Here is a 140243-nt window from a genome sequence, read left to right as displayed (position 1 = left end):
CCCGTCTTTCCACCATGGGGAGCAGGGCCTTCAGCTGCTCTGCTCCTCGACTCTGGAATTCCCTACCTCCTGATTTGAGAAATATCTCTTCCTTCTTTCTCTTTAAGTCCCAACTCAAAACTCACTTGTTCAAAATAGCTTATCCCACATAACCTCTTAAATCTGCTATTTTAAATTTGTTTTATGTCTTATGCTTTTATGATTCTGTAAACTGCTGGCTTTTATGTTGCTTTTATTATTCTACTGTGTACAGTGTACTTGAGTGTTCTGAAAGGTGCTTTCAAATAAAATGTATTATTATTATTATTATTATTATTATTATTATTGTTTTTTAATTTGTCGTTTTCAAGAAAATATAATTTTCTGGGGATTATTTTATGGTTCAGGCTTCAAAAGGTTAAAATGAGAAACAAAAATAAAAAGGTTTTATCGATTAAAGGAAATACTGGAGAACAGAACCCGAACTTTTCTACAGTCGTTCATGTTTATTGGATGAAAGTTAGTTTCAGCTGCCACTCAGGCCTCGGCTCAGTTTGAAGAAAATATTCAGTCAATCAAGATTTTTGTTTTGTTTTGCACATCAGGTGAGTTTTGTTGAGGTTCAAGCACCTTCAGCATCACTGCTACAGTAACAGTCATGTGATTAAAGGTTATAAACGGACAAAAACAAGCAACACTGACTCTTTGTGTGAAACTGGAAATAAACAACAACTTCAAGTCCAGTCCAGTATTTTGTCTGCCCAACTACCCACCCCAAACTCCTCATAACCACCCATTTCTTTCATTTTCTGTTCCCTTCACACCCTCTGCAGGTAAAGAAACATCATTAAAGAAAAAAGAGGTGGATACGGGCTTTAAAGCAGCGTCTAAGCCTCATAAAGGCACCAAGCAGGATGGACAGTTCAGATATAATTATTGAAAGTACAAAAATATGTTTATGCACTTAACCATAAGAAAAAGCAAGTCCAACATAATAAGAGCAGTGATCAGTCCATGAATTATTATCATGGTGAGCTGAGAGAGCCAGAATCAGCGTGAAGGCGACAGATGGGGCCATGACAAGGTCATCCATTCGGCTCAGTGGCACCAAAAACTGAACTTGGCAAGATTTTTGTGTAAACAGTTGTTTTGGGCCAAAAATGACAAAACAGAGCAGAGGTAGGTGATGTGGATTCTTTCCTTGGTCCAAATTCAAATCTGCTTAGTTTTGAGTCTGAAAATCAGCTGATCAGAGCGTGGCTGAGAGCAACCACCCAGCAGGAGACCATTAAATATGAATTTATCAAACAGGGAACTTTAAAAACTCATGGGTGGCTCTGGTGGTTAAACCTTTTGAACAAAAAGAGCTTCCCATGACTGGCAGATGTGACAAACCAAGCAGCTACAACCTAAATTTACCAGCTCCCTGGCTCGTGTCGGCCGTTAAATTCCCTTTTACTCGTAGCCATAAATACAGATCATTGTCCTGGTGGGATTGTGTTGGCAGCACGCCGTTCGCCGTGGCCGTAAATAGCCCCAGAACCAGCATCTTATGTAATTTCCTACTAAACCTCTCTTTGAAATACGCCGCCTTACGTAACTGTCCTACAACACCGGGCCTCATTTACATAATTGTATAGCGATAAACTCATTGCGCTAATCTATGGCCCAGAGTGTGTCCCCTCATTTACATATATGCAAATGAGCCTCACGTGTCTACAATTCCTCAAAATATGGCAGGACTTTGATTTCTTCTGCCTGTTTTTTTAATGTGTGTATGTGAGCATGTATTCATATGTTTGTGGGGACCAAAATCCTTCAGCTGTCAGATTCAGCTCTGTGTTATAAATCTGTGATTTTGGACGATGATGATCATGGATGGTTAATCATCCAACATGTCGTTCACGTTATGGTCCAGAGATGCTACGTTACAAATGAAAAGTGAATGCAGTGTTGGGCAAGTCTCACGCCACCCCCCTTCTCTTTATATTACAGACAATATGTTTATTGAAATGTATGAAAACATAAACTAAAACAAAGCAAAAGAAAAAAGAAAGAAAAGGAAAACAGTGATGCGGTTATCAGTCAGATGCTTTCCAGATAAATCTGATGGTGTCGTCTGCGTTCGTAATTCCAGCAGTTTCGAAGGATCTCCAACATCACCGATTAAAAAGCCAAACATGGCAGAGCCTCCAGCGTGTTCACAGATGGCTGCAGACTCCGACTGCTGACCTCCTCCTGACCGTGGGTCCATCTCTCCATCAGACCGGTTCCTCTGGTCTTCAGTCCAGTTTCATACCTCTCCCTTCGTTAAGCACGGCTTCCTGACAGCCGTCCTTCACTGAGACCATTTCTGCTGAGACTCCAGAGAACAGCAGACGATCAGCCGAAGGTCCCGATCGTCTCTCTGCTCTCGTCTCAGCTCTTTGCTGGATTGTTTTCCTGTTTCTTTCAGACGCTGTTCATTTGTTGCAGACAGTTTTTTAGACGTTACACTTCTTTTGCCCAGCTTCCTCAGAATTTCTAACAGCTCTTTTGTTTGCGCAGAAATATTCTTTCATGCTGTCAAACTGTGTTTTCTTTGAGATTTTTTATAGATTCAACTAAAGAAATTGTTCAAAAATGTGTTGTGTGACAGGCTGCTGGTAACAAGGTGTCTAAAGATACTTTTTAGACCTGGTTCTTTGCTCAGTCCTCTGCGATGTTTAGACAACGTTGTTCGTTGGGAGCCCTTCATGCTTGAACGATTCATACGTCTGCGTTATCGTTCCTGTGAAAAAGCAGCTGGTGTCCAAAGGAAAACTCTGACAGGTCTCCAGAAGGAAAACTGTTGCTCAGGAGCACTTTAAGACAGCGGTCCCCAACCCCCGGGTCTCAGACCAGTACCGGTCCGTGAGTTTCCACGTGTGTTGTGAATAAATCTTCTTTTTTTCGATACCAGTACTAGTTTTATTTTGTTGTATTTATCTTAAAGGCCGGTCCGTGAAAATATTGTCGGGCATAAACCGGTCCGTGGCGCAAAAAAGGTTGGAGACCGCTGCTTTAAGACATTACCAGACATTTGGCTCCTTGGAAGGTTTGACTCAAGACTTTTGCACGGCTAACTGTATCTCCCTTTGTAATCTCACTGATAACAAAATCAGACAGGAAATAGTTTGTTAGCTTGCCAAACCAGCAGTTAACACGATCCATGATGCTAACTCATCTCTCCAGCCTGATATCAAAGCCTCACATGACATGGTCACCTAACGGTAATCTGTCTTCTTAGACATGAACATCACATCTCATCTCCATCACCCACACCTTCAACCTTCAAATGTGGACTTTTCAGCTCTTTACAAGTAGAAAATGTTCATCTTGTATACACTGACACGAATTATGAACACGTGAGACCAGAGAGATGAAAATTTGCTTTCAGAAACACGAATCAGATGTTTGAAGGTCGTGACTGTTTCACAGAGCGCTGTGACATCAGCCTGCAGAGACTCGAAGAGCACAGTCTGAGGTACGTCACATGCAGGCTCTGTTAGCTGTCAGATGTGTTTCATTTACAATGTAAGGGCCTCCACGGTCACTCATAATGGTTTTCTGGACTTACACCAGGCTCGTTTCAGGCTGGCTCAGATGCACGATGGATATCTGGGTCAGTTTTAGGAAAGAAAACAGCAAAAAAAAGAAGAAAATATACAAGAAGAAAGTTTTAAAATAAGCACGTTTTTGTTCATCTCAACATCTCACATTTCCTTCTATCTGAACACTGGCACCAAAACATTATCTTGCAAATATAAAGACATTTTTTTTGTCAGGTTTTGAAATGTCTGCCTTTTTTTGTCCTCACTGCTGAGGAAACGGCCGTATGTGCAGGCAGCTCATTACGACTGTAGTTACTGTGCAAACTCAGAGAGTGACATGAAGACGTATATCACACGGACAAAAGAAAGGAAAGAAAACATCAGTTCATAAAGGACTGCGAGTTTTTTCCATGGTGATGTTGTCACTGCGCGAGTGCTGAACAAACACCTTCCCCTCTGCACATAAAACGCACAAAGGTGTTGTGTGGGCTGCCTGACGAAGCCTCCGCCTGGGCATGTTTTCACACAGGGGTCAGGACGGCGCCGGGAAACGAGGCGAGGCCGGCAACACGGGCTTCACTTTTCCTTTTGTGGCCTTTGAATGTTTTTAATTTCAACAGTTATGTACAAAAAGACCAAAAGCTATAATTAAACTACACAAAACACTGAAAAATGAATAATTATCTGAAAACAGCCTCAAATCTGGTGAAACTGCTGGTTCAGGTGGACGCTCACGTCTCCATCCCGGAACGTTTCAATCCTGATCATGAAGCAGCTTCATGAGACACAAACACCACAAAACATAAAACCAACACTTCAGAAAGCAGCACGTGTTTGTGCTCGAGTTTTCCTCACAGTCACAAATATTCATGGATTTTAATAACAGCTGATTTGTCTTCAGTAGGGATCTGTTACCACGGCAACCCAGAAAACAGGGCTTTAAAAAACTCTTTGAACCGAAAACACAAATGTTTTCTGAGCTTTCTGCTGGTTAAAACTTACAAAGTTTTTAGGGCTTGACTTTAACTTTATATAATTAATAGCAAGATTAAAATAGTCTGTAGCAGTCAGCTGTGTGAGGAAGTCGAACTGAGCTCTCCAGGGTTCAAAGGTCGACTTTTTCATCCACTAACAGTGCAAAAACTAAACATTGTGTACATGGATGTGTTTTAAAACACACGTGAAGTGTTGTGGCTGAGCTGGAGAGGAGCAGGTGCCCGTAAGCACAAGTGTTGTGTTGTTTTCATCATAAACGTGTTGCTGTGTGTGAATGTGTTTCAGGTTTTGCTTAAAGACTAAATGCGGTTCAGTGTCAGTGCTTTGGCAGCTCAGGTGAGCACAACAATACCTGAATAAGGTTTATAATTAACGCTGCGATTATAAATGCTGCATCATCACATGTGAGGCCTTGGAAAGTGTGTCTGCTCATTAAAAATTAAGCTGCGTGTTTACAGTTGTGAGCTAGATGGTTTCTGAGTTTTATTGCTTTATGGTTTGATTACAAATTGAAAGCAGGCCAGGCTGACGTTGCCACGTCCCATTCCGAACTCGGAGCACGTCTATGCGTCCTTGACAGACACCTGTGGACCGAGGCAATCCTCAGACAGACTAAACACGAGTGAAATAAAGAACGAAGAGCACAAAAGCTTCACGAGGACGTGAAAGGTCGTGGTTTTCTGAGTAAGGAGGCGAACGAGGACAGATCAGAGGAAGGTTTGGCACAGAAATAGGACGTAGGAAACCAAAATAGGAAGAGCTATTGCAGCGTGATGCAGGTGACCTGCAGCAGGTGTTTTTGTGTGCGTGCGTGCAGACAGGTCTGTGGAGGGGGCGTGGCTTATAAACTACCTGCAGCAGGTAAGGTTCGGGTTACCTGCAGCGCTCCAGTCTCTGCTCCGCTTTGGAAGAACATAATTCAGTGTTTGCTGATGAGTTTGTTCACTTATCGCTCAGCCGGTCAGAAGCCCAGAGTCGCAGAGCGGAGATCATCCACCCGCAGGTGAGTCGGTCATTACTCGCACCTGCGGCCTCTGCACAGCGTCTCCTCACAGCCTGAGCTGCTGCTTTTTTTTATTCTGCTGTTTGTTGGCTGGTTGGTTTCTGGCTGTGTGTCGCGTGAGAGCAGACTTCAGTAATCACTTCCAGCGAAACTCCATCAACGCTCGTGTTGTTTTCAGGAAACATGCGGTTTTAATGCGAGACTGTGACGTGTAATTCATACCTGCGTAAGAACTGGTTTTGTGCACGCGCGTGTTGTTGGATGCAGGGCTGCTGGGGGTGTATCCGGTGTCCGGTGTGCTCTCCCGACACGAGTTTGCGGAGGTGCGTGCGTGAGTGTTTGGTGTGCAAATGGTCCTGTTGCCTTGGTTACAGTGACATCACGCATGCTGCTGGGGTCACTTCAGCTTCACACGCACTTAATTTAAATGTGCATACATATATTTAAATCTAGTAAATGCTTTGTTATTGGCGGCGTCTGCGGAGTCCGCTTCATGATCCAGCAGCGCCGTCATGTTTGCGTCACTTAACCTAAGATTGACTTAAACTAACACCAACCTGTGCAAACCACCTGAGGACAAAACCAACACTGATACGGGATTTTGAAAACAAACTCTACAAATCCTTAAAACTTGTAAAAACATTACATATGAACTATACGTATGTTATATTTAGTGGATGGTAAGAATTTTGTGAGCGTCGGGCCGCAGCAGCATGTCGAACAGCCGCTCACAGTCTGTTTCTGCGCCGTTTTAACCAAAACTGGATCCAAACTGGAGGTTTTGGTGCCGTTAGCTCGGCTCTGTTTCACGCTTCCTGGACTTTAGATCAAAGGAAAGTTTGGCTATTGGAAGTTTTTTGTGCTGCACGCTTTTATGAGTTTGAGCAAACATAAAGGAGGAAGAACATAAAATGGAAACGCTGTGATAGATGGTTACTCTTGTTCTGCCAACCATTCATTAACCAAGTACATTGTCATTTAAATGTTGCACTGAAAGTACAAAGAGCATGAGTTTGCTTACTTTATTGCAATAATATGATCGAATTCAGTTGCTGCTGCCTTTGGAAGCCACTTTGAACCCCCCGCCCCAGCTCTTTCATGCTATCTCTAAAAAGGGCCATAAACGAGCGTCTGCAGCACTGTGACATACTGCAAAACAATCTTAAAGAACTTACCACTGTTACTCCTGACACGTGATGACTGAAAATATTCAGATTAATGAGTTTAATGTTATCATCTTCTTAATCTAAAAAAGTCAAACTGATTTAAAAACCTCCCAAATCAGAAGATTTACTACATTTTATAGTTTTATATCACTTTGAACTTGTTATCTTTAGCTGACCAAAGCACCCTGGACTCCAGCTTTAAATCCAAACATTAAGCTTTCTATAAATTTCGATAAGTTGTCTTCTCTCTCCCATGTTTTGCACAGTAAAGTATTATCAACAGGTCTTGATCCACTCCAAACATAAGTGTACGTTCAGGCGCACCCTCGGCTCCTCCGGTCTGTGTTGACTGGTTCGCTGCAGGAATGTGTGGCTGTGGTTGAACAGCTTCTCCACCCAGCGACAGCAGAAAAATACTCATACCTACTGTGGGCGTCCGACAGCAGGCTGATCCTCCGCCACGCCTGAGCTAAGAAACAATTAGATGCACGTTTGTCGGTCTCTGAATTTTTCCACCAACCGAACAAACAAAAGCCCGTCTGACACCACAGGGCAGCAAACACTAGAGTTTATCTACCCAAAATGAATAATCAGTTAAAGGAGGTTTGCTTTGTGATTAAAGATTTAATCTTGCAGTCCGGATTTAAGACCTGACATTATGCCTCAACACTGAGCGTGCCAGCTGGTCTTAGACATGAGTTTAGGGTCAGCTTGATGACTTCAACCCATCTCAGATCTAAAAGTTGGCTTTTCTAGGTTTTCCTCCTTTGCCTGGTTCATTTTTTTTCTTCCAGGTTTTGTCAGATTACAGCATCTTTATTTTCTAAGTTTTCGAACATTTCATTGTTTAAATGTTTAATCAACAAGTCGTGTAAAAGACTGGTGACCCGTCCAGAGCGTACCCTGCCTCTCGCCTTACGGCAGCTGGGATGTTGACGGCCCAAATCGTAGACATGGACAGCAGGCAGGATTCAATAATAGGTGAGCTGCTTATTTACAAGGGACAAAACAAAGTCCAAACTAATGAACCACAAGTTGTACGTGCAGACACTCTGACAAAGGCCAACGACTGCACAGAAAAGCAACCAGACACACTGCTGGATGATACTACAGCAGGGTGGGCAACTCCAGGCCTCGAGGGCCGGTGTCCTGCAGGTTTAGATGTGTCCTTGATCCATCACAGCTGATTTAAATGACTAAATGACCTCCTCAACATGTCTTGAAGTTCTCCAGAGGCCTGGTAATGAACTAATCATGCGATTCAGGTGTGTTGACCCAGGGTGAGATCTAAAACCTGCAGGACACCGGCCCTCGAGGCCTGGAGTTCCTCACCCTGCTCTAGAGATAAATAACCACCAGAATAAAACAGGAAGTAAGAAATGATAACTAAACGGCGAAACACAAAGACATTTACTTGAGATCAGGGACTCGAGAGGATGGAACAAGAAACTCTAAAGTATAAACTAAACGCTAATACAACCAGGAACAGAGAACTCTAAACTCGGTACACTAAAGAAATGCACGAAGCACCAACTCCGGGTCAAAGGCCGAGCACCGTGACTGCTACAGCATGACTAATTTCTCCCTTTCTGATTGTTGGTGGATGCTCACAAAACAAGGATTCGCTGTTCTCCAGGTGTGCGCTACGGTTTTCTTTCACCTTGCAGAGTTAAAAATGTTTGACCTGAGGTTTTCCTGTTCGGTAAAGTCTGGCGAGCGTCAGCTGAGCTGCGAGCTCAGACTCCGTCACCACGAGCTAAACCCTTCACGGCTCCGATGATGCCCGGGTGTCTGTTTGGCAATTACTTTGAGTCAATTTGATCGGTTTAAAGTCCGACATTAAACAAATACCTGGAAGAAGTGAGGCGCCACCTGCTCTGCTAATGTGCTGCCAGAGCGGGCATCGGGTCGATACTGCGTCCTTATGCAACCTCGAGCCTGAGCGTGTGCAGCTGTGTCAGGTTTAAGATTCTCAGGTTGTATGTTTTGGTCACATGTTAGTGCCGCTGATTCTTACTGAAGAGCTCTGGCTGGTCTGGGTGTTTGTCAGAGGAACATTCAGACTGTCGGCTTTTCTCGTCTTTCTGTAGTTTAAACCTGATGGCTGCAGACTTGCGTTATACGGCTGTCCCATGTACGATGTCATTGATGTCACTGTGGATAACTAACCAATCCCTCACCTTATTAGATGAGGAGCTAGATCTGACCGTGCAGGCTTAAATTAGCTGTTAAATGTACTCTGTTGGCTCCTGTATGAACTCTGAGGGGAAGGTGACTGTGTCGCAGAGCACAGGTGAGGTCACCTGCAGCTTTTAATTGTGTGACAGATCACACGACTGTCTACAGTTTCACTTCAGCCTGAGGTGTTCAACGGTGATTGGACCTGATGGAGTTACTGGAGAGATCCGCCTGACCCTGAAGCTCCAGTGTTTGTCGCTTTGAAATTTAAAAGTGAAGTTATTTGATCTTTAAAGGAAACTTCTTGTATTTAAGATAATTTTGAAAGCTTGCAAATGTGACTGTCAGCAGAATTTGAAGAGACATTTTTGACTTTATCTCCAAAAACGTCCCAGCAAGCACATTTGAAACGAAGCTGCTGTCTCTCACCTCCAACATCATTCTGAATAAAAACCTGTGAGAGGAGTCAGACGGCAGCTGGTCAGTGCTGAGATGTTTGCTGGGTCTGGGCTGTGTTGACCGCAGTTCTACTGAAGTACTTTTTTGTACTAAACATGGGCCAAAGACCTGGCAGGTCATTTTAGAAGACCTTTTTTATTTACACCGCTGTTCTATTAAAGGCCACACCTGACTTCCTGCATGAGTCAGGTGTGGCAGAGAAATGTGCAAGGCTGGTGCGGGACAGGTACGAGGACAGTGGTGATGTGTGCAGGAGGAGTGACAGATGGATTCGTGGTGGGACTACATCAGGGATCTGCTCTGATCCCCTTCTTGTTTGCAGTGGTGACAGACTGACAGATGGGGTCAGGCAGGAGTGTCTGTGGAGCTGGCGAGCCGTAGTGAGAGTGGGGAGCAGGTGGGAAAGAGCCTGGAGAGGTGAAGGAATGCTTTGGAGAGAAGAATGGAAGTGAGAAGACCCAAGATGGAACACGTGTGAGTGAGATGGAGACGTGCAGTGTGATAGTGAAGGAAGACGAGTTTAAATACCTGGATTAACAATGCACGTGAGAGGTGAAGAGATTCCAGGCAGGGTGGAGTGGGTGAAGACGAAACAAAGACGATATGGTGGGTAGTGTCTGAGGTGCTGGAGGCTGAGCTGGAGGGGGCAGAGATGAAGCTCAGGTTGAGTGGTTTGGAGACAAAGTTAAAGAGGTACGGCTGAAACGTGGACTTGCAGAGGAGAGTGGCTTTGTTGGACGAAGTACTATAGACGTGTAACGGTCTGTACGAGCTAGCAGCTAGCTGTGAAGCTGACGTGAATTCTCCAGAACACAGCATCTTCTTCCTGTATTTACTTTTGTTGCTCCGCCCCAGACACATCTGGCCAATAAGCAGACTGAACATTGTCACGTGGTTTCAGTGACATTTTGGTTCGCTTGGAGTTTTCTTGAATTTTTCTCAAATCACGAGAAAAGTTTGCAAAGTAAATGACCTACAGGCGTGAAAACGCCCTGAGTGACTTCTTACTGCTGCAGAGCTGCTCTGTCATTTTAATCCAGAGGTCTGGATTTAAGAGGAGGGAGTCACTTTGATATTTAAGACAAAAAGCAGCATTTTTCCTCTTTGTGAAGCTGCAGCAAACAGCAGATTTGTCTTTATGAAATCATTCACCAAACAATCATCTCATGGTTTCAGCTCCAAACAAACACTTCTGAGTCTTCGAGTCGAGTGTTTTGTTTGGAAGAAATGTGTGTGGATGATGATGCTGATTACCGATGTTTGCTGTCTGGAACAGTTGGTGCATTTCTTTGAGCCCTGAGATCAACCTGCTTAGGAAAAGCCAAAATACTGAACCTGAAGGAGAGGAAAACCACAGGAAGGGTAAGCGGAGCAGGCTCCGAGTTGATGAGCGTTTTCTAATGTGTTTCATTAGAGCAGCCGAGGCTGCTGGGATTCATTATGACTCAGATGATCTTCAGTGTCCCAAGGCCGCTCTGACTCTCAGCTAGCTAACATCTGCAGGCTAATGTCCCCTCTGATGGCCATAACAACACATAATGTTTTTACACCATTAAACAGCCTGTTTCCTTCAGCTTTATGGCTGCTGTTACCTGCAGCCCTCTCACACAAACACACTCGGGCAGCCTGCAGACCCACACGAGCTTCCTTTGCAGTGTTTACTGTCAGGATGTGGCTGAAAATTGCACTGATAGTTCAGTGAGGCAAATGCCTGAATAACAGCAGTGCATCTGCAGCTAAGTGCCGCCTGGAGGGATGTGTGTGCGAGCCTCGGTGCTCCACGTTACCGGATGAGGTTGCATCAAAAGTCGAGCCAGGTCCAGACTTTTATTTATTGTAACTGCTGTTTCCCTGCTGTGCAAACACAGAAGCCTCTTTGAATAAATAGTTTAATCAGGATGTTTGCAAAGCTGATTTAATAGTTGGTATATTGGAAACCAGAAAGCTGAGCACAATCTAATAGTTGAAGTAAAACGTTTGTATTTAAGAACTGCTTAAAAACTTTATTGCCTTCTTTAACTATCAGTTTAAATGTGTGCTGCTTGGAAAAAGCTTTTAGGGTTGAAGTACAGCCAAATAAAAGTGTTACACACACCTTGGAAAGCTGGATTTAAGGTGCCGACACCTGTGCTTATGCACTCGGCCTCCAGAGTTCAATGAGCTGCTTAAAGAGACTGTAATGCAAGTTTACAGCCAGATGTTTGACATTAGAGTAGCTTTGCATGATTCAGAGTTCACATTGATCCTCATTCATCTTACCTGGGCCTTCGTGCAGCCACTTAGTCCATCCTCTGCCTGAAACAAGATGTTTTAGCTCATCTCTCTTTACGCCTTTACTGGGAAATACTGACATGCAGTCTTACACCTCATAGAAAAGCCATTTAGAGACACCTGATCTCTTCATTATGAAGGTGAAGTTTGAAGAAAGGTCACGGGGTCGTAAAAGTCTGATCCAGAAGTCTCCTGATGTGTATAAAAAGTATTATAATGAGACATGTAGAGACCTGCTGCCTGCAGATAACATGGCAGTAACAACGGTCGTTTTTAGGTTCACGTGTGGAAAGACGCTACTCCGCTCTGTGATCCTCTCGTCTCAAACGCTCGCTCCTTCCTCTGCCTTTAATTCATCGCAATCCGCCGCCTCGTGACACCACTTCCAGATGAGTTGGTTTAACATTCAAATCTCCAGAGCGGCATTGGTGTATTTGGGTCACGAGATAAAGATCTATGCAGTAAAAAGAGTCCTCCGACACCTTTAGAAAGTCCTTTTTTCTGTCCTGAAACCAAACGGGACATAATCACTGAGCCTGAGTTATGAACTCACATCTGTCCGATGTGCTCTGAGAAAACTGAGACTGCTGTTTTTGCATTTTAGGAAAAATAATCTGGGGTTCGAGTCGTTCTGTTTTAATGCCACGGTGTGAGAAATGACGCCTTGGTGTCTTTGCAGTACAGCAGCTGGCGTCAGAGTGCCAAATAAAAGCAGGACGCTAACGACTCGCTGGCCTCGACTGAGACGCTCTCCGGGGCAAATGTAATTATCTTTATTTATAAACGTGTGTTTATCGCGGCTCCGCTGGCCTCTGTGCTCCATTAAAGGTGTTAGATGCTGGTTTGTAAAATCAACATGTCAGAGCCTCGTTAATTTTTAAGAACCGGCCAAAATGATCACTAAGAAATGTGCCTTTCAGCCTCCTGTGGCCTCCACAGAGCGAAATCTGCAGGAAGAAGAGTTTGTGTGTGGATGTGGAGGGGAGGGGCTTCCTTTTAATTAAGCCTTGCAGAAGACTATAATGGAGATGTCATTGGTCTGATGATTGGACTGAACAGACCACAAGTTTTACTTCATGGTTCTTTCTAGTCTTCTATCCACATGAGTCACTCGGGTTGGATCAAATGCGTCTAAACGAGACATTCCCGAGACACAGTCTCGCAGTCGTGGGCTCTTCTCCTGGTAGGACACGCCACAACACCGTCACCTAAGAGGCCTCCAGGACCAGAGCCGCCAGTGGAGGCCTGGGTGGTCCAATTCCTGTTTGAACGGGCCATGGGTGGCTGCTGATGCCCACGCTGCCTGCTGTTCTTCTGGCTTTGTGCAGTTTCTAAGAGGAATCGAACTCGTCAGTATTCGGCAAATTTCATTTAAAAGGATCATTGTTTCCGTCCTTCACAGCAGGCGAGTGCATCCTTTTTGTATTTGTGGGGCTGAATTTTCTTTCTCTTAAAGACTTTAAATCCATACGAGTCGCTCCACATTTAATATAAAACATTTTGGTTGTTTTAAACTCCATTATCTGCTTTTGTCTGAACAGTTTGAAAATTACACAAAAAAGCTCTGAAGAAGGTTTTAAGTCGTACATTTGCTCTGTCTGGCAGTCAAAACTAGAATTAAAGTGATTGAGACTTAAAGCTCTTATAAACTGGATTTTTATTTTTCTTCAAACCCACGTGTCTCTGCATCACTGCACGTTCACCACAGTCGTGCTCACAGAAACATCTGTTTGCTTTGAGTTTCCTCCTGAGGAGCTCTGTTCATTTCTTAAAACATTCAAGATTCAGCGGAGTCACAAAGTAAAGCTTGAAATGGTCTCTGGAAGCTGTCGGTGCTCAGTGTGAGCCCAAAATGTGTTTCTTGAAAGTTTATCTGAAGACTTTGATCTGTTGTTAACAGCTTCGGCCACAATCTGGGTTGAGAACATGAGAGGGAAAAAACGGGGAGAAATTTAAAACTTTAAATTAAGCAAATCTCCAGAGAAGAGCTCTTGCTCTTAGCTTTGTGATGTGCACTTTTGTTTTTTCTCCTTCTTAAATTTGGCAAACGGAGGACGAAACCATCTCGCGTTTCACTGAAGCGGCGTTTTCCTGCTTCAGCAGGAGCAGAGGCTCGTATTACCTTCCATCTGAATTACTTTACCATCCATTTAAACAGTGTTGCTGCCACAGCAGGACGAACCCGGGTGCATGTGAAGGTGTCGAGCAGAAACCGTGACATTGAAGCCGTTTCCATTCTGCAGGCCTCGCTCTGTAATCCTCTGGCTCCTGTTGAACTGCAGCTGAGCTCCTAAGACGGCGCCCGAGCCTCGGGACAAGTTTCTGTACAATAATAACAAAACACGATGAGTCAGACTCAGTAAAGCCAAATGTAGCTCCCAGGTCTGAGGACTGCACCTTTGATTCTTCTTGATGAACAGCAGGTGTATTATTTGTCAGGTAGTTTTATTAAAGCTGCTCCAGCATCACAAACAGTCCAGAGGACCAGTTCAGGCTTTTATCTGGCGTTGGCGTTTTATCCTCAGTAGTGTCCAACTCGATGAGTCATAAAATAAATGATCCCCTGCACAGCTGTGTTCGTATCAGGCTGTAAACGTGTTTATTTCTGCTGTAAAGTTGGACATTTTAACGCGGGACTGTTTGACTCGCTGCTGGAGCCTCGTGTGGACATTAGAGGAACAACAGCTTCCTTCTTGGGCTCTGCCCATCACTTCCTCTGGTGCGAAAGCTTTTCAGAGGAGCTTGATTTGAATATTTGGATAACACGTCAGCGCTGCATAACCACAAACCCACACACTGAAGTTTGTTTTGACTCAGACGGCTTTAAATGAGATTAATCTGCTGCCAAAGAGCCAATAACAAATGCACTTTGTTTGCTGAGAGTCACAAAGATGAGCCCGTTGTTAGCTGTCCAGAAACCCACAACACATCAGTGTTTTGTCCCACGTGGCTCTGACTGTATTTTCTCGGTCAGTTATTTTGGAGATGATCGGTAAACTCTACACCTTCCACCTATTCTCACAGTCTCACTTTCCATCATCTCGCATCCTCGTCTACTTCTACGTAATCTGTCTCTTCTCTGCGAGGGCGACACAAAGGCTGCTTGTTCCCAGCCTGCCTGCCTTTGTCCAGAACAGACAATGCAGTGACTCCAGGGGACGAAGAGGGGGAGGAGGAGGAGGCAAAAGTGAGTTAGGCGGAGAAAAAGGTGACAATAGGAAAAGAGACTAATTTTTACCCATGCCTGTGAAAAACATGAGTGTCTATATCAAGTTAGTGTTTTTTTTTCTAGTGTATGAAATTTAGGAACATCACAAAAAACACAAAATCAGCAGCAAGTTCCTTCCTGTTTATAGTTTATTTCATAATAATTCATTGTACACTTCATTGTTTTTCCAACCTGTCTCCGACCTGCCTTTCCACGTGATGTGTATGCATGTATGGTTGGGGGTTCACTGCAGGTGTAAACTTTGCATGTGACAAATAAAAGGCTTCATCTTTGTCTTACTGGGCCTCGAGGAAACCCCTCAGTCCAGAAAATATCTGAATGGAGCCCTTTTTAGCTCCTCCCCCTTTAAATTCTTCTTTCCTCTGATTGGCAGCCTTGTAAAAACTAAGCAGAGGCCTTCTGCTTACAGTGATTCCTGGGTCATTATTCTCTTTTTTTTTTTTTTTTTTTTTTTTTTATCAGTATGTAATTGAGACTTGGTGTCTCCTAATTTTTATGTTTGATGAGCAGATCGACCAAAGTGCTCCTGAGGTCAGAGTGGACGCTCGTCTCGTGTAAGGTGACTGAAAAGCCCAAACCAGAAAATGTCGTCTGAGTAATAACTCAATTTATAAACAATCTTCTTTCAGCAAACTGCAGCACGACACCGCAAACACTTTTCAACGCGGTCTAACAAAGCCGAGCTCGTAGTTTGTCGCCTGCTATACTGAGCTTATTGGAAATTTATTTCCTTTTTAAATTCAACTTAAGTCTTTAATTAATAAAAATCCAGTTTCACCACTTTTTCCAACTTTAACAGGAATTTTAAAAGAAATTATTGAATTTTTCTTCAACCCTCAGTGGCCCTAATACAGGTGTAGGGGAACTCCAGGCCTCGAGGGCCGGTGTCCTGCAGGTCTTAGATGTGTCCAACACAGCTCATTTAAATGACCTCCTCAACATGTCTTGAAGTTCTGCAGAGGCCTGGTAATGATCTGATTCAGGTGTGCTGACCCAGGGTGAGATCTAACACCTGCAGGACACCGGCCCTCGAGGCCTGGAGTTCTCCACCCCTGCCCTAATAGATCTTTGTTAATAATGGTGTGAACACAGACTTTAAAGGATTGAAATATTCATGAATGCCTGTGTTTAGTCATTTCAGTGTTTTGCCAAAGTGGATAATGTTGAAAGGCCTTACGGGGAAAGGGCTAAACCAGCTTGTGTCAGACGATCAACTGAGGCTCTTCTTTATAAGATAAAGAAGGATTATTTTGAGCTGTGACTCATGCAAAGCTGCTTTCGGGTCTAGCCCGGCTGTTCTCAGACATGTTTCTGAATCGGCGATTTCCTGCTGAGATGATGTAAAACTGTCGATACAACAAACGATGCTCAATGTGGTCGCCGAGAGGCCACAGAAGCTCAGGTTTGAGGTGCTTGTGTTCTCTGCTGAGGAGCAGGGGGGATGTTTAACTTTGTCTCAGGACACAGACGTTATTTTAATCAGTCTTGGTTCTAATAGTCCTGATTTCCTCTCAGCTGAATATCGCTTTCCCTCTAAAGCGGCCGAGCTCTAATAGGAGCCATTCGTCTCTTCTCCCCGCCGCCGAAGCTTCAGCGAGTGATGCATTTCAGGGCTGCATTTCCAGCATTTTCCAAACTGCACTCGTTGACTTGCGCTGCTTCGCTCTGCACGCATAATATGCTCGATGCCAGTTTTAAGGTCACAGCCAAATTAAAGTGTCACCTTGACTGCCAGCTATGCACGTGGAAACAAATGGAGAGCCCGATTCCTGCTTTTTATTTATTTTTAATGGAAACATTTCTTAAACATGGATCTTTTTCCTGCATTGTTCATTGGAAATTATGCTGCATCCACAGAAAGGAGGGTGATGGGGAAAAGCTCCGGTTCAGCGTATCTTACTGTGAAACTGGTCTAATAGATAAATCTAGGTAATGCAGTTAACTTTAAAAAGCTGAGCTGCACTTTATTCTTTAATGATATAATTGCACAGGATACAAGTGGGTTAGATTTGAAAACCCCGCATGAATTTGTTTCTGTATTTGGAGCTTTTGACGTGAATAAAATCCAATTTTCCAACGAAGCCGCTGCGTTCAGGGGCAAACGCGTAAAAACAAACGTCTGGAGCGGTGGTCGTTATGAATTATCCATCACTGCGTGAGCTCAACATTGTTTAAAAAGACTGAGACACAGTGATCAGATGATTTTTGGAGTGTTCAGCTATACCCACAGATACGTGCTAATCACAGCTGACCAACATCTGCACGAAATCCCAGAATTTCATCAAATCTGTAGCTCCGCCTTCTTGGATGGTATCTTAGTACAGTAACCTCACAGCAGCCATATTACTGGTCAGATAATGCCATTAAAAAGGCTCCAACATCACAAACGCAGTCCAGAGGTCCAGTTCAGTGAAGCCCATCAGACAGCTAGCAGCTATGGCCCTCTTGGAGGAAGGCCCCCGCAGACCCCTCTGTTTGTGGCCTGTCTGCTAATTCTGCCAATTCTTATTATATATTCTAGAAACGTGTTTAACTTTTTTTAGGGAATGCCACACAGTTAAAGTGTAAATCCGGCTGCATGCAAGCCCCTTCTACCTCAGACACATCCTGCGTATTGCTGGTGCTCTGCTCTGTAGTCTCAGGACAGTGTGGGGCACTGTGGGAGTGTCATCCTGCTCTGAAGCTGTAAACTCGCCTCCTGTCACCTTCACAGCTGCACATTCTGCACATCTAATTGGATAAAACCACCTCAGAGTGCCGTGCTAATAAAGCTATGTAGAAGTTAAGCCCCGCCCCTTTATCTTGCTATAATAAAGTGTGGTTCAGGGCACAGAGGAAGCAGAATCGCCTCTTCCCCTCTCCTCCTCCTCTTCATCTTAATCTCTCCCTCAGTTCGATATCAATATCAGCCTCAACCAGAGCCATTTCCTTAATCTTAATAACTCGAATTCATTTCCTATCTCTGCTGCAGCGCGGTTTACAGCAGAGGTGATAGCCTCCTCATCCCAGCAGGGACGGGTCTTAATAGTAGTGATGAGCTGCCTCCCCTCGTTCCCTCACGCTGCTCCGTCTGCCTGCTTGTGGTTTCATGCAGACAGAACAGAATGGCACGGTGAATAAAATCTTACGTAATCTAAGAGAAATCTGCTGGTATCCAACAGAAGATCTGCCAACAGGGTTAGAAAAGTTAGCGGATAAGATCCACTACTGCGTGCTGTCTGACCTTAAAGAGCAGGGACAGAGAGAAGCTTGCTGGAAACGGCAGAAAGGGAGATAAAGGTTCCTGAAACTGGATTTTCTTAATTCGCTCAATTAAAATTGTAGCTCAGAGGAAGATCTGATAACGCCATCCTCTCCCTCGACTCTGGTCGGGTTGTCAGAGTAGTTAACCTTAAAAAAAACACAACTTTAATAAGATGATGTAAATGAAGCATTATTCAGAAGCAGTGCGACCACAATCATCCTGTGTTTCAGGAACATGGAAATAAAGTGGGTTCTGCTTCTCCTTACGTCTCGTGGTACATCTCCTGCTCCATCCGTGGGCGTTCACGTTCAACGTTAAAGTTAAAAACTTCCAGTAATGGTCAGTGGCTGCTCTCAGACCATCGGTGTTTCCTACTCTTGCAGATGCAGGGGCAGCAAATCGGAAGGGGTTTAAAGGGGGAGGAGCTAAAACAGTCCGTTTCAGGTAAACTGAGGTTATAAGATGAAGATTATTTGACTCGCAGTGCAAACTAAAGAGTACTCTGAAAAACTGCAGTTCCTCTGATGTCCACTCGAGGCTCCAGCAGCGAGTCATTCACGTCAGGCTCGATGTTAAAACTGTACAGCAGAAACACCAGAAGGTCAAAGGTAAAACTACAACTGGTGTTTTATTTTTTATTTTTTGTGTGTCAGTATGTGGTGTCAGCCTGTGATGTCATTGTGACATCATATGGCGTAGTTTTGAAAAAATGAAGTGTGCTGCACAGCTCTCTGCCTGCCTTTTCACTCGATATTCAAGAAACTGTATTTACTGAGATTTTTATTTTAAGTTTAACTTTGGCTGCAAACAACGAAGGTTAAACCTGAAGATGATCCATTTACTGGTTTTCACATTTGGTGTCACCTAATGACCTTGACCTGGTTTCCACCAAAAATGCAGTCAGCTGATTACATCCTGGCGCCCTTCAAGGGGAGAATAAACATGTTTACAGGCGGCTACTGATGAGCTTTCTATGACTAGTTTAATACTTCGTAATAACTGTGTAACTCTGGTTAAATTCTATTAAGGTATCAAGTTTGCATCATTGGGGCGTGGCCTGTTTGACGGCTGGAGACAGAGGCGGCTGTAGCTGCTAGCTGTCAGCTAGGTGTCGCCTCAGCTACCTGGAGTCCCTGAACTGGACCTTTGTACCACGTTTGTGCTGTTGGACCTTTTTAATGCAAATATCTGGCCAATAATATGGCTGCTGTTTCTGCCAGGTCTGGTTTGTGAAAGATTTTAATTCAGTTTCACTTCCTCAGAAAGAAAATGATGTGAACAAAGACATTTTTAACCACTGCATTAACCTAATCAGGGTGTGTGAAAGTGAGAACGGTGCCAGAAAACGACACACAGCAAGACGCTTGTGGGTTCACACTGTCAACTTCTTTTATTCTCCTTTGAATGAAGGGAGGACGGGTCCATCAGTCAAAGTCACATGACATTAAACAAGCCCTATTAAAGCTCACTCGTCATGGAAGGGATGAGGAAAAGGAAAGATTTTAGCTGAAAGGGCAAACATCGTGTAGTAACCCCCACAGAGCTCCTAAATGTCCCAAGAGTCAGATTTCATGGTTAATAAAAGTTTAAATGAATCCAGATCTCCCCAAACTGATTGGTTACAGATTTCTCGGCTCCGGGAGCGAACATTGCTCTCTTTCTGCAACAGATTGCCCTGATGTTGTTTCCTATCTGATGAAATTAGATTCTGCTAGAGGCTGGTAACGTCTGAAAATGCAAGTTCAGGTGTTAAAATGATGAAAAGTGGGCCAATAAAATGAAATAAAGGCAGAAGAGGTGGATTTCTGGATCCAGCTGAAAAAGAGAGGAGAATAAGGACAGCTGGTTTTACGCCCTGCTGAGCCTCAGCCCGGCTGTTTGTCCCTGCAGACAGGTGTTACCGGCGTCAAAGTCATGGAAGACGTGCACGTGCGCACAGACACGCACAGCTGTCGGGGAATCATATTGGATGACGAAGCATCAATCATTACAGCCAATCAGACTTCACTGCTTGTATTCTCGTCCAATACGATCACAAGATTTTTATTGATTTATTTTTTGCCTCCCTGTTCCTGCTGGTGATTGACATCATAAGTGATGTCATCAGTATGTCAGGTAGTAGACTTATTGTGTGTGTGTGTGTTGTGACTCTAATGTTTGAGCAGTTCTTCCTGTAATTCAGCTGGGTGGGTGTATCTCATATTCAAATTTTTCCCTCTCATGGAAAATTTCCAGACACCTGCCTGCTGTTGTCCTGGGCTCTGCGCTCTGTCCACATTTGAAGGACTGGTTCAGCAGTTCGGGGGAAGTGCACTCATCGTTCTCGGCAATAAGCAAATATGTTTAGATGTCCATGAAACGAATGCCACAAATGGTTAGCCGAGCTTAGCACACAGACAGGAAACTGGGGTTAAAGTGGACCTGTTCTGTTCTTATTTCCTGTCATGTCTCGTGTTCATATTGATGTTTCAAATAATAAGTAATCCTTTTGTCTCGAGCTCTTCTCTCAAGCATAAATATAATGTATAAATATAATGAATATGTAATGAGCTTGTCCTCGGTTGGTTGCAGGAAATGGTTTCAGCCTCGTGCTGTGAGTCTGTTACACACCAGGCTGCTGCATAACGAGGGAAACTGAAGATGGCACGTTTGTTCAGTCTGACAGGAAATTCAACACTTTTTTTCCCCCCACCCTGTCAAATTTCCAGAGTCTCTTAGTAACATTGTGTTGTTATTCAAACTCTTAATTTCTGCTGCATGACGTAACTTACATTTGTTTTTACTGAGAGAATTGCAGCAGGGATCAGCAGAGTAACGGAAAAGAGTTTTGTTTCCCCTTAATCTTCATTTTAAGCATTCTGCATATCTGGAAATGTTTTATTGTTCTTATTGCACTTTCCTTTAGATGCAACAAAGGTTAATGAGTCTATTTTATCTGTGGAGTTGGATGTTGTTCACTGGTTCAATTCCAAACGCTGTTATGAATGAAGACGTGCAAGAGTCAAAGTTAGATCTGCTCAGTCTGTTTTCTTCATCTTGTTCTTGGCTGTTCCCTTTAAGGGGCATCACAGCAGATCATCTGCCTCCTGTCCCAGCTTCCTCCTCTGTCACGCCGACGTCTTACACCTGCTGGGTCTAAAATAGACTAATGTTGACTTCCTCCAGGGTCTGAAACTGCACTGACAGCACTAAGAGGACAGCTCGGGACTGAGGGTTCACTCGTGTCTCTGATAAGACTCAATGAGTGGGGGGTGAGGTTGATGCAGTCATTAAATCGTGTGTGTGTGTGTGTGTGTGTGTGTGTACTGCAGGCAGCTGGCGACTCATCAGCAGTTAAAGATGCTCGCTTGCTCTCTGTCTGGTAAATCTACATACTGAAGCTTCATTCACTCTTTGAGCTCAGTGGGAAAACAGCCGTGTGTGTGTTCAGATGTTAAGCAGATGTTCGCGTCTGTTCTGTGGAGACTGAGGTGATAAATGTCACTAAATGAACTGAGATGAACCTGCCTGTCTGCCGCTTTCATACTTCAAATGGTAAATGTCCAGCATTTGTGTAGCGCTTTATTAGTCCCTGTGGAACCAAAAGCGCTTTACACAACCTGTCATCCACCCATTGGTGATGGAAGCTACATTGTAGCCACAGCCGCCCTGGGGCGCACTGACAGAGGCGAGGCTGCCGGACACTGGCGCCACCGGGCCCTCTGACCACCACCAGTAGGCAACGGGTGAAGTGTCTTTCCCAAGGACACAACGACCGAGACTGTCCAAGCCGGGGCTCGAACCGGCAACCTTCCGATTACAAGGCGAACTCCCAACTGGTTCGGTTCAGGGAGTTCCTCTTTAATCAGTCCTGTGCAGTGAATTACCTGCAGGCAACTAAAACCTGCTGCTCAAACATGATTGGTCAGTAGATGTGACATTACAAAGCTGCTCTCAGTTTACAATCTGACAATCAAACCTGATTAAAGCTTTTAAAGGCCTGAAGCCATAAAACTGGTGTGAAGGTAAAGTCCAGGTCAGACACGCACACATGCTTTCGCTGTGTAAGAAATAAATGGTGTGTAATGGTTAAAATATAACTGGACGCAGACTGGAGAGGTGCACACGCTCTGCTGTAGCAGGCAGACAGGTGAGCAGGATCTATGCAGCCTCAGTGGTCCAGGTCTGACGCCTTGGCCTCATAACTCTGTTACACACTCAGTCCCCAGGTGGGAGTCTGGAGGAGGCGGCCTCGGCCTGATAGGACAGGCAGCGCCTGATCTATGAGTCTGGGATACTAAAGTGCTCAGGTGGAAACACAAAGGTGTGTGCGAGCACCTGAGGTGGCTGTCTGACTGGAGAGGGAAGGACGAGGAGCAAACGGACGACACGGTGAAATCTGTTAGTTATAGACTGTATATAAAAGATGGCCATCATAGCATCACTGAGCAGCAGCCTGAGGGGCTGAAAAGAAAAAAACCCTCTAAAAACAAGCCAGTGCTGAGAGTTTGCAATCCAACATCTGAGACCATAAACTCATCAGGAAACTGTTTACTGGAACTTGTCCCAGCTATCATAGGGCGAGAGGCGGGGTACACCGTGGACAGGTCGCCAAAGCATTTGAATATAAGGGGGCTGCTACGTAGAGTCTCTCCAGATGTGGCTTGTATAAAACAGCTGTGCATTACTACACTTACTACACTACACCGCCTCCGTGCATCTTGGGAATTCAGGAAAACATCTTTCGGGATGGCTCGCTGATTTATGGCTCACTGGCAGGAGGACAGACGGTCTCTGTCAGCTTGATGATGATGATGTTGTTCTTCCCCCTGGTGGACAAAAACCGATCAGCTAGTAAAGATGTTGACCGATACGTGACCATAAATGATATTTTCTCCTATTTATTTCCTTATCATAAGAGTTAATTAACCTCTTAAGCCCCAAGCCTACCTGATCTCCTGCTTTTTGCCCCCTGAAAGCAGGAGATCAGGTAGGCTTGGGGCTTAAGAGGTTAACTAAAGGTGCACAGAAAACTACGAGTGTTGGAAAGGGAAACCAAGCAGACTGTCTTCAAACACAGAGGACGAGCAGTTTTCTCTTCATTAAACTTGAGCTTGAACTTCAGCTTCACTGAACTGTGAAATCCCTGCAGCACACTTTCTGATGAGACTCTACAGTTTGCATTTGTCTGAATTTACTGAGCTGAGACTGGCAGATCTGCCATCACTGTTTCCTCTGTGTTCATTTTATCTCAGAGTACACTCCTGCTCCTCCACTAAACGCACAATAGATGGGTATGATTTATGACAGGAAGTGTTTTGAGTTTGTGTGTGTGTGTGTGTGTGTGTGTACACAAGTGGTTTTTAGAGTCAGGGTTACAGTTATGGTGAGCATTATGTTAATTAACGTCCTCACTAAGATATGAAAGTGTTTTTTCTTTGAGAAGAGCAGCATATTTAAACGTGTTTAAATTGGGCTGTAACAGCTTTTACAGACGTCTCTCACCATCATCTGGGGAAGAACAGCTGGCAGGTTAGTCAGCAGCACAAGTAACTGGGCTAAATTATAAAATCTCCTATTTACGCACCTTTTATTACATGATCGTCTACTTTAACTTCCACATTGCCAAATCCCCTGAATGCTGTCTGAAAATGTTTGTGATCATCTTAATTTTGAGACGTTTGGAGGGGAAAATGGCGTTTTATTGTGCACAGAGCGCCTGGATGTCGGTCACAGGTCCTGAGTGTGTAATCACCTGCTGCGTCTGTAAATCGGGAGATAATTACACACAGACTATGAGCACCAACTGAATGAAAGGTGCAGTGTAAATTTGTCCTGCTTTTCATAAATCAGACCCGCTCTGTCTCCACTCATGGAGAACAGTTCTGGCTCAATCTCAATAAAGAACCCGAGTGACTCATTGTGTGTGTGTGTGTGTGTGTCCTAGTCCTAGTGGAAGCGATAATGGTGACTCATGGCTGTGTGGTCGTCCTCCTGGCTCGGAGGATTTAAACCATTGACTGGCAGCCTGATTTCTTGTTGTTTGCTCTTCTCCAGGAGCGCCGTCTCAAACGTGTTCGTGTCACCTTGTTAAAGCAGTCGCATCAACTTCAGGAACAACTAAAGATTGTGGGAATAAAAAGATTCTCCTTATTGCCCACAAACACTTGGCAAAACTGGGACTTTCGTTTAGTCGTTGAATGCAGTAACTCCATATTTGGCTATAGAGTGAGGAAATTATTTGATCCCCTGCTGAATTTAAGTTTTCTCAGAATAAAATGAATTCACTTTGTTTGAATATTAATGGACATGGACAGAATATCAACCAAAAATTCAGAAAAACAGAAACTGACCCAGAGTTGGATCAGCAGAGCACGGAGGGGTGGTTGGCAGTGGTTAGTGTAACCAATATTGTTGGCGTGTTGCGTTAGGCATAGGTCTCTGAATTAATGTGAATTCTAATCAGTGGCGTCTTCTCCATCAGGTAAAGGTCACATGATGTTGAAATGCCTGGCATAGACCTGCCCACCTCGGAACGCCACAGCAGCATCACCCCAAACCCTGCAGGAAGTGATGTTGTACCTGGAGATGAAGTGAGTGACACGGAGCACCTCCTGGATCTGTACCAGTGCCGGCTTCCTGTCCAGTCGTCTCCAGTGGAGCTAAAGGAGGAAATGCAGCGAGTCGACAGCAGCTGGAGCCAAGATGGAGACCTGCAGGACTGTGGACAGTGAGTGTCCTTCAGCTGATAATCAGACCTGAGTAATCAGTAAAACAGATGATAGATCTTTAAGAGTTGCTGTGCAGCTACTCTGCAGCATTTTTTCAGCTGAGGTCAATTTTGAACGATGAATTTGCACTGCAGACTAATAACAGCACAGTTACACTTTTCTCAGGTTTCTTGTTCAGCTTGAAAACTTCTCACTTTGTGCATATTTCTGCCAGGTTGGAGAGGAGATGGCTGCTCTGGCACGAGTTTATGAAGGAGTACAACCACTTGGATGCTTGGCTGAGATTGGCCGAGGAGGCCGTCTCTTCCCCAAACTCCGTCCACGTTACCTACCAGACCGCCAAGGAGGAAATGAAGAAGTTTGAGGTGGGGAAAAAGAAATAACTTAAACAGAAACTGAAATCTAAACTTGGCTTCAGGTGTTTTAACCTCACAGGGATTCCAGCAACCATCTTTCACCTTGGACTCATCTGTATTTCTGTTGTGCACTGAATCTCTTTTGTTGTCTCTCTGTGACAGAATTGATGTTTGAGCTCTGTGTTTGTGTTCAGGCACTCGCACAAATTAAAACCTGGGTCAGAGCAAAGCTGGGCCAAAGTTCAGCACATGGTTAAAGTTGTCACCCAGCCAGGGTGTAAATATCACTCAGCAGCCAGTCGTAAAGCTGAAGCAGGCAGCATCAACACATAAATCTACTCGTGCTGCCGGCTTAAATAACAAGACCACCTCTGACCGAAAAGCTGTAGATTCTTCTTGTTTGCACAAATTCATTCAGGTTCACACTGATTGTGTCTGCAGCTCCAACAAAATGAGGAAGAGGAGAAACACAATTAGACTGAATTAGAATTTGATGGAAAAGGAGGAGAAGGAAGAGAATCGGGAGACTGAGCGTCTTTATGCATCTCTATGATGTCACTGAGGTTTCCTGTCATTAATACGATCCTCTCACAAAGAAAGACGCCCCCAATGTAGTTCACCTACTTCCTGCATTAACCTCCTAAGACCCGAACTCTCATGGCATTTTTAATTTCTCTTTGCTATTTGGACTGACTGGGACCTGATGAATGTAAAAACAAAGAATTGCATGATTTTATTATTATTTTTTTTAATCTGATTTTTGTTTCTGAGAAAATTGAGGTCCACATATGATGATATGACCTTGGCAGTATATCGTCCTCGTAAGTGGACATCAGGCCCATGTAGAGCAAAATTTTGTATTTTGGTCTAGACCATAGGTGTCAAACTCTGGCCCGCAGCCTAATTACATTTGGCCCGCGAAGCCATACCAAATGACTATCAGAGCTGGCCTACTGGTATTATACAGCTAATATATATATTGTTTAGTATTAAGCTTTGCTTGTTCCATATTCAGTTTTTCAGCAAAACATGTTTGAGTCCATAAGAAAAGATTCATTCTTATATCTGGAGGAATAAATATATTTCAATAAATATTAACGTTAGCCCGCGACTTTGTTCTAGTTTTGAATTTTGGCCCACTGTGTGTTTGAGTTTGACACCCCTGGTCTAGACAATCCAAAATGTGATGTCCACATATATGGACGCCAGGTCCTCGGAGGTTAAATACTGGTTTGCAAAATGTTCTGATCAGGTTTGCATCTGCAGGTAAATGAACATCAAATCTCTAAAACGGATTAAAATCTGTTTATACTTTTAGTCCTAAGACCATATGTTGTATATTTATCATCCTTGTGATAAACCCATGTCAGCCTTTGGTTTATGGACTTTGCATTTTGAAGCTTTAGCATTTGCTTTATTGCTATGTTGGTTTTTGTGAGCCACATATTAGGACGAGGGATCAGGATCTGGAGTCGTGCACACTGTAGTTTTAAGTGTGTGTGTCTATAAGATTTCTACAACAGATCTAAGTTGTGCCTGAGAACAGGAAAGTCGTCTGCATAGAGGAGAACTTTCATAGCAGGCATGTACAAAGTGAGGCTTTGTGCTCACATTGTAGATGTGTAGCCACATTTGTAGCTACAAACACTCGTTTTAATTCTTTCAGCCTGTTTTGATGCACAATTTAGTTGAAATCGGGCAGAAACGGGGCTTTTAGAGTGTGTTCTTCTGAACTGATTGCATATCGCATAGATTTGATTCGGGTTTCATTCTTTCTGGAAGACAACAGTCGCAGGCTCGTCCAAGTTTTCCAAATATAAGAATATCTCCACCTGATCAAGCCTGGATTTGGGAAACCAAAAAACATCTGCTTCAGATGCACTTTGTGTTTGTGTGTTCAGAGGCTGCGGCGAGAGGCGGGGCCTCGCCTCATCCAGCTGGACAGCCTGACACGGAGGAATCGAACACTAACTCGGCTCTTCCAGGGTACCATGCAGGCTCGGCTGCTGTCATCGGCGAGGGAGTGCGGCCGCCGCTGGGATGACGTGAGCGCCAAACTGCAGTCCATCACAGGCCAACTGCAGGTACGCGAGTCAGACCTTCTGAGGAGGATTTCACTTCTCTCTCTTCTTTATAGTTGACTCTTCCCTCTCTCTCAGCTCTTTGTCTCAGAGTGGGAGGCGTTTGATGCACAAAGGGAGGAGCTTGCAGTTTGGTTGGCTGACATGGATGTCCGCCTGATCGAGGTTGAGCAGCTGACAGGAAACGCCTGTGAAAAACTGAGACAGCTGCAGGTGTGGGCTTGTTTTGAAGTGACACATCAGTCTTGTTTTTACTTTGCTATTCATTTTATTTCGTCTTTTTTTTTTTTTTTATGCGTAGTCGTTTCAGGAGTGCGTGTGTGAGAATTCGGGGCGTGTGAACGCCCTGCTGCAGCGCGGCGAAGCGTTGATCCAGCACAGTGTGCCTTCTGACGCTCAGCACGTCGAGAGCCAGCTGCTGGAGCTGCTGCAGCATTGCAGCCACGTCTACAACAACATTGGACGAACACACACGCGGCTGCTCAGCATGAGACTGGTACACACACACACACACACACACACACACACACACACACAGTAATCAAAGCGTGTCTCAGGTAATTGGTATAGTGTTTGATTTTTGTGCTTTTAGACATTTAAAAACATGTCAGGATCTGAAGTAATCACACTTATCATTCATTTGGTGTTTGTGCATCGTGTCAGCATGAGTCTGGTAACCTGAGGGCACAAAACAGACTAACAGTGTGTCCCACAAATACCTGTTTGAAATGTTGATTTTAAACTCTTGAAAGTAAAATTGAACTTCTCTGCAGCTCCCAATAAAATAGAACAGAATAGAATAGCTCTTTATTGTCATTCTACATGTACAACGATAGCACCACACAAACTGTGCTGGAATAAAATATAAATAGTAGACATCAGGAATAAATAATATGCAGGAGAATTGTGTACAATCAACAGGAATATGTTTGAAAATGATAAAGCCACACATCAGAGAACCAGATGCAAAGTGCTCTGAGGTAGTGCAAAGAAAAGACGACCTCACAGGTGAGATCAGCACCTGTGAGGCACCTGGAGCCGTCTGTGCCTCATGAAGTCCAGGATGAGTTTGTTTGAAGGGACGTTCAGGTTAGTGGGAATATCAAGTCAAGTCAAGTCAACTTTATTTGTCAATTCTGCCACATGTACAGGACATACACAGAATAGAAATTGCGTTACTCTCAAACCCTAGTGATTAGAAAAATGCAAATAAAATAATTAAAAAGTAAAAATTTAAATAAATACAATACAATTTTACGTATAACAAAAAAAGCTATACAATATACAATATTCAAGTAAGAAGGCATAGTGGTGCAAAATAGGCAAATAGTGCAAATGGGGATTTAGTAGTGTACGGTAAGAGATAGTGTAACCACAGAGTCTTATGAGGTCCAATGCTTAAGCAGTCCAATGCTCCACAAAGTGACTGGAGCAGGCCAGTGAGTGCGTCAGAGAGAGAGTGTGTGTGTGTGTGTGTGTGTGTGTGTGTGAGACACAGTTCAGTGAGACCGTGGTGGAGAAGAGGGGAGAGGGGGCAGAATCGGGAGGGAGTTTAGCTTCCTGACAGCCTGATGGATGAAGCTGTCCTTCAGCCTGCTGGTCCTGGCCTGGAGACTCCGCAGTCTCCTCCCCGACGGCAGCAGCTTGAAGAAGCTTTGCATTGGGTGCGTGGGATCAGCCGCTATGCAAAGGGCTTTTTTAGTGAGACGGGTGCTGTAAATGTCCTGGAGGGAGGGGAGAGAGACACCAATGATCCTCTCTGCAGCTCTCACTATGCGTTGGAGGGATCTATGACAGGACGCATTGCAGGCTCCAAACCACACAGTGATGCAGCTCGACAGGATGCTCTCGATGGTGCCTCTGTAGAAAGTGTACATGATGGGGGCTGGAGCTCCTGCTCTTCTTAGTTTGCGGAGAAAGAAGAGACGCTGCTGTGATTTCTTGGCCAGTGCTGTGGTGTTGTACGTCCAGGAGAGATCCTCTGTGATGTGCACACCCAAGAACTTGGTGCTGCTCACTCTCTCCACAGACGCTCCGTCAATGGTCAGAGGAGCATGTTGGGTGTGCATTCTCCTGAAGTCCACAACAATCTCCTTCGTCTTCTCCACATTCAGAGAGAGATTGTTGTCAGCACACCACGTGGCCAGGCGTCTCACCTCACTTCTGTAGTCGGTCTCATCCCTGTTGCTAATGAGACCCACCACCGTTGTGTCGTCCGCAAACTTGATGAAGAGGTTGGAGCTGTGTGATGGAGAATTCAGAACTTGAGGGATGAGGTTTTTTGTACTCCTTCCTTCCTTGGGATGATGCCAAGGCATTCCCAGTCTACCCCTTCTCCGTGTCCTAGGTCTGTCCCAGGGTCTTCTCCCATTGGATGATGCCCAGAACATTTTACACAGGATTCATCCTGGTCAGATACCCGAACTACTTCAACTGGTTCCTTTCGATGATGAGGATTAGTGGGCCGCCTCTTTGCCCCTCCCAGAGTTCCTCATCCCATCCCCGAGGCTGAGCCCAGACACCCTTGGGCAGAATCTCATTTCTCTTGCTTTTATCCACCACCTCATTCTTTCTATCACCACTGAAGGTTTGTGGCCATTTCCCAGTAGACTGGCTTTGCTCTTCAATCTCTTGCTTCACTCGCAGAGAAGAACTCAGAATACGTCTCTCTGTGGGAGCAACTCATTCCTGACACTCCCCTCTTTCCACCTGAGAACTATGCCCTCAGACTTTGAGGCGCTAATTTTCATTCAATCTGCTCCAACCTTGGCCGCCACCTGACGAAGCCAATAAAACCATCATCCCCAAGAAGCAGAGACGAGATCCTGAGACCACTGAACCGGACGCCCACTTAACCCTCGGATTGGTTCCAAGAAGCTTCCTGGTTACTATTTTCATCATGCTGACAATTCAGGGTTAGTTTGCATGCAGGTAACAGGTCTCTGAGGAATAGACTGAATATACTGGCATCAGTTGTCGTTTTTTATTTTAGCTTCCTATTGTTTGTGAGCAAGGTTTCTTTGTCATCATCTAAGCCTCCGTGTTTTGGACTTTCTTATATCAGGCCCCTCTTTGTTTCTTTGGCTCAGATTTACTGGCTGCATCTGAAACATTGGCCATCTTTCCCAGAAGCCGTGTCTGCAGGCAGTAGCTCCCAGATTCAGGAATCCTGAATGGACTATCCAGATATTCCAGTCATAGAGATGCGTAACAGTAACTCGGGCGTATTAAGGACTTAATGTTGTGGGCTGACATGAGTGCTCCAGTAACGGAGTACTGTGATTAAAGTCTGAAGTCAAGCTTCAAAAACATGCACATCAACCAAACCCCAGCACTCATAAATATCCTCTTCCTCCTCCCCATCCTCTTCCTCCAGGTGTTTGAGGACGACTGCATCCTGTCCCAGGCTACAGACTCTGGTTGTCCTTCGGAGAGTCTTTTAGAAGATGAGGGAACAGCTGAAAAGCAAAATGTGGACCTCCCCGCATCGTCAAACCATCCTAAAGGTAAACCAACATCTCTGACCTGAAGGAGTCGATTTGATCAGTTACTCACAAAAGGATTAAGATCAAAACGAACCATAAACCTCTCATCTGCCTCCTCCTCAGACCCTCCCTCACCCATTCACCATCCTCCTCCTCCATCCTCTCCTACCCATGAGCACCTGGGGCTGGAGTGGGACCCGTCAGTTGACATTGGACGCTCTGTCTCCCGTGACGACGCCGACTCATCGTATTTCAGTGCCAGCACAGGTAAGAAGATGCCTCACCTTACACGGGAATACCGCCTTAAGAAATCTAAGGTGGCACCGTGAGAATGCAGATTTGTTCTCTCAACAGGATTTTTTTTCTTCTGCAGGTTTGAAGAGGTGGAGCTACCTGAGTTCCTTTGACTCTCGGTCTGACATCAGCGCCGACATCAGGAACCAGGAGGGAGACTTGGTGAGTTAAAGTCTAACATTGAGCCATTTCCACAGGTTAGTAGAAAGAAATCTTGATTGTGATCTGCAGTGAACCCCGCAGACTTCCTGCTGCACAAACTCTTGGAAATATTCCACTTCTGCCGCCCATTTGTCATTTATGTCCTTTAATTTACTTTGTTACTCCGTGCTTCTCTTTCAAAGGATGGGAATCGCCCGACTGCGGTGACTTCACTGTAATTTGTTATTGATCAAACTGTTACAGAGTCAATAGTTCATCTATATTTTGGTGATGGAGGATACTGTGATACATTTATTCTATTCCCTCAAACCGTAAACTCCAGTTTTCTGATTTGACACGCACAAAGTGGCACAAAAGTGGAAGCAGCTCGTCCGTTACCGGCCTCTAAGGACGGACAGGACTGGATTCTGAAGTAAAAATCTGGTTCCAGTTTCCGAGCCCTGGACTGCAGTGATGAGTAGTTTTCTTGTTTGAAATCATCATTTGTCGTTTTTGTCACCAGTTAACGAGTTTTAAATCGCAGAGATTGTTTCACTCTAAAAAAACGTTTGCTGTTACGATACCACCAAGATTCTCACAATGAGTGGTCCTGGAATTGAACCCTGGGGAACACCTTTAGTTCCATTATGGTAGAAGTGATTCCTTCTGCCTGCGCACACTCACATCTGTATGACAGGTGATTGTCAAACCATCCAGCAGTGTTTGATTTGTTCTCCGGTTTAACGCCTTAGCTCGATCGATATGAACCACATTGTTTTTTGTGTTTGTTTTTTGAATGGATAAAGTCATTTATTTCTCTTGAGGTTCTGAAAAAATACATAATTTGGTTATTTTAGTCAATGAAATAGCTACAAAACCTCCCATCTCTACCTCCATCACAGCATCCACCAAACTGTAGTCTGGAGCACACCGTGATGATATAAACCAGCAAAACACTGATGTTGGAAAACTTTTTCTTGCAAAAACCTCTGGATGAAATTAAAGCCAGTCTTTGTGGCGTTTGGCCTCCTAATTGTGTTGTTTGCTCTCTCCTCTTGGTTGTTCTGCTCTGACCCAGATGCTGCATGGCCCAGAGGCCTGTCTGCCTGCCTCTGTCTCTCTCACACAGTCATTGATGTTCAGATACAGCGGCTCTCTAAAAACGTTCCCCATCAGCGGCTGTCGGCTGTATGAGCTGGTTACAGCAGTTCACCTCCTCTTCTGCTGATTTATTGATGATGCCTGCAGAACGTGGCACCTCTGCATGTTGTCGGGTTTCCTTTTTTAGCTTTATTGTGGCGAGACGCTGCAGTGTGCTGAAAAAGCTGCTGTATGAGACAGGCAGAGGAGGGGAAAAGGGGAAAATAAGATGGGAAACAAAGGCGAGGACAGACGTTGTCAGAGTCTGAGGTAATTTGAATGTCCTCCTCTGGCAGCCTGTAGCTTCCTCGTTTTTGTGTATTTCTGTCTCTTTCAGACAAACGCACTGTGTCGCACTGTCGGTGAAACCCAAAGCCCAACAGGAAAGAAACAAACGAGAGGCGCATGTAAAACTGAATTAGCATCTGATTACAGCTGCAGGATCACAACAAAGACATCAAAGTTTGTGTCATCTCACTCTGCTTTCTTATAAGCCCAGCCTCATTATTTACTGGGCTGGCGAAGACGTGATGTCAGCGTGCCATCCCCACGGGCTCGGCTCGGCACCGCCTGCCCCGAGGACTCGTGTGGTCGTACTCCATTAAATCTGCGACTGTGTGACCTCGTCTCTGGGTGCTCGCACGCCGCATGAATTCTGAGTGCTACTCAAAAGACGTGCCTGCAGAGTTTTGTGATCATGTCCACTACAGTCACCACCGCTGGCTCCCTGTAAAAAGATTTGTTTTTTCCATTTCTTGTGATTTCATGACTGAAAATGTTCCTGGTCATCTTTTTATACAGTTAACTCATTAAAGGTACATTTTGTGAGAGCCCTCTGCAAAGTGTAATGACGACCTGCACCACAAGGTGGCGTCGTCTTAATGAACATCATGTTTACAGCACAGATAATCTTTGCATCATTTCCCACAATGTTTTAAAAAAAAATTAAGAAAAGAAATAAATGCACACAAGCTGCTATAAGATTAAAATAAAAAATATCGATATAAACTAAACCTTACAGTTCATGAGGTGACTACTCAAAAATAACTGATAACTTAATTACTTGTTACTAAACTACTTTTGGCAAAATTAAGTTACTTAATTACTTGTCAGAATAAAATAATTACACGACTCGTTACAGTACTTAAAGATCTAAAAACACATTTTCACATAATTACCAGTTAATATAAACCTGTAGGCTCTCACACACCAGCATAGACCCTGTCTGCATGAGGACACACAGGATCTTTCATTTAGCTTTTATGTACAAGCACAAAGCAGAGTTAGTGGTGAGCGGCCTGGATGCACTTTTCCCTTTTTGTGGAACAAAATTAACCTTCTGCTTTTCTTTATTTCATGCTGTCTTCCTGTTTGTTTGCTTCTTCTACTCAAACTCTTGCTAAGCTGCTCCAGCAGATAATAAAACACGGAGGTGGGAATGAGCAGAATAACTGGAAGTTTTGCAAACCTGGATGGATAATGGAGTTCTGAGTTTGACTTGGAAAATAAAAAAGTTAAATCATCTCAGTGAGGTTTTAAACTTTTCTATAATGAACTCTGTCTGCAGGAATGGCTTGATCACACTCAGCTGGGCTTCTCGCCTGTCGCAGACCAAAAGGCAGAAGCTCTGGGCTGCAGGGACCAGTGGAAGACCTCGACTCCCGACCGACAGGACGGCGAACCGGTTGACTTTGATGGAGGCCGCGTGCAGGCGTGGCTGAGAGTCCAGAGCGCCGCTTTGCCAGAGAGGAGCACGTGCTGTTCGAAAGAAGTGCAGACTGATGGGAGGCTGAAGGTACTGTCTTAAAAAATGTTCAAGATCCATGGTTATACTTCCTCTGTGGTCCAAATATAACCATGAAAAACAACCGAACAGCACGCTCGATCACTGAAGTTATCTTTATAGTTTATTCTTTACAAATAACATTCTCCGAGATGCTTAAACAGTTGGTGCTGCTGCGCTTCTCACAAATCTTAAGTCATTAGAAGTTCATGAGCGGAGCTGTGCATTCAGAACGGTTTGATTTTCCATTTAAACACTTCCAAAACGAAGCCGGTGCCCTCGAGGTCGGCCCTTCATTTGAGAGCATCTGTTTGTGGGAGAGTGAAGCAGAATGTCAGCAGACTCAGGTCAGGAGGTTTTACACGCAGATGATATTCATGTGCTGAATGTTAATGCTCAACTCCAGGAAAACGGGTTCAGTTAAAAAAAAAAAAAAAAAGTTGAGGACAGTCGGTTTCTCAAACATCACCACAAGGTGGCAGCAGTTTACCACAAAGTTTGGCCTAATTTAATGTTTGTACTGTTTTCTATTTAAAAACGACGACTTCACAGATTGAGCTCCTGAAGCTACCAAAATAAATCAGCAAAGTGTGGCGTTAACATGAATTCTGTACAAATTTGGAGCTAGCAGTGGCCTGAAAAGAGGTCTTGTGCTGGAGGGTAAATCGAACGCCGCCTTGTGGTTAAAAGCGGAATTACACACTAGTACAGCTCAGGTCTAGTTCAACTTTAGTTGATATCTACGCAGATATCACACGGACATCTGTAATATCTTTTTTGATGGATTTAGAAAGTTTTTAAGTTCTTTTTAAGCAAGTTTGTAGAAATCGAAGCTGTGAGCGACATGTCAGACGCGCAGCTTTAAACCGTTTGCGCTCTCCTCGCTGACTGCCAAAAGTGAGCGTGAGCAGATTTGATAATTGTAAGCAAGAGAAGCTCTGTTGATCTCTCAGATTTAGTTACACAATTTATTTTGCACGGCTCCAAACAGCTGCTGCATTAATGAGTTTGTCCTCAATCACACACACAAATCCAATTCGGCTCTTACAAATCTGTCCTGCGTGCTCACAGATGTCGAGTTGCGGCCCGACTTTGGAGAGCACAGATTTGTTTAGCGCTCACTCACGTCCTTATTGTTTACCTTGGTTTGTCCTGAGATGGTAGTCGGGTCCCCGAAGTGTGGGTGAAGAGGCAGAAGTGTCCCCAGAAGCTCATTAATACAGGTTTAGGCTTTACACTGACGCAGCCTCACAGTCTATATGTTCCAGTTTAAAGTTGCAGCTCACACAACAGATCCCATCAGCCTTTATTTTCCTCCCAGATTCATCCTCCTGAATAACTGTCCTCTCCCTCCTCTCCAGGCCTCATGTTTCTCTCTCCATTTAGACTTCATTGGCCTCAGCCTTCATTTTCTCTCCCTCACTCTCATTACTGGGGAATAGCATCTATTTATCCTCCTCTTCCTCCGTCCCGTCTGCTATTCCTCGGGCCGCCGAATGAATCCATAAAGTCTTGATTTATGCATCGTCTGACTGCACTTTAACTGTCACCATAAAAACAGAGAAGCACGCCGACTTCCTCCTTTTCTTCTTCCTTCTTTAGTTTCTCCTTGCCCTCGTCTTCCTCCGTCTGACTTAGAGCCAGTCCACATAACTGTCCGTGTGCAGGAAATCTATAAAGATGAGGAAGAGAGGGAAGAAAGTTTGTGGATTCGTTTTTAGGGGTCAATTCATATGACAAAGTGTTATTGTATCAGATTTCTTTATGTACTTGAATTTGAATTATGCAAATTTGATTGAGCGCGTGTTTGTGCGAAATAGCACTGGGACTTTCTAATGGAGGTTCATTACAGGAAAAAACTATCGAGTGAGTGCAAAACAAATTGGAGGAGAAATTAGCTGCAAGTCCAGATCGAGAGCAGCGAAGGAGAAAGTTACAAAGTTTGTCGATGTTTTGCAGCAGCTGCAAACTTGTGATGAAAACAGAAGTGTGTGGCGTTTGTTCATGCGACAGGATATAAACTGTATATAAAAGATGGACACCGTCGTGATGAAAAATGAGTCATAAAACAAAATCTATCCCCGTACAGCTGTTATGAAGGAGGACATTGGCCATAGAGACCAAACAGGTGTTTGTAACCACGTTAACTTGGGCGTCTGTGGGCTGATTCACTGCTGGTGCTTCTAGTGGACATTTGAGGAGCTGCATGTTTTTGGGACTTCCACATTTGCTTAATGCTTCAATCCCGATGTTGCTGCTCTCCGATCTGACGGATAACAATGCAAATATAATCTCAAAGCTCAGAAACACAGCGTCCGTGTCTGAGTTGTCGTCCATCTTTAAACATTCACCGTGATTTGAGGAAGGATGAAGTAAACTCTAACATTTACGTTTGTTTACCAAAATCCCCACGTTCAGATGTCGCAGGGTTGCATGGATGAAAACCACGCTGATGCATCCAGCAGCAGCCATGGCTGCCACGATGACACACGGCGGCTTTCACCATCAGATCACCTGAATTTAAAGGCCAGCTCTGATAGGATGAGGAACCACTATCAGTCACAAGCACCGGTGAGCTGATGGGTTTTCAATAACAACTCTTTGTTTTTGTTACTTCAAGGAGAAAATAAGCATCTGGACGTGTTGGTAGATAGTTTTAAATCTATAAAGTTATAAGCTGTTGACACTGGTGTGGATTATTGGAGGCTCTCTGTTCTTTTAGGAGGAAGAGGAGCTGTACTGCTGTGAGGAACCCGAGCGTCTCATCTCTGAACAAAGGTGAGGAAACGCAGAAATCCCTCAGAGGAACTCATGTCCTGTTCTAACATTCTAACAGTTTGTTCAGGTCAGCAAATGCAAAAGTAATTATGAGTTCAGATTGCTGTAAATACTATATCAGTGTTTTTTCTACTGTCGGATCTGTATGATGTCACGTGGAGCAGATATGCCTGATATGATGCTTAAGTCTCAGCCCAAGCTTAACTGATTCATTTTTCAAGTATTAAAATATTCAATATGTGGGACACTGTGTCCCAAAGCCTGTGTTTTTAAAGAAACACCTGAAAACATGCAAAAGTAGGATGATGACTGTATTGTTTTTAAAGGCTTGGAGCCATAAAAGGGTTAAATATCACTCAATACTTAACTGGGAATAGAAACAAAGTTGGTAAGCTGGTCACATAAATATCTGACCTCTAGATTTAGGATATGATTAGACAGTTGAATACAGTGTTGGTCAAGTTACTTGAAAAAAGTAATCAGTAACTAATTACAGATTACTTCCCCAAAAAATTAATGATTACTTTACTGATTACTTATTTTCAAAAGTAATTAATTACTTAGTTACTTAGTTACTTTTTAAAAACATGATTTACAACCTGAAGAGGTGATAAAGCGATAGATCTTTCAGCCCAATTCTACTTTTTCTGCATAATCCATCATACAAAATGTAATCAACTGGAAAAGTCTCTTTTTAAAACTTGTTTTATTAGTTTTAATCTTTTAACTTTATGCATCAAGCAAAAATGTAATTATCTGCAACATTCTCTGACTGAAAGAAAGTTGTTTAATATTTAAACTTCTTTTCTGCACATTCCAGCTCATAAAATAAAATATTTTTTGTGTTTACACTCAGTCTTTCAAATAGATGCAAGTAAAACACAGCAGAAAATAAATAAAATCAAAGACTCAGAGCGGTCCTGTCGCTCTATTTTCACCTGTTGAGCAGGAGTGAGGCAGGCGGAGGTTTACCCTGGTGCAGGTGTGCTGCAGTGAGAGTTTCTCTGTGAATTTCCCATTACGTAGCAGCGCACTCGGTGCTTGTTTAGGGTTTTTTTTTTTTTTTTTTTTTTTTTTTTTTTTTTTCCCCCCCCCCCCCCCTGTAAAAAAGTTTTCTTCCCACGCACAATGGATGCTAATGTTTTTGTCACTTTTTATGGAATCTGTGTGCGTCGTGTGTCCCATCAGCACGGCCTTTGTCTGTGAACTTAAGTCCCTGAAATGCTGAGACCAGATGAGGTTTGTGGTGTCGCCTCAGTGTGAGGAGGTTTCTCCGGCTGCTCGCGTTTCTTCTCGAACCACAAAGATGCGCATCTCAGGCTGGTGACTGAGAGGAGATGAAGCGCTCGAACTGCCTTGATTGATGTGACTGTGTGGATGTAAAGCTCTGAGAGGTCAGGAAGAGAAGAAAACTGTTACATAAACAGTCAGTTTCCATTTGCACAGCTTTGAGAGTACTCGCCTTTCTACTCAAACTTCAGATGCCCAAAGCAAATTTCTTAAAATGCTTTAATTATTCAACTTTTCATGTTTTAATTATTGATTTAGTGCCTCAATTATATTTTCTGCAGGTTTTATTTAAATGGAGTATTCCCAGGGCAGTTTCTGATGACTTTAACTTTTTACATCTGGTGACTGTGGAGACTGTGAGCACAGTGAAGTCCCATCAGACGATGGGATACTGTTCTCACTGAGGGATGGAGGTGATCGGCAACAACGCTCAGGCAGGCTACGGAGTTTAGACAAGAGGCCCAAAGTGTGCCAAGAAAACCTCCCCCACACCACCAGCAGCCTGAACTGGTGCATGCATCCATCCTGTCAGCATCACCATCTAAATGTCGCAGCAGAAATTGAGACACATCGGGAAACTTTTTTCCATCTGTTATTGTCCAGTTTTGGTGGGTCTGTGAGCTGTAGCCTCAGCTTTCTGTTCTTAGCTGACAGCAGTGGTACCCGGTGGTCTTCTGCTGCTGTGGCTCGTCTGCTTTAAGGTTTGAGATGCAGAGATGCTCTTCTACATAGTTTGGTTGTAATGAGTGAGTATTTGAGTTGGTGTTGCTTCAGCTTAAAGCAGTCTGACACTTTCTCCCGGAGAATTTTTTCTGACCATTATCTGTAAACCTGAGTGTGTAAAATCATCTTTCTTCCTCATTCTGATGCAGAGTTTGAACTTCAGCAGGCTGTCTTAACCGCAGGGCTAAATGTGCAGAATTGCTGCCATGTTATTGGTACCTAATAAAGTGGCCAATGAATCTACATCTTGCTTCCTAATGTTATTGTTGGCAAAATCAGATTACATCAAACATGGCAAACCGCAGCCCTGACTCAATTTATCTGACATCAGCAGGTCTCCTTAAAACCTAATGGTTTGCACTGAGCTCCTTTAAACTCCCCGGGCAGGTAAACCAAACACTAACGCCTCCACCTTCCCCTGCAGTGTTCCCTGTGTGACCTCCAGCAGCAGCAGCAGGGCTGCTTCCTCGCTCTCCCCCACCCTCCTCTGCCTCCTCCTGGCTGCAGCACTGGTTCTGCTGGCCTGTCTGGCCTGGGTCTTCGTGGAGCAGCCATGTCACCGCAGCAACACGATGGCCCGTACCTGCCACCTGACACTGAGATACGTCAACGGACCCCCGCCTACCTGAGTGCCAGTGGAAACGCTTTCTTGTGGCTCTTCAGGACAGAGGTTTGCAGCTCGCTGTGAGCAGTTCAAACTGCAATAACTTGAAACAAGACCACAAAAACAATCAGGTCTTCTGCTAGAAGATGGAAGAAAGTCTGTATACAATGATACACAGGATGCACCTAATGTTGGAGATCTTCTCACTCTGAAGTCTGACTTGCAGGGACCTCACATTTTGTAAAAACTGTAAAAATGATATGGGAGAGGTTTATATATCCACGGTGATGTCCTCAAACTGTGCTAATGTTAAAATGCAGCTTACAAACTGACCTCCCCCCTCACTACATGACTATATAATTTTGTCATTTATATCAAATATTTGTAGTATTTTGTACTTCATAGTCCACGTCTGCCTGTGACGGTACTTTCCTAATTCACTTTGTACAGTGTTGCATGTTTTACAGGAAAATGCTTCACTTTGAGTGAACATCAGCGTTTGTGTCCAAGCTCATGACCGAGAGTGACGTTGACATTTTTCTAAACCACTTCAGTCTTTAAAGACTTTAAACGGGGCCGGGTTCTATTTTTTGTGTGTAATAAGACTTTAAACCAGAAGGTGGCGCACTGAGGTAAAGACGTCCCAAAAATAGTCGAGCTAATCCGACTTATTCTGGATTCGTTAGAGTTCATCCTTCAGAATAGTTAAAAGAAAATGCGATTGAAAAGATGACAGTTTGACGGCAACAATGAAACCTTCTGCTCAACGTGCTGCCACCTTGTGGTGGAATATTTTCATTACAATTTAGAAAAAGTACGTTTTATTATTTCTAAGGTTTCAGACTTCTGTGAGAATCAAACTGTAGAGCCCATCTTTGGCCCTGTTGGTACCTGACATCCAGCATCTCTGTTGATTTCCAAGTTCAGAGCTGTTCTCACGCACTAAAACCTGGTTACTCAGACCATTTTTTTTAAGGTGGTCTGGGCGACACTGAAGGACCACCTACACAGCTCACAGCTCTGCTAGTCTACCGAGCTATGGGGGGCCGGGTTGCCAACCAGGACCCGTGCAGGACTCTGGCATCTGGTCTTTGCAAACATAAAGAAAATGTAGGGAGAGATCCTGGAAGAACTGGTCCCCTCATGTTCTTGGAGCTGTGGATGCACATTAATGAGAGGTGTAAACAGGGCCTGTGGAAGTCAACATGGCGTCTTTTTAAACAGAGAGACGAGCTTTGACTGACCGGCAGTCATGTTCTGCAGAGGTATGTGAAGCACTCACACATGTTTTCAGTATGAAGAGCTGTTTGATGCCATGTGTGAGTCTGAGTTCAGCACAGCTTCCTAAATGTTTGAGGGAAAAGTCATTTTCTGTTGCTGTCATGAGCTACATAATTATGAGATCATGTGTTTTTAAAGTGTGTTGGCAAAATAACTGTAAAACTGACGTTTGTATTGGTCGCCTGCCACCTCATACATTTCACTTTTTTTTTTTTTATACAAGAATAATTCTTGATGTGTTGTTGAATATTTGAAAAAAGCCTTTTTGTCCAATGAAATGTCATTTTTTTTATATATATAAATGTGTTAACATTAATAAAATAATTAAATGAAAAAGTGGTATTTTCTGATCTTTGATCAATGACCTCAGTAATTCCTGATCAGTTTCTGGTCAAAGTCCACGTTACTGTCTGCAGTTTAGCTTTGACTGAATCTAAAGAGCCAAACGGGCTTTCCTGAATTTCCTTCCCCCTTTGAGAAGCTTCAGTGGAATTACAATTAATCTTAAATATTCACTGAGGTGGTGTTTGAAATGGTATTTGCTAATTCTCAGAATGGGGGGAGGACTGTAATGTGGGAGTTTAGGATTTTAAAGTGATGAAGAAAATGTCTCTTTTGGTCACTTTAGTTGGCAGTTAAACGTCTATTTGTCCGTCTAAGCTGTGAGAAAATCACTAGAAGCAGAGATGCCCACACTTCCCTCTTAACAGCCACCTTCTTGAGTTCTTCTGAAGGCGATACTGAGGTGTTTCCACGACAGACCTCGGTCTTTCCTCTGGCTTTCCTGCAGTCTCCATCCAAAGAACATCCCAATCATCATGAGCGGTGGATCCCCTCTGAGCTCCTGAATGAATAAGCTCTTCATCTTATTGAACTCAGACACCCTTTGACGGACTCTGATTGTATCTTTGAGCTTATTCTTTCAGTGCCTGTCTTCAGCTCATTGCCACAGGTGAGACTAGAAAGGAATCAACCAGCAAACTGGCTTTGGAGAAAAGAAAAGTTTATTTTATACTCTGTTTTCTTGGACTAAGACAACGTCCATGCTGCAGACCTGAAACGCCCTGAAACGTGCTGGTTTTAAAGGGTTGACTGTAAAGAAAAACCTCACACCCACAGTGCACAGTCCATCATTTTCCAGCCAATAATCAGGGACTTGGAGGAGCCAGTTTTCCTCCTTGCGGTGTCAGCTACAAACCAGCTCAGCAGGACCTGGATGTCCAGAAGGACCAGAAGACTCCAGGAAGCTTTAACAATCCCAGCTGAACAGCCAGTTTGGTGCAAACCACACTGGAAGGTCAAGTTTGACTGCAGCGTGTCTGCAGGTTGAATTTCTGTGAGATGTTCGAGGCATCATCTAATCTAGAGCTGTGTGTGCGTGAGAGATTTTGCGTTGCCCAGATTTGCATGCTGGCTCTCATGCCGCACTCACGTGTCTGCAGAATGCCAAGTCACAGCGATCAGTGACACTGCTAATACACTTAAAAGGGATCAATGCTGCAGGGCGAGGTGTGTGCATGGAGCTCTGTACATGACATTCGGCACCACTGGATGTCGCACGAGAACACAGGTGTGACAGCCACTCCTCCTCCCCTCCTTTTCCTTCATGTTCTCAGGTGTAGTAAAGCACAGACGAGATAAAGGAAGTTACCTGTGTGTGCTGAGAGACCAGGTAAGCAAGCAAGAGGATGTTGCGGTCGCCTCTCCTGTCAGATACAGAGCTCTACTAATATAAACTAAAGTGGCTGTATGGTGAAGTGCTCAGCTTGACTAGGATCAGTTTCTAAACCAAACAATCATTCCTCAGCCTAAAGCTCAAACACAACCCAGTCAGGGGCACTGCGCAGTGGGCCATAACTTTGTTAATTTCCTGTAGACTCCTTCAAAGTAAAAGCTGTCTTTAACATCATTAATCTGGCAGATTCTGGCACATTAAACTATCTATACGTGATAAAAAGCTATGTATTGCAAGTGTATATGGTCCAAATGTTGATGATCCCTCATTCTTTCACGGTTTTTTCAGTGCACTCTCTGAACACTTAGATGGCACACTTGTTCTTGGAGGTGACCTCAACCTTGGACTAAATGAAGACATGGATAGGCTCAATACAGCGGGAACTCAGCGTAATTGGCAGTCCACAAATATAATCAAACAGTATATGAGCGACTTTGGTCTTTGCGATGCATGGCGCTCCCTTCACCCCACCAGTAAGGAATATACTTTTTTCTCACATGTCCATCACTCTTACTCTCGTCTGGATTATTTTTTGGTCAGCAGCTCACTGCTGTGTGACATTTCAGACACTGAGATTCATCCTATAGCTGTCAGCGATCATGCTCCTGTATCTTTAACACTAATGCACAAGAATAATACTACGCCAAGAAAAAACTGGAGATTTAATATATCACTACTTAAAGATGAAGACTTTATTAAATATTTTAAAAAAGAGTGGACTTCATATTTGAACTATAATGACACTCCCGAAACATCAGCTTCTGTTCTATGGGAAGCAGGGAAAGCTGTGATGAGAGGTAAAATAATTTCTTTCTCATCACATAAAAAGAAAAAAGAAAACAAAAATATTCAGGAATTAGAAAAAAACATCAAATCACTAGAAGAAGCCTACGCGTCCCACCAAGATCAGGAAACATTGAACAAAATACGCAAAACAAAACTAGAATTAAATGAGATAATTGATAAAAAAACAAAATTCTTAGTACAAAGACTACGCCTACAAAATTATGAACATGGTAATAAATCCGGTCAATTTCTAGCAAACCAGCTAAAAATAAATAAAGAAAAAACAACTATATGTGCTGTTCAAGATTCATCTGGGAACACAATATATGATCCGATACAAATAAACAACATTTTCAGGGATTTCTATAAAACGTTGTATTCACCACAAATAAACCCATCTAAAAAAGAAATTGATCAGTTTTTGGACAACATAACTCTTCCAAAATTATTGGACACTCAAGCAATGGCACTGGATTCACCACTGACACCAGGCGAACTCCAGGAAGCCCTGATAAGTATGCACAATAATAAGGCTCCAGGTCCAGATGGCTTTCCTGCAGAATTCTACAAAGAATTCTGGTCGATTCTAGCACCAGTTTTCTACAGAACGTTGTTGGAAATTAAAGAAAAGGGCAGACTTCCATCAAATATGAATTCTGCAAACATTAATCTCCTGCTAAAACCAGGCAAAGACCCTGTATATCCCTCAAGCTATCGTCCAATATCCCTTATAAATGTAGACCTTAAAATAATCTGCAAAGCTCTCTCAAAGAGACTGGAGAAAATAACCCCCCTCTTAATTCATCCTGACCAAACTGGTTTCATAAAAGGTAGGCACTCATCAACAAATACACGTAGATTACTTAATTTGATAGACTACTCATACAGTAAAAACCTAGAAACTACAATATTCTCTTTAGACGCAGAAAAAGCATTTGACAGAGTTAACTGGAAATTTCTATTTGCAACTTTACACAAATTTGGTTTTGGATCCTCTTTCATTAACTGGTTAAAAATATTATATAATTCCCCAACAGCTTGTGTCAGAACAAATGACCAGACATCCTCCAGCTTCTGTCTCTTGAGGGGCACCAGGCAGGGATGCCCACTCTCCCCTTCACTGTTTGCAATTTTTATTGAACCACTAGCAGCAGCAATTAGACAGAATTCAGTAATTAAGGGCATAAAATGCAAGAACGTGGAACATAAAATCAGCCTTTATGCGGATGATGTGTTACTCTTTCTCCAAAATTCACAAACCAATATCTCTGGGGTGATTGAATTGATAAACTCTTTTGCAAGAATATCAGATTACTCAATTAACTGGTCAAAATCTACAGTCCTACCGATTAATTGCTCCTTCCATAATTCCTCTTCTACACCACTGCAATCGGGAAATATAAAATATTGAGGTATTAATGTTTCTCCCAAGCTTGCAGATCTAACTAAATTAAACCATATCCCACTTTTAAAGAAGGTAGAAGATGATCTGGCTAGATGGAAATGTCTACCCATATCACTCATGGGAAGGGTTGCCGCTATAAAAATGATGGTCTTACCAAAAATAAATTATTTATTCTCAATGATCCCAACTAAACCGCCACAAGATTGGTTCAGATCTCTAGATTCATGTATGTCCAAGCTCCTTTGCAAAAATAAACCCCCACGTATAAGCTTAAAAACACTACAAAAGACCAAGGATAAAGGAGGACTAGAACTGCCTAACTTTCAGCACTACTTCTTAGCCAACAGGCTTCAGTTTATCTCAGGATGGCTAAAACACACCCTCTTAGATGAACCTTGGCTAGATGTAGAACAAGCACTCTGCAATAATCTAGAGATCTCAGACCTACCATTTATCAGCTCAAACATCCAACGACATGAATGCTTTAAAAGCATCAACATCAGCTCTTCTCTGACAGCATGGTGGGAGTTTCTAAAATTGACAGCGTCTTCATTAATCCCATGCAAACGTACACCTATCTGGAACAACCCTGACATATTACAAAACAATAATATCATAAACTTTTCAGATTGGAGTGATAAAGGAATCAAATATTTAGAACATATACTAGAAGGAACAGAATTTATTTCATTTGACGGACTAGTTACACAATATGGGATCAACAAGAAAAGATTTTTAGAATATCAACAAATTAAATCCATAGTAAAAAAGAAATTTAAACCGGGTCAAGTTGAACTACAAACACCACCAAGTGTGGTTCAATTTCTTACTCTTAAACCCCCCAAATTACTATCCAAAATATACAGAATGCTTTCTAAAACAGATGAATCAATATCACTTCCTATTGCAAAATGGGAAGCGGATTTATCAGTTAACTTAGACCTAAACTTCTGGTCTCAGATTTGCTTAAAAACCTTTCATCTAATTAGAAATCCCAGTCTTCAATTAATTCAATACAAAATATTACATAGAGTGCACTATACAGGTCATCGGATGTTCAAGATGGGCTTTACGTCTACCAACAACTGCTCACACTGCCAAACCAATTCACCGGACAATTATATCCACGCTCTTTGGTTCTGTCCACCAGTTCAGAAGTTTTGGCGCGAGATATGTGAAGACTTATCGAAGTGTCTGAAATGTAACATTCCAACTTCCCCTTTAGTGTGTTTGTTGGGCAGCTTAGATAATGTCACTACAGAAAAGAATATAGTCCATATGGTTTTCACTGCCCTATGCATAGCCAAGAAAACAGTCCTCATGAACTGGAAAAATAAAAATAATCTTAATTCTAACCAATATAAAAATTATCTATTAGATTACATTAGTCTTGATACAGCCTCTGCCACCACATCAGATCAATTGCTCTGGGCTCCTTTGATCAGCTCCATCACCTAGTGGGGGTGGGGGGTCATAGTTTGGTCCCGCCTTCACTGTTGTGATTGGTGTGGGGGTAGGGACAGGCTTAGGGCGTCGGGGGGGTTCCCCGGAGGCATCTTCCTTGGGGGGCTCAACCCGGGGTAGCGGTCATGTCCGGTTAGGGGCTCTGTTGGCTCTCCGGTGACTGTTTCCTCGCGGCTGCGTGCAGCGGGGCTAGGGGAGGGTCTGTGCTGACGGACGTGGGTTACTGACCTGGTAGCCTGGCTACCCCTGGGTGGGTCCGGGATGGGCGTGAGGTTCTGGGGGCGCTCCGTCTCTGGGCTGGGACCCGGACCGGGCCTCGGGGGCTTGGGTCCTGGTTGGTGTGTTGCCGGGGTTGTGGGCGGGTGGGTGCATGGGGGCCCAGCCCTGGAGCAGGGTGCCGCCGGTGCGTCGAGCCACCTGGGGGGCTCTTCAACTGGTGGGGGAGATTGTCACATCTTGCAGGAGCTTTCCTCTCCTCAGGAGCTCCCTCTGCAGGAGGGGGAGATACAGGAGAGGTGGAGGAAGATCTCAGCCTGGGTGTTTATTGTCTTATGTAGTCTGGAAGATGAGTGGATGGTGGGGTGGGTGCAGTTTTCTCTGTGGTGGGGTTGGGTGGACTGTCCCGGGCTCTGTGGGGCCGGGCGGCGCTGCTGCACTGGGCCCGGTCTGGATGGGCCTGGGCCCCCTTTCCCTGGCGGGTCGCGGAGTATGGGGGTGCCTACTGGGGTCAGCAGGGGAGCTGGCCCCAGGGAGGGGTCACCTGCCCCTCCCTTCCTTCCCTCCCCATCTCCAGCTGCCTCCCTCTTCCCGCTCCACCACAACCACCCACACATGCAGGGCCTTGGAGTAGGGGTATGTCACCAGGGTGCAGAGGAGGCTACCCCCCCCCCCCCCCCCCTCTGTCCCCTTCTGGCTGCCTCTGCCTCAATTTTATCCCACAACTTAGACATTCACATTACTCACACTCTCATTACACATACATATAGGATCTTGGGGGTGGGCACAATACACGGAGTCCAAAGTACCATCAGGGTGTACACCCCACCCCTGGCATCGTTGCCCACCTCTCAATTTTAAATACACGTAGACATTGAGGGCTAGCAGGAGGGACCATGCGCTTACCTGCTGCTCTCTGGCAGGTAGCTCCAAGCCCTCCTGGGTTTTAAATGCAACTTAGAACACACATGCATCAACATTACAATGAGCGGGTGGAGGGAGGTTCGGAGTCTTCTCTCACCCCCGTTCTCTGCGACCTGCTGGAGCAGGGGGGCTAGGACTAGGAGGAGGAGTTGGCCGTCCGACTGCGGTCTGGAGTGTGGAGCCTTCCTGCTGCTGCGGAGTCGGGGCGGTCTGCCTCCCCCCACCGCAGGGAAAAGGGAAACACCACCTGGGTCTGGGTGCAGTTCCCCCCTCCAGGGGCGGGGGCACCTAGACCCGGTTCGTAGAGTACGCTTGGGGAGTGTGATCGTGTGTACAACGTCTCTTTATGTCTGTCTCCACGTTGGTTGAGTGTGGAGTAAGTGCATATGAGAGCATGAGGGTGGGAATGGATGTTTGTATCTGTGTGTGCCTGTATGTCTGTGTCTATATGTCAGGTTGGGTGTCAGGCGCCACCTCTCTGGGGACATCTCAGGCCCTCCAAGGTTTGGAGGCCTATCTCCCCCTACCACCACTTCCCCTGCCAGTGGCGGACCCCCTCAGACATCGGTGCGTTGGTGGTTCTTTGTGTCCGGGGATGGGCGTCCAGGTACACACCGGCTCACTCCTTGGCGGCCACTTATCGGGGCCTGGAGCCTGGGGCTCGCTCGGGCCACTTCGGAGGTGGGGTGCCCCCGGCCTCTCGGCCTGGGGCTCGGTCACTCAGGCGCAGCTGGCTGCCGGCGGAGCTCACGGGCGCGTCACTGCAACTCCCCCTGGCTTCTGCTCCGCGGCTGCTGAGTGAGCCCTCATCTGGGACTCTCCTCAGCTCTTTCTGGGACAGTGGCGCGGCTGCCCCTCTGTTGGTCTTCCTTGGTCTCTTGTGTTCTGGGGGCCTCTGGATGTCTGGAGTTTTGATCTCCTCCACACCTGCTTCACGCCCTGGAGGACGGGGCTGTGGCCCCCCCACACCCTCTAGCAGATTATTACATGAAGGAACCTTTTAAAAAAACAAAAAACAAGCGCGTCCATGCTCACAGGTGTACACACGGGTGATCACACCCACAAACTACACCCTTTTTGGCTCCTACCTCAAAGCACACTGTGTTCTGTTGATCTTATGTGCTGCACAATAATGTTTAACATTTAGTATTTACTGTCATATTCCCATATATCATTGTGATGTTGTTTATTCTATTACTCTTGTTCTCTTCTGCTTGCTTTCTTTTTTCTTTCTCAGCAGGTGATCCAGGTGATTGATATATGCATTTTTTTTCTCTGCCCGTTCTGTTGGTTTTTGTCTTTTGCCCTTCTCCCCCGTCCCTCTTCTCAGCTGTTTCTCTTTCCCTCTTTCTTTCTCCCCTTCTTTCCCCCAGTCAAGTCTGTCCCGTATTCAGTAAGTGAAAATAAAATAAACAATAAAAGGTGAATCAAATGGACCATTACGGCAAGGCTGGGATGGTCAGTTTGGTAAAGTAAATCCGTTGGGCATCTTTCTTTGCCTTTAGACAACAATTCTGATGGCAAAAGAGCCAAACGGGACAGGCAAAAGAAAAAGAAAAAAAAAAGGGCAGGGTTGTCTGGTTCTGTGGCGTATGAGCCAACATAACTCTGTGATGATTAAATGACAACAAATAACCGCAAAGTTGTTTTTATAAATACTTTTAATTACATTATACATGTTTGGACAGCTATTTTCAAGGGGTAACTATCTGCAGTACAGACTTTGATGGAGTAGAAATATTCTCACACTTTCAGTCCAAGCTTCTTCTCTTTTTTTTTACATGCTTGTATTTATTAGCCTCTTTAGTTGACACAGAGACATATGCAGTTTTCACCTTCACTTTTTCCATCCAAACTTCAGCTGAAAACGTGCTGTAATTGGTTTGCCTCAATGCTATGTTGTTCACTTGCACACAGATTTTCCATACGCATGCCTAGTTATTTGTGAATATCTGACCTATAACAAACAGCTGTTGGCTGGCTGCTTAGTTCTGCCTCAGATGAGAGCAACCTCTTTGCCACAGTCGACATACAAATAAATAAACCGTTTATTTATCAGGCTTTTAAACAACATCGAGCTCGTTATACAGTCGTTAGGATGACTTGTGTCATGCATCAGTTTGAAATGTCATCTTGTGACCTTATTATCCCCCGTTGTTGTGATTAAACCTGTATTTGTGACTCTCAAAAAACAAAAAAAACAAAAAAAAAAACATCATTAATCTGTGCCAGTCCAGACCTCAGTGACCTCTAGCTGTTGTTGTGATGAGAAGCCAGACTGCCCACGGATTTCCTAGTCCTCGATGTCTGATGTGTGTACACCAGGGGTGCCCAAGACATCGATCAAGATCTACCCAGCGATCGCAAAGGTAGCGTGGGTAGATCGCATGGCATTTAATAAAAAATTGACATCAGCCAAGTAAGAAGCCAAAAACCTCCCATCTCCATACAGAATGGGAGGATTTTTTTTTTTTTTTTTTTTTTTTTCCCCCCCGTAATGTCACATTCAAAGTGTGTTTGCCCTCATCTGCCAGTCTACCACTGCTATTCCAAAGAAGCGACGTGTGGAGCGGCAATTTTGGACTGCTCACTGAAATTTCACCAGTAGATTCTACTGTATCAAATTCTACCGTTCCACCATGATGGTGATCATTTGGAAGTGGGCCTGACAGCAGCTGCTATCTGGACTATCCCACAAGGTTGAAACGCTACATCCAGATGAGCAGAATCAACCTTTTGGGATTTACTTACCTGGATGATTGAGCGTGCATCGAGATATCTGGACTATGCATCCCTGGCTGAGTCCATTCAGTCCAAGTCATCAGAGTAAGGTAATAACCGAAAATGTATTGTGCAATGATTCATACAGTTATGCAAGGTACATCAACATGTATTGTACAAACAAAGAATACTCGATGTTTTATAAATGTTTTACATTTTTATAGCAGGTAGATCATTTTCAGTTTCATTTTTATAACTAGCTCGCATGCTGAAAAAGTGCGCACGCCTCTGGTGTAAACTGTTCGATGCTTAATCACAGGCAGGTCAGACAAATATCACAGTAACGCGAATTCTGTACAAACAGTGAGCAAAGATTAGTTCGAGAGGGCAGGTTGAACGCTACGCTGACTCACTGTAGCATCATGGGGCGATCATGGCTCAAGAGTTGGGCGTTCGTCTTGTAATCGGAAGGTTGCCGGTTCGAGCCCCGGCTCCGACAGTCTCGGTCATTGTGTCCTGGGGCAAGACAGAGGGCCCAGTGTCCGGCAGCCTCGCCTCTGTCAGTGCGCCCCAGGGTGGCTGTGGCTACAATGTAGCTGCCATCAGCAGTGTGACACTGGGTGGATGACTGGATGTGTAAAGCGCTTTGGGGTCCTTAGGACCAAGTAAAGCACTATACAAATACAGGCCATTTACCATCTTGTGGTTAGAAGTAGTATTACTCACAGAGAACCTTATTTGATCTTTAATTGATATCACTCTGTGAGGGGCTGATTACTGATATAGCTTCAATTAAGGCATCCTTAAATTATGTTTTTAAACCAGGAACTATTTGAACACTGTTATGTTCGGGTGTTCAGCTACATTTTTGTCACACTCTGCCTGTTTTTGCCTGCACCAGTGTTTCTTCCTCCAGAGATGGATTTTCGTCTGTGTGTGTCTGTGTGTGTGTGGTTTCTTATGAATGACTCCACTGATAATATACTTTTATCTGCGTGACTTTCCAGCTTCTCTGTGTGTGTGTGTGTGTGTGTGCGTGTGTGTGTGTGTGCGTGTGCGCGCGCGCGTGTGTGCACTTTGCTGGTGATCCAGTTAATGAAAGTGCTCCATCTGTTCGGAGCACCGGCAGGCCTGCAGCTGAGACAATGATGATTATGATATCCGCTCATTAAGAGGAGGGAAAAAGAGAAGAAAATTTTAAACTTCATTCACTGAAACCACAAGACGACCAAAACAACCACTGCACTGTAGTTAAGTTTCAAATTGAAGCCAAAAGCGCGGGGGACTGAATTTTTTCTTCACACTAAGAACAAAATATTCCTGGAAGATCTGTTGAGGTTTTACACACTCGCACAAATCTCATTTCTTTAGCTTCTTTGCGAGTAGCAGCAGCCTTTTTTTTTTTTTTTTGAAACATCAATAAGCTGGATTCCCATTTCAAATCTGCACATTGTCTGATAGAGATAGCGTGTGTTTGGATGGACAAAGCCTGTTTTTCAGCCTCTGCGCGTGGAAACGGGACAGAGGTTCAGGGAGGAGGAAAGCGTACGAGGGCGGCAAGCAAATGAATGGACACGATTGTTTCCAACAGCTGAGAAATCGGCACAAATTCAGTTAGAGGGCAAATAATTTCACATTAGCAGAGGAATTCAACAGTGGACTTTTAACCCGGCAGTTGTGGCACACAAAGAGATGGAAAGAGAAGATAAAAGAATAGAATATAATAGCCCTTTATTGCCACTGTACATGTACAACAAAATTACGGGTGCTCCACACCAACAGCGCAGGAATCAAATATAGAATAGAATAGAATAGAATACTTTTATTTGTCAATTTCTTCAAATGTACTTGCCATACAAAGGAATTGAAATTACGTTTTCACACTGTCCCATGCGTCCATATAAATAGGAGGAACACAAAATCTACAACGAAGATGGATACATGCAAAACGAGAAAGGCACACATTGAAGAGCAAAGTGTTTGGAAGCAGTGCGAAGGACTTGGTCTGAGTATAGAGTCTGTGTGTGAGTGGCCCGAGTGATGAGGGTTACTCAGACCATGGCTCGGACTGGTGAGGTGAGTGGGGAGGATAGTGTTACATACACGCTTGTGTAAAATGGAGATCACAACTGGAAGCTTCACAATAATTCTGCAAAACATTTGTTGCAGACTGAAGAGTTCCAAAGATGATGTGAGTGAAACTTTCACCACAAACATAAAAGTGTTGATGATGTTGGAGTTGTGCAGGTTTGCAGTTCTTAAACTAAAGCTCACTGTGACTGATTCTGCCCCCCAAATATGTCACTGTGGAAAGGGAGTTCTTTTATATTTAAGTCTATATGTTTCCCTTCCAAAGAGCATTAAATGGCAGTGGGTTAATTCTCGGAAGCAGTCCTACTCAAAAACAACTGAAATCCAATCCGAGTTCAGGAAAAGGTTCTTCCGGTTTTATGGACTACCAAAGTTCTTGGAAACCCCTGAGATGCCGCTGTAATTAAGTGATAGAGTCAGTCTGCTATCAGATTGCGACTGAATGGGGTCAAGTTGGTCATCTGTTGGTGACGATCCGGTCTTTCAGTGATGATGTATGAATCCTGCTTCCGGGTCCAAACTACTCTGCGTTTATTAAGGCTGTTGTGTTTTTAACATGTTTTAATGCTTTGTATCTTGTTCTATTTAATCTGAACAAGCCCCTAAAAACAGTCAGTGATCACTGTCGGCCTCTCTGTTCATTTTAAAGCTCAGTTTTTAAACCTTACGATGTAGCTACAGCCCAGCCCATGCAGCAGTATGTTAATGACTAACCTCGTATTGTGGATGGATTATCTCAGTTGTTCTCCCGACTGAAGTTTGGTCCGTTTACAGCATCCTGCCATGCGATTACATTTGTCTCTAACCATCAGGAACCCTCACGTTAACTTTTATCGAGTGGAAAAAAGTTAGCGTTCATCCTCCAGCTTCACTGTGTTTATGCTATGCTAACATAGCTGTGTAGCTAGCCACCACGTAGCACATCAGTATATACCAGCTAGCCCAACTTCAGTAACCCTACAAACGTCACTGCTGTTTAGTTTTCTGTCTTTATGTTGGAAGTGATAGCAGAGCTGTACGTTTTCATTTGTCAGTAATCTCTCAGTCAGAACATGCTATATCATGTTTAGATGGAAGCTAGCGAGCTAACTCCCTGCTAACTTCCAACTCAGTTAAATTTCATGAATCCTGTTTTCTTGGATTTTCATGGAATCATCAAAATCACAAACCTGTTGGCATCTACATACACAGACTATGACAGTTTTTATTTTATTATATGTATAAGAATGTAACCAGAATGCAAACAGCTGGAAAGCAGCTGTCCGCTGTTTGAGAGTTGCGTTGCAGATGAGTTGCGCTCGTCAGTTCAGACCGGCTCAGACTGATTGCAACATTTTTAATTTGTAATAATAAATTAGGCAGTCATTGGCAAACTTCACCACTCTTCCTGAAAGTTACTGTAGTCAGTGAAATATGCACATATTACATAGTTCTTTATCTGCAAAGTGCATTTCATGGTCACTGGAACCAGAATATCTCCTGCTTTGTGCTACACCTGAGAAATATCCTCACTTTATCCAGAGTTCATGTGTAAAATCACCCTAATTTTCAACAAATACAACTGAGATGCCTTTATTAAGACTTAGAAATGTGCAGGCATTCATCTAAACTAGAAATAAACAGCAGTGTGCAAAAGTCTTGAGCCACCCATGCTGTATTTCTTTCTATACTTGCCAATTTCAATAATTCCTGCACATATTTTACAGTTTCTTAGCAAAATATAAAGAATTGAAGGGTGGCCCAAGACTTTTGCACAACATTGTAAACTGCACTAAAGTTAACTCAGCCGAACTGCAGAAACAAACCACGAAAAGGGAAAAGTCTGCGATGGATTCCAGTCGCATTGCAGCTGCGTTCAGGAATGTGAGATATTTCAGAGCATGTTTAGGAAGAGCACACAGGCCATGTTGTTGCATCCACAAACCCTCCTTCAGCCTCCAGGCTATAGATAACTCTGTTCGCAGCTGCTTCCTCGCACTGAGGCCACAGTTTAGCATTTTACCATGCTAACGTTTCTCATTAAAGAATTTTAAACGCCATTCCTTCGGAGCACCAACGGAGCAAATGTAAAGGAAAAAAAAAACTAATTCCTGCACTGATTTGATTTAATTTGTGCTGTGTACGCCAGCTGCTAGCTGCTGTGGCTAATCAGATTTAAAACACAGAGGTTTTAGTGACGTTTAAAGAAAATTGATGTCAGAGAGAAACATTCCTGATTTAATGGAGATGTAATGGAGTTAGTCTATTAAGTGCTTAAAAACACAAAACCAGAAAAATGCAGCTTTCTTTTTAGGCTGTGTGTGTGTGTGTGTGTGTGCGTGCGTGTGTGTGTGTGTGTGTGCAGATAACCCAGTGTGGCTCCAGGCTGGACACACACTCTCCCTGATCTCTAAAACTAATGAACCGTCCAAATTACCATCCTGGACAGCCATCTTCTCGAGGTTTCAGCATCCTTAAGACTCTCTTATCACTTCTGTCCCAAACACATTCTCTGCATTTCAGCATCACAAATACATCCACACAGATGCAGTTTGTTTTTAGTGTATGGAACAGCAGTGGCTGACAGCCAATATTATCATGACTGTGAGAAATATAAACTTTTATCATCTTTTAATTTTTCTACATGAAGAAGCGGAAATGTGAGATTCTTCAGTAATCAAGTCGCCTGATCTGAAGTCAACAGAGCAGCTGTAAAGACAAACCCGCAGCAAAGGAGAAGCAGAGTATCTGACAACGGGAGGAGCTGCACCAGAGCCCTGTACAAGAAAAGGATTGATGCAAAGCTACTCTACTGGAGTAGAGTAGCTTTGCATCAAGAGTTACAGTGTGGAGCTGGAAGTGAGCAGAAAAAATCTTTTGGTATGAAAATGTGTGAGAAAGAAATTCAATTAAAAAACCCCCAAAAAAACTATGAAATCAAGTAGGAGGACGTCATCCTGACCTCCAGCTCAGGCTGTTTAAAGCGCTGCTAATGTTGGCGAGGTCACGGGTACGGATCGCTAATAGCGCTAACCATCATCGCTCTGCTGCGAGCGTTAATGCAGATAAAAGCATCCAAAGGAGGTTAATCGTAGTCCTGAGCCTGTAAACACACCAATTAACACAGCATTACCTGCACCCATCTGTAGGACAGGACAGGTGTGTGTGTGTGTTAGTACTGCAGCGCAGGATGAAGTCAGGATGTTCCTCCAGCTAACCGCTTTGGATCAGAGCCTGACAGTGACAGAAGTGACTGACTGACCAACTGGCTGCTGTGGGAAAACATCTGGATCTCTGCCAACTCAACACACACACCAGCTGAGGCAGGAAGCTGATGGTGGGAAGTGTGTGTGTAAGTGTGTGTGTGTGTGTGTGTGTGTGTGTGTGTGTGTGTGTGTGTGTGTGTGTGTGTGTGTGTGTGTGTGGCAGGAAGCTGATGCTTTTTGGAAATTGAAAGTGACACGCTGGATCCGGAGCATGAAAAGGGGAAGACGTTGGGGTGTTTTTGCTACTTAATTATTTAAAATGAGCCTCTGAAGCGATCGACACCAGAGCAGACTGACTGGAATATTTAAGAAGTTGATGCTGTAAGCTTCATGTAGCTGTTTAAACACCTTCAATTTCTCAAAAAGTCTTAGAAAAACAATAATTAAACCAGGTTTACACTGAATATTCCCTGTGTCTGTGCTGGAGCTTCATCAGATGGTCCATTAGTACAATTAATACAACTGATCAGAGAAAATCAACCGGTGAAGCTGAGCAGGCAGCTAGCAGCAACCTCCACCTGTCAGTCAAAGAGGCCACGGCCCTAATATTTCAAACTTTATCATCCATACAGGTGAGCTACAAAAAAGGTCTCAGTGAGCAGTTTGAAACTGCAAAATGAGCTGAATGAATTAAATTAATCAAACATTTATTTGTAATCAGATTTTTGTAACACTACACATGTGTCTTTATTATTTAAAGCCAAATATTCAGAGGTTTAAACATCACGGTGGGTGGTCTTCAGTCAGCGTCTCAGGGTTAAAGGTCACTGAGGTTAGAGCCTCAGTAGATTAGTATTGACCTGAGTCAGTGCTCCCTCAGGTCCAATCATCTGTCCGCCTGTTAGAGCCCAGCCCCCCAGAGGAGACAAGTGGAGTGCTGCATGCTCACCTGTGCAAGTACTCAGGTTTATTTCAGCAATCATCAGTTATGTTCATTTTTAGTTTTGTGTTCTTTATGTGAGCAGTTAAAATTCTGAGGTCAGAATAAAGACGGTTGAGACAGCTGAGCTGTGGCGAGCTGTGCGGCTCCGTTCAGGCGATCTAAGACGTTTGTTCTCCACCTGAGCAGCGATGCCTCGCAGGCTGCCGGCTTTTTATTTTTGAATGACTTGACATTTAAGCGATTTTGTATGGAGGTGAGCTGTGTGTGTGTGTGTGTGTGTGTGTGTGTGTGTGTGTGTGTGTGTGTGTGTGTGTGTGTGTGTGTGTGTGTGTGTGTGTGTGTTCACTGTGGAAACACATCACTATCTGCCTCTCTCCATGTCTCTCGTCCCGAGGGTCCACTCAGTACACCAGTCAAACCGCTATGAGTTCACTCAACCACCGCTCCCCTGGGGCATTATGGGTAAACTCACAACATTATGTTCTCTATTGACTAGGTGAGTGTACTCCAGGGACTGTGGACCCAGAGCAGTTACACACACAACTGAATCATGCAGATGTACACAAGTGCGCTGTGCTACATGCATCAGGGGATTGATGCTAAACACACGCACACACGCGCACACGCACACACGATCAGGTGAAAACATCCTCACACATGGGGCGTTGTCTGTGCTCGACTATCTGAGTGACAGAAAACAGCTACGCCCTCTTCCTCAGTACAGAGTGGTGACACGCTGCGAGCTGTTGAAGACTCGATATGTCTGTAAAAGCTGGACGAAGCCGCCATGACATCACCAGGTGGGTTTGTGAAAAATGAAACACCACGTAGGTTTTTTACTGTTGTTGTTTTTGTATTTAGAAGCTGCATTATTTACATCGGTGTTATCATTGAATGTTAGCCAGCTCACATAGAAAGCTGAACTGCAGAGACTCGGATAACCTGCAGTCAGACTAATGAACTCCTCGTACTTCTTAGATGATCTGTTAGTTCAACCAACCACACAGCAGGCATAACAGGCTCACTCACTGGTGCACCGTTTCCCTTCATTTGTTCAGGTGTGTGCGAAGTCCCCTTGAACTGAACGTTTTCACTGTCACCATGCTGAGGCTTTGGAGCCTACGACGGAGCCTCAGGGCCACATTAGGAAAAAATATTATTGGTCGCTTTGAGAATGATTCCAGTTACTGCCAAGGCTGCTATACCCTCGACAGACTGCGTTAGTGAAAGTGCACCTGGTCCGTCTGACAAAATGGCATCATGGGGAGGTGGGGAAGGCGCTGACTGTACCCCGAGGCGTGGGGTCAGTAAAGTTTTGGGGCTCACTCCTGCAAGCTCGCAGTGAGTCACAGAGAAAAAGCAGAAAGAGGAAAAAACTGTGTTTTTAGGGCAGTCTGGTTAAGATGTGACTGTCCCAGAATATAGAGCTGACACTGTGTGTGTGTGTGTGTGTGTGTGTGTGTGTGTGTGTGTGTGTGTGTGTGTGTGTGTGTGTGTGTGCACGGTACACTCAGCAGTAGGTCTGCCTCTCTGGGACAGATCTCACTAGGAGCTGGAGCAACAGTGTAGAATAAATCGGTAGCAGTGAGCCGGGCTCTGTGTCGCGGCTTCTATCAGAGTACGTGACAGAAACTGCTTCCGATAGATTCAGACGTCCATTCATGAAGTGGGTGCAACACAAACGAAGCTCAAATCAGACCACAGCAGGTGAAGCAGAGGAATTTAACACAGGTTGGTGACTTGTGGTCTAACGGTGAGCACAATTTAGTTCACATGCTTACTTATTGTGAGCTAAAGCGATGCATGAACGACGACTCTGGGACCTAAAATCTGTGAAAGGCCTGGTCTGTATCAAGCATGTTTCTGCTCATTCAAAGTGATTTATGTAACATGCCTCATTCACACAGCAGTTTCTTCTACATCTTAGTGCCGTCTAACACGTATACCCCAACGGGTGCATCACACATGAACTCGGGGTTCAGTATTTTGACCGAGGATATTTGGCAAACTGGAGCAATCAGGGATTGAACCATCAACCTTCTCAATTAGTGGATGATCTGTTGTACCTCCTGAGCCACAGTCACATCATCCATGGGAGACACCAATGAGGAGCACTGATGCTGGAACCTGAAACTGTGACAAGTCCTACAGTCTGCATGATTTATATCAAAGTATATTTTCTTTAACCCTCTAACATCCACCAGTTCATCAGCAGCCCAGCTAGGGTCAAGTGTAGGGTTTGAGTTTGTAAGCATACAGGACAAAGGTAACAAAGCCCTAGCCTGGTCACTGTTGGAGATTAAAAGGGAGCAGATATTTCTCCAAAGGCTGGGTGTTCATATTAAACATGACCAAAATTTCAAGGCTTATTTTGAACCGGAAATGATGCAAAGCTACTCTGATAGAGTCCAACAATAAAGAGCAATAGAACAGGTCCACATTCAGCAGCTGTATCAGATTTTTGTGCCGCATCTAAACACACATTTCTTACACAGATGCTGTTTTTCTCACTGCTATCTAAATATGGAGGTGGTCTATATATCCTGAGCTATAAATAACCTCCTGTCTGTCTTTCTTTATCCTGATAAGGTCAGTGACTGTACAGTTTCAGTTTAAGGTAAGATGCCTGTGAGCGACAGAATAAAACAAAGATCCTGAACCATCTGTTTGAAGTAATCTCCAGAGTTCATGTTTTAACCCATTTAGTTTTATATCCTGTCGTCCTCGCTGTATGAAAAATGTCTCTTTTTACCTCAGTAAATACTCCCAGTGTCTTTTTTCTGCTGACCACTGCCTGTTCGTGTTTTTGTTTCACTTACAGTGTTGTACAGCTGCTGCCGGGCTTAGCGTACTGTCCTGGTTTGACTTGTAAATCTGCCCTGTTGTCCACCCATTGGCCAGTTTCAAACCATGTTTACTGCCACCAGATTAGCCTTTAGCCTGACTGTACAGCTGATTGTTGGCAAGCCAGCAGACTGGTTACGCTGCACAACAACAACTTTCCTGCTGGAGCCATCAGGTGTGTCACAGGTGAGGTGAACACCGACCACTTTGTGCGTATCACATATGCTGCCCTACATTTCCAAATTTTCCAAATTTTAATTCTCAAGAATTATGGATGTGCTTTTTGTTTGGCTGAAACAGTAATCCATGTAAAAAACAATCAAGTTTTGGATGATTTGGCTCAAATCCTCCAGACAGAATTTACTCCCCTATAAAAGTGCACATATTTTATTTTTCTTTCTCTTAAACGTCAAAGTTTAAACGTAATCGCTGCGAGCCAAACCCCTGCAGACCGCTCGAAACCCTCAGCTGATTAATATTTTCTCTGCATGTGCAGAAATCTTGTTTTTCCTATTTGATTTAAAAACAGAAAACATTAATTGCTCTGTGACCTTTTAATAGGTCACAGAGCAATAGCAGAAAAATCAAATATACCTGTTTGAAGATTATTTTACATTTCCGACCTGGTGTTTGCTGCTGCTCGCTCTGAATATTAAGGAATAAAAAAGAGCAATAAAAGGAAAGATCAGTCGATGAGTGAACATTTGTCCCTCTTCACCTCTTTCTGCTTTTCTTAATCTCTTTCTCCTCCTCGTCTTATCTTGTCCTTCACGCTGAGTTTTCTGACTGACCTTTATTCTGTGTTCGCCTCTGTTATCTTGGACTTCCTGTAACAGACTTTTGTTTCTCTCTTTCATGTTTACATTCACTGTGCAGTAGAAAAGTATGTTATAAAGAGTTTCTAATATCAGAGGGAGAAGGAAAGGCCACGTTATTACTTTCCCAAACCTCAGTCACCTTTTGTTTCTCTCATTTTTGGTGAATCCTGTCAGGAAAATCATTTGCATCTCTCATCATTCCTCCAATAGAGATGCTGATCATGATTTCTGATACTGATACGTTTCCCCTGCTCAGCTAGTACATGAGCAAGTCATCATCACAGGTGGTTGAATCTGGCTACTTTGATAAACTGAATAAACCGGATTAGCAAATCCTGGTTGAGCAACTTTATCTTGGATCTATTTATCCAGTGGGTGAAGTTGTGACAGATGTTTACGTCCATAGACAGTGGTGTTTCAGCGAAAACCATCCGGTCCTACACAGCTGTGAAAGATTTAGTCGATCTCAAGAAGAACCAGCGCGTTCAGTTAGTTTCTCCATTCTGCACAAGGCGTCAGGCCTGGTCTCACAGTAAATCATGAAATCATGAAAGAGCAGAAAGAAACAAAAGAAATCAGAGCTTTAAAAGAAGCGACAGCTATTATTTGAACTCAAATTTGAGCTCTTTATAACACATCTCGAGTCAGGCACTTTGAATGATGTGTGAAAGTCTGTGTTTGATGTGAGCGGTGAAACGATTTGCTCCACCACCAAACCCTCCAACCTTCAAATGTGGACTTTTTCACCTTTTTGAAGTAGAAAACATTCTTTTCATGCACACAGACATGAATCCTGTGAGACCCGACAGGAACACGAACCAGTGATTCGATTTTATTTAGACGACATATTTTATCAGGAAAAGACACAGAAGCATTGCTTTCAGTCAGATTCTGTTTTTTGAATTCTCAAACATAAACCAGAGGAGATGGGCAAGAAGCACTGCTCAGACATGACAGTCACAGGGTAACAGGGTGTGTCCTGGTAACGTCCTGGCTCTGTGTTTATGGATTTGTTCTTTTCTATGCTGGTTTAATTATTATTATTTGACTGAGTATTTATCTGGTTCCGGGTCTCTGAGTTGTTTTCTGCTTGTGTTATGTTTGTATGCCTGCTCCCACGTGTCTTAGTCTTTGTCTCCATGGTTATTGTACATCCTGTTTTATTTTGACAGTCTCTCCTGTGTTCAGTGTGTTAGGTTTTGCTTCCGTCTGTCTCTCGTGTCTGATTAGTTCCCTCTGTGTTCCCTCGTGTTTCCCATGCTCTTGTTATCCTGTGTGGATTTAATTTTATATGTCATTTCTAGGCGTTCATCATCATTCCTGCAACAAACACCAAACAGAGTCTGATCGTATAAATTTGGTGCCAGTTCAACGCAGCACAAAAACCTTTTTTCTAACTCCTGGAAGCAGCACAACTCAAATCTGGATCCTCGTTTCTGCTGCAGCCCGATAAAAACATCCAATATGGCCGCCAGCAGGTGCGTTACATCACCTGAAAATCCTTCTGTTCTTTCCCCCACCCCCACCGCTAGCCCTCCTCCCCTCCCCCCAGAGTGGGTTGGGCTACATAATGAGATCACGCCAGCTAATCAGCAGGGAGGCTTCCCATTGGCCAGTCTGGTTCATGGCGGGAGGTTGGCATGACGAGAACACTGATTGACACTGACAGGTCGTTGCTACACATAATGGGATTATGGAGGGACAAGGGGTGGAGGGATGTGAGAGGGAGGCTTTGTTCCCCCCTCTTTGCTCTGACAGGGTTTGTGTCGGTGTGCGTTGGATCCAAAGTTTATCTGCTGTGCTCCAGCGTTTTCGCATCACAGCTAAAGAGGAACACGACTGCCCCAAAGGTTTGTTGCCATAGTGACGGGAAAGCAGACCCCCACCTGAAAAAAAGCCTCCCACCCTCAATAACTGATACAGGTCAGAAACAGCAGTCAGTCCAGAGCATAAGGCCAGCGAGGGCACGACATCACTGTGTTAATGTAACTCACATATAAGGCAGCAGAAACAGCTTCATTCAGCTTCATTTCTTCATTCTTGGACTCTGCTACAGTAGCTTTGTATGGTTCAAAGTTGGAATCAGTTATTTTTATTCAGAAAAGAGTAAAACACAAGGTTGAAACAGGATGGCTGACAAACCTGTGACATTTAGTCCAACAAGAACTGAGCCAAGGTGTACAGAAGAAGCAAAGGAGTAGTCGTATGAGGCTGACCTCATAATCAATAGTAACAGTGCTAAATAAGTGTCTCCAGTAACAGAAATAACCGCAGCACTCCTGGCTCATAAACTCAGCGGTTCACACATGCACAGCAGCCCTGAACTGTTCTACGATGTGGGAACACAAATGTCATCAGTCAGACGTGTCCTGCACTCATCCCGTCCGCTTTCAAAACACCAACATCATGTAACTTCATGGTGGATATGGCATCTATTTTCTTCACTGTGTGTAATCGCAGTGGCATCAGGCTAAATACGTTAACGTGTTCTTCCTTGGTCTAAGCCAGGGGTGGTGGAGCTCCAGGCCTCGAGGGCCGGTGTCCTGCAGGTTTTAGACGTGTCCTTGATCCAACACAGCTGATTCAAATGGCCAAATGACCTCCTCAACATGTCTTGAAGTTCTCCAGAGGCCTGGTAATGAACTAATCATTTGATTCAGGTATTTTGACCCAGGATCTAAAACCTGCAGGACACCGGGCCTGGAGTTTCCCACTTTTGGTGTAAGCCATTCCCTCCAGCTTATAAACCTCTGTAGCCCGACTCATCATTGGCGCTAACCACAACCGTTAACTATAACAGGCAAAAACAACAATAGTATGAGTGGGGTTTTTTTGTTTTGTTTGTTTGTTTTTGTTTGTTTGTTTCCTGACTGCCAAGATTCAGGAGAAGAATTTAATAAAGAATAAAATGACACATTCTGAGTGCTCAGTGTTAGTTTAGGGTTGGGTCTCACAAGGTTAATGAAGAATGGTATTATATTTCTAAGATAGAGCGAGCCTTGAATACCTGTACAGATGTGCCTTTAACCTGCTAACAGCAGGCAGGTTCTGACCTGTCCAGGGTTAGCCAAATGCTGAAATGGCAGTTTTTATACAGCTGAAGATGTGACCATTTAAATAAAGTCACGCACATTAACTTTGGCCTTACAGTTGACTTTAGATTTCAGTGTTTGAAACAGGCAGAAATAATATTAAAAGGGGGAGGAGCTTAACTTGGTTCAATCCAGAACCTTTCCTGGGTGGCTGTTGGTCAGGTTAAAGGTGAGCTCAGTCATCCATCAAAAGGGACGTGTCTTCTTTCTTTATTCACAGCTCATGACCAAAGGTAGGGAGTGAAACTGTAGACTTAAATGTCCTTTTTTTCTTATTAGACCCACTTTCACATCGGGTCAAAGGTCAAGATCTTTGGTAGTAGTAGCCTTCTGATTTCCATTTGTAGTCTGAGTGGAGTCCAAGTCCACCAAAGCAGAGTGGGCTTTGGTTTCATGTTTGAGTTTGGAGAGCAAGCGAAGGACTGAGTTACAGCAGATTACCTACATTCATAAACAATAACTGGAACCCGGACTTGAGGTCTTGGTGTGGATCTTTGTCATGTTGCTGCAGGTAAGCAAACACACATACATGATGTTCATGGCTGTTTTTCTTTCATACAAACATGAAATATGAAGTTATTTTCTTCCTTTCTGTTGAAATTATGCTTCTCTATCAGGATAATATACCCAGTCTCCAACTGTGAAGCAGTCATAACTGTAATGAGATTAAAGTGATAATGCAGCACATTCCTACCAAAATTAAACCCAAGACAAGAACACATCACTATAAAAATGATTGCCAGGTTTCTTAATATTCTGCACAAAACCCAAATATGAGTTTCTGCTATTTTATTATGCTTGCAGCATAAGAATTTTCCAGACAAAACAAGAAAAGGGCAAACTAAATAAACTCAGTTCTTATTTTCTGTCTGCAGCCGTCCTGACCCTGTTTGTCCTCCTGCTGCTGCTGAGGTTTCAGGGCTGTTTGGGGATGTGACCCAAAGAGGTGAAAGACAGCAGACAGCACTAGTCAGCACAGATAACACACACACACACACGGGCTGAGCAGCCAGTAGGACTTGTGTTTGAGTGCTACCAGCCTGACTGTCATGTCAGCCCCTGCAGCTCTGCCATGAATCAGCAACACAGAGACAGACGGAAACAGGCCACCGAGACACAGAGAAGGACAAACGCTTCATGGGGGGTAAATTTTGTACCAAATCTGGTATTTAACCCTTTATAAGATTTATTTTCATGTTCAAATTCTATTTAAAAATCCATCCATCTATTCAACCATCATCCATCTTTTCATCCATCCATCATGCATCCATCCACCCATCTATTCAACCATCATCCATCCATCCATGCATCCATTATGCATCCATCCATCTATTCAACCATCAATTTATATAGCACTTACAGAAAACTCTCAACTGAAAACAAAGTGCCATACACTGCGATACATTTAATACATGCATCCATGCATGCATCCATCCATACTTACGCTTATCCAATTCAGGGTCCTGGGGGGGGCCTACCCCCCGTGCCACAGGTTGAGAGGCAGGGTTCGCCCTGAACAGGTTGCTAGTCTGACACAGGACTTGGTTAAAAAGTGAAATGTTTTGAAGACATAAACATCGGCATCAGCTTCAGGTATTGAGCTCATTAGCACACTGATACAGCAAACTACAGCTGTGTCTAAAATCATGTACATACTCACATGCTAACTATTCTGAGGGCATGCGTGTCTTCACACCATCGACTACTACCTCATAAAGGGCTCTAAGAGTATGTGACAGGTCAAAAAGCTGGATGCTCACCATCTTGGCTTCGGAGAGGAAACAGAAAGATCACAAAACATTTTTCTTTGTGGGGAAAACACTTTTCTTCTGGAAATTTTCATCACATTTTTGACAGAAGGGGCTGAGATAACAGATATAGTGGAATTTTTAGATTGTTTTCGACTGGTTTCTGTTATAGTAAAATACCTTTCTGTGAGTATCAGGAATGTTTGAGCACCACGAGCCGAAGCATTTGGTGAGCAGCAGAAGATTTTTAGCTGCAGCCTCCTGATGGTATCCTCTCCAACCACCACGACCAGCTGCTTCTACACACATGGAAGCTCCTGCTGGACTTTAATTGCACCTTAACGTGTTCTAGTTATTAAAGTAAAACCTTACCTGGTCAGTACTTATTTTTCACAAAGTTGTCTAATAATTTTTAACTATGGTTTGTTCAGAAGTTGGCATCAACTCATAAACATATAAAAGATGGACCAATCCACTTTGACATCACCCACTGGTGAGTGAATTCACAATGATCCACCTTTCTAACACAATGGCCAAAATGTATTTTAAAAAAATGCTTCATGTTTCATTCAGTAAGACCTGAAACTCGTGACTGAGACCATGAACCCATCAGGGAGGTGTTGACAGGCGTCACGGCTCATGGTTGTTTGTCACACACACGTCTATAGGACTGGAAATCTTTTGCAGCCACAGCTGGTAGTTTCACTTATTTGATTCTGCAGTTTTATGCTGGATGCTCTTCCTCACACAAACCCAAAGGAGATTTAAAAATGTTTAGTAGACATCAAGATCAAACCTCGCCTTTGTTTCAGAAGGTCAAAATAATACCACATTTGACTGACATCTGGGGAGATACGCCGAAATTCGATGTTCTTGTGATGAGTACACACACACACGTATGTAAAGCTTTGAACTTTGTGTGTTCACCATTGGTGTGCTTGTGCTCGGGTCAGTTAGGTAAAAATAGGCCAAACGTTGTGCTGAGCTGCAAACTTGATGTTGAATCAAGTGACACTAATCTCAAACTCACTCCTTTATCCAGGTTAAGGCTTAAGTAGAGGTTATTTGATGCCTCCAGCAAGCAGCTGGTGGCTCCTTACTCCTTTCATCTCAGCTCCACCTGGACTGAACTTTGGGTTTTTTTGTAAAGATGATAGAGCGAACAAACCCGAATTCCAGGATTCACGGCATCCCCTCAGCTTTTCCCTACAGTCTGCAGGATTTAGAGATGTTACAGATAAACAGCTCTCTGCTTCTACTTACAACAGCACAAGCTGATGCATTTATGGAGGCCAATAAGCAGATACTCACATGGAGGATTTTCCTCATCCCTTCATATTTTCCACTATTATGGTAAAATAACAGTACAATGTCACTAACGGTGTGTTCACACCGAACGCGATGGACGCGAATAAAACGCCCCAAACGCCCCTATTTTGACGCGCGTGAACCGGAAATGTGGGAGGAATGTGGGAGGGAGTTGTGCCAGACCTGGTTTTGCAAGATGGCAGCTATCGAGCTAGCGCTTGAAGAGAGAGTCTCCCTTCTCTATGTACTGTGGAGAGCAGAGCAGCAGCGTAAAAGACGTTCTCGCCATACCTGGGTCCATCAGGTCCTCCAGAGGCATGAGCAGTTTGGTGAGTTTCACCACTTGCTCCAGGAGCTGCGCCTGGATGACGGCCGATTCCAGCGCTATCACCGTCGGCCAGTTTGAGGACCTGCTTTCCCTCGTCGGTCCCAGCATTGCCCGCCTAGACACCAACTACAGACGCTCAATCCCACCTGCAGAGCGCCTGTCCGTCTGCCTGAGGTTAGTAAAACTATTTAATACGGTAGTCCTTTATTGATATCTGTGCTAATATGCTAATCCATCCAGTTATACACTGCTAACATGGATGTGCTATGCTAACAGTGAATGCTGTCGGTGTTTACTGAAAGCAAACTGTGGTACAGAGACGACTCTTTATAATATTTCTAGTGATACTCAGAAGCTCTCATCAAGTCCCGATTTAATTCGATTTATGCTGTTATCAGTGTTTGAATGATAGCATGGCTGTGGTGTCACATCAATGTATGCGCTCGGTGTTTGCTGATATCAAACTGTAGCATTAGGACCACTGAGTTAACCTTTGTAGTGATACTCACTCCTTTTTATTTAGACCTGGTTTAATTCTGGGATAGTTGAATATTTGTATATAATCCCTGCAGCTGTCAGACTCTATAACAGGGGTCACAGCCTTTATTAAAACAGAGTTAGATAAAACTGTGAACAGTTTGGTTCATCTCTAGTTACATGGTTCTATCTTGATAAGCTGTCTTATCACAGATTAATTTTTCAAAAATATTAATGATTTAAGCAAGGAAAGGGCTACATGTCAACACACAACTCTTTATTTCTATTAATGTTTTACTTCATTCCTACCTGATTGACATGTTTAGGAATTATGAGTGATTGGCTCACTGTAGTTGTGAAAGTTGCTACCAATCAAATTATGATATGTTAAAGTTAAAACAAAACACAACTGTTTTAGATATTATCTAATATACATTTTGTAATTATCCTTATAATTACAAAAGGTTTTATGTAAGATTCATGTTTTGTGATTTAAATCTGACATCACAAAAGTATTTTGGAATTTGAATAATGTATTTTGTAACTGCAGCACACATAATACTAATTTTGAACAATTTTGTCCAGGTTCCTTGTCACCGGGGACTCCTTCAGGACCATCGCGTTCAGTTTCAGAGTCGGTGTGTCCACGGTGAGCCAGATCACCCCCCAGGCAGCGACGTCCATCTGGGACTGTCTAGTGGACGACTTCATGGCTGTGCCTTCACCTGGAGACTGGCGCTCCATCACAGAGGGATTCCAGGAGCGCTGGAACTTTCCTCTGTGCTGTGCAGCTCTGGATGGGAAGCACATCCAGACAAAGGCACCCCATATATCATATAGGAGACACACACATTGATATACACTAAATATTCATTTCATTTCTTTTTTGTGGTGCCCAAATTGATGCACCTGCTTGATTTTGTTTAAACAATTATTGCACACTTTCTGTAAATCCAGTAAACTTCTTTTCACTTCTCAAATATCACTGTGTGTGTCTCCTGTATGATATTTAACTGACATTTTTTATTGTAACAACCAACGATTTATACAGGAAAATAATGTCTATTAACAAGGTTGCCCAAACTTCTGCATCCCACTGTATCAGTATATTTTGTCATTAGTATAATATGAAATAAAGTCTACATGTGTCAAGTCGTGTGCCAACATTTGCTGTGTAGTAGAACTGAGACATTAGTCATTATAAACATTTATTTAAAATAATATTAAAAGTCTCAAACAGAAAAACATTAAACATAAATATATAAAATATAAGAATTTACAGAGAGACAGGAATAAAAAGGACCAGCTGCTCTCCAGAGCAGGAACAAGGCTGAGGAGGAAATGCTCCATTGGAGACTGGTGTGGCCTCTTCAGGGACTCCAGGATGGCCAGCTCCACCGCCGATGGACCGTCCTGGGACCCGTCCCTCATCTGCCTCGGAGCCGTCCTCCTCTGTGGGCCTGTAAAACAGCACAAAACACAAAGAAATGAGAAGGCTGCTACTAGATTTTAATTTCAACATTGAAAAAAAAAAAAAACAATAACAGGATATAATCAGATTGGTTGTAGATATTTAGTAAAGGTGATCACAAGGGAATCCCACCGACTAAAAAGGTATCAGTGCTTGCTGTACATATCTGTGGGTGCAGCAGCAGGAGCTCAGGGACTGGGGATGCTCTGCTGCAGAATCAGTTCGTTCTATCAATACAGTATTAAATGTTAACAGGTTGGATATAATAATCGTAGAGTAGACAGTGGTCCCTCATTTATTGCAGGGGTTCTCAGAATAACTAGCCCCTGGTCACAGTTCTCACAATTGATTCTCAAAGTGCAAACCTTTGTAGATTGCAAAACGTAAAAGTATTATTATGCCGCGGTTTGTCTTCATCTGCCCGCCACTTTCGTGCGCCTTTTTCCCTCACGGTGCAGGTGTGTATTTCCGAATGAGGCTCATAGTTATGGGTGTTTTTGTGCTGTTTTTTCTATTGGACGCGATGGTTATCAAAACCAAACGTGATAAATTTGGCAAGCGCAGGAGATTTGTCAATCAGGCTGCAGAATGCAATGCTGTACTGTGCAATAAAAAATCAGCGAAAAAGCAAAGCAGTGACGGATGAACAGCGGGACCACTGTGTGCTGTTTATTAATAAACAATAAAATATATTCCTAAATGATAACATGCATAAAAGCAGAACGGTATTTGTACGTCAGTGGGAAAATAGCGGTGGCTTGCTAGCTTTTGTGCGGCTTCCCCGGGTCAGTGAAAACTTTCAAAAGAGAAATGAATGAACTTACCAGGTTGCCCGATCTCTTCACATATCTTCCTCCAAGCTCGGTCCTTTTTATTCCTGTCTCGGTACTGAAAGCAGCTGGTGTTGTACAGCTCCGAGTTGTTTGCTACCGCATTGATTAGCCTTCCCCTCCATTGAAGTATGAAAGGCTTTGGCTGGATCTGCCCCTTTGACCTAGGTAACAGCCACGTCACCAGGCTCCTGATTGGTTGTCGCGGCGCGATTTGACGCTGGAGTTCAGATTTTTCCAACTCGAGCGGTAGACGCGAAACGCGCGTATGCACAAAGTGCAACACAAAAACTCACGCGCGTGGTTTTATTCGCGCGTCAAACGCGCCAGACGCGCTACACTGACGCGCGTTTCACGCGTTTTGGCGTTTTCGCGACGCAAATCTGCTTCCGAATTTTCGCGGGACCCGCAATCGCGCGTCATCGCGCCTTTCCATTGACTTTACATGTAAACCTGACGCTCTATTCGCGTCCATCGCGTTCGGTGTGAACACACCGTAAGCTTGGTGTGAGCATCTCTATTCTTCAGCATAGCTTGAAGTCTCTTCTTGTTCTGGTCCCTGTCCGGATGATCCCACACCGCTCCAGTAATGTTGAGGTTCGGGCTCCAGGGACACCGATTCATGACTGATAGTGATCACCTTGTGAAAACTGCCACCTGAGCATACCCGAGACCATTTCTGATGAGTGAACAGTAGATGGATCAGATGCATCTCTCAGGTCCTGTGTCAGGTCTTTGCTGGATGTTTTCCTGGTTCTTAACGACGTGACTTTCAGATCCTGTTTATCTGCTGTGGATAGTTTTTTAGGCCCTACACTTTGGTCCTCCACTCGTCCAGTTTCCTCAGCTCCTGCACACCGCGCTGAGATATGTTTTCAGATAACAAGTCTTTAAGAATGGTGCAGAAACGCTATTTTATGTCTGTCAAACGGTCTTATCCTCGATAAAGGAAATGTGACAGGCCATTAGTAACAAAGCGCCTAAATGTAGGCAATTTGTTAAATGATGTGTTATGTGTGAGCCTCTTTTTCATGCCTGAATGATTCATAGGTCAGTATTAAGTGGCTCAACAAGCAAATGACTCCTCTGAAAGCAGTCAGATACAACGACTGGAGTGAAAAAGCAGCCAATGTCAAAAGAAAAAGGAGAACTGTTGCTCAAGACTACTTTAAAACATCGCAAGAAAGCCTTTGATTCAAGATCAGCACTAGACTTCAACCAGAACATGGCTTATCAGGTAACTTCCTGCTGACTTATTCAGTTAACCCTCTTGGATGCCCGGCCACACTGATTGGTTATCACAGCTGAAAGAATTTGGACTGTTTTTAACTCTCAGGGGAGCCTGGACGTTTGTCTGAGGGAGCGTTTGGACCTGGTAATGGATAATGACGTCAGACTTAACGAGCAGATAGGTAGCGCATTGGTTTGTCATTATCATGTTAGCAAGGTGACATTAGTGTTCGACCCAGTGCAGCTTTGTAGAGCTGTGACTGCGGGCTTGTAGTCTTGTTCCTTGTTTCTATCCACCATGAATAATTAAACTCAGTCCTTCCAGGTTCTGTGTGAACGGGGCTCCAGAGATTTAGCCAGGAAAAAGAGAAGCTGGAGTTTGTAGAAAAGCGGAGGAAAAAGGAAGCGAATGATGCAGAAAGAAAAACAAGAGAAGATACAGAGAGGGAACGAATGAGTAGGAAAGGTAATGGAGTAAAATTAAGAGAGAAGAGGAGGAAATGTAGAGGAAGAAGAAAAGGAAACAGAAGAGGAAGGCCAAGGAAAAAGATAAGAGGAGGAAAGGAGGTAAAACAAGCTTCGAACCTAATTACACAGATTAATGTGGCGTGGAGAGAGCAGTTACCCAAATGGACTAAAAAGACAGAATGAGAGAGAGAGCGGGTGAGAGAGAGAGACTATTAGACTCCATGATGCTCCAGACTCTAATGTTAATAGATGACTTCCCAGCTCGCTCGCTCTCTCCGCTTCCTATACCTTTCACCCTCTCTCGCTCGTTCTCGTTAGACAGCATGTGTCAGCACTATACTTTATAATCTCCCTCACTTTTTCTAATTTCTCCTCTCCCTCTTTGTCACTTCACTTCAATTCGATGGGTTTAGTGAAATAAAGCGCAGTTCAGCGTGTGGCATGGCCGAACAAAATAACACCTCGTGGAAATGACTGAGCCCGTCCCGAGTGGGCAGATTTTCAGTGGCTTTTAAGGACAGATTAACACGTTTCCATTACACCGTTTCTGAAACAAATCACTGACATCACCAAGAATTGGAACTAATGAAATTCGAGATCCAGAGAGTCCCGTTTGATGGATTGATGTGTGAGTTTGAAGGCTGCACAGAAACAGTTTTACAACTCCGGAGAGTTATCACAGCGACGGCTGCTTTATCGTCTGTCTCACTGATTCTGAGGTAAACAGTAAATTTGGGAGGTTTCCGCCTCCGCTGCTGCAATTTTCACCATTCTTTTACAATCCCTCAACTTTATGTTTATATAAAGTGCAACATTAAATCATTGCAGAACTTTCTGAAATAACTTTTTCCAGTATTTTCTTATTGTTGACAGACAGCAAACACTGGGGAGGGGCTCCACAGACAGAACAGCTGTTCTTTCAACATCAGTAAACTTACAACGTCTGCACAATATGATCATCTTATTAACCTGTTGGCCTGAACACATCATTTATAGTGCATCAACAGGTTATAGTGCAGAACTGGAAACTGCTTATTTTCTGGCACCTTTCCTAACTATATGGTTAAGGAAAGGTGAAGGCGGTTACCCAGGCAACTTATTTCAGGTAGTACATTTGGACTGGGCTAACACCTCGTAGAAATAGTCCTGAGTGGCCTGATTTATGGACAGATTAACTCACTTCTATTACCCTCTATATTAAACATTTTTTTCTGTTTAAGTTTATTTATATAATGCCAATTTACAACAATATTCACTTTAAAAAAAAGGGCTTTATGGTGTGAGGTACAGTAAATGGACTGGTTCTTATATAGCGCTTTTCCACTCTTCTGAGCACTCAAAGCGCTTTACACAACTTGTGCATTCACCCATTCACACAACTGACATTCACACTCCAATGAATGCATCGGAGAGCAATTTCGGGTTAGTATCTTGCCCAAGGATATTTGGCATGCAGACTAGGGGAAGCCGGGAATCAAACCACCAACCTTCCGATCAGTAGATGACCTGCTCTACCACCTGAGCTACAGCCACCCAGTATTGGAGAAAACCTCCTTCCAACATTCAGACAACCCCCTGTGGGCAAGCACTTTTAGATGGTGGGAAGAGAAAACTCCCTTTTAACAGGAAGACACCTCTGATAGCACAAAGCTCAGGAGGGAGGAGCATCCATCTGTCATGACCAGCTGGACGTGAGGGGAAATTACAGACATTAAGAACTGGAACTAAAACCTCCTCGGTTATGTTTAAGTAACAAAACTATTTGATGAGCTTTAGATCAGTGATGGAATATTCCAGATTACTTTGGTTGTGATGATGTGAATTCGTGGTTCTAAAACATCAGGTGGAGTTGTGACCATCATAGCATAAAAAATGTAGCCTGATCTTTTTGAAATCCTATCCGATGAGTCAAAGCCAAACGTCAGGGTGAACCAGAGTGTCCTGGGTAAAACTCTTAACCAATGAGTTTCATTCTTTGTTTGGTGTTACTGTACACTTCCGTCATGGTGTTTTTCACTGTATGGTTGAGTTTAGGCACCAAAGCTGCAGAGTTAGTTTTACAATAGCAAGTGTTTCAAATCCTGGTCAACTAAATCCCAGAAAGATGATTCTGTTTGTCTAGATGGAGAAAAGACTCTGCTGGCTGAAGGGTTACCCAACCCTATGAAAGTACATCTGTATGATGACCTGCAATCCGTTTATAAGTGATGACGTATGAACAGTGTTGGGAAGGTTACTTTTAAAATGTATTCCACTACAGGTAACAGATTACATGCCCCAAAATGTATTTTGTAACGTATTCCGTTACGTTACTCAATGAGAGTAACGTATTCTGAATACTTTGGATTACTTAATATATTATCATGCTTTTTACAACTACATGAATGTGATTTATTACTATTACTGAAGGTCCGCGGCACAGAACCGTACTAAAGGGACCTCTGGCTAATACGTCGGGTTCGTGTTGGCTCGTAGCCGAAAATTAGCTTTACTTTGTTGTCTGGGTCAACTTTGAGACAGAGAGAGGCGTTGAAAGGCTGCTCCAACGGAACTTATTGTTTCAGAGGGAAACACGAACACTGTACAGTCGAGTCTTAATAGCTTACTTACAACTGGGCTCATCAGGCTCTCTTCTTGGCTGCAGTGGTTATTATTATGTTTAGACCTTAGTGCAGCATTCGATACTGTCGACCATAATATCCTATTAGAGCGATTAGAACATGCTGTAGGTATTACAGGTACTGCGCTGCGGTGGTTTGTATCATATCTATCTAATAGACTCCAATTTGTTCATGTAAATGGAGAGTCCTCTTCACACACTGAGGTTAATTATGGAGTTCCACAGGGTTCAGTGCTAGGACCAATTCTGTTTACATTATACATGCTTCCCTTAGGCAGCATCATTAGAAGACATAGCATACATTTACACTGCTATGCAGATGACACCCAGCTCTATCTGTCCATGAAGCCAGATAACACACACCAATGAGTTAAACTGCAGGAATGTCTTAAAGACATAAAGACCTGGATGGCCGCTAACTTTCTGCTTCTTAATTCAGATCAAACTGAGGTTATTGTACTCGGCCCTGAAGAGCCTAGAAATATGGTCTCTAACCAGATTCTTACTCTGGATGGCATTACCTTGGCCTCCAGTAACACTGTGAGGAACCTTGGAGTCATTTTTGACCAGGACATGTGCTTCAACGCACATATTAAAAAAATATGTAAGACTGCGTTCTTCCATTTGTGCAACATCTCTAAAGTTAGAAATATCCTGTCTCAGAGTGACGCTGAAAAACTAGTTCATGCATTTATTACTTCCAGGCTGGACGACTGTAATTCATTATTATCAGGAAGTCCTAAAAACTCCCTGAAAAGCCTTCAGCTAATCCAAAATGCTGCAGCAAGAGTCCTGACAGGGACTAGAAAGAGAGAGCAGATTTCTCCTGTTTTGGCTTCCCTTCATTGGCTTCCTGTTAAATCCAGAATTGAATTCAAAATCCTGCTCCTCACATACAAGGTCTTAAATAATCAGGCCCCATCTTATCTTAATGACCTTGTAGTACCATATCACCCTATTAGAGCACTTCGCTCTCGCTCTGCAGGCCTACTTGTTGTTCCTAGAGTATTTAAAAGTAGAATGGGAGGCAGAGCCTTCAGTTTTCAGGCCCCTCTTCTGTGGAACCAGCTTCCAGTTTGGATTCAGGAGACAGACACTATCTCTACTTTCAAGATTAGGCTTCAAACTTTCCTTTTTGCTAAAGCATATAGTTAGGGCTGGACCAGGTGACCCTGAACCCTCCCTTAGTTATGCTGCAATAGACGTAGGCTGCCGGGGGATTCCCATGATGCATTGAGTTTTTCCTTTCCAGTCACCTTTCTCGCTCACTATGTATTAACAGACCTCTCTGCACTGAATCATATCTGTTATTAACCTCTGTCTCTCTTCCACAGCATGTCTTTTATCCTGCCTTCCTTCTCTCACCCCAACTGGTCGCAGCAGATGGCCGCCCCTCCCTGAGCCTGGTTCTGCTGGAGGTTTCTTCCTGTTAAAAGGGAGTTTTTCCTTCCCACTGTTGCCAAAGTGCTTGCTCATAGGGGGTCATATGATTGTTGGGTTTTTCTCTGTATCTATGAAGCGCCTTGAGGCGACTTATGTTGTGATTTGGCGCTATATAAATAAAATTGAATTGAATTGAATTGAATTTACATGCTTCCAGCTCCCGTTTTTGCTCGATGACAGCTCGTACTTTTCCACTCTCATTTTTCTACGTCCTCGCGCTCACAGACACATAACGGGTATGGCAGTCCATTCTCCCTGCAGCACGGACTACACTGCCCATGAGGCTACATTCTTTAGTGTTATGCCTGTAGCATTCTGCCTATTAGCTTAGCACAACAACAACAACAAAAAGGCGCTCTCTCACCCAGGAAACACACAGTCGCAGTTTGTTCCGTTTACAGCATCCTGCCATACGACTGCATTTGTCCGTAACCATCAGGAACCCTCACGTTAACTTTTATCAAGTGGAAAAAAAGTTCGCGTTCATCCTCCAGCTTCACTGTGTTTATGCTACGCTAACATAGCTGTGTAGCTAGCCACCACATAGCACATCATTATATACCAGCTAGCCCAACTTCAGTAACCCTACAAACGTCACTGCTGTTTAGTTTTCTGCTGTTTAGTTTTTCTGTCTTCATTTATGATTTATGATAGCAGAGCTGTACGTTTGAATTTTTCATGAATCCCTCAATCTTTAGATGGAAACTAGCGAGCTAACTTCCTGCTAACTTCTAATGCCGTTAAATTTAATAAATTCTGTTTTCATGGATGCCTGGATGTTAAACTTAATTGTTACACCTGGTAGAGCAGAACGCTGATCATTTTATTAAAGATGAAAGAATTTAGACAGTTTGTAGCTCTCAGACTTTGACTTTGGGACCTAAAGCGGAGTTTGGAACGGAAAACGGCTAATGACATCAGACTTAAAGAGCGGACGGTTGCAGCAATTCCCCAGCTCTCTGTGAATGCAGTCATGGTCATTGATGAGTCTTCACTACAGTTTGCATGTTAATGATCATGAAACTGACCTCACAGCTGAAGGTTACTCAGTGGTGCCAGTTTTGAATCAACTTTTTGAGACTTTCCTTACCTGGATCATTGAGTGCGATCAAAACACAGACCGACTAAACTTATTCCATGTTGTGCCGTGAGATGCGGTAAGTCTTAAGTGATAACTCTATAGTGCACGTTGTGTGGAGCTAACAGTTCAAAAACTGGTTTACTGCACTATCAGCAAAAACACTCACACTTTACATTTAGCACCTACACATTTGTGCACACAATTTCACACACAGTTAATGAAGCCTTGAGAAAAATGGTTTTATTTTTCACGGTTTTACTAATATCACAAGTTCACAAAGCCCTCTCCATCTGCTGTTCCAGCCCCCAGCCTCTCATTCATTTCATTTTGCTGCCATTACCTCACCTCTGTGTGAGCGTGTGTGTGTGATGAGTCATACTTTTATTTTGTGGCGGTCTTTAGTTCCAGCCGATGGCTTGGACCGCTCAGGGTGACAATGACACACACACACAGCCTTTAATTCATGTGAATGGGGGGGTTGTGGGATATTTGGGGGCGGAGGACGCTGACATGCATCAACGCACAGCCACTGAAAGGAGACCAGCTCCTCCTCATTTTCTTCCTTCGTACCCCCTTCTCTTCTACTCCCTTTCCCATGTCCTCCACCTCTTCCCCCTTCCTGCTTCCCTCTCCTTCTCACTGTTATGCTACCAGTCAACATTGATTAGATATTGAAGTTAATCTCGGCTAAACTCCTACACTTACAGCCTGCACGTTTCAACCAGTCAGAGACCAGCTTGCTGCTGACTGGAAATCTAAACTGCATCCGTATTGGTCCGCAACAGCTGCATCCTGCTGCACGTGCGCACCGCATATCTGAAAATAAGCGAGCATGATAAGCGAGCGGGAAATTAATTTGACGGGTAGCACAAGGAGCTTGATGACACACACACACCCCAACCCTCGACGTATACATGAGCTCACTGATGAGTGCACAGACATGTAGCCGAGCGTGAAGAGGCCATAGGTTTATAATGTACGCTCTCACCGACAGCTCGGTCTCACAGCTGAAAACCTGTTTGCTCATCTCCACAAACACAAATTAAGTGTAACAATGTTTCCGTTACTTTTTCTTAGGACGCATCACCACACCAAGCCAGAAAATACAAAGGTCTGAAAAAGTTTCTGTTATATTTTCACCTAAACTGTGATCTCTGTCTATCGCTGAACTTAGTTTTGATTGATTAACCTGACAGGGAAGTTTTTATTGTCTAAAGCTTCTTCTTCTTGTTTCGGCTGCTCCCTTTAGGGTTCACTACAGCGGATCATGCTCCTCCATTTCACCCTATCCTCTTTGGTCACATCGACCCTTTCCGTGTCCTCCTTCACTTTGAGGTCTTCCTCTTTTCCTCCTGCCTGGCAGCCCCTCTCCCTCCTCTGTCCAAACCATCTCAGCCTTGTCCTTCTAACTTTGTCTCCACACCGCTCAGCCTGAGCTGTTCCTCTGGTGTCCTCATCTCTAGTCCTGTCCATCACTCAGGGTAAAGATCTTCAGTTCAGCTTCCTCCCCTTTTGTTGGTTCCTGTTATGGAAATCTGAAATAGTAGTCCACGCATAGAAAATCCAGAAAGGGTCAACCCTCTTGTCTCTCAACGGTGTGAGATTAGAGGCTGGAAAGCCAGCCTTCCAGGACGATCAGTCACCACCATGTAACCTCTCTTCTACCTGCTTCCTGCTCTCACTGGTCAAGCAAATAGTTTATCTGCCTAAACTTAACTAAGTAGTTATTACCTAAAGCTAACCAATAGCTGGTATCTATTAATGCAACAAGAACCAGACTTTCTCATGAGGTCTCTGTGGTCTTCCTCTTAGTCCCAGTGTTTAAAGTTCCTCCTCTCACTTCCACACTCTGGTGTTCCTTCTCTCTCGTTGCCTCCTAACACACCTTCCTCTTCTCCTCTTCCTTTGTCTTTGGTCATCAGCAGCACAGTTTCCACCCTGCTGGCCACCAGTGAACCCGGGCGGGTGGTTCTGGAATGGAAATCTCACTCTTGATGATCCACATCATTGAACTGGCAAAGATTTTATGCATTTCGCCCTCTCTGACCCAATCCTAGGTTCACCTTGCTTCGTGCCCCCTCTTTTAGTTTGGGACGTGGCGTGTCAGTGCACCTTAAATCTTTTAGATAAACATCAGTGAACAAATCTTGAAACCAAATGTCACTGAAATCACGCCAAAGTGCAGAATTATATCCATCAAAAGATTTGAAGGTTTGCAAGATACTGCATAACTGTTGCTTTTTGCCACCAGTTCAGCTCCACCCACATGACGTGTCATCTCAGCTTGTAAACATAAAAAAGCTCTACGCCAGAACAGTGTGGTGGGAGGGGCTTATCCAATTACTTTTCCTAACAGTTTGCCATCCCTAGGACCACTGACCGTCCCTAACACCGTTTATCAAGCCTGTCTGTCTCTGTGTCTGTCTGTCTGTCTCTCTGCTGTATCCATTTCTTTCCTGACATCCCAATGACTGTTATTTATTACCCGGCAGTGTCGGCTTTACCCGAGCATGCCAAAGCTGGTCGCTCTGTCCTCAGGCAAACTCTCTCCCTCTTTCATTACCCATCTTTCTCACTTTATCGATGCCTCCCTCTCTCCCTCTCTCTCGTTTTATGCCACTGTCTGGCACATTCTGCATCTCATTTCTTCTTCCTCTGTCTTGCCGTCTGTCTGTTGTTATTCGCCTGTCGTGCTCCATCCTCTGTTTGTGTTTTTTTCCCCTCCATTGGCATCACTGTTTGCACACATACAGACACAGACTGCTGTCACCAGAGGCAGGAGGCTCTCTCCAGACACCTCTCTGTCTGGTGACATCCAGACGACATTGGATTGTGTGTGTTTGCTACGGGTGTGTGTTCACCCCCCTCTCTTTATTGAGATAGATAGATAGATAGATAGATAGATAGATAGATAGATAGATAGATAGATAGATAGATAGATAGATAGATAGATAGATAGATAGATAGATAGATAGATAGATAGATAGATAGAGATGGTATGTGGTGATGAAGAAATCAAAGAATGGAGTCAGGAGGTGGTGAGTGAGGGGAAGCGAGATGAAGTTCATGAAAGGGGGGATGAATGTGGAGGTGTGTGTAGAGGGGGGGATGAGGGCAAGTAAAAGAGAGAGAGAGAGACTTGAGATGGAATTAAAGATGAAACCATGTTGGCATGTTTGTCAACTTTACCCTAAAGCTGTGTATGAGTGTGTGTACAATTACAGCCACTTACAGCTGTGCAGCCCTAATTAGCCCTCAACACACACTCATTAGTCTACAGTGGAAGACCAAAAGAAGGATAATGTGGGCCAAAGTGGGATGGTCCCCTCACAATCACAAGGTCAAAGTGGGAAAGTCTATTCTCCTCTAGAGGGGAACATCCTAATGAATGTAGCTTCAATTAGGGAGACTTTCAGTTACGGTGTGCCAACCAATCCAGACACATCAAACATCATCCAGAGGCTTCAGGCTTGACCAAAGGGAAGCTGAATTATTAGGATAACAAGACACTTTTTCCTAAAATCATCTGTTACAACACCAAAATCAGACAACTGCTTGAGGATGACATGAAAAGGACCAAAAGCATCAGCCTTTCAGCCAAAAACCAAAAACTGGTTTCAGTCATTATGCAAATGTACTGTTTATAAGGTTGAAACCTGCAGTCAGCTGAGACTGAAGACGTCACCTGGATGAGTGAAGAAACGTTTCTCTCACAAAACGCTACGTCCAGATGAACAGAATCAACTTTTGGAAAAACCGCAGTTCCTCTAATGTCCACATGAGGCTCCATAAATGTCATTCATCATTGCAAATATTCACCACAGTTTTAATCTTCGTTTGTAAGTTGTTCTCCTTCCAGCCCACAATAATACAAGCCCAAACCTCAACAAACCAACTTCATTACAAATACATAAACACCTCGGGGACTTTCTTCGCCCTGAAGTCATTTTCTCAAACACAGTGGAGTGCCAGACTGTGTGTCTCCTCCAGCAAGTTCCAATTTAGCTCTCACCTTATTTACTTTTCTTACCGAACCCCTTTATCGATTGATTTGGCTTCTTGGGAGCCAAAGCATGAAACCACCCAAAAATGTTGATTATTTAAAGTCATTATTTAAGAAATAATCTAATTCTATTTTTTTTCTTTTGCTTTGACATACACTTGAAATCTTCCTGCCGCTACTATAATTGTAAGAACCTTACCTGCGCACCAGTGAGCTTGTTGTGATCATAGACATAATGTACTTTACACAGTAAAGGATTCCCTGTTTTTTTTTGTCTATTTAAACACTAATGGAGACCATAACTGAAAACAAAAACATCATGTTGTATTTAATAGGGCTTTAAAATATACACATACCCATGAAGGAAGTGTTTGCTAATGGAATAAATCAGATGAGTTGTTGGGTAATATTTTTTACAGGCTCCTATACATTTTTTTAAACAAGCAGAGGAGTCACCCCCTATTAAAACTCTTAAGAGTAGTTTTAGTTTACTAGTTTTAATACTAAAACTTAAAACCACAGTAGAACAAAAGGCAAAGTCAAAAACAAGAGCAATTAAAAATTCAAATAAGTAAAAAGAAGTGGTCCAGGTGAGAGCTTGAATTCATGCGATTGTGAATTCTTCCACCCAACTTATCTTTTAGTGCTGACACTTTTAGATTATTGTTCCTCACAATTAAAAATCAGCGATGAAAAGACACAAACGCACTTTTTGAAACCAAAGAAGTCGTCCCCTGCTGACCATTACTGAGAAAAGATGTTAACGGTGCTTCTAGCTTGGCTGCATTTTTCAGACCAGAAGCCATCTTAGCCTTTGTACTCAGAGTTTGCTTTTAATGCATATTTTAATTATGAAGCGATGTTTTTGTAATTTTAGTGTCTAAATGTAACCAGACAGACAGAAAATGAAAAATGGTACGTTATAGCCAAAGGAAGATACGATAAAAGGTCATACAAAAAAGGTGATTAGTGATTAGTTTTACTTTGAAGGTTATGTGACACAACCAGCTCTTAACATGTAGATTTTGTTGTGGCTCACATGAGAAATTAATTAAATTCAATTTAATTTTATTTATATAGTGCCAAATCACAACAACAGTTGCCTCAATGTGCTTTGTATTGTAAGGTAAAGACAAGCTTAAGGCTCTGCCTCCAACTGTACTTTTAAAGACCCCAGGAACCACAAGTAAACCTGCAGTCTGAGAGCAGTGCTCTGTTGGGTGATCTATGAGGACTTTCAGATAAAAATGGCCCTGATTATTCAAGATGTTATGAGAAGGATTTTAAATTTGATTCTTGATTTAACAGGAAGCCAAAACAGGAGAAATCTGCTCTCTCTTTCTAGTCCCTGTCAGGACTCTTGCTGCAGCATTTTGGATCAGCTGAAGGCTTTTCAGGGAGTTTTTAGGACTTCCTGATAATAATGAATTACAGTCGTCCAGCCTGGAAGTAATAAATGCATGAACTAGTTTTTCAGCGTCACTCTGAGACAGGATATTTCTAACTTTAGAGATGTTGCACAAATGGAAGAACGCAGTCTGACATATTTTTTTAATATGTGCGTTGAAGCACATGTCCTGGTCAAAAATGACTCCAAGGTTCCTCACAGCGTTACTGGAGGCCAAGGTAATGCCATCCAGAGTAAGAATCTGGTTAGATACCATATTTCTAAGCTTTTCAGGGCCGAGTACAATAACCTCAGTTTGATCTGAATTAAGAAGCAGAAAGTTAGCGGCCATCCAGGTCTTTATGCCTTTAAGACATTCCTGCAGTTTAACTCATTGGTGTGTGTTATCTGGCTTCATGGACAGATAGAGCTGGGTGTCATCGGCATAGCAGTGTAAATGTATGCTATGTCTTCTAATGATGCTGCCTAAGGGAAGTCAAAGGAGCTTGCAAAGAAAAGCGTCTGGACTTCTTTAAGTTGCTTGAAGACGTTTCACCTCTCATCCGAGAAGCTTCTTCAGTTCTAAGGTCAAATGGTGGAGAGTCCCAGATATAAACCTAGTGGGAGTTTCCCCCCACAGAGGGACAAAAGGACCCCCTGATGATCCTCTAATCGCCTGAGCCAAGGTGGGAAAATGGGCGTGGGTCCCAATCAGCCAGAGTTTCAGGTGTGTTCATTGTGAAACCTGGCCCCACCTTATCATGCGATTTCCTGAGGTCAGATGGCCCAGGATGTGAGTGGGCGTTAAGGCGTCTGGGAAGGATCTCAAAACTGGATTATAGATGGCAGAGAGTTGGTGTCGTAAACCCCCGCCTCTGTTCAAAGATGGTCGCTCACAGTGGACATAGATGGCTTCTTTCACTCCTCTTTCAAACCATCTGTCCTCTCTGTCCAAAATGTGAACATTGGCATCCTCGAAAGAGTGTCCTTTATCCTTAAGATGCAGATGGACTGCTGAGTCTTGTCCTGTGGAGGTGGCTCTTCCAGACGCTTTTCTTTGCAAGCTCCTTTGACTACGATGACCTGGATGACTGAGAACCTTCACAGACATACTGCCTAAGGGAAGCATGTATAATGTAAACAGAATTGGTCCTAGCACTGAACCCTGTGGAACTCCATAATTAACCTCAGTGTGTGAAGAGGACTCTCCATTTACATGTACAAACTGGAGTCTGTAGCCACTTTTCCATAAGTACCTAGTCACAACACTCGAGTTGGATCGACTGGTTTTCCATTACAATCTGGTACTACCTAACATGTGTGGTTGTCATCATAGCAATGTGTCCAAGCATCATGCAACACGAACGCTACAAAACAGGTGGATGTCGAAGCAAGAATATACCTGCTGCTCGGTCTGTGGCTTTTCATTACACTCGGGGAAAACGGCGTTGTTTCTTGTTCGCCGGGTTTCGAAATGGCCGTTTTAATTTTCATGAATGAGAAACTCTCATGAGTAGTGAAGCTACTGACCAGCCAGTCGGTGGCATGCAGTCTGGCAACATCACATTTTAGTACCTGCTTGGATCGCCTGGAATCCTGGGCGGGTACTAAAAAAGTACCTGGTACCAGGAACTGTGACCTAATGGAAAACTGTGGCCAACTGTGCTGAGTCGATCCGAGTAGGTACTTATGGAAAAGGGGCTTGTTAGACAGATATAATTCTAACCACTGCAGGGCAGTGCCTTTGATACCTACAGGATGTTCAGATCACTGTAATAAAATATTATGGTCTGGTTGCCGTTAGACCGACTGCAGATTTCAGTTGCTTGCTTTGCGTTTTACTTCCCCAAACATAAGACACAAAATCTGTCAGCCCGACACACAGAATCAGACTCTCAGATTTTAAACCAGGTAGACATTTCTGCCATAAACTGTACACGTATAAGTAGGACCTCCACACGTGAAACGAAACGAGCCCATCCCTCTGCTCTGAGGAATCCCACGGAGCAGCTGTGAATGGAATTACACGCTTACCTGAAAGCATCAATGCATATTTATGTGTGTGTCAGTGCTCCTGGTCTCAAAGGCTCATTAGGTGAGCATATGGAGTGATGAGTGAAAAAGGTCTGCCGGTGATGGGGAACAGAAACAAGCCTGACTCAGCACTCCGGCTGCTGAATTACAGCTCGACGGTTTTACCTCTCTGCTTTTAATACACCGCGCTGAGTAGAACACACTAAAACTCGCACGACTTACCTTCGAATATCCGAGATTTGTTTTATTGGTCCGCAGAGATTTTATGCAGTCTTTAAAAAGGTAGAAAATGATTTTAATTTGCCTTTTAACCTTTTTTTTTATATACAGACAGGAAGTGTCCTCTGAGAGGGACGGACCTGTTACTGCTGTGCAGGAGCAGTCAGGTGAAAATGATTTTTCCTCGGTTCAGTCGGGGATTTCAGCATGCTGTGACCCTGCAGGCAGTCTGAACCACTGGTAATAAAATGGAGACACATTAATTCCTGAAATGTTTCGAGATATCAGAGCGTGCAGTAGAACATCAATATATCATTACCACTTAAATGTCGAGACAGCAGTGTAATTACTGCAGACGAGAAAGCTGCCAGCCTCTATCAGTTCAGGAGATGTTTATATTCCCTCATGAAGATGCAGGATACTGAGAATGTGCTGCACATTTTAACCCCTTAAATCCAGCCACCGCTGATGATACTGAACCTGTTGTAGAGGTTCTGGACTCCAGATTTGATGCAACAAAAAACAACAATATTGCAAACGTTCCAGTCACAGCGGTGTTAGGTGGTAGAGTGTGCCTCACAGATTAGCTTTTTTGTTTCCTGTCAGGCTATTTGACCGGTAAACCAACATCACACTAATGACTTTCTCATCGGTACACACTAATAAGACAGTGTGTCACTTTGACTGCGAGGTTTATTTCTTGTTAGCCGACATATGAGCCAAAGGAAAAGGCAGCTAACATGATGAGTTGGCTAAACTTTAAAAATGTAAACCAAACTTGCCAATGTAGCTGCCATCACCAGTGTGTGAATGTGTGCGTGAATGGGTGGATGACTGGATATGTAAAGCGCTTTGGGGTCCTTAGGGACTAGTAAAGCGCTATATAAATACAGGACATTTACCTTTTTTTTTTTACCAAACTTGCTACCTCAAAAAAGACTGACTGTGTAGGACTTCAAATGGATACGTTAAATACACTTAATATAATGATAATATAATATAATGAATACAAAACGTTACCTGATGAATCGTGATTTATGCTGAGACATTCAGAATTTGGTGATGTTGTCATGTCAGTATGGACTAAAAAGTTTACTTTGTTAGTCTTTTTCTGAATAATTAAGAACACATCAGATACACTTCATCTCTATCTATCTATCTATCTATCTATCTATCTATCTATCTATCTATCTATCTATCTATCTACCTACCTACCTACCTACCTACCTACCTACCTACCTACCTACCTATCTATCTATCTATCTATCTATCTATCTATCTATCTATCTATCTATCTACCTACCTACCTACCTACCTACCTACCTACCTACCTACCTATCTATCTATCTATCTATCTATCTATCTATCTATCTATCTATCTATCTATCTATCTATCTATCTATCTACCTACCTACCTACCTACCTACCTACCTATCTATCTATCTATCTATCTATCTATCTATCTATCTATCTATCTATCTATCTATCTACCTACCTACCTACCTACCTACCTATCTATCTATCTATCTATCTATCTATCTATCTATCTATCTATCTATCTATCTATCTATCTATCTATCTATCTATCTACCTACCTACCTACCTACCTACCTACCTACCTACCTACCTATCTATCTACCTACCTACCTACCTACCTACCTACCTATCTATCTATCTATCTATCTATCTATCTATCTATCTATCTATCTATCTATCTATCTATCTATCTATCTACCTACCTACCTACCTACCTACCTACCTACCTACCTACCTACCTACCTATCTATCTATCTATCTATCTATCTATCTATCTATCTACCTACCTATCTATCTATCTATCTATCTGTTAACTTATGTAACATTTTTTTAGTAAATAAACTCAGAAATTCACATGATTAAATGTTTTCTATAAACCTAAGCCTGTGAGTCCACAGTATTTAAATTATGTTCTAACTCTCTATGATCTCACACTTTGCCTCATTCACATGCCCCATAACACCAGTTACAGAAACACTACTTTTAATTAACATTTAATCATTAACCCTGAACACGAGCACTGTTGCTGGTGGCCTGTTGCTGCTCTCGCTCCAAAAAACACTGGAAAGCACTTCTCATCCACTGGAATGACCAGTTAAACACATAAACATGACTAAACTAAGGCAGGTAAATATGAGTATTCTGTACTTTGAAAAACCAAGTACGAGTCACTGACTCAATATGAGTATAAATAAAGTTAAAGGCAGTCCACTGTGTGCATTTACAGTGTGAGGTCCTGTTTGCTCTGCCGGACTTTATATTGCTCACATTATGGCATGTTTGGCATCGTTAAAAAGACTGTCACGTTTTTTATGGTCAGAAGATGTTGTTGTGGGCTGAGACATCTGCAGTCATGTTTTAAGTCTCATTGCTGCCAACATCCAAAAACTTGGAACATTTTTTAGAACATCTTATCAAAATGGCCAGATGTGCACCCCAGAAAACAGGGCTAGATCAGATTTTATGAGGGATACAATTCATGTGGAAATGTGCAGTCAAATAATACGTCTTCATCTGGTGACTTTTCTTAAACTATGAAAAAACAAGTTTGATTTCATCCACTAGGATCCTCTGTTGAATCTCCTTTGTTCTCTCCTTGGCTCTCCTCCTTTGCCCATCCACTCCTTCCCCATGTCTCCTCTCCTCAGAGGCACAGAGGGGGGATGAGGGCAGAGCAGAGGTAAAGGAGGAGCAGGAGAAAAGGAGGCTGCTGGCTGTCATGTCAAATCATCATCAGCATCAGACTGCAGAGTCAACGGCACGCTGAGTGACACATCCCTTTTCTGCTCGCTCACTCTCTCGTCTTCTTCGTGTCTCTTTTAAGATCCTTTAAGGGGTCGGCGTTGGACCGCGCTGTGTCTGCACGTGACAATTAACCCAGTCCCAGATGCTTTAGGCTTCAGAATAAAACAGCTACATTTCTTCTTTGCTCTTTAATGATCTGCAAACGAATGCACTGCAGTGTTGGGCAGTGGAGCAGACGTTTGTTTTTAAACTGGACTTATTTTTCTCATTTCCAGCTCCTCATTTCAGAGTAGCTTTGCATGATCTTCTGTGGAAAGCAACCCATGTGAAATCTTTTTAGAATGAGCATGAGCGTTTCTGGTGGGTCAATAGAAACTCTAAAAATTCATGCAGGGAAATTAAAAATCTTAACTGACACACAGCAGGGTCACTGAGTTGGGATAAATGGGATCAGTTGTAGTCAGTTCCAGCTCTATATTTTCATGCTCCTGCTAATAGATTTGCTTTGCATGATTCACAGTTCAAAATGATCCTTATTTGAATATACTGGGCCTTGGTGCAGCCCCTCAGTTTATCAGCTGTCTGAAATAAACCGTTTTAGCCCCTCCCACTTTAAGCCAACGGCTTTTTTAATTGGCTGTCCCGCATAAACAACAAGTTTAAACAACAGGTGGGTGGAGCTTTGTGAGATGATCAGATTATGGATGGTCTCACTTTGTGATATCATCCAGAGCTAAGAGCAAAAAAACAAATAAACATAAATCTGTGTTTAGAGCAATGTCCAACAATATTCAGTTATATCTGTTAAGATCCAATGAATGCAGCTTATTGAACAGTTGGCATGGAGTGAATGTTTAGCAGAGACTGTGATTTGGTTTGGTCTGTGCAGAAATTCAGAGTTGTGTTATCAGTTAAGTCTGTGAAGCAGCTTTCTTATGACTCTCCTACATAAAATAAAGCTGGTGTGTCACACTACTGCAGTAGTTACAAGGAGTAAAGTGCAGTTGCTGTTTATTGCTCTACAAACACACTTGAAATGCTGTAAAACCAACCGTATCATCCGTTGCTGCTGGACACTCCCCCAAAATGTCACATCAGGACAGCTTCTTCAGAAGCAGAGCGCAGTTAAAGGATGAAGATTATTAGACTGTGGTTGTGCCAAGTCTGTTCAGGTACATTAAAAACTAGAAATTTCGTGCCCAGAAACAGAAATGTGAATCTTTTGTCCTGTCTTGCTCCCCTAAACCCCAACTGCTGAGGATTCTTCCTGGTAAAGGGGAGTTTTTCCTTCCCACTGTCGCCAAGTTTTTGCTCATGGGGGTCATTTTTCAGTTTTCTACCTTTACTGCTGTTTACTGTAGATGCGATTAACCGCTATCTAAATAAAACTGAACTGCCTTGGATTAGTAAATTAACACTTGTGAATATTTTACAAACTGCTGTGAGACTGTTATTATCATAGTGCAGCCAAATATTTTTGACACTGCCCCCTTATGACAGCAGATCCTCTCTGCAGTCCGTAGCTTCCAGCGAGCTACCAATGAGCTGCCTCCACTGAGCTATCATTTCCCCTTAAAGTGGACCTCAGAGCAACTGCAGTTCTGCAGGTTTCCAGTTGTGCTGAAAGAAAAACTGCAGCCATAATGTACACACAGTGAAGATGCAGTGTGGACACAAAAGGAGGAAATCCAGAGAAGATCTGAGCTTTTTGTGCATATTTCAAATTTAGAATAGAATAGAATAGAATTCAACTTTATTGTCATTGCACATGCACAGGTACAGGGCAACGAAATGCAGTTTGCATCCATCCAGAAGGGCGAGGAGGAAGGGGCCACCTCGCCCTGCACCCTTCTCTCTTTTTCTTCTTTTCTTGCATTGATGCTTTGCCCCCATTGTTCTCCGGCCTACACACACACACACACACACACACACACACACACACACACACACACACACACACACACACACACACACACACACACACAAAGATGGAAAACAATGCGTGAAGCGTGAATGGAGCAGCCACCACAGGGAGAGTTGTAAGCTGCTGGCGCACAGAGGAGCGCCGCTGACTATCTCACTCCATCTGCTCCCTTTGTCTCTCACTCATCTCTCTCTCTTTTAATTCAAAGTTTGCACGCGCATCCCTCGCACGAGGGATGGAGAGAAAAATCATTTTCACATTTTCTCAGAAACATTTTTTTTTGGGCAGTCTAAGGAGGTGGAGTCGGGTGAAGTGATGGTGGTGAGGGTGGAGATGATGGGGCTCCTGGACAAGGGGCGCAGAAGGGGTGGTTGCTAGGGGCAACCAAATAACGTTGAGAGGTGAACGGTGCGTGTGTGTGAGAGAGAGAGAGAGAGAGAGAGAGAGAGAGAGAGAGAAGAACCTGCCAACGTCCCGCTGCTCAACCCCTCGCGCCAATTTCATCTCACACAATTGGCTGAGCGAGAGAGAGAGAGAGCGACGACGCAGGCAGACGCGCGAGCGAGCAACAGAGAGAGAGAGAGAGAGAGAGAGAGAGAGAGAGAGGATGGCTGGTAGGATTTAGCCCCGGCAGCGTCTTTTCCCGTCCAACACAACAAGCGTATTACCTTTCTGTCCACGCGCCTGGAAACGGATTTACGCACACGAAAGGAGGTTTGTTTGCCTCTTTTATTTCTGCATTTCTCCACTCTGACCATCACTCTGCCGAGTGGCACATCTCTGGCGTCTTATTCATGTTTTCCTGCTCACCTCTTAATGAGCGGAGGCTTTTATTTCGGCTGCAGTTGGAGGCTACAGGTCGCAGGAGTGTGTTTAATGGCGATTAGCCGGCGGGTAATTAGCCTTTAACGGTCATATTAACCTGGTAGTAGTAGTGGTGGTGGTGGTGGCGTGCGGGGCAGTGAGGGTGTGCTGATCTGGGGTCCTCGTGCGAGGGCTTGTTTTTGTCGGCGGTGACGGTTGCGGAGGGGGACAATGAGCAGGGGCTGTTGTTTGGCGACGTCGCGCGCGCTAGTGCCCAAAAAGCCTTTGATCCAATTGCGTCTGTTTGCAAAGAGACACGTTTATATATATTTATTTCCATAGATTTTTTTTTCTTTAATTGAGTTGGGGGGGGGTGGGACACAGGATGGTTGCCGTGTTTTTGTGACGTTATGGAGCCTCACAGGAGCTGTGTGTGATAGGTGATGATACTCGCGCGGGGCTTGCGGTTGATACTTTGATGTCACACGGAGCTGTTAATGTCTCTCCGTGCTTCCACGCGGCTCCAAGGGGCGTTTGACGGACGGTTAGGTCGGTCCCTGTGGCTCTGACATGTGTATCTGTCATCACCTACTTGCGCGCGCGCGCGCGCCTGTGTGTGTTTCTGTTTTGAGCGCGTGCAGTCTGGAGAATATCCTACCACAAAAATAAAATCAGTGAATTAGAACAAATAATAATAATTTAAAAAACAACCCGTCGAGGCGCGTGAGGTTGTTTACGCGCCCGGGCAGCAGCGAGCGCAATAAACACAGAATCTCAGTCTGAATGCGCGCGCAGGAAGAAAAGAGACTGGAAAGGGGGCGGGGAGGGGAGAGGGCGCGTGAGGGTCTTTAAGCCATTTTCGATGAAGCGCGTGTTTAAAAAAAAAAATGGTGCGCACATGGCGACAGACAGAATCACATCACAATCAGAGCCCAGCGTGCACGTGAGAAACGTAAACGAGGTCAGCGCGAGGAAAGCGGGAAAACTCGTGTATGTAGTGTCACTATCGGCTGTTTCCCGTCCTGTTGGCCCTGATGTGTCGAGGCTGGGGGTTAAAAGTGAGAAGTATGCCACTCTTTTCTTCTTCCAACAATAGACAACGACGTGCTTGTTGGGAATCTGGCGCTTCACTTGTTTTGCTCAGTGATGGATTCTCTGCGAGCCCCCCTCTCTCTGTTGTTGTTGATCGTAAAGCCATGAACCCCTCACTCATTTGCTGCTTATCTTGATTATGATTAAACTACCAGGTGGTGATTAATCGATCATTTAGCGGTTGTTTTGGGGGCCCATGTGCCGTCCATTGTTCCCTGTATAAAGCTTTTCATAAAGACACATTGAACTGTGTCGAGTTGGAGCTGAATGCGAATGTTTGCGCTGATATTTTTCTGTCCTTCTTGCATCGATGTGAAGTGTGTCTGCAGCAGGTGTAGTAAACACTGAAGTCTGCTGACCTTCTGCATCATCATGTTTTATCGCTTTGTTCATATTTCTGCAGTGTTTCAGCTCTGATTTGGATTTTTTTACTACATAACTTACAGAATTATCCTTTAAAACTGCAACATGGTGGTAGGATTTTAAGCGTTTTCCCCTCCTTTGGTGTGTTTGGGAGGAAAGACGAAGGGGCACACGATTTAAAAACATGTCGCCATATTAGAAGCTTTTTTTGCCCCCCAAAATGGAGGGGGGAGGAGGCTCAGAGAGGAGCTCATTAGCAATGCAAATTAGTTTTTTTCCCCCTCTTCATCGGGGGCTCGGGCACCTGCTGTCTCGAGCATGCGCGCGGCTGGCTGGCTGGCTGGCTTCCTCCCCTCGTCGTCCTCCTCGGGCCTCGTGTGCGCGCCTCCCTCCCTCCTTCCCTCTGCCTCCTTCTCATTAGACTTATGTTCCATTTTCCACTGCGCGCACACGCTGCAGGAGCTTTGACGGATAAAGAATAAATAAATAAAATAAGAAGGAGGAGGAGAGCTCGTGCACTCCTCTCTCTCTCATGCAGCTTCTAGCAGAACATGGTGGAAATAAACGGAGGAAAAGAGGGGAAATAAAAATGTGGGAGGACGGTTAGGGTTCAAGTTAAACTAGAAAGGGAAGAAGGACACAGAGCTAGGAGAAAGGAAAAAAGGAAGGAAAAGTGAAGAATGAGAGGTCACCTTATTTTAACTCAAATTTCACATTCACACAGGATAAAATATAGATAGTTGTGGTCTAACGCACATGTAGGGTTGTTTTATCTGCTTGGAAAGTCTGACGTCATACATTTACAGGTCCAAACGCTCCTTCAGGTTCTAAAATCAAACCAACCCTGAGACAGCACTCCAAATCCTTTCAGCTCCCTCTGACTGAAAGATGCTAAAAAAGAAGAAATTAAAGCATACAGCTGTGCTACAACAGTATTTTTATGTGATATAACACTGTTGCCTATTGTTACACCCATTTTTATGTATTTTGGGGTGCCATCAGGTGGTCTGGTGCACTGCTCCTTGCTAAATGGTGCTAGGAGAGCCAAGCGTCTCCTCGTTCAGACGGCTCATGTCTGAAATGACTGATTTGTCACAGCAGCAGATTAAATTTAGAGTTTGGTGTTTAGACTCCAGGCTTGCTGTTTTTTAATGATGGATGTAAACATTGGTGCATGATGAGTAAACGTCTGCCTGGAGGCTACAGGTGGATGCTGGGGTGGTGGAGGGGTTGAAACAAGTCAGAGGAAACTTTCAGTGTGAGTGTTTTTGGAGTTGTGATCAAAGTGAAGTGTGTTGTGACACAGGGCAGTATTTTTTATGTATTTTGTACTAAATTTAGCTTCCATAAGTTTATTAAGTACATTCAGTTTTAGTTTAGTTTTTAATAGATTATTAGAATATATATTGGTATTTATCAGGGAAAAAATGTAGTAGTTACTTTAGTCTGAATATTAGTCATAAACTGAATTCTCACATAGTTTCTCCTGTTTCTGTTATATTTTTCTTTATATTTCTTATTTAATTTAAATGATACTCTTCTTATGACACATTGTTTAGTTTTATTTTGTTCACCTTTAGTTTAGTTTCAGTTAAATAGATTAATCTTCCTCACACAAATGCGTCAGTATATCCGTCCAACATCTATAGATTTATTGATTTTAGCGCCTGATATTTACCTGATGTTGCCTGGATTTTGTGGCTTTATAATATTTGCACATTACATAAAGAAAGAAGTAGAAGTGGAAAAACTAGAAAACCAAAATAAACATTAAAAATAATCAGAACTCAACAGTCAAAGTCAAAATATCAGCATCCAACCCAAACTCACAGTGTTTACATTTTACAAACAGGTTTAGTTTGCTTTTGCCGATGGGAGGAAACTGTTGTACATACCAGTATGAATAAATCTGCAGAATATTTGTATGTTTGCTGATATGGTTAAAGAATAAAACTGATGTCAGAATCTGACATTTATCACATAAATTTTTCATGAGATAAATGTTTAAAGATCTGAAAAAGCTAAAAGGCTGCAGTTTTTACATAACGATCAAAGGGAGGAAAAATGTCGCCATTAGCTTTGGTTGTTTTAAACATCGATGTCCACTGACATCGGCACAGAATAAAACGGCATTTACTGAAGTCAGAGCCGATGTCAGTTGCGTTACATAAGTTTTTCACCAAATTAATGGCATTTAGTAAATATTTATGATTAAGATTTCTCTGTTTGTCTGCAGGAAAGGGGGATAAATAATAATCACTAATAGAGAGAGAGAGATGTCAGCTATTGGTCCAGTTGTGATGTCACACCCAGTTCTGATTTTTCTTACAAAAATCTGTGTATAACATGTCGAACGTTTAGTTTGACCTTTGACCCTAGGCTGCTCATCGTTGCACAGTCAGTATAACGTTTAAAAACATATTTCAAGTTTTGACTCAGTACCAAGACGATATGGTCACCTTCAGCACACACGCAGTCCCAGCTTGTGTCAGAAAGAAGACTAATTAGCTGATAAGCAAAGGTTAATGGGCTGAATGATGAATGGGAGATAAATGAACGAACGCAGGAGACGAGAAGACGGGACGACGAAGATGAACGATAGACAAAAATGACAAATTATTGTTGGGGTTAAAATGGCGAAAGTAAGAAGAGAAATGGGCAGGAAGCAATGACGAGGAGCAAAAGGATGGATGATGGCTTATACGCGGAGGAACATGCATAAAGGAAAGGAGAGAGCGATGCAGAGGATGGCACGGCAAATTAAAGAGACAGAAAAAGAAGAAAAGGGTAAGAATGAGGAGAAGAAATGAGGTTAAGAAGGAGAAAGAAGGCACAAAAGGAAACAGGAAGATGTTAACAATGAAAGATGGAGCAGAAGGATATTAGGAGCCAAAGAGACAGTGAGGAAAGGAGTGAAGAAATAAGAGAAGGGTAATAAATGGAAGGAAGGGAGGAATGAGAAGTGGTGAAGGAGGTCTCATTTAGAGGAAGATTAAAGGAGACAAAATAGTTGAGGGTGATAATGATCAATCAGTGAGTGAAATATAAATGACAGAAGTTTTGTGGGAACCCAGGACGCTGTGTTCAGCATCACGTATCGCAGCTAACCGCGAACAAAATGGATCTATAGATGCCGAACGCGGCGAGCGCAGAGGAGAGGATTGTTTCCTCTGGTCACGCGTGGATCATGTGGTTGTTTTAAATTCAGTGAAATGCACAACATGTGCAAAGTCTTCGCTTTACTGTCATGCAAGACTACGATGGATCCACGAGTTTCTCCGTATACGCTCATCTTTACCATTAAAAGGTCACCTGTTTAGCATCGATGGGAAATCATTGGGATACAGCTAAACCCTGATTTCTGATTAGCTTAGTCATGCTCATTTTTTAAACTTCTCACCTTACAGCGTATTCTTTTTCAGTATGTTTGATTTATGTAATGCTCTGCATGTCTGCAGCGATGTATCTGCAGCATCGCTCTGGTAGGTCAGGAACAGAGTTTAGGATGTGAAGTGTCTGACCAGCGCTGCGTTTCTGGGTCGGATGCTGATTGATTGATATATTAGCTTATGCATTGCTCATTTTTTGGTATTAGCATTGTGATTGCGAGCTAGTTGGCACATCACATACTCCCCCTGAAAGTGTGACATGATGACAGCTTTCGTCAGACATCACCTGTGGCTTAGCAAAGGTGCCAGCTGACACAGCAGCGTTGGATGCAGGGAGACCTGCAAGGTGCACACTGGAAAGCTGTAGTAGTGGTGAGGAAGTTTTGGCTCTAAAAACTGCCTGGTCAGGTGGAGGAAACAGTACTGGGTTAGATTGTAATGTTGTAGGCTGCATATAAGAATTGGACATAAACATTAGAGGACCTGCATTAGCTTCATTTTTCAGTCAAAAAGGTTGCTGTTTGATTCAGATCTGTCCCTTTGATGAAAAATGATGAGTTTGGAATGACCGCCCTGTCACCTTAACTCCCCAGAACGAGAACGGGCTGGTTAGCAACTTAAGGTGAAGACGCAGCTCGACTCACTGTCGTCTGAGCTGCAGATTCCAGCGTGTGCTGCAGATAAGTTAAAGAGTTAAAAACACTGAAGTGAATGGACGTGGATGTGACAGCGCCATTTCTAAAGCACCCCAGTCATAAGGGTTTTATATTGGCACATACTGGATGACACAGACACTCAGGTGTCTGGATTTGGGCTATAAATAAACTGGATTTTCAAAGCTGAAGAATATATGAGTAAGGAAATATTTAACTTAATTTAACTAAAGTCCAAACACGATGTCTTTAAGGAATGCTCTGCTGCATTTTGTTCACATTCCTCTGAGAATTTAACATTTTAAGAAGAGTTAAAATCTTTTGAAGAGATAACATTAGAAAAGGTGCAGAATTAACCAGAAACTCTCAAACTTTCTTTTAATAATCACCCCCTTGTTTCTTTGAATATTTGTGGTTGTTGAGACTGTTCATCCAACAAAACAAGTGATTTGGGGAAGTTTTGAGATGTTCCAGAACAAACTGGGAATAACTAAAAACAACAGTTGATGCTGAATGGCTGATATGAAGAGATTATTTGACCAGAAAATAAAATGTGGCGGAAAAAAAGAAAACCTCTGCTGGAAAGACTTAAGAGATAACATCAAATCGGTATTAAGCTACGCAGACAGATAGCGCTGCCATGGATAAAATATTTAGCTGGATTTCCAAATCAGCCTTTCCCCCCCACATTACTCTGAGAGTGTGTGTGTGTGTGTGTCTCCCCCCAAATCCTACCCAGCATGCCTGCGGAAAACAGGGTCAGGCCGGAGAAAAAAGAGAACGAGAGCGAGCACATGATGGGCAGATAAAGGCTCGTCTGTGTCAGAGGGAGAAGAGAGCAAGGAGGAGGAGGAGGGCAGGACGATGAAGGGGCCTCTCTGTTGAAGGAGGGAGTTCAGGCTCTATAGAAATCTCCCATGGCGGACAGAAACAAGGCATTTAGTCTGTGAGTCGGCCTCTGGAACGCCATAATAGGCTCTTATAATGATGCCACTATGGACAGGGACGAGAAAACACAGAATGTCCCTTTAAACTGAGCTTTTGGTGAGAAATGCCTGTAGTGTGAAGGAGGTGGATGAGCTGTTGGAGGGCCTGCAGTAACATGGACTCTCTGTTAAAGTCGACTTTTCCTTACTTCATGGGCAAAGTTTTGAATACTGAGGTCAGAGTATGTACACGTAATCCCTGAAACCGAAGGTCAGACTTCTCTCTGCTCCCAGTGCTCAGTGTTTTACTCTTAGATGTCACAGACAGCAGATTTCCTCAATATGGTCATTCACGCAGAGAAGCCACGCCCACCTGCAGTATAGACTTGCTTACGAGGGGCAGCCAATGAAAGGAAAATATGACAGATTTTTCTCCCAGGATTCAAAGTTTAAAAAAATATGTGAGTTATTAATTATGGGTGCCTAATGAATGGGTTTTAAGAATGCATGGTGAGTAAAAAGTGGATTGAAAGAAATTGATTAAAATCCCCAAAGAGGATACAGTCTGAGGAAAAACATAAATCTACCCAGATTAAATTTATCTGTAAGTGTATCAAAGATTAATTTCATGAGTTGTGCTGAAATAACACTGAGCAAAGAAAAGAAAATCTTCCACTGTGACTATTAAATCATTAAATAGACCGAATATGCTTTTCTCTGTGATTTTTGTGAGGCACAGCCAATCAGAAGACAATCGGCTTAAAGGAGGAGGAGCTAAAACAGCTTGTTTTAAATAGAATGAACTGAGTTCCCTCAGAACTGAGAAGGATTATTTTGAGTTGTGAATCATGCAAAGCTACTCTATTAGGACTTCCAAGCATTGTTTGGGGAATTTGGTTAATGCTCACACGTGAGTTCTCGTATATTCACTTAATGAGCAACTGGTCTCTTTGGAAGAGAACTTAATTGGAAGTTAATAAGTGTTAACTGGAAATGTTATAGGTTTGCAAAAATTACATATTAAGTTTGAGCTGAGCAAGGGTCACATGTCAGATGATTTTCGGATACATTTTGGATCAATTGTGTTTGTTAGACTTGATTTTGATTAAACCAGCAGAAACTGCTGGTTCTGCTGCAAATCCATTTAAACAAGTTTTTATGTCAACACTGAAGATGTGTGAGGGAAGTCCTTCACAGGCAAACCCGTGTGAGGACACTGTGTGTGGTCTCTGCTGCTCCTGCAGATGGATCTAACATGCTTAAAGCATGTGCCGTGTCATTTGAAACTTTATGGCTCAGCGAAATCGTCCTGTCTCTTGACCCTCTGCACTCTGTGGTCAGAGATGAAGGTTAGTGTCAGAGCCAGACACCTGCCTGGAGTTGAACTGTTTTACCTTCGGCAGACAGGGTGAAGGTGACGGTGGTCCCGCGGCCCCACCGTGCATCAGGGTAGCATTTTAGATCAGAGAGCTTGTTTCATGGTTTTAATTTTAACGGCAATAAGGTCTGCGCTCAGTGGCTGTAAGGCCGGTGGTGGGGTATAAGAATAAGTCTGTCCTTTCTACTTCAGGTTCACCGGAGGCTTTAAAAAAGATGGTGGTCTGGGTTAAAACAAACCCCGTGTCACAAACCAAATCGTCCATCTGTATACGTGTGGTTACACATGTGCAAAACAGCACTAGTGTAGCTTTTTAAGAGCCAGTGTGCTTCATAGACGTTTCAGTTCAGTTTTATTTACATAGCACCAAATCACAGCAGCAGTCACCTAACGGTGCTTTACACTGTAAGGTAAAGAACCTGCGATAATGCAGAGAAAGCCCCAACAATAAAAAAGGGGCTTCCATTGAGCAAGGCGACAGCGGGACAGAAAAACTCCCTTTTAACGGGATACACCTCTGACTGAACCAGGCTCAGGGACTCATCTGCTGCGGGACAAAGGACACTAAACATATTCTCTCATATCTTCATTTTCTTTGGTAAAACGTTGGCTCTGCTGTGCAAAACTGGCCCTGCCTTCCTGGATTTGATTATTTCTCACTGAGAGGCGTTGCTATCAAATCCAACAACCTTGAGTTTCAGGGCAAACTGTTTAACATGTCAGCATTCGGGGGATATTTACCCTCTTTTGTGGGCTCTTTTAAACTGAAGGATGAATCAGGAGGACAGCGGTGTCTTGTCTTTCTCTGCTCTTGTAGTGGTTGAATGGGTTGCTGTGTTGTTATTGCATTTCTGCAGATGTCACGGCCCTGTGGAGACTTAACACTGTACGTGTGATCTGTTTTTAATCCACAGTAGTAATGTGTTTTCCCCCCTCTCTCTCTTTATCTGCCTTGTAGCTACTCTCCTTTTTGCAGCTCTTTGGCAGATTGAGCTGAATTGAAGGGTTTTTGATTCAGCATTGTGCCCTCATTACCATGCAGACCTATATTTTCAAAATACAATTCCCTAATTATCTGTGCTGTCGTAGTTCTGCATCAGGAGCAGGAGGGGTGCTCTGAAAAGGCTTTCATGTGCAGCGCAGTGAGGGTCCCGTTATTCTCAACTCCTTCATCAAAAAAGAAAGAAAGATTTGTGTGTGCTGGTTCAGATGAGAGCGTTTGTTCCTGGTTATTCAGGGAAAGAAAGGGCAGGAAGTCTTGCATTTTTGGGAGGATTGTTGAAGAACTGCAGCTGTTTGGGTTTTTTTAAAGGACCACCTATGAAAGTACAAATGAACAAGGGCCCAGCCAGTGGTGCATTACATGGATGGATGGCACTAAAAATTGATATTTAGGTTCAAACGGTTAACTCATTGGCCAAGCTTCTTCTTCTGTAAATGCAACACCCTGAGAACTTTCTCATTTTCCTGACACAGGTGGATGCAAGGCTAGAAGATGAGCAGCCAACTGTCCTGCATGGTGGTGTGACCCTTTAAAGTTTACCCAGAATGCATTTTTTGAGGTGAAAACAGATTGAATTGGGTGACAATGCTTGTTTCTATTCCTTTGCAGACATTAGGGGCCAGATTTACTAAACGGGGCAAAGTATCACAAAAAGCCCAAATAATTGTGATTTTATGGGGGATTTAAAGAAATTGTGCCGTTGTCTAAATCCAGGTACTGTTAGTTCACTTCAAAATCAACAAATAAGTATTTAAATCAGTCTGCACACTGGATTTAAATATTCTTCCCCTGATATTTCGCAGCTTGAGAAAGGAAGTCCCAGAAACACACATCCAATAGGGTCAGCTGCAGAAAGCTCTGAATTCTCAGCTCTTACAGTCTTGTAGCTGCGCTGTCTTTGTAAATACAAACTTCTGCTTTTTGTCCTGGCACAGTACGCTAGGAAATCCTAAACATTGTTCTTGTTTAACTGCGTTGTATAGCACTAAATTTTGAAAGACCAAAACCAACAGTGTGCTCCTCTGGTATTCACAGGAGAAAGCCCTGCAGGTTTTCCTGTTGCTTTTCATTCTTGCTGTTGAATTTACAGACAGGACGTCACCACACATATCCTTACAGTCAAATATTCAAAAACAAAGGGGAGATAAAGACATAAATGGAGGCAACTCTCAGACAGCAGCAGAGAGACTGTGTGGTCCCATGGGCTGAATCCAGTTTAAATTGGCTGCTTTCCTCGCTCAGGATTAGACCTGGGCTTAATACCTTTACACTAAAAGGCCTTTCCGTTCTCTCCGAGGGCAATCTGCTGCAGGAACACACCCGGCTTTTAATCCACAACAACAACAACAAGTGCGTGGCTGAAGCTGGCGGAGGCGAATCGCACCACGACGAGCTCAAAGTCTAGTTTAAAAAATAACAGAAATCTGGGAAATTATTAGACAGAGTAAATCGGTTCTTATGCAAACGAGGAAGCGGTTTCTGTTTCTGGCAGCCATCTTTGTTTTGGTCAAGGAAGGTGCAGCTTATGGGGAGCTTTCAAGTTCTTTAACAACAACCGGACACGGGAGACTGGTGCCAATTAGATAAGTTCATTGACACAGATTGAATCAAGAACTGGTCTAAAAGCAGATTATTTCTTCTTCTATGGTTCTTTAATGTGAAGGTGCTGTTTTCCTCGCTGGTAACCGGAGTATCTTTGGATTTTGGTTGGATAAAATGGAGAATCTGAAGACTCCAGTTTGTTTTTATTTGACTTTATGATTGTGTCATGCAAAAACACCACCATGTCCAACTGTAAACCCCCCAAGACACAATCAAGAAGAAACTGCAGCCATGCTATGAATATTACAGAGTACTCACACAACCTGCATGTTTGTAAATCTGATGATTTTATGGGTAAGAGGAAGGATTCCTGTTACAGACCATTATCTTATTAACAGCTTGCCGTAACGTCATGTTCATGGCTGAAGTTTTACTTGATCCAAGTACGTTTGTTATGTTGTTAAAAAATATTTCAACAAGTTCTCTTAAAACAAGTCAATAACTTTATCCTAATTATGTTTCATTTTAAATTATTAACACACTGTAGCAGAGCAGTAATGTTGCTGCGATTCACGCTCAGCTCCCAGGCGACCTGTGAATCCTCCAAAAAAATAAAGACTTGCTGTTTTTAAATGTTCATATTCATACAGTCGTGGGCAGCAGCCTGCAGTTAATTGCATTAGTGACTAGTGACGTGAACTAGCCTTCGAAACATTTCAGAATCGGTACGAAGCAAGCGAGCTCTGCTGAGCTTAAGTCCGAGTACCGGAGGAAGCAGTGCAGTAAAGCTGCAGCAGTGCAAACTGAAATATGACTGAATTTTTATGTTTTCATTTGATAACTCAGAAAATGCATATTTACACTTTTCTGTTTGGTCCTAATTGGCTGTTAAGCCTGTTTGAACATGGGTTGGAAGATGTGTTTGTCTCTTTCTTGTCCGTTTATCGCAGAGAATATTGAAGCTGCATTTCACGTTGAGCTTGATCTTCTCCATCTTCAGGCTGTCGTCCGAATCGCAGCAACTGAGCTGGTTTTTTGCTGTCATAATTTTAGTGGTTATGATGTCTGTGAAGCGGGCAGCACTCAGTTATTTTGCAGGTGAGCAAAATGATGTGACGTCCTGCTGTTATGTGAGCGTGCTCAGAGCCTGAGGCCCGGGTTAGCAAAGGAAGCCGATGCTCATGTTTGGGGTGCCGTCATCTCTGACTGGGTTTTAGATTTCAGCAGCAAACCAGTGTTTGAAATTATTACTGAATATATTACCAAAATTATTCAGACTAATTATCATAAACAAATAGTTTCAAATGTATTAAATTAACCAGTAATGCTAATCCAACCAAAGCACCTTCAGACAGCAGAGGCAGGGTTCACTTTCTGTTCAGACTCACAGGAAACACCTCTGAGGAGCCTCCTTACCTGTCCTTAAACCCTCCCACTGTGAAATCAGCTCCTGGCTTTACAATCAATCAAAATGTGCTGCTTTGCGTTTTGCTTTGATCTGATTGGCTCACAGTCTCACAGTATGGTGGCCAGCAGGGACAAACTTTACAACCAGCAAGGAACAAAGAAGTAATTAGTCTCAATCAAGTAATCAAGGCGATCAGAGCAGCTGATTGAATTTAAATTCTTCTGTCATGTGTTGGGACGCTGTGTGGGATTTTTGGGCTCTGATTAATCCACCAAATGCTCTGATGTTACCTGCCAGCACACGAAACGAGGCAAAATGAACTCCTGAGGTAAAGTCCATGTTTTTGTTCAAATAATCCATTCGAGATTTTGGTTTCAGTTTCCCTGGTTCTGTTGAAATATGGCTCAAGTGTTTGGGTGCAACAGTAAGCTGCGTATTTGTGAAGTGTGATACGTTTGCTGCTCTGAAGCCAGAAATGAAATGACCACATGTGTGCCGGAGCCGGTTTTATACACACTGAAGACGGCCGCTGGTTTAAGCCCAGGTAGCTTCGCTCTGTGGTAGCTTTCAGTCGTTGTGGACTACTTCTATATTTTCTCTCTTGTTTAACAAGTGGACAAAACAACACTTTTATTCTGTTTAATATAATAACAATGAAAAACAGTTTTCAGTTCTTTATCTGTGGTGAAAACACAGAACAGTTTCTTTCTTCCACGTGATCCCAGCATCTTCCTCCATCACACCAACCCTCAGCACGTCCTTCATCACTACATCCATCAGTCTTCTCTGAGGTCTTCCTCTTCCCTCCTGGCTAGCTGGAGTCCAGTATATCCTCTCTCCCTCCTCCGCACATATCCAAGCCATCTCAGCCTCTCCGACTTTGAGCCGTCCCTGTGATGGACTCATTTCTGATCCCGTCCATCGTGGTCATTCCTAATAAAAATCTGGACATCTTCAGCGCTGCCTCCTGTCTTTCTGTCAGCGCCGCCATCTCCAAACCTTCCCTTTCCTTTTCTCGCTGCCAGTCACAAATCACCCGCTCCACCCTGCCTGCATGCTCTTCTTATCTGAATTTAAAAATTCAGTTTTCCATTATTTAATATTTTATCTACAATGAAAACAGAGGAAACTGTCTGGTGTTTGATGGATGCGTGGTTAAAAACGTACACCTTTTTATTTAATGGAATACTAATACCATTAAATCCCACCTTATCCTTGGGTTTTTAATGGTATGCGTGGAGTGAAAATACAAACCTATACATGCCTGTGACGATACGAGGTTTTTGCATGAGGGACAAATCCACAGCCTTTAATTTTGACTTTACATGTTCCCTCTGTAATCTGTCATCCTCAGGCTGTTGATTCAGCAGGCGCCGGAATCTGTTGTCAAATGAGGTTGAATTGGTTTTGTCTGTACAGCGTTCAGCATATTAAAGACAGAGTTTTCTGTTATGTTATCAAGGTTAGTTCCTGATTTTTTCCACTTTCAATGCATCACGCTGTGTAAAGGCTGCTGTCCTGGGAAACCTGATCATCTCTCTGTTGTCGTCGTCCAGCTGTTTGTCTGAAGGCAGTTAAATTGTGAATGCTTTTGCCTTCGTCTCAGCTGCTCGGCCTCCGTCTCAAAGGTCACAGGTTCAATTCCCTCGGCAGCTACTGTGTCCTGGAGGAAGATTTTGGCTCGTTATCGCTGTACTTCTGTCAGCTCTGTAAAGTGGACCTTTTCCTGCAGGCCTGGTTTCATTTAATGGTTTTTATTACAAAGCGCTGCAGACTGCTGGAGTTCAGGGCTCGATATTTCATGAGTGTAACCTCACATCACCTGGAATGTCACCTGATAACTTAGACAGTGGATTTTACTAATATGGTCATCTGAGACCCAGAAGCCCCGCCCACCTGTTTTCAGACTGGACAGCCAATCAGAAGAAAGCTAGCTTTCACTAAGGGCATGTTTTATAAGAAGCCTCTGCTTTTTTTTTTTTATCAGAAAGTTTATTTTTCTACCCCAACACATCCACTGGACAGTAACGAGTCTGCACCACGTGATTCTGAAATGTTTTCCAATGAAGTCACTCTGCTGGCGTCAAACTGAGTAAGCAGAGGTTTTTACTTCTAAGTGTGTGCTAACGTCGCGCTGTCAGACTGGGCTTTTGTCACTTTGGACTGAATAGTGTGGTGTTTGTGAGCAGCAGGAATTGTGGCCTTCAGCTGTTGGAGATGTTTGTGTGTTGGACATTTTGCTTCACATGCAGCTTAAACCAAATTAGAGTAATTTAATTTGCTGTAAAACCAGAAATAAAATGAGGTCGGGGTAAAATCTACTCAATTACTAACGGAATTATGTAAATTAGCAGTGTGACGGGTAAAATGGTGGCACATCTTATTTTTGCTGTTGTTGTGCTTCCCTTTAACAACAACTAACCTCCACAAAAGCTTCCAGGTAAAGCGGCGACTGCTGAGTCAGTTATTGGACAGGAACCTGTGTTTCCATGTCATCTGTGACTTACTAAATAGATTACCCACAAATCCTCTCTGATCAGGCGTTGAGCTGTGGACCATCTTTGTCACCGATAACTAAACAATAACCAGACAAATAAGAGCGCGAGCGACGAGCACCTGTATAAATATATTTAAAAATCAAAGTTAGGTTGTAAAGTCTTCAATGATCAGCATGTTATTTGTTGAGATTATACTTTAGAGATTTCCAACATAATGTCCCAGGGACAGAAAATGAATGAATAAAACATTACTTTATGTTAGGGCTGCAGCCTTCAACTATTACAGTAATTCAGTATTATTTATTCTATCAATGAATGAGAAAGCAATAATAACTATTAAAAAGAGAAACACAAGCCTTTTAACATCAATTAAATAGTTTAACTGCACATAATAGATGTTAAAAGCAACTAAACCTTTTGTTGTTACTTAATATTTTTGAAAGGGAACATTTTCATAAATGCAAAAATAATGACAAATGCAGTAAAATGGAGAGCTTTCTTACTAATGCAGGAAACCATGATGTAGCTCATCAATGGGCTGTGTGTGTGTGTGTGTGTGTGTGTGTGTGTGTGTGTGTCATGAATATTTTATATTAATCTAAAAATTGCAAATAATGTTACTAAAGCCTTGAAATGAATCCAGTGCCCCCCGTGCCCCCCTTTAGATGCTCCCCTGATTATTGGAGGTATGACAGCGATGGAAAGTGGGACGGCTGCTGATTTAAACACGTAACAGTTCATCTACATACATGCACTTATATTCTACTGTAGGTTTACTGTAGGTTTACTGTAGAGTTTTCACTGTGTAAAACAAACAGTAACGTGTACACAGACTCAGCCTCGACATTAAACTAGTTACAAGGTGACAACTGAGTCGTTTGCATCAAGTTTTTAAAAAAAATTTTTTTAAAATAGCTGAGTAATTCAAGTCACACGACGAGTCATTGGAGCCTTTTTTATATACTCAGCTTTATGTATAACATTACAACATACTGTAGATTTATGTCGCCTGTTTAATCTGTGACACAGCTTTATAATAAATGTGAAGGCTACACCGCGCCCTCTTTAGAGTCCCTGCTGCATGCTGCTGTCTTCTAGAAAAAGAGAGGAAGGACATCTGTATTCTTACGTTTACAAAAAATAAGATCAACTTAAACTAAACCAGCAGTTTATCTGAATAAGCAGAAGTTTAGTTTCAAGTTTTACTTCAGGTTTGCCGTCTCTATAAAAGAAAGCAGTGCTGAATGTGAAGCGGCTCCACCAGAAGCTTCATCTGCACTGCTGCTGTGTTTTCAACCTTTCTGTTGAGCAAAACAAAGACTGCTTGAATCTTAGGATACGTCCTGGTCACACATGTGCCCCTCAATACATGTAACGGTCCATCTGGTTCAAATGTGAGCGACATGCTGTACGGCCCTGAATCATCAGCATCGGCTTCCTGCTGTGTTTTCTGCTTCACTAAGAACAGTCTCTTTATTTCATTAACCTCAGGCATTTCCTTTAATGTGACAGCAGGAAAAATCTACTTGTTAACAATGAAACTCTACTTAAACTTAACGTTGAATTTTAATTTTATATAGTGCCAAATTAGGACAACAGTCACCTTATATTGTAGTGAAAGGTACAGACTAGGTTATGCTGACAAATCAAATCATAATCAGCAATCAAACGACTAAACATTTGGCGACAGTGGGAAGGAAAAAACTCCCTTTTAACAGGAAGCAACCTTTGGCAGAACCAGGCACAGTGGGCGGAGCCATCTCCTGCAACAGGGTGGGTGTGGACTGAGATTGCTATGCCTACTTAGGCGTTGCAGGTTGGAAAATGTCTTGAAAGTAAAAGCTGGTTTAGTCTTTGTGGGCAGTATTTGTGTTGTTGATCATGTTCATACAGATCAGAACAGAATCGGAGTGAATAGCAGCTGCAGTGAACCATACTTTTGTCGTTACTGGAAGTAAAAGTATCCACGAGCGCTTCAGTTCCTCAGAAGGTTTAAATGTGGAGCTTGACAGTGAGTGTGAAACCTGCGAAGGGTTAGGTGAGGAAGCTGAGTGCTGTATTTGTGTGTGGATGCAGCACTGAGTGTTTTTATGTGTCCATGTTGGTATCAGGAAGGTGTGAAGAGGAGGGCTATTATCGCAGTGTGAAGTGGAAAACTGTGATTGGCCATTCTGACGCTTCCCCATTGACCCCCATTACAGCTGCATTAACGGGCGTCCTGCAGGATTAGATTGCCATCACAGAGAGTGAAAACACATGCAGCTGGAAATGCACCCGAGAGACGCCGAAGGCCCTCGCATGATGACAAAGTTATCTGCGCCAGCGACGGTTTACCTCCAGAACTTTCAAACTTTCTAATATGAACAGAGTAAATCTCTGCAGACAGGTGAGAAGGGAGACGATGGTGTTCACTGTAGGGCTGCCACAAATGATTATTTTGATAGTCGACTAGTCACCGATTATTTTTGCGATTAGTCACTAATCAGATCATCATCCACTGGACGTAAAACTACAGCTTATTGCACCAGCAGCATCTGCTCTTATATAACTATCATTAGCTTACAGCTTTAAGTCTTTAAGGTGCTAACTAAAAATAAAGACAAGATGATGGTTTATTAAACTTCACCGAAACAATCTGCAAATTTCATTAAAATTTAATAAACTCCTTGCTATCTAAAATATAACAGGACACCGGAGTAAATTCTCCAGCATCTCACACTTCTGATAATCAGCTGTCTGCTTTAAGTTTATTCAGCTGTGTAAAACCTATAACTTTAATCTCAGCCAAACAGATTTACTCAGGAACAAATAAAACACTGAAAAAAGCCAAACAATAACAGTTTTAAGTTATCTAAGTGACTCATATATCATGTTTAACCTGAGTAGCGAAAGACGGCGGTGGGTTTGAAAACGATTAGTCGGGAGTCCGGTGTTCTCACAGCTCTAGTTAGCCTAGCCCCCGGCTCGCTATCGAGCTAGTGGGTAACAGACGTCTCCGAAAACGTCGGAGCGCTTTTGAAAATATGTGGTGTCTTGATAAACTGAGCAGATATTTGAGGTTTACACAGCTACATTCTCGCCTGAAAATGTTAAACGTTTATTTTGTGACCCAGAAAGAATAATAAGAGTAATATTAAAACTAACTAGCTGCCGCCATTGTTGGAAACTGCGCTGGGCTGCGCTATGAATTCTGGGACACAGCTTCTTCTTCTTCGGGGTTTAACGGCAGCTGGCATCCTTGTACATGCAGTGCTGCCATCTTCTGTTTCAGTCCGGTATTACACTCTTAAATCCTGCTACTTATTCCTGCGTCTTTTGGGATCTTACAAAGCTTCAAACGACGCGTCGACTATTAAATCAGTCGTCGACGATTTTGATAGTCGATGTAATCGTGACTAGTCGACAAATCGTGGCAGCCCTAATTCACTGGTACATAAATATTAGATTTCTGCTTCAGTTGGCGTAGATGATGGATTAAATGTTCCCTTTCTGTCAGGTAATCTACAAAATGTACATACTGAACATTGACAGAGCCACTGATTAGTAAAGTCCAACCTCTGACTCCTTAACTGAGCATTTTCACAGCCGCCATGTTTGTTTTGTGGTAATCTAAACCAAAATGTGTAAAATGAGGATCATGTTGTTTTAAATAAGACTTGAAACCATAAACCAGGCTTTACATAAACCTTTGGATTATTCATTGATTGGTTAGCGTGAGCGTCTTACTGCTTTCAGTTCGAGTCACATGGTTTTCTCCTTTCCTGCTCTCAGTCTCACTGCGAGCACACCTCCGTGCACAAAGAGTGGAGCAGATTTTAATCACAGTGCAAGAAAAGCTGTTAGCATGTTAGTGTGAAATGCTTTCTAACTGCTGATGCTTTGCTGTTAGCTTCCGTCATGCAGTGTTAGCTCTCCTCTCACCTACAGCATAATCATATAAAGCTACAGAGGCAAAATTGATTCCACTTTTGTGTGGACACGTGTTTAAATGTTGCGTCCGGCTATCTTACCTTAACTGTGCATCGAGTTGGCTCTGAAATAATAAAGATGTTTGTTGCAAGTTGCCAAAGACTGATGGAAAACAAATCAAGTAAATTGCTAGTGAACACTACGCAGCTTTCAGATGTATTCATTAAAATGTTTTCTCATTACGTTGATAAAAATGAATTCCTTACATCCTCCCAAACTGTATTTGCTGTTCCAAATTGGTAGTTCATGAATTAGAAATATGCTTCAGCTCGCAGCAGTGTTGCTGTGTTTACAGTTACGATACAAAGAGGTTTCGAGTCTCATGCGTCTCACTCAGTCAGTGTTGTGCTTTGACTCCACATATTACACACGTCCTAAGCTCTGACTGTGCAGCTGTGCTTTTGCTTTCCATTGGAATTGAAGTGCAGTTGTGTGCTTTCGATCTTTTGCATGAAGTTAAACTTTGACTCCCGGCCGTACGGTGCTCACAGACAGACTGCATCATAGTGAGTCTGTACCAGCCCGGCACAGAAGGTGACTCATCCCAGCTGCTTCGTGTGCCTAAAATGTATTATTATCGACAACGCTCAACTTAACTCACAGCTGCACAAACGCAACACATCTTGTTGGTCCTTTGAGTCTTCACTTGACCTTGACAAACTACACCACATCCACTCCCTTCGTTTAAACCTTTCCAAGATGCCGGCGTCACGATAGCGGTCGTTGCTCATGTTAAACGAAGATGGTCGTTTTCTCGTACCAGTCAGGAGCAGTGTAATCAAAAGAGATTTTATTTTTTCATATTTCCCCAAGACCTCAGAGCAGAACGAGGCAATGACGGCAGATATGATATTTATAAAGTCAGGAACAATATTTTAAAAAGGGAGGCTGGGGTGAGGTGGGCTGCACAGCTGGTTGCAGATGTGACTGTAGGTTAAATTAACATAAATAGATCCCAACTGTAGCAGGTCTGAACCAACACTGTGGTCGATTCCATTCTCTTTACTTCATTAGACCAAATTTTAATTATTTCTTCAAATACTTTCAGGAGACTCGAGCTTCAGGACTTTTCTCAGTTTCCAGAACTTGTGGTGTTGAGTTTTTACGCAGTAGTGTGGTGGTGGATTGCCAAGCGGCTTGCAGAAGCAAATGTAGGTGGTCTTAAACATCTTGGCTCAGTGTCCTTTATGATATTTGCCATTGATATGTCTAGAAGGAAGTCTGCTAAACCACCAGATGATGTGGGCTGAAACCAGATGAGCTGATCTGCCGAGCTTGACTTCATGACCTACCTGAGTGAAGGTTATGCTTGATTGAATCAATTAGATTTTAAATGTTGCTGAAATGTGTGGCTGACTCCTACTTCCTGTGGCAAACATTGAGGACATTAGCATTTAAATGTATCATTTGACTAGTTATGGGGACATGTGCTCGGTTACAATAAATAAAAATGGTGAATTTGGGTCTAACAATCAGAAAGATGAATATAAAGCTGATAAACCGGGAGAGATGAAGACTGACAAACAGGTTGGAGGAAAAAGATCAAGTCAGAGATGGAGAGACATGGGAAGGTGAACGAGAACAAACGTGATACAAAAGATGCCGAAAGAAGAAGCTGGCATCGCAAAAGACATGAAGGCAAAAACGAGACGGTGACGGCAGGAGAGACGGAAAGAGTGAAATGAATAACTGAATGTGGCTGAGAGGAAAAAGGAAGGAGGATGAATTAAAGTGAAAAGGAAGAGACAGAAGAGAACACAGCATGAAAGGAGAGGCAAAAACACCCAAAGACAAAGATTTAATGAGAGGGAGAGAATAAAGACGAGTGCAAGAGAGAGGAAAACAAACGAGAACGAAAGAGACGGACGAGAAAAAACCAGACAGACGGAGGTGAATGGTAAGAGGCAAACGAACAGAAAGAGCGGATTCACAATCAGCCCATGTCTGCGCCACTCCTCCTCCTCCCCTTCCTCGCTCCCTCCCTCCATTTTGTCGTCGTCCTCTGTCTGATGCTGTTCCAACACCTCGGGGCTTCAGCCTCACATCCACCATCCAACACGCTAATGCTCCTCTGCTGCAGCGTAATCAGACGCCAGCAAGAAACACAACAAAAACACAATCCATCCAAAATAAAGAGCGACTGAAACAAAGCCCCAGCTCGTCTCGTGTGGGCGAACGTGCCTCAAACATCGAGGTAGAACCCAGCAGAAAGTTGGATCAACTGATGCTATAACGTCTGTTTAAAGCTGCAGTGATGAGGATTTCTATTCTCCTGTGTCGCCGTGCGATTAATCCTTAAATCCCGTTTAATGAATCCGTGGTTGAGATGATCAGTCACCTCTAATTCACAGCAGAGCAACTTTTTCTCACCGGTCCTGTTTTATTTGAAGCACTTGTCCGCTCTCTGACGGCCTTGGCTCAATGCTGATGTTCAGTGTTCTTTGAATCAGTTTATTAAAAATGTAAAGAACGGTCTGTTAGGTTATGTCAGTTTTGAAGCTCAGCGTTACGGCAAATGAGGAGCGTGAGACGAGTTTCAGACTTTGTTAGAAGCTTTAAAGACGGGATTGAAACGGCTTTCAGATGCAGACATGAAGGGTTAGGGTTACCCCTCTCTGGTCTGCTTAAGCAATCAATAAATAACAATTAATGTGTGGCCCAGGTGTGCCCCACATCTGCATTTCTGGTAAGTATTGAGACCTTTGTGCCAGACCTCCCTCACGCAGGTAGATCCTGTAAAGTCCAGCTCCTGACTTTTTAGGGCTTGTTGGACCCTCGTGATACCTGCTGTATTCCAGCTCATGAAATCTAGGGCAGCGGTCCCCAACCTTTTTTGCGCCACGCACCGGTTTATGCCCAACAATATTTTCATGAACCGGCTTTTAAGGTGTCGTTGATAAATACAAAATAAAGCTAGTACCGGTACCGAAAAAAAGATTTATTCATAACACACGTGAAAAGACCCAGGAAAACCGAGTAAACGATAAAAACGATAACAAAATGACACTAAAAACCGCTAAAACCCCTGAAAACCATACATTTTACACCTGAGCCTCAACTCTCGCAGCCCGGTACCAAACGACTCACGGACCGGTACCGGTCCGAGGCCCGGGGGTTGGGCACGGCTGATCTAGGGTAGGGGTACGTACCATAACCTCATGTCATGTCACAAAACGCATAAATAACCCGGTAGCCTAGAACACAAAACCAGTGGCTGACACTACTACTCTTTGTTTAAAGTCCAGTGGATTTGATTCGATCCAAAGAACATCCCTAAAATCCCACAGGTCTGATTCTTTGGTAGGTTTTGTAAGACTCACTTAAATGATTAATAATGATCAATATTAAAGTGAAAACAGCCAAAACAAAGCAGCCTGCAATGGAAAAACAGATGGTGGTGCCAGTGTCCATCAGTCTGTACGACTTGTTGTACTTTGGCATCAATCAGCGGCACATCAATGAAATTATTCTATTTTTCATCCTGTAAAAACGGAACTGAAATGACATATCGAAGTAAACCCGAGTCGACGTTTGCTTGGGAAGTATTTTGATGAAACCAAGCCCATCGGCGTCTGAATTATTGATAAGCAGAATATTTGATCAAGAGCTTCTTAATCTCTGTCCAAACTCAGCTGCTAATGTGATGTTTCCAAACAGTCTGAGCGAACGCGTCGCCAGATGAAGGAAAGAGGCAAACAAACCAATTATTGGAAGAACGGGACCAAGATGGCTGATATTTGACAAACCGTGATGAAGTCCAGTGAGCTGGAGTTAAATCAGTCAGCGCCAGCTGGGGGGGGATAGTATAAAGGTGAATGCATGTGCTGAGCGTCATGTGGCTGCTAGCCTAATTTGTGTTTATTTCGGCTAAATGACGCAGTGATTTTAATATTGTGTGATAGTGGCGGTGTATGTGTTTCTATCCCTAGGCTACAACCTTCAGGGGCTCAGAAACCAGCCACATGGTCACATTTATTTCTGCCAATGCTTTTATTTTGTCTCTTGGATTTTAACTCTAATGTTGCTGCTTTTTCCAGTCACTTCATATAATTTGTGTATATTTTTTGTTTTTATTAAATGCTGCCCTTCTTTAAAACGCACCAAATAAATGAATAACAGCCAGTCAGGCCCATTCGTGTGCTTGACATTGGTAAAGGTGAAAAAATATTCACCATTTGAGCTTCCAGATTCAATAACTCAGACATGAAATGATACGAAACCTCTTTCTGACTGCGGTAAAGTCCAGTACAGCATGAAAAACACGAGTAAGAAGTGACCATTGTGGCTAAGGCAGCCACGGCTATAAAAGTATTTATTCAAATATATTTTTGCATAATTCAGGGCAGTATTTATTGCCCGACTGTACGGCCCACAGCTGCACACACAGTCTGGTTTCAGGTTTCCTAGCTGGATAATTTTGATGTCGATTGTTACAGCTTGGACATCATAGTCAGACTTCCAGGTCTGAGGCTGGAACAAGGCTGATTGCTCCCTCTTGGTTAAGGAGTTGTTGTCCCAAGCAAGGAGCTGAAGTATCCTGAGTTCTTGTTAATGAGTGATGGGAAGGAAGGTGCAAGACCGACGGACTGACGTGCCATCCAACGTTCGCAGTCAGTATATTTGTGGCAACGAGAGAACTGAGCTGAGCTCACACGACCACCAGCTGTGGGTCGCGGCCAAAAGAGTATAATCTCAGTTAAGAGTGCAAGAAAGGAGCTTCCTCTGAAGGGCGTGAAGGTGACTCTGATGAAGGAGATGGCGAGAGGAGATCCGGGCATCTCTGCTGAGACTGCTGCAAGCAGCAAAGAAATGATGCATGGATGGAGCACTTCGACGCCGTCCTCTGTCACCACAATCTTTTATTACAACGATTAGTTTAGCAAAAAAAAGGGCTTTTATCACCTGCTCTCACCAAACCTTTGAAGCGTCAACACTGGCAGGCATGAATATATAAATGAGTGAGTCGGTCAGGCCGGGACACAGCAGTTTGGGGCAAAGCCACATAATGTTGGTATCAAATGTCACAGCGAAGGTAGTAAAGATAACACGTCATTTAGATGTGGCACTATGTCGCAGGGAGCTCTTTGCTCTTCCCACAGATTTCCTTTCGTTCGTATTTCCTCCGAGCAATGTCAGCGAGGTCTGTCGCAGGTGTGCAGATGTGCACACATCACTCAGTAACTGCTCTCTGTGATTGCCGTCCATTATATCTGAGAGCCCTCGTGGTTTTTTGCTGCATTGTTTTGTTTCTAGTTATTGTTTCTGCATAATGACGGGGTTTCGCTTTTTGTGTGCGTAGGTATGAAATTGAACTTGATTTGAACTAAAACCAGCAGCAGTTTATGTCATTCACTCCAGAGTAAGATGGTTGTAACAACGTGCAAAGGTAAAAGCAGTGCTGTAAAATTAGTGATTGGGGTGGCCGGGTAAACCAAGCGTCTAACACAAACGCTTCGTATCGTCCTCACCGGGATTTATTTATGCAAATCCAAATCTTTACTACAGAGGTGTTGAACAACAAATCAGACGGCCCGTAAATCTGCCTCTCGCGCCGCTCAGCCATCACGGGATAATGAGCGCAAATCATCCGTCCCATCAGCAAGCCAGAAAGACAGGCAGTCGACCAGTAAGCCATCCAGTTGGCCGGTCAGTCAGTTGTGGCAACAGCATAGTGTGAGATTATCTGGAGCATGTGATGTATGTGTTTACACCTCGCTCCCTCCGTCTGACTCACTCTTTTCACCTTCTCCTCTGAGAGTGTGCGACTGTGCACACTAAACGTCTGGACTCTCAGAGCTGAAAATTACTCTGCGTCGGCACTCTGTGTGTGTGTGTGTGTGAGTGTGTGTGTGTGTGTGTGTGTGAGTGAGTCATTGATCTGCTGATTCATTCATTAAACTGTCAAAATGTGTTACAACCGAGGAATGTTTGGAAGCAGCAGTCTGGTCGTGTTTTAGTTTTCCTCAATGAAAACAAACCACACCAGCAGCACACTGATCTCACCAGCAGGTGTTTTATGTGCGTCTCTCAGAACAAGACGGACAGTGTCTAATTGGTGCCACGTACCAAACATATAAAATACACGATGATTACCCAAAATGTACTTTTGCTGAGTCAGTGCTTGTGTTCTTATACATCATAAAGAACACAATTGGTGTCAATATATGATTGAAGCTAACATCCCGTCCCACTCTCCTGTGATACTGATGGAGTTGTAAAGAAAAAATAAATCGTGCTGAACGACAACAAGCAAAGCAACAAATGCTTTACAAGATCCTGTGAGCGCGACACCGAGGCCTTCCACTTCTGTGTAGGTTTTGCATTTCATCCTTTTCAAGGTGTGTTGCGTGTATTTATATCTTTGTGTGGACCAAAAATTGCAAGTTTACTGTACTTATAGGGACCAAAATCCAAGTCGCACAAGTTGAAGGAATTTTAGAGACAAAATATGTGGTTTTAGTGTCAGGGTTACAGTTAGGCTATGTTTAGGGTAAGGTTAGTGCGTGTGCGTGTGATTAGGAAACATGCCTGTATTTTGTGTCCTGCTGAGATTCCTTATCATGTTACACTTCATTCCTCATTCGGTGCAGACCAGACCAGACTCATTGAGCGCCTATGGTGTTGCTTCAGATTATTAACCATCTGTCTCTCGCTCTCTCTCCCTTTTTTTTCCTCCTGCAGGAGTTTGGAGGTCTAGTAGGATGCTGAGTATCTTTCCTCCTCGCCACTGCTCTCAACCCTGCTCTCCATGACCTGAGAGTGCCACCACAGCGGGAGGAACGAAACACTAGAGAGAGAGAGAGAGAGAGGAAGAGGAGGACAGAAGGCCAGGGAAGAAAGGCAGGCCGGAAGGAAGAGACTTTTTTTGTTGTTATTGTTTGGTTTCCCTTTCTGAGATGGCGGCAACGGAGGCCAGCACAGCACCAGTGCTCCAGGAAGATGGAAAAAGCACCGAAAATAAGCCAGCAGAGGTGGAGCAAGCGGCCAAAAACGCCAACACGAGCTCAGAGACTGTCAACGACGAGGCTGTCGATAAAGACGGCACAGCCGTCAACAGCGAGGTTGTCGAAAACAAAGAGACTGTGAATAACGACACAGCGGTGGCGGACACAGTGGGAACTGAGGAGGGGGGAGCCGCGGCGGCAGGCGATGATGCGCCGCCGCCTCAGAGCTGCGAAAACACCACTTCCTCTGAACCCAAGACCTCGTTCCTGGACTCCTTCCTCAACAAGAGTGGCCTGGGAAAGGTGATGGGTGGAAGGAAGAAGAAAGAGCAGAGCGCCCCTGCAGCTGGAGGCGAGGAGGGCGCGGCTGAAGGAGGGGAGAAGGAGGCCGATAAAGGAGGGGAGGAAGCTGCAGCAGCAGCAGCGGAGGGAGGAGCAGAAGAAGGAGGTGCAGAAGGTGAGGCGGCGACAGAGAAGGCTGCGGAAAATGGAGAGAAGGAAGACGAGAAGAAAGCGGAGAAGGGCAAACCAGCGGAGGCGAAATCCACAGTTCGAGATTTGATCAGGAAGCCTGTGGCGAGAATCTTCTCCCATCGCAGCACTGAGAAGAAGGAGGGCGCCGCTGCAGAGCCCCAGAAACCAGTAAAGGTCCGGTCCAAGTCTCTGGACCGGCTGGAAGATCCCGAAGCACTTAACACCACTGCAGACTCCATCGTAGAAGAAGGAGGAGCAGCGGGAGGTGCAGAAGGGGAACAGAAAGCCTCGGCCTCTTCAGCAACCACTAAGCACATGAAGCGCTGGCACTCCTTCAAGAAGCTCATGGCTCAGAAGGCACACAAGAAGACTGGAGGAGGTGAGGATGGGAAAGAGGAAGGAGCAGAGGGAGAAGGAGGTGGCGGAGACTCCTCCACACTTGACTCCAAAGAGTCAGGCCAGAAGAGGTGGAAGCTCAAACGCTCCTGGACCTTCCAGGGCTTGAAGAGGGACACCTCCATGTCCGGCATCAGCGGCAAGGCCAAGGGCTCCGACAAAGACTCCGCTGAAAACGCCAAGCCCGAGGAGCCTGCAGGAGGAGCTGAGGGAGGAGAGGAAGCAGCTAAGGCAGAGGGAGGAGCAGAGGAGGGCAAGACAGAGGGAGGGGAGGAGAAGGAGAAAGCAGAGGGAGGTGAGGAGGAGAAGGCGGCGGCAGCAGGTGGAACGGTGACACAACACGCCAACGAGATCTGGACCTCCTTCAAGAAGCGGGTCATCCCCAAGAGCAAACGCACCAACACGGAGTGCCACCCCGGAGGCGAGGAGGAGGCGCCTGCGGCCTCGGGTGAGTCAGCGCAGAGTCGAGCGCGCGAACATAACTGGTCTTTACGAAGTCTTCATCTGACCTCAGTCACCCTGACGTCAGCCAGCCAAAGCAGTTGCAACCGTCTTTATCCAGGCTGTCAGTGAAGCATGTGCAGGTCCAGTGGCTGCAGGTGTGTAACCGCATTCTGCAGGTATGTGGGCGTTAATGTGGGAGGAGCCAAGGCTGATAATGTTAGCCACACTCGGCAGACTCTTGCTTTAATTTAGGCTTGTTTTACTCATAAATGCAGCCTTTTAACGGCTTCAACTCTGCACATCAAGATGTTCTTCTAAAGGACAGGGTGTGGGCATCCGTGCGTGACGAGTGACCGTGTTGGTGTTACGCTCATCAACTCTTGAAACTTTAGAGGTTCCTCTTTAAAATCCCTCCATCCATCCATTCGCTTCTGCTCATCCAGTTTTTAAAATTATAACCAAATGAAACTAATTTAATATCTCGCCAGTTATCACATGACCTGCACTGGGGGTTTGGCCTTTAGATTGAGAATCGCTGCACTTTGGGCGTCGTCATTTCCAGGTTTCTGCTTCATGATCTTTTGGAGGAAGTTAAAGCGAGCAGAGATGTATTAAGAGTCTGACTGCAGGTCTTAAGCGTTGCTGTGTTTTTGTCAGCGCCACAGTTGGACACCGTTTAAAAATTCAGCTTCTGAAGCCGGCAGCTTGTTTGCACTCGTTTCAGTCTGTCGCTCTCCACCAAGGACACGCAGGAGTTAAAGGCTTGCTAACTCTGGGGGAGGTAATGTAATTGAACATTGTCCCAAATAAAATATTCAACGGGTGATGTGAAATTCAAATTACAGCATAACTTAGGTCAACAGAAGAGACTAAATTAAGCTTTACTTTCTGCTCTTTCTTCACAAGAACACAGCAGAGTGAAAATGAGAGATTTGTTTCTTTAATGGCTGAGAAAATATTCCACCTTCTTTGGTTCAGAGTTGAAATTTCATGTTTTAATTTTAAAAATAAAAGTTTGTTCTTGTTTTTTTGCTTTAAGATAAGAAAAACTTTATTCATTGGGAAACATGGCAGCTCAAATATTCACCACAACCTGAAAAAAACTTAAATAACATGATGTCATTGTTATCCAAAAGGGCTTATTCCTGTTCCTGCCTTTCACAATAAAAGACCTCAACAGAAACAGTGTAATGATCCTTGGATGATCTGATATCGTCGTGTTTGTGTTCCCAGATCATCATGAAAATGTTGTTCCAGGATCAACATTGCAAGTGACCAATCACATTGTTGTGACGTTATTCTTTTGCGCACCAAGCCATTCGTTCATTTATGAAATTCCAAATTTTGCAAGTACAATATCAGTTCTGCTTACCGTTTACCGTTTATTAAAGGGTTAGGGTCAGGGTCCGTTGATCGGCGGACAGAAGCGGTTTCTCGCAGCTTAAGTACAGTTTTTTGTTTTACGGCAGTTTTTCCCGAAGTCGCAAAAGTATGACGTCACAACATTCTGATTGGTCACTTGCAATGTTGATCCTGGAACAACATTTAATATGATGATCTGGGAACAACACCAACACGACGATATCAGATCGTGCAATGATCCTTAACGTAGAAGAAGGAAAATCTTAAAAAAGAAACCAAACTACAGAAATATGAGAAGCACTTTACAAAATAGACTCGACAGCTTGTCTTTGGTTTTACAACTTATCAACTGTTTTCTTAAAAAGGAAATGAACATTTGTCTTTTTGTTTGAAGAACCTGATTGAATGAATTTCATGAATGTTTGCCAAGTGTAAGAAAGGACCACATTAGCAAAATTAATGAAATCATAAAACAAGAAGAAAGAGAAAACAGGGATGTATTTGATAAGACGTGATATGATAAGGACTTACAGTCTTCAGTGTAATTAGATTAAATGTTGGCACCGCGCTGGGTGAGCAGCGGCGTGAATACGATAACGTGAGAATGAGGATTTTTACATTGATGCCATAGGTGGAGCTACTAAAAATATCAGACAAGTTAGAAGCTTAGAGATCTGGACCTCAAGGACGAGGTCAGACTCTAATATTTTTAATCAATAAATTTGTTTTTAGTAATATAAATATTTGCTAACACTTGATGAACACTTCTTCCACTCACCCGCTGTAATCCTGTGCGACTAATTGATGCACACCCTGATGAACTTTAACCTCAAATGCTTTTTTCCACTCCAGGTGAGGAAGGCGCCACAGAGGACGGCAAAGACGGAAAGTCGGCCAAAGCCAAGCGCTCACATTTTGGCCGTGCGGTTTCCCTGAAGAACTTCATCATGCGGAAGGGCAAGTCCACCAGTGTGGACACGGGCGAGGGCGCCAAGGAGGAGGAGGCCACAGAGGGAGGAGAGGCAGCGGCGGCGACAGAGGAGGGAGGTGCTGACGGCGAAGCTGCCGCAGCGATCGCAGAGGCCAACGACAAAGATGCAGCGACGGCAGCTGAGAAGACACCAGCAGAGGAGAGTGGAGCGGAGGTGGCGAAGGAGCCGGAGAAGGAGCCGGAGAAGACGACGGCCGAAGCTCCGGTGACCAACGGGGAGAACGGCTGCTCCAACGGCACAGAGGAGGAGAACGCCACACATAATCACCAGGAGGAGGAGGAGAAGACGACGGGGAGCAGCCCCATGAAGAAGAGCAAGGAGGCGGGAGGGGTGAAAGATGAGGCCAACGCCAAGATCATCAACGCCACGGCGGCCGTGAACAGCGGTGAGTTAGAGCACGCCGACCGGGACTCTGACGAGCCTCAGAACAGCAGCAGCAGCAAAGATGGAGAAGCTAACGGCAAACGGCAAGAAGCGCTAATAAACGATAGCAATAAACGCGCCGCACACAGGGACCGCCAGACGCAGATAGCATTAGCTGTTAGCGGGGAGAAGGGGGAAGGGCAGGGGGTGGCGGAGTCTCCGCAGAATGGAGGTTGTCACGATGCTGAAGATTCACATGACCAGAGAGAGGGTGAGGAGGAGGAAATGAGGAAGAGGGATCTAAGAGAGGCGGCCGTGGTCATTGTTCAAAACGTGATGTCAGCAGCAACCGACCAATTAGAGAAGGAGCTGTGTGTGGACAATGGGTTAAACGGGTGCTATGATGCTGATGCCAGATACTAGGAACACACGCACGTGATGCAGTGAAATGTGACAATGTAAAGTAACACACACGTTAGCACAGATTAGCACAGACGTGGTGATCATGGAGCTCTGAGGGGAGGAGCCTATCTTTGTGCAACGACTGAAAGCAGGAGGAGGAGCAGTCTCCTCAAATGTCACAAATACAAAAAAATCTGATTCAGAATGAAAACAAAAGCAGGAAAACAGCTGACGCCTGCAGGCGCTCCAGAGTTTAGCACTGAGATGTAAACTGAACTTTGTCTGCGGCCGAGGTGACTTAACAAACATGCAGTTACTGAATTTGAAACAGGATTTCCTTTGAACTTTGAAATTCAATAAGAAGACACGATTTGAAAGAATTGAATCTAATTTATTTAGTTTAAGTAATACATTTTTTGGTGATTAGACTCAGATGAAGCTCCACAGCAGGTCAGAGTCCTGGTGAAAGATTGGCCTGGAGCAGAGTCATGAAGACTTGGCTGAGTTTAATAGTGTGGTCAGAAGAGACGATGTATAGTCTAGCAGCCCAAACACCTGAGAGCGCAGGTAGATGAGTGAATACAGATGTTTCTTACTGAACCTGTACAATAAGAGGTTAAAGAGCTGAAGGTGGCTGTTTGAAGCCCCAATCCAAGCAGCTGCTGGCCTCCGTGGTGACAGAGACCTGCACCGCAGCCGGGGTAAAATCTAGCTTATGGTCACCGTTTGCGTTACACTCTGATATCACCACAGCCCTGTAACACTGGCGCTCGACTCACTGCAGTCTCCTGCTGAAATACAGGTGCGACGGCAAACTCGAGCTGCTGGGACTGATGGTTCAAAGCTGTTTGAAAGGTTACAGTTTCACCCCGCCTGCATTCAGTCGTTAAGCTAAGCTAGGCTAACCGTGACCAGCTCCATATTCAGCCCACGCACTGACTGACGCTGTTTACTTGTACGTTGAAAGGTGCACGCACAGAACCACGCACTGTATTTATAGGCATGCCAGCTTTTCTGGGCGATCGCTCGGTAAACATAACGCAGTTCTTCCTGAATCCCTTTAAGTAAGTCGTAGAGTAGATGTTTGCTCAGCAGCGAATCACCTGCGAGTGTTCAGCAGAGAGAGAGAGAGAGTTCATGCACAGATGAGCAGCAAAAAGCCATCAACGGTGACCGGGACTCAGGTGGCGAGCGCGGGAGGAAGCCGGCTGCTCGTGGACTTGTATGAAAATGTAAATATCAGATCATCTGCTCTGCGGCACATCCCGTTAGAGCTAATTTGATGTTGAAGTCGCTTTGGTAGGTTTTGACCCACACACGAGAGGATCGAGGACAGGCACGAGGAAGTGTGACGATGGAGGTGAAATTTAGCATCTCCTGACATTTGGAGCCTTTTCTCTTCTTTACGTGGGGGCGGTCTGCTCCGTGGACTTGCTCTTTTCCTTCCTGTTCCCACCACTTCCCCCGTTCCCACCAGGGAGCCGGCAGGAGCTGCTGGACGCTGATCAGTAGGAGGTGAAGTGCCTGCGAACCAGAAGGTGCTCTGTTTCCTCCTCCATTATTTATCACTTCCAGCCTCCTCTTCATTCAAGCGCTACGTGAGGCTCGGTGTCCAGCGAGCGCCTCGCTTTGATCTCTTGCAGCCCGGCAGATGCTCGCAGAGAGGATCGCAGCTCCTCCTGCTGCTGCTGTGCCGTTCACGGGGAGTCTCTTTGAAGCTCCAAGTCTTTTGCTAAAATGAGCTCGGTTTAACGCCCAGCGTTTAGGACAGTGTGCCGAGCTGTCTGCGACACCAGCAGCTGGGCTCTGCTGAAACGCTCAGTAAAGGGTTTTTATTTGGTGGCACAAAGAACCAGCATGGAAATAAATGCCATACCAAAACAGATGAAAATTTCAGCTCTGATAATTAGTTTAGATTTTTGGATGAAGCATCTAAAATTTCACTCAGCAAAACTGGAGCTCAGACTTCATGGACCGTCTGCTAGCATGAATGACCTCACAGCAGCCGTATTATTGGTCACATGATGCCATTAAAAATACTCCAAAAGGCTCAAACATCACAAACGCAACCCAGAGGTCCAGTTCAGGGACTCCAGTTAGCTGAGGTGAAGCCTAGCAGACCACTAGCACCTACAGCCACCTGTGTCACCGTCCACCTGTCAGTCAAAGAGGCCACGCCCCTAACCCCTAATTGGTGGTGAGACCAGTGTCTGTATCAGGCTGTAAACGTGCTTCTTTCTGATGTAAAGTTGCACATTTTAACACCGACTCTGTTTTTGGCACTTCGGCGTTGTGCTTTCAGTTTCCAGCCCTCTAACTGGCTGCTTGGTTGACATACTGGTGGAGCTTCCAACTGAAAATGCTGCAGCAATTTGGCAGCTTTTTAAGGCTCAGTGTGTGATGAGCAGAGAAGGTGAGAGGTTTGGAAACCAAATAAATGATGTGGCACAGCTCTTAGAGAAAGACTCAGATGTCTTTACATCTGTAGTAACAGAATTACCATGTTTGTGCATTTAAACCTCCTTTCTTCTCCGGCCAGTACAGAGTTGGCTTCTGTTATTTCCCATATGGATGCTGTGCAAGTCCAAACTGCCTTCGATAACGCAGGAAGATTAATTTGTGGAAACTCTCAAGTTCAGTGCATGAAGTGTTATTGTAACCGTCACTGCATTGATAATATAAAAACGCATCTTTTGGGTCTGAAGTGAAGCCAGTGCACAAGTGCCTTAAAGCTGCGTTCTTTCTGCAGGGAGCTGCAGCTCACACTTTGGGAATCAGTGATGCAGAAATGTTTTAAAAGCCTTTTAATGTTGGCAAAATAAAGCAAGGAGTTAATTTAGTAAATTACGGCCATGTTGGACTCAGAAAAGGATGTTAATCCAATGAGCTTGCAGTGTGCTTCAGTTTGTGTGCTCACGCATCACATCCGGTCTCAAAACGCAGAGGTGGCGACGGTGAAAAACGTCTCGAGGCGTTAAACAGGACTTGATGTGCTGAGTCCGTCTTTCGGACGTGTGCTGGATTCGGATCAGATTGGATACCGTGCTGACTCGCGGCTCCATCTTGTGGTTCAAACTGGAATTACGTGAAAACGCAGCTCCGTGATCGCACAAGCTCCTGTGCTTCCTGCTGCTAGTTTTACACGAATCACGTTTAAGGCACCGGTTTTGTCACAGCGCTTCGACCTCTGACCTCGATCCTCAGGTGGCTTCTAGCTCTCACTAGCTGTAGCTGAGACAGCAACGGGAGAGAAAAGCTGGGTCTGGACAGACTCTCCTCCCTCACTCGCTCTCGGAGGGTTTTCTGTGTGAGCGAGGCAAAGACAGGCTGCAGTGGGTGGTCGGGTTTATTTACTAGAGGGCAAATCTCCTCCTCAAGGTCAAGAGCACAAAGAGCACAAGCACAGGTAGAGTAGCTGTCACGTGATCCTCCATGATGTGACGACTCATTGTTGTCCTCGTCAGCTGTCGTTGTGTTGTGTTGTTCTGCTCTGTGTGCGTCCTGTGAGACCAACCTCCTCGTACTAAACCACTGAACACACGTGCAGCATTTAACCCTTTTATGTGACTGTTGCTTCTTCTTTTTTCCAATTTTTTAATCCTTTTTTTCGATCTCTTCTGTTATCATTTACCAGACAAAAAGGCGGGAAACGTGTGAGGCCACACAAAGAGGATTAGAACTGCCCGGGATTCGCTGAGCAAGGAGCTCTGAGCCCCACCCCCACCCCCCAACTCCTCCACTTTCTTGTCCTCTTATTTCCTCCCCGTCCTCCTCCTCTCTCCCTTCATCCCTCCCAATAAATGGAGTAATCACGTGTTATCAAACCAACATGAGAGACGGAGAGAAAGATGCAATTCATGTAGATGAGAAGAAAAATGATTACTCGGAAAGCAATAATTCAAGCCCTTCTTTTTGTCCATCCATCCGTCATCCATCCATCCTTCATCCATCCACCCCCTCTGTCCGATACAAACATCCAGTCTTTTTCTTTTCTTAATCCTTTCTTTGCTTGTCTGTGAGATTTTATATTGTCTACGAGAGAAAATGAAGAATAAAAAATGAAAATCGAGACATTCCACTTTCCTCCCCCTTCTCTTCCCGAAGCTCTGCCGACTCCTGATTGGTGGATTACATAAAAAAAAAAAAAAAAAAAGAGAGAGAAAAAGACTGTTAGTTTTATATCGACGGCCATTTTGGTTTGTAGTCCCCCCTCTCCTCCTCCTCTTCCTCCTCCTCTTCTTCTTCCTCCCCATCTTTGCCCCCCGTAGATATTTGACAGTACAGCAGGACCATGTTGCTTCCATATATAAACCGCCCCAAGGACTGCCACTTCCCCACCAACACTGCAATGTCTTCAGCTCTGTGTGTTTAATGTTTTTAGACTGTTATATTGTGTACATGAATTTAAAACAAAGGAAAAAAAAAAAAAAAAGAAAATCCATCATTGAATATTAAAGTCAAACTGTTTCTTTTTGTTTGTTTTGTTCCTGTTTGGTTTCAATTCTTCTTTTGTTTTTATTTTTTAAAAACATCTTCTCACTATTACCGACGATTATGCTGTAATTAAAATAATAATAATAATAATGATGTTTTGTTGGTCCAAGTTTTCACATGTCCGCTAGCAAATTGTCAAGAAAAGAAATAGTACAATAAAGACTAAAATCTAACAACTAAACTGCAGGTTTCTATTTTTATCTGCACGCCTGAAGGCTCCTATGGTTTGAGGGGAGGGCGGGGCGATATGCTGAAATATGATTGGGCGCTCGTTAATCTGCATATCGATAATCTCATCCTTTTACGTAACGGGTGGAATAATACGAGATTTCTTTGTATTAAAGTAGATCTGCGTGTATTATCTGGCAGCAGGCGGCTGCTGCTTCCTGCGGACGGTCCAGGACGTCCGTATGCCGGACGCTGGTGTCGCACAGGTGGATCAAAACTTTATAAAGGACTCGGCGACCTCTGCAACATCTTCATTTTAAATAAAGCATCATGTTTGTGCAAGTAGAGTGAAAGCAGTCCATGCTGTCAGTAGCCATTTAGCATATTCATTTTAGTTCTAGTTAATGAAGTTGGGCAAAGTTTAACTGTCACGTTCCCTCAGTTACACAGAAGGGCCTCATAGTGGCTGAAATCCAGGAACAACACACATCAAAGACGCAGGATGAAGCAAGAATGCAGATCATAAAATAATGTTTGTTCATGAACAACAGAAGCAGAATGAATGTGTTTTATATAAACTCATCAGGTACCTACACAACAGGTGAGGGCTTGCAGGACCTGATACCATCACACAACAGGAAACAGGCTAGTTCATGATCCTATCATTTGGGGCTTGATACCCATTCTCAGGGTGGGGGTGATGGCGTCTCCCCCCTGACCTGCCGTCCTGGCTCCTCCTTGCCGTAGCGTGATGTCCCTCATCAATCTCTAGCCGTGAGAGTGGTCCCCTCCTCCACACAGCTGGAATTGAACTTGCAACTCCCACTCCAAAGGCATGTAGTCTTACTACTACACTATCCAGTAGGATCCAATCGGTTCACTCTGAGGGAAAACTAAAGGACATAAATGTAATTTTCCATGGCTGATAACTGCAATAAAATGCAGGCTTTGGTGTTTTAAAACAGGAAATCATTTTAGCTTCATTCACTCTCATCATCGAGGATTTGGTCCTGCTGAGTTTCAGCCAATATCTGAGCAACATTTATAAAAGAAAGTGGAATGTCGGAGCAGCAGTATAGATCCCCTTTGTAAGAAAAGCATTTGACTTGCCTGATGTTGTTACTCCTAAATCAAATAGGTCTCAAAGGGTGGAGGGGAGGGGCTAAGAGACGAGGGCCGTGCAGCAGAAAATCGTGTGCTGTATATATGTAGAAGGTTTACTGGTGGAGATTAGAGAGTCGAGCTTCCAGTGTCCGGGTGAAGGTCCGCGGGCCAAACGTTGACGCTCACGGCAGCAGTAATAACACATGTCTCGCCGTCTGTGAAGTGTGTGATGATGATAATTCCCCGCTGTCAGTTAAAATCGGCAGCATACTGTCTCGCTGTCAGGCCAAATCTCTGGGATTATGTTATTATAATGTGGGAGTACAGTAGCCGAGCGTGCGCACACACACACGGAAACACCCTGAGGAAAACTGCTGCTTTGTCATTTAAAGACATCTTAATGGACGGCGTGTGATAATACCGCTCATGTTGGGAACAGCTCTGAATAGCAGATGGAGACGATGTCGGAATAACAGCTCGGTGGTTAAAGTCGTCTTTTTCTGAGTTCAGGTCAAAGACGGAAAAAAACAGGCCGAACAGACGGATTACAAATCGGGATTATAACGCAGAGACACCAGCTGCTAATTACAGAGCAACACCTACATGAACGGGGCCCACAGGCCTCTGCTTTTAGGATTAAAGTAACACCAGCGCACAGACTAACATCCAGGCTCCAGCAGCCGTCCTCAAGTTTGGATGAATTCTATTCTTCATTTCATTAAAGACAGATAACGTAACCCAAATTTGAATGTTTTATTTAAAGAAACCCTTTCTGCTCATGCTCAGTGCCAGTTTTTCATGCTTGGAGTCTGGAGCAGCTTTGCATGATTCACAGTTTGAAACTAATTGAGGCTTTACTGGCTTTTTAAAAGTGTACTTGGACACAAATTCTTTAGCTTTCTTAGTTCAGACTCTGCTAGAGCAGCTTTGCATAAGTCCTTGTTCAAAATAAACCATCTTATTCTGAGGCTCGGTGTAACTTTTTAGTTCATCGTCCAGGTTCTCTGCGCCAACTGTGCCAGAATAAAACAGAAATAGCAGACAGCAGGAATAAATGACATACAGTGTAAATATATACAATCAAGGAGGAAACAAAATAGTTGTACTTGGAGGCGAATAGAGTCTGAGTGGCCTGAGTGATGATTCGTGGGTGGGTGGAGAGGGGTGGGGTTTGTTAGCAGTCTGATGGCCCAGGGGAGGAAGCTGTTAGTGAGTCTGGAGGTGTGGATCTGACTGACCTCAGGTGCATCGGGTCAAACAGGCGGTGGGCGGGGATGCCAGGGCTCTGTGATGGGCCTGCTTTACCTGAAACAGGAAGATGGCAATGGTCCAGGTTAGAGCAGGGGGACATGGCCAAAAATATTTATCACGATATACATTTGAAAATTTGCGATAACGATATAACTGACACGAGACAAAATACTTTACAACGCCACAACTTTATTAGTGCAAAAAAAACCATCAGTGTATTTTCACTTAAACAAGCAGCTGTTTTTTATCTGCATTAAAGTTATATACAAATGTAACAGTGCAAATGCAAACTCCTCGCTGACAGTTTAACCAAAAGGCATTTCCAGTGGAAACTGGCCGACATGTCCTCAGCATAACCATGTATCATATCCACAAAACTTAAAAAGAGGTTATACACACACAATATGGTAATATCAGGGGTCGGCAACCCCGGGCACGCTGCAGCTGGCACACAAAGGGTTAACTGATGGCACGACCATAGCTGGACTGTGATTTTTCGTTTTTATGGGTCAATGATTTTTTTTATTTTATTTTATTTTTGTAACGGTATAAACAGTGAGAGGTGGTGGATTGGCCAGATGCTGGTCGATGTGTAACAATAACTCCGTTGTTTGGTGGTGGCTGTGGCGGAGCTTCCACTGAGGCAACAGGTGGATGAGGGAAGGGGAGGCAGGAGGAGAGACCCGAGGCAGCCGCCAGTCCGAGTGTCAGGTGAACTGAACTTCAGGTAAGAAGTTATGACCTGCAGTCTGTCTGGGTCAGATATAAACCAAGTTTAGGTGGAGTTTATTTTGTTGTGCTGACTTTTTACCGTCAGTTACAATAACTCGTACTGCGTGAGCTCGCATGACGGAGTTTCTATACAGCTGGGTGGTGCTATGATGTCACTGATAGTGAACTTTATTTTATTCATAAGGTCAGTTAGTAGAGTTGCCAACCGTCCTGTACAAAACGGAATCGTCCCACATTCAGAGAAAATATTACTCGTTTTGTGTTGAGCTGAGAAGGAACACAGTTTGTCCCAGGCCAGGTAGGATGGATTCCCAGAACACCGGACTTCAGCTACAATGAAAAAGACACAAAGCTGGATTTATTCTGTGTTTATGCTGCACAGATGCCTCTTCTCCTCTCTCTCCTGTTACTGCGGTCAAGTGAGCCCTCACTTACGAAGTCACAGTCAAGCTAGCCGCTCCGCCAGCCGCACCGAGAATGTGGTTGCACTACTCTTACGCATATTACGGTATGGGTGAAGACTGGCTTAGAAACGCAGTGTTTTCTGTCCTGACACTATTTTACTTCACAATCCACTCCCAGTTTTAGTGTATCTCCACTTTCCCCCCTGTGATCCACAGCCCAAATTACTGTATGATTCAGAGAAAATTAACAATAAAATTTACCCAATTTACTCAACTGTACTTTTAATGTCCTCATCTTTGACCTCAGATTACAGGAAAACTGTAAGAGGTGACACAGATATTTCACTGGATTCTGAATCAAGGCCATCTCCACTCTTCACCCTGTGATCCACAGCAAAAATTACTGTACAGTTTTTGAGAAAATTGATAGCAGAATTTACCCAATTTACTCTACTGTACTCTATATATTCTCATCTTTGAGCTCAGATTGCAGGAAAACTGTAAGAGGTGACGCAGATATTTCACTGGATTATGACTCTGGGTGACCCCCACTCTGCACCCTGTGATCCACAGCAACAATTACTGTATGGATTTCTGATAAAATTAAATCCTATTCCATTACCAAACAAAATGAGTTCATTGAAGTATTTGCTTAACTACAAGAAATTTCTTTCCACACACAATTTAAATTTTTCAAAATGTCATTCACACACCACCTCAAGTAGCAACTTTAGTTTTAGACATTATTTATTCAGTGCTTAATCACAACAATAGTCACCTTAAGGCACTTACATAATAAGTTAAACCTTACAATAATACATACAGAGAAAAACCCAACAATCATATGACCCCCTATGAGCAACAGTGGGAAGGAAAAACTCCCTTTTAACAGGAAGAAACCACCGGCAGAACCAGGCTCAGGGAGGGGCGGGGCCATCTGCCTCAACCGGTCAGGGTGAGAAATTACATTTCTCAGATTACTGATTTCTCATATTACTACTACACAGTTTAGATATATTGTTATTCATTATCTGTCATCACACAAATCAACCCAAAAAATCAAAAAGGAAATACTTGAAGTACGAGCACAAAGCAAGAATGTTATACACATTGTGTTTTACACATGTGTTCCTCAAAACACCAATAACAACTATAAGCAGATTATTCAAGTAGCTTTCACTGCATGTGGAATTAGGTTACACAAAGCACACACTTCCACTCTGTCTTCTGAGCACTGCTGAGCTGTTCATTTGTCATGTCCAGGCCTTCAGAATGGAACCAGCGGTTGCAGTTATCACACTGGATCTGTAAACAAAAACATGAACTTTCATAAACACATTACGTAAATAATTCTATGTTTTAATCAATTACAATCCTTAAAGACACAGAGTCAAATACTTTGTTGTAGATAACATAAAACTATTTAAAAAAATACTATACCCAGTCAGTGATGGAGGGTCCTGGATTAGGTGGTTTCACCGTTGCACACATGGCACAGTTGTTGTCACTGTCAAATACTAAAATATATATATATATATATATATATATATATATATATATATATATATATATATATATATATATATATATATATATATATATGTGTGTTAGTGTTCATCAGTTTGACACAAATAAATATGTCCATTTGAAGAAGATATTACACACCAGAGGCCTCAAGTATTGTCTGTGCAAATGTCCTTCGTGCCTGGGCCATCTCTTTTTTTGTCGTCAAAAATGTCATTTCTGGTTTATTTGGGAATGCTTCCATTACTTCTTTGACCATCTGAAATAAAAAAACCCCAAAAACAATTAATTGAAAACATCTGCAAACACTTCCTGTTTACACAATTTAACCTTTTAAGATTATTTTAACTTCCCCCACCCCATCTTCTTATCTAATTTCACAGAAAAATATTATTGCGTTAATGTGGTGCCATACCATGATGACCATTACTCCGCAGCTAGAACCATCCCGTTGAAATGGATGTGTCAGTACTCCTCCTCGAAGTCTCACATTCACCCAGTCTGTTTTGTTGTAGCATGTCCTCCTCATTTTGAAGTATTCACTTTGTGAACATAACATATATCACATTTATATAATAATGAAAGATAAAAGTCACACAGAAAAAGACACATATAGTACATATCACTGTTTTTAATGGTGTGTCAGAAAGCCCTGTGCTCTACATTATGTTAGATGAAGTATCAAACTTATTAACATGTTCTTTTAAATCTACAAATGTTAACTGTCTCAAATGTATCACTGCTTAAACACTGTCAGTGGTTTTTTTATTATTTAAAATTACATATGTGAGTAATTTTGAATTATTTTTTTAAATTCTTTAAAGAACTGATAACCACAGATTTTATTAAACTTTCATCTACAACCATACGTTCACCTTTAGAAAAAGACCTCCTAAGTCCTCCTGTCACTTCTCTAATACTTCATGTTATTATATACATGTAATAACGCATAATTACCGGAATCTTTTGGCTGCACGGTCAGACTCTTCCTGCTCCAAAGAGTTTCTTGAAGGATCAACCAAATACAGACAGCTGTCATCTGCATTTATGTACTGCGATAGATATATAAATTTAAAAAGTACATAAATTTTCAATAATGTGTTATTGAAACAAACTGTTTTCACAGAAATGCTGCTCATACTAACCAGAAACTTCCAGTGTATATTTCCAATGTTCACAAAGGATAAAACGGCTCTGTAGTTGTCAAAGTTCACCTGTGACATATTAGGAATTAATTACAAATTTGCAACAATACCGTTTCCATTTTGAGACATTAATTAACTTTTAAAAAATTAATTCTAGAATATATAAAAACTTTTTTTTACCTTGGACAAGCTTTGTCTCCTGATTAGTTCTCTCTCTCCATAGAGGATCACACCGCTCGTGTAGTGGTTCATAATGTAGATATTATTCCCCTGATTTAGCCGAATGGCCCAGTGGTGCAGGAGACTTTCAATGACCTGAGGAGTATAATAAATAACCTTTTATTACTTTGTAAACATGATAAAGTTTTGGAATACAAAGGTTAATAAAGATTTTTTTTACTTACGTATACTCAGTATTCAGTCATGAGGATATGCCTGGAATGTCGATCTAAAGTAGTACTTACTGAATGTGTAGGGAAAAACTAATGTTCTGCCCCAGCTTTAACGTTAACCTTATGCAATACTTTTTTTTTTTTAAATAACTAGTTTACATACCTCTCCAACAAGCCAGCTGTGTGGTCTAAGGGTCAGGAACTCACTGTGACGTATGACAAAGTTGTTACCTCTAATCTGAGATGGGACCACAGAAACAACAACTTCCGTTTCCTGTTGTTTCCACAAATATGCGACCTGTGTTTCAACAAGACAATAGTAACTAAATTCAAATAATTCTTCTTATGAGAACATTCATTGTAATCAATTACAACGGTTTTAAATCTAACTCAAAAAAGTATTTAGTCAGCCACCGATTGTGCAAGTTCCCCCACTTAAAATGATGACAGAGGTCAGTAATTTGCACCAGAGGTACACTTCAACTGTGAGAGACAGAATGTGAAAAAAAAATCCATGAATCCACATGGTAGGATTTGTAAAGAATTTATTGGTAAATCAGGGTGGAAAATAAGTATTTGGTCACCTCAAACAAGGAAAATCTCTGGCTCTCACAGACCTGTAACGTCTTCTGTAAGAAGCTTTTCTGTCCCCCACTCGTTACCTGTATGAATGGCACCTGTTTGAACTCATCATCTGTATAAAAGACACCTGTCCACAGCCTCAAACAGTCAGACTCCAAACTCCGCCATGGCCAAGACCAAAGAGCTTTCGAAGGACACCAGGAAAAGTATTGTAGACCTGCACCAGACTGGGAAGAGTGAATCTACAATAGGCAAGTAGCTTGGTGTGAAAAAATCAACTGTGGGAGCAATCATCAGAAACTGGAAGACATACAAGACCACTGATAATCTCCCTCGATCTGGGGCTCCACGCAAGATCTCACCCCGTGGGGTCAAAATGATCATGAGAACGGTGAGCAAAGATCCCAGAACCACACGGGGGGACCTGGTGAATGACCTGCAGAGAGCTGGGACCAAAGTAACAAAGGTCACCATCAGTAACACACTACAACGGCAGGGAATCAAATCCCGCAGTGCCAGACGTGTTCCGCTGCTGAAGCCAGTGCATGTCCAGGCCCGTCTGAAGTTTGCCAGAGAGCACATGGATGATACAGCAGAGGATTGGGAGAATGTCATGTGGTCAGATGAAACCAAAGTAGAACTTTTTGGTATAAACTCAACTCGTCGTGTTTGGAGGAAGAAGAATACTGAGTTGCATCCCAAGAACACCATACCTACTGTGAAGCATGGGGGTGGAAACATCATGCTATGGGGCTGTTTTTCTGCCAAGGGGACAGGACGACTGATCCGTGTTAAGGACAGAATGAATGGGGCCATGTATCGTGAGATTTTGAGCCAAAACCTCCTTCCATCAGTGAGAACTTTGAAGATGAAACGAGGCTGGGTCTTCCAACATGACAATGATCCAAAACACACCGCCCGGGCAACAAAGGAGTGGCTCCGTAAGAAGCATTTGAAAGTCCTGGAGTGGCCTAGCCAGTCTCCAGACCTCAACCCCATAGAAAATCTGTGGCGGGAGTTGAAAGTCCGTGTTGCTCGGCGACAGCCCCAAAACATCACTGCTCTCGAGAAGATCTGCATGGAGGAATGGGCCAAAATACCAGCTACTGTGTGTGCAAACCTGGTAAAGACCTATAGTAAACGTTTGACCTCTGTTATTGCCAACAAAGGTTATGTTACAAAGTATTGAGTTGTATTTTTGTTATTGACCAAATACTTATTTTCCACCCTGATTTACGAATAAATTCTTTACAAATCCTACCATGTGGATTCATGGATTTTTTTTTCACATTCTGTCTCTCACAGTTGAAGTGTACCTCTGGTGCAAATTACTGACCTCTGTCATCATTTTAGGAGGGGGAACTTGCACAATCGGTGGCTGACTAAATACTTTTTTGCCCCACTGTATGTGTCAAGCAGGTACACAGGCCTTTTGTTTTGCATATTATTTTATTTCCACTTTAGGGAAGCTGTTGGCGTCTTTTTGTTTTAGTAATGTCTTTGATCTGGCTCAGCCGCCCGGTTCTCGTCCCCAACATTTTTCTTTTGTTAAGCTTACTGTTATCAGGGCATGGTAAATGAACAGTAAACCTTGCCTTATTACTAATCTTCCCGTTTCCCTCTCATTGATTTATTTGGGTTGTCATGGAAGAAGTATTAAACAATGCCTTTTATTAGAACATAAGCATTGATATGCAGTAATTGTATTTGAATTAGTTAAATATGAGTGGGCAACTCTGACCATGACAAGACTGCATTTACTTTAAGGAATTAATAAAAAAAATGTAGACATATTGTTGTCATTATTTTTACTCTTCAATTTGATGTGTTTTTTCTTTAAGATAGTATCAGAAGTTGCTCCTCCACCATGAAAAAAAAAACAACTGCATGTATTATTTTACTACAGCCATGATTCTCCTCTGTGGTCTTCCTCACTCATCCTGTTTGGAGCTTAATGTTCAACATCCTTTATCTATTAAAATTACAGAAGTAGAAGAAAGTAATCATCAGAGCAGGAATCATGATAAATGATAAATAGATTACCAGTACATGAAAACATAACATTTGCATAATTTCTCTGATAACCCTGCATTGGATGGGTTTATTAACGGTGGGCTGAAATTGTACTACAGTCTGCTGATGAGGAACTTTTTTGAATGTTGAATTAAATGTCCTCCACAATCTGTATATGAATTGTCATTAAAACCATAGAGATTCTTACTTATAACGGAAAGAAAAGTGTGACAATGCCCATCAACATATAGTGTATATTTTTTGAAACATTACAAAGATACATGTAATTCTGGGTTCACCTGAATTACAGATTAGACTGGTGGACAAACAGAGATGCTGTGTACAACTGGTGACAGCATCAGTGACAGGGATGCCAAAAGGAAGAACAAATTAATCAACAAGGCTGGAAGCAGAATTAGGAGGCGTCATAGTCAGCGAGGGTCAGAGATCAATGAACAAATTTCCCACTTTCTTGGATAATGCATCACCCTCAAAAGGATTCAAAATTTGGGCCATGAAGAACAGTTCAGGAAACCTCTTTTATTGTTTCGTCTGTGAAAATGTATAAATGAAATGTAAATTATGTTAAAGGCAAACACATTTGTAAGCAATAAGAAACAAACATGCTTTGCATTATGTCTTTAACCCCTGGAGGGTCCTACATTTATTACAATATTTATATTTATAACAATTTACATTTATAACAATATTTATTAACTGAATTTAAAAACATGTCTTACATAGTGGGAGTATTTCTTTTACTGATGATATTACAATGATATGTATTTTCTATGACTAAATAATGCTCTAACACATGGCAATAACAGCAGATGTGGCAATTTTGTAATTTGTTGTATAACTTTGATATTATTTTAGGCAGTATATTTTCTTAGCCTTTATCATACTCTGTCAACACAGCAATCTCAGAAACCGTACAGTATATTTGGCTGTGGATCACAGGGTGAAGAGTGGAGATGGCCCAGAGTCATAATCCAGTGAAATATCTGCGTCACCTCTTACAGTTTTCCTGTAATCTGAGCTCAAAGATGAGGACATTAAGAGTACAGTTGAGTAAATTGGGTAAATTTTATTGTTAATTTTCTCTGAATCATACAGTAATTTGGGCTGTGGATCACAGGGGGGAAAGTGGAGATACACTAAAACTGGGAGTGGATTGTGAAGTAAAATAGTGTCAGGACACAAAACACTGCGTTTCTAAACCAGTCGGCACCGATACCGTAATATGCGTAAGAGTAGTGCAACCACATTTTCGGTGCGGCTGGCGGGGCGGCTAGCTTGACTGTGACTTCGTAAGTGAGGGCTCACTTGACCGCAGTTCTCCTGTTGCTACTTCAATCATGAAACTGATCAGTGATCAGCTGATCGGCTTTTCTCTCTTGTTTGTTTATCGCCCACTTTGCGCCAGAAAGAGGAAACCAGCGGATGTCGCGCTAAACAACAGCAGCACGTTTTAGCTTGATCAGCTGTTGTTAGAATTTATTTAATATTAATTTCTAGTATCAGCTGATGTTTGCTGGAGCCACAGCTGTAAAAACTGCGGGCAATAGCGCACTGCTGGCACGTCTCTGCGCACAGAGAATCTGCGTTGCGCACAAACAAAATCTGACCTGAATTGAAATTAACATTAAAACTTTAACAATCGTGTTTTGCAGTGTTAGTCAGTGAGTGACTGGCTGCTCCTGTATGGGATTAGAAAGATGCCATCTTATCCCACAGACGCAGCTAATCAGCGTCGTTGACAGGCTGTGACAGCGTCCTTATGTGCGACACCGGTGTTTTAGCAAAGCGGCTGATGTGGAGTGAAGCCACGTTAATGACAACGTGTACAACCATTGGAGATGTGAGCAGGACAGACGGAACAACTGACGGGAAAAGTGTGGACTTTATACCAGTTTTTAAATTGTGTTGATCGGCCACGTAAAACCAGAGTTATGATAAAATATCTGCAATGTTTGTTTTTCTTCCTGAATACTGTCGTTGTTTATATTTGGAAACCAAACCCCCGCCCAGCCTTTCCTATTGGTGGAAAAATGTACCACGTGGACCAATCAAAAAATGATAAGGCAACATGGTATTTAGTTGTTTAGGGAGGGGGAAGTTTTAGGAGTGACGGCGTGTTTTGAGATGTGAGAGATTTGAGACGTTTAGCACAAATCTTGTGTAGTTAGTGTGTAGTTAGTGTGTAGTCAGTGTGTAGTTAGTGTGTAGTTAGTGTGTAGTGTAGTCAGTAGTGTTGTTGTGTGTGTCAGAACAATGAGGCGCCTGCTGAGTGTTACAGGTGTTACAGCAGTGACACATCTGCTGCTGTCAGGCCTGCAGGTATCAGGCTGTTGTTCTCCTTCATCTCATAGTGGACAGAAATTATTTTGTGGAGCGGCACAAATAATTTGTGTGGCATCAAATTTGATGCAGAACAGCTGATTGTTCTGTAAATAGTTTGAAATGTTTGTTTAAAAACACCTTGGCTGCATTTTTAGGTAAAAGCTGCAAAACACTTTGTTGTTTGCATGACTCAGTAACTTTTTTGAAGAAGTAACTATATAATTAATTGCCCAACATTGCTCATTATTTACTGTATTTTGCAGACAGAGTTACAGACTCTCTCCCAGACCACAGACTCATCATACAAGTCAGAGCTTTATTTAAAAAAAAAGAAAGAAAGTTGTGTTTTCAAAATTGGAGTTCAAGTTATTTTTCCTTCCAGTAGTGTTAACATGCTACAGGTCAGGAACTAGATTTGTTTAAATTGTCATTGTAAAGCAGTTCATTAAAAGTCGTCTAACATAAATGCTGTAATGTGATTATTTTAATAAACATGTAACTTGGATGCTGGCGTGACCACAGTGCACACGTCTGCTGTTGCTCACAGTGGTCCAGGGGACGCTCAGAGAGTTTGTGTGTTTGCTCAGACACATGAAACATTAGAGGCAACATTGGTCATGATATGGTTTGGATATGTGGTGAGAGGGAAACATGAAGATGAAACCAGGAGATGTCCTTACTGAATCATCAGAGCTGTGATGGAGAAACAGGTTTACCTTTTAGGTGACATGAATGAGTTGAAGTTATGAACTGTTTCTGAGAGACAAATAACACCAGGATCCTTTTTTATGTAGCTGACAGCTGGTAACTGTGCAGGGGCGGGTCTAGCAAAGTGTTGCCAGGGGGGCAGGTAGGGCATTAACAGGGAGAGGGGGGCACAAAGAAATACTTTTCTTTCTTATTCTCATTTAAAATGTCTCACTTTTATTAAATAATTATCTGAATCTTACAACCAAAGTTTTTATCTGATGTAAAATGCATAGTACATCACTGTCACAACAGCGTTTGCTTTCATTCAAAGGCTTTATGGCTTTAATGCCTGGTGGGCCGGTCTCTAGTCAAAATGCCCATTTTTTTTGTCCCAGTCCAGCCCTGGGCACGACACGCAGTGAATCAATCTGAGAGGTGCATTAAAAAATAAATGGCCGGGCCAGCGATGCACATCGCAAATCAGCTCGCATAGACACATTAGTTGTGCCGCTTCTTAATGACGATATCTTAGCTAACAACCCCAACTACCAGATTCAACTTGTAATTGGCTAAAAATAACTTTGAGCGATGAAATTTCCACATTCCAACACTTCAAATGCTTCAGCATCTGTCCGCTCAGCGCAGCATCAGCACCACGGAAACACACGGATACATCCGTAGACTGAGACAGAATTCACAATGTGTTTTCAGGTGTTTGGACCAATGTTTTCTTTTCTGATCAAACCAGAAAGCTTCAATGAGCAGCTGGTTTGTCTCACATTAACTGGCTGAGTTAATGCCAGTTAATGCGACATCGAAATGCAGCTGATTGAACTGAAAAGCTCGACTCTGTGGGGGTCAAAGTTTGCAGAACTACAGACGCAGCTGGAATCCACAGCTGTGCGTGTTCATGGAGCTGCATGCTCACCTGCTGGACATCACTACCTGACAAGTTTAACTGTCTTCAGAACATTGCAGAGGCCTTATTGACAGTATTTGGCTCTACATGTCTGTGTGAGCAGATTTTCTCTCACATGTGTCCTCAGGCAGCCTCTGAATGCTGGACACTCTGAGACCTGTGTCTCTGAGTGGGAGACCAGAGATCACAGTAACATGTGTGTCTCTGTATTAACAAACATGCCATATTGGCTCATTTTATTTTTCTTATCATTGTTGTGAGGAGGCCATAAATAGCATTTGCATTTTCTGTTGTACAGTTCATTTGCTGTTATGGATAAAGTCTTTTTTGTTGTTTCAAAATAGCTGATAACTATTCGCTGACAGCTGCCAACATCTGCGAACAAATATAATTCTATAAAGTTGTTCTATATAATGTGTAACTGTTAATATAGAGCATTATTAAATTTATTGCTAAAGCAATCATATGGCACACTGACTGCTGAGCAAATTTTAGATGCACTCGTCATCAGAAAGGTTGCCGACCCCTGCGGTAACATTATGTTGAAGCACAGCACATATCACTCCGCGAGGCTCCGCCTACGATAGCCGTAACGCTCCGACAATCCATCAAGCGGTGCGGCTTCGTAGCTCAGCAAAGTCGTACTGAAACATCTGACAGATTTTCGAGCGCCGTGCACATAAAATCGTTTCGAGGTCAGTAAACACAACCAGAGTTCATACATAAGGCACACGGGATTATAAGGGGCTCTGTCGACTTTCAGAAAAATCAAAGGTTCATGGTTTCATTCAACGATCCGCTTTCTCCGCCATGTGCGTATGAAAACAAAGGCACAGCGCATGCGCGTTTTACCCAAATTCTATCGCCATATTTCATTTTCTTATCGTTGCCCAACATTATACCGTGAACGGTATGATATGGCCCAGCCCTACACCAGGTGAGGTCATATTCCACCTGTTCTCCATTTACAGTGAGAGTTGAGTGGACCTGTCTGTGCCTGCTGACACCCATTATGAGACGTCAGCTTCAGGTTATTCTCTTTGCAGCAGCGGGACAAGTTCTCTACCTCCACCCTGTACGCCGTCTCATCTCAGAGGGGGCAGAGAACGCAGCTCTGCAGGGGTCCGGGAGGTGCGGGCCGAGTCGGGCTGATTGAGGCCGGTTTGTTTGGAAGATCCAGGAGCAGATGGTGGTGGTGGTGGCATCCTCCATGGAGGACTACCCGGTTATCCCCCTCGAGGGAGGGGGGTAGACGGGTAGTCTATTCTGTGTAAAAGTCATTAGACAACCAATCAGAACAACCAATAAAGCCAATAAACAATAAATGTCATAAGATGCAAATATCAAACACATAAGAATTGAAATATGTGAGTAAAATCAGAATTTAGGGGCAAAGCTCATAACTTACTTTTTATTAACAACTTCTGATTTTTTTAAAAAGCAAACGGCAAAATAATTTTACAGACTGAAGTGGAAAACAAAGTTTCTCCCCAACATCACAGCTGATACAAAAACACACTTTTCACAGAGACAAACGGTCATCGCCGCAGACGACTGAGCGACTCCTGCGTCCACAGTTCAGCAGGAACAGATGTTTGGTTTTTACTTTTCATCTAAATTTAACGGCCCCGTAATCACACACTGCTGCGCGAACGCTGCGCACATACTCCAGTGTAAAGCTCAAAGCCTGCATTACATGGATTTTATTTATGTGACGCACTTTTCATCTGTAACAGCTGCTGCTCGCTGGATTTAAAATGAGACAATGCTCGCTGTCAGACCCGTCTTATCTGCTCGGGATTTGCTGTAGGTGCACTTTATGAGAGCAGCTGCATTATGTAAGCAAACACAAAACACTGAATATGACTCGGGATCAGCAGCCCTCCAAATTAAAAGTCCAGCCTCAAACCTCACTGAGAAAAAGATGAAAGTGGAGCTGATTTCTGTGAAAGCGAGCGAGCGCTGCAGGCTGATGGGAGCGGGCAGCACACAGGGAGAGTTTTCCTGCAGCTGATCCGGGCGATTCATGGAGCATTTAGTCCATCCAGACAAGTCAGCGTCAACACACACACACACACACACACACACACACACACACACACACACACACACACACACACACACACACAGGGCTGTGTAAAGAGTGTGTGTGGCTGAGAGAGAAGACACTGCAGGCGGCCGAACAGACAGATAAAAAGATGGTGCAAAGTTTGAATAGGAGACGTTTTCCCGGGGCTGAAGCACAGACTGGATATCTGGAAACAGGAAGAAGCCTCCAGGGTTTCTTCCTGTTAAAAGGGAGTTTTTCCTTCCCACTGTCGCCAAAGTGCTGCTCATAGGGGGTCATATGATTGTTGGGTTTATCTATTTATGTATTATTGTAGGGTCGACCTTTCAATATAAACCACCTTGAGGTGACTGTTGTTGTGATTTGGCGCGGTATAAATAAAACTGAATTGAATATAAAAGATGGATGCAGCCATTGTGACATCATTAGCCAAGTCCTCCAAAAGCTGCAGTTCCTCCAGGGTCCACTCGAGGCTCCATAAGTGAGTCAGCGGCAGTTTTGTTTCAAACACTTTGCCTTTAAAAAAAAAAATTCTCTTATGCAGTGAAGAGTAACCAGAGGTAATTTTACCGGCAAACAAATCAATTTGAAATATACTGAAAGAATCCTCAGAGACCGACTTCCTGCAACTATCCAGGAACAATCTGCTGACAATCTGTGCACCTTCCAGCATGATGGAGCTCCATGTCACAAGACAAACATGATCTGAAGTTTGCAGAAATCTTGAAACTTTGGATTCATGGGCAGGAAAATTCCCGTATCGTAATCTGACCCAGAATCTTTGGTCGGTGGTTGGACGAGGAGAAGCCGACAAAGCGACCAACAGGCTGAAACGCTGATCGGGCAAGAATGGATCTAACAAGTCGTGACAGTGAACCAAGTGTGGCGACTGGACTGGTTCTTAACTGCACACTCAAAGGGCTTCATCCAGCGTCTCACTGACACGAGCACAGTTTCTAACATTCACACTGCCGTGGATGCATCTGAGAGCACTTTGGGGTTCGGTGCCTTTCAGAGGAATACTCTGGCATCCAGACTATCAACCTTCCAGGTAGATGACCATAAATTTGTCGATACAACCCGAGTTTGAAGTATTTGCTACTTTGGTGTGTCTGAGTGTTTGCCAGGTTCTTTTAGACTTGTAAAAAATCGGACAGGGGCTCCGCGGGGCTGTGATTCATACATTCAGTTGGCAGGAGAAAGGTCGCTGGGTCAAGCCAGAGCCACAATTCCCCTGTGAGGTTGCATCAGGAAGGGAATCCAGCGTAAATCTGCAAAATCAAACCACCTGCTGTGTTTTATGGCAGAGGATCAGCAGAACTAGCTTTAAACTTCTCACAGTCTGACAGAAAACACTGGAAGGAGCCGAAACAAGTAAATCGACAAGTTAAAAACTGCCACAGGCAGCTCCAGCCTGGCACCTCGGGTAATTCCAGTCCCTGAACTGGACCTTGTTTGTACCGTTGGAGCCTTTTTAATGACATCATCTGACCAATTATATGGCTTCTGTGAGGTTACTGTAGTAACCATGAAGTCTGAGTGAAAGTCGAGGACTTTATTTGGATGTCACTCAGCGCTAATTAGCAGGTATCTGTGATGTGAGCGTGTTAGCCATGTTAGCTAATAATGCGGCACCTCAGCTCTCATCCAAATACAGTCCCCGCTGGCGCCAA

At 43.4% G+C, this 140243-nt stretch overlaps 4 protein-coding genes and 1 long non-coding RNA gene across 5 annotated transcripts; 3 read left to right on the top strand and 2 right to left on the bottom strand.

Moving 5' to 3' along the window:
* Positions 1-5390: 5390 nt before the first annotated feature.
* Positions 5391-41032, top strand: LOC146654739 (uncharacterized). The gene is made up of 13 exons (XM_085380826.1): positions 5391-5550; positions 24561-24806; positions 25022-25172; positions 27065-27247; positions 27323-27457; positions 27546-27740; positions 30621-30750; positions 30853-30996; positions 31103-31185; positions 33872-34099; positions 36506-36658; positions 36810-36865; positions 39303-41032. Exons 2-13 carry the CDS (start codon positions 24583-24585, stop codon positions 39505-39507), a joined length of 1887 nt encoding a protein of 628 aa, XP_085236952.1. The 5' UTR covers positions 5391-5550; positions 24561-24582; the 3' UTR covers positions 39508-41032.
* Positions 41033-66206: 25174 nt separating this feature from the next.
* LOC146654738 (uncharacterized) lies at positions 66207-67898 on the top strand. The gene is made up of 2 exons (XM_085380866.1): positions 66207-66545; positions 67434-67898. Exons 1-2 carry the CDS (start codon positions 66286-66288, stop codon positions 67702-67704), a joined length of 531 nt encoding a protein of 176 aa, XP_085236992.1. The 5' UTR covers positions 66207-66285; the 3' UTR covers positions 67705-67898.
* Positions 67899-68043: 145 nt separating this feature from the next.
* On the bottom strand, positions 68044-69644 carry LOC146654737 (uncharacterized). Its single transcript, XR_014907319.1, has 2 exons — positions 69144-69644; positions 68044-68308 (listed from the first exon to the last, which is right to left on the bottom strand). It is a non-coding gene; the product is annotated as an uncharacterized LOC146654737 (long non-coding RNA).
* A 19218-nt stretch (positions 69645-88862) lies between these two features.
* On the top strand, positions 88863-123178 carry LOC146654736 (uncharacterized). Its single transcript, XM_085379675.1, has 4 exons — positions 88863-89053; positions 114046-115626; positions 117837-118361; positions 122376-123178. The coding sequence occupies exons 2-4, from the start codon at positions 114261-114263 to the stop codon at positions 122396-122398; spliced, it is 1914 nt and encodes a 637-aa protein (XP_085235801.1). The 5' UTR covers positions 88863-89053; positions 114046-114260; the 3' UTR covers positions 122399-123178.
* A 4621-nt stretch (positions 123179-127799) lies between these two features.
* On the bottom strand, positions 127800-131778 carry LOC146654735 (uncharacterized). Its single transcript, XM_085380161.1, has 8 exons — positions 130119-131778; positions 129744-129878; positions 129564-129632; positions 129376-129470; positions 128834-128960; positions 128560-128677; positions 128335-128411; positions 127800-128199 (listed from the first exon to the last, which is right to left on the bottom strand). Exons 2-8 carry the CDS (start codon positions 129813-129815, stop codon positions 128086-128088), a joined length of 672 nt encoding a protein of 223 aa, XP_085236287.1. The 5' UTR covers positions 129816-129878; positions 130119-131778; the 3' UTR covers positions 127800-128085.
* Positions 131779-140243: the final 8465 nt, after the last annotated feature.

Source organism: Rhamphochromis longiceps, linkage group LG14 (genome assembly GCF_057381845.1).
Source record: "Rhamphochromis longiceps isolate RC_006_pf linkage group LG14, R_longiceps_female_GT1.1, whole genome shotgun sequence".
NCBI classification, from domain to species: Eukaryota; Metazoa; Chordata; class Actinopteri; order Cichliformes; family Cichlidae; genus Rhamphochromis; species Rhamphochromis longiceps.
This window is presented reverse-complemented; position numbering and strand designations above follow the sequence as displayed.

What these genes read in the sequence shown, in the direction of transcription:
- LOC146654739 (XM_085380826.1), top strand. Translation starts at nt 24,583, where the DNA reads ATGCCTGGCATAGACCTGCCCACCTCGGAACGCCACAGCAGCATCACC. An exon ending in AGGAAATGAAGAAGTTTGAG is followed by an intron (nt 25,173 to 27,064) that starts GTGGGGAAAAAG and finishes TTGTGTGTTCAG; the next exon opens with AGGCTGCGGCGAGAGGCGGG. An exon ending in CGTCTCATCTCTGAACAAAG is followed by an intron (nt 36,866 to 39,302) that starts GTGAGGAAACGC and finishes CTTCCCCTGCAG; the next exon opens with TGTTCCCTGTGTGACCTCCA.
- LOC146654738 (XM_085380866.1), top strand. Translation starts at nt 66,286, where the DNA reads ATGTACTGTGGAGAGCAGAGCAGCAGCGTAAAAGACGTTCTCGCCATA. An exon ending in CGCCTGTCCGTCTGCCTGAG is followed by an intron (nt 66,546 to 67,433) that starts GTTAGTAAAACT and finishes AATTTTGTCCAG; the next exon opens with GTTCCTTGTCACCGGGGACT.
- LOC146654736 (XM_085379675.1), top strand. Translation starts at nt 114,261, where the DNA reads ATGGCGGCAACGGAGGCCAGCACAGCACCAGTGCTCCAGGAAGATGGA. An exon ending in GGAGGCGCCTGCGGCCTCGG is followed by an intron (nt 115,627 to 117,836) that starts GTGAGTCAGCGC and finishes TTTCCACTCCAG; the next exon opens with GTGAGGAAGGCGCCACAGAG. An exon ending in CACGGCGGCCGTGAACAGCG is followed by an intron (nt 118,362 to 122,375) that starts GTGAGTTAGAGC and finishes ATCATTTACCAG; the next exon opens with ACAAAAAGGCGGGAAACGTG.
- LOC146654735 (XM_085380161.1), bottom strand. Translation starts at nt 129,815, where the DNA reads ATGAACCACTACACGAGCGGTGTGATCCTCTATGGAGAGAGAGAACTA. An exon ending in ATATACACTGGAAGTTTCTG is followed by an intron (nt 129,471 to 129,563) that starts GTTAGTATGAGC and finishes TATCTATCGCAG; the next exon opens with TACATAAATGCAGATGACAG. An exon ending in GCGGAGTAATGGTCATCATG is followed by an intron (nt 128,678 to 128,833) that starts GTATGGCACCAC and finishes TTTTTATTTCAG; the next exon opens with ATGGTCAAAGAAGTAATGGA.